A 144,179-nucleotide genomic window follows, 5' to 3' on the forward strand; every position below is an offset into this window, starting at 1 on the left:
GGGGGGGGAGTGGCAATTTGTAATTAATCCTGCAGCTGCAAAAAGCTTTATGGGAAAATAAACTCTAAAATTCAACATTCCACTTTTCTTTTTATTCTTATTTGCTTCAGGTGATTGTTCAGAGTTGAGTTTTACATCTTGCTTGTTGAATTGTGTTGTATCAAATGGGTTCATGTTCAACAGGACAGACAACTTGTTACTCCTGCCAATGTCTGTTGAGTTTTTGTGATCTTGGAGAAATGATTTTACTGAACTTGTTTTGATTGTATACTCCCCTGTTTGATGTGTTAGTCTTTCAAAAAAAAAAAAAGAGAAGATCTGATTTAATATACAACCCAAGTAGTTGGGCAGCTTGCAGAGGGATGCAAACCGTGTTCTGTTCTGTACACACAAATGACTGTTTATGAGAGGAGATCTTTAGATTGTAAGTATATGCACCTAGATGGAAAGGTGGACTCTACATGAGAGTGAATTGGAAATTTGCATTAGATGTGCTTACCAACTCTCACTCAGGGCTTTATTCACCTTTTGAGACTGCTGGCGTTTACTGGCGTTTCTTCTTTATGGGTGCCTTGGGAAGCTCTGTGAAGATGTTTATAAATTTAATTTTCTGTAGTTTGTATATTTCCTACAGAAGTCAGGAGTGTGTTTTATGAATTATCTTTTGTAATAAACCAATATTTTGGTGACAAAATAACTGTCTGTCTTTCATACTAAAATATATTTAACATATGACTAAAATTGACGTGTCGTTATTGGTACTTGGGTGCTTTATTATGTAACACACATTACCCTAGCTATGTGGCCACATGCTGCTTTAAAATGATTGAAAGCTCTAGTTGCAAGCTATTACAGCAGGCTTTCACTAGTATGAAGGAATGAAAGGGGATGGGCAGCGTGTATACCACCATGCAATTCTATTCTCCAGCTAGCCTCGCTTTATGCGACGCAAGAGTGACGCCATTTCATCTCGCACCGGCTCCTGCAAGAATTGTGAAAAGGTATGAATAACATCCATTATGCTTCATCAAAAATCTCTTGTTCTCTTGACTGAACGGCTAATCTCTTATCTTGCATTTCGTATGTTTCGTGATGTTTCATTCGTTCACTACACTGTTTTGCCTGTATTGCTGGTTAGCTAGTTGTTGCAGGGCTAGATCGACTGTAAACTTGATTAATATACAATATGCAGTATAGATGCTTTGGATTCTTTAGTTATTGATACAAAGCTGGTTTCAATGTATTCATGTTTTAGATGTAGAGGGTTTGTTGTCGCGCGACTCGTAAATCAGTGCACATCGTGTGTAGCTTTTTTCCCCCATTGTCCTCCGCTAGTGATGGGAAGCCCGCCTCGCTTCCTCGAGTCGATTCTTTCGAGCAGTTTGTCGCTGACATTCCGGTGGCATAATACATTATCTAAAACGATCAAATAAAGCAATTTGTAGTGTACATTTCTTTTTGTATTTTTGTTTCATTCATTATTTTTGTAACTTAATGTGTTATTGCCATGATTCAGCTCATAAAGTTATTAATAATCTATATAATGCACATTTACATGAAACACTATTAATTAATATAGCTTTTTAAAGTTTTTGCACGATTCCATAATAAAACGCTATTAAAAACAACTCTGCTTTGTTTACGTCATACAATTCGACACTCAAGCTTTTTTTTTAATTTTTTTTTATATTTATAGAATATTGCATTATTTATTATAAATGATTTATCCATGGACAACTATTTTATTATTATTATTTTTGTCCCCTCGTAATTTTTAATCAAAATAACTTCCCCTCTGATAATGTGCTGGCACAAAGGTGGGACAACCTGTCACTCACATCACATCAGATCACAGCAATATGAAATGGGCAGCGTCCGAAATTGCATTCGCTCTTGAGTAGGCTAGGTACTCATTTTGAATAAGTAGGCCTACTTACTTTGCGCCCACTAGTATGAATGTAATCCAGACGCACTGCTACATTCACCATGTTGTCATTATCGTGACCGACTTGTGACAGTTACTTTGCTTAACTGCCATTCACAAATCCTCTCCCGTGGTCGGAAGTAGGCTAGTTCATCTATGTACTTTTAAATTTCTTTTATGAGTAGGCCTATTGTGAATTCGGACATACTTTTTTTTTTTTTTTTTTTTACTGTACTTACTTTGAAAAAGTACTTACGTTGTGAGTATGTATCATTCACATATCATGCATCATATATGAGTAGGCTACTGTCAATTAAGAAGTACTTATTTTGTCACATACTGATTTTTCCCTATATTGTTGGAAAGTATGCGATTTCAGATGCAGCCAGCATTTATTGGGAGAAAGCAGGATCCACGGTTCTACCATTGGAAAAAGCGTGTGAAAATGTGGAATGTGGAAAATGTGTGGAAAATCACATGTGCCTTACTAACTAATTACTTCACATACTTGACGTCTTTGAATTTCTTTTAGAGTTGTGCGACAGTTAATCACTGTTTGCGGATACCCTAAAAATCAATGAGAAGTGCCGTGAACTGAATCCTAGCCGTCACAAAATTGTCCGTGACTTATCTTGCAAAACAGCAATTTTTTTCGGTGTAAACTATAAAACTAAATGCATGTTTAAAAAAAAAGAAGTAGGATGTTCTGTTGGAATGTCAAGGATCCAACGATTACATTCCCGCCCTACAGTTTTTTCATGTTTGAGAAGCTGTCTCACTGGGGTCAGCCCTATGTTCCCACAGCCCTATGTTCCCACATTTCTAAGAATCATTTTTTTTACGATTTGTCTAAACCCCAGTTACGGGTAGGTTTAGGGGTGGGGTCAGGGGTAGGCCATTTGTGGGAACATAGGGCTGTGGGAACATAGGCATGCTCCCGTTTCACTCGTATATTTGTCAAAATAGGAGGGGGGAAAATCGATTGATATGTATATTTTATTATTTAAGAGTGCCTTTGTTCTGGTATCATAATTATATGTAGCTTACCTGCCTTTTTAGACATGCAGTACATACCTGACCTTTATATTTTCTTTTTCTCCCAACAGGGCTTGAGAGTTGGCATAACATTACTAAAATGGTAAAAATCTTCGTCGGGAACCTTTCGCCGAATACTACTGCTGAGGAGATCCGCTCCCTCTTCTCTCAGTATGGCAAGATCTCTGAGTGTGACATTGTCAAAAACTTCGGTTTTGTGCACATGGATGACAAAACAGAGGCGGATGAAGCCATTCGAAATCTTCACCATTACATGCTGAACGGTTTGGCCATGAACGTAGAGATGAGCAAAGGGAAGCCCAAGACCTCTACAAAACTTCATGTCGGCAACATTAGCAGTAGCTGCACCAACCAAGAACTCAGGGCCAAGTTTGAGGAATATGGACCTGTGGTTGAGTGTGATATAGTGAAGGACTATGCGTTTGTTCATATGGAGAGAGTGGAAGACGCAATGGAGGCCATCAGTGGCTTGGACAACACAGCCTTTCAAGGTGAACCAGTATGGTCTTTTGCCCAGTTTAGCTCAAAAAAGTCATTTTTTGTCATGTTTGTACCAAAAGTGAGCCTCAGTACAGGTTGGTAAGTAGAAAAATTGGTAAGTGATGAGTGGAGAATTGTTTAGTTGGAGTTTACTATTTGGAGATCACTAGAGGATGTCCATTTAGTTTAAAATACAAGTTTTGTCTCAACAGCCAAATATTTCCACTGAGTTGATCAATTCCTCATAGAAATTATTTTAACCAAGGGAAATTGTGTTTCCTCAAAGTGAGCATTATTGAGACATTAATTTTCATGAGTAATCGAAAACTGAGCAGACACACTTAAAGTCAACATGAAATGAAAGTTGACGCTATTTGATTGTTTTTAATTAGGCATGCACAAAATATTAGCACCATATTAGTTATTGTTTTTTTAGAGAGCACTTTCTCTTGAAAAGAGCTTTCCCTTTAAGAGTGAATATTGGCTGTGCACACGTAACGATAGCAGAGCTGTGTGTGTTTGTGCAAAGATTTTAAGTTAAATGCAGAAAATGCTAAGTTAAAAAATAATTGGGGGTGTGGGGGGGGGGGGGGGTACAACAACCTATATTTGACTTGGAAATATGCCGTAAACTCCTTTAAGACCACACACACAAACACTTTTATAATACCAAATTAATAATTCAAGTCTATTGGTTTCTTCATTGATAACTCTTTGAACTCCATTATTATGAGGACTTAATTTTTCTAATTCAAACTGTTTATCCGTCTTTGCAACTTTACATTATAATGTTATGTTCTCTAAATGCACCCGTGCATTACAAAAATAATACAAAACAAATTGTCATTTAAGTAGTAGTAATTTATAATTAAATCTTCTTCCAGAGACCAGGACTCTCTGGAAGAAGAGATTTTATCATCTCAATGGGACTTTCCTGGCTATATAAAGAATAGATAAAAAAGAAAAGTCTGGCATTTGTTTATCGGCCATAAAACCCTTTTTTTAATCGCGTTTCGCTCTGAAATGCGGCAGATCACCGAAGCAGAATGGGTTTTGAACTGTGTCTCATGTTAAAATTACAATTGAATTCTAACGGTTGCGATTTTCAGTTGAAAATTCTGGCCGTGTTTTTGTCGATAGCAGTGTTGAAACAGCGTGAAATTTTAATTTATTGCTTCTTTGACCTTATGAACGTTTGCTCCGTGTGCATGCTAAAAAATAGAAATATCATGGCAAATTCTTTCTTTTCCTTAAGGCAAACTGATGAGCGTGAAGCTTTCGACTAGCCGTCTGCGTACCGCGCCGGGAATGGGAGAGAGAACGGGTTGTTATCGGTGCGGGCAGGAAGGCCACTGGTCCAAAGAATGCCCAATGGACCAGAACGGCTCCTACAGGGAGGGCCCGGGCTCGGAAGGATATGGGCCCCTCAGGTTCAGTGCGGGTGGCGATCGTGGTGGCCGGGGTTTTCATCGCGGCTTCAGTGGCGAGCCAGCCTACGGTGGCAGCTTTGCACCCTCACATGGCTTCACCAGGGGAGCAGGGTATGGCGTCCCTGGGTATGGAAGGGGTGCGGGTTTTGAGAGTGCAATGAGTTACGGTATGCCCGCGGGCTACGGCATTGGCGCGGATAATAGCATGGCCCCGGCGTATGGCAGTGAGGCTGCGTATGGGAGCAGTGGCGTGGCCTATGGCAGTGCGTTGCCTGTGTACCCGATACGCCGAGCACCCTATGAGGAAAGAGATCCGTACGGGGTGGTGGACTTCTACGAGAAGTATCGGGCACGTCCGTACGGAGCCAGTTATTTCGAAGATAGACGCGCGGTTCCACCTCCTGTCCCTCCTCCCCCGTCCTCCTCAGCAATCGTGAGAGAACACCTGTCCTCCTCTAAACTTGACCCATATGAGCGCCATCCCCTTCCCCCTCCTCCGGCGCCCACCTCTTCATATTATGTCCGCGAACGGAGCCCACTCCGGCGAGCTCCCCTTGAGGCAGAGGGGTATGCGTATGAACGGTCGCGCCTCTCTCCTGTCTCTTCGATTCCCAGGAGTTCTGCGTACGACATACCGCGGGATCCATATGCCGAACGGGCGCGCTATGCTTACTAGCCTAATACCTGTGCGCACTCAGGTGAGACCTTTTTAGGATTACAAAAGGTTGGAGCAAAGTTTGGTCAAACTGAAACTTAGAGAATTACTGTTAAAGGGAATTACCTCCCCCTCCCCCCTCAGATTTTTTTTTTAAATTCTGTCATCATTTACCTCAACTTCTTTTGTGATCCACGGGAAAAAGTTGTGCTGATTTGGAATGACATGAGGTTGACTAAATGATTACAGAATTTTCATTTTTGGGTGAACTAGCCCTTAAAATGTGTGACACTTCAGTGCCTTTCATGTGGCACTGAAGTGTTGTTAGCAGTGTCATTTATCTTTAAATTTGGTAAGGTCCTGCCTCATTATGACCTCATGGATAGGTTACAGCCAGGTCAATTATGTTTACAAACATAAACAAAGGCAAAAGATTGGCATTGTTATTTTCAGCCAGATTTGTCAAATTAAAGCACTTAATTACTTTATGTTACCTATAAAGTGTCTTAACAATTCAAGTTGGTGGTTTGGCAGTATGGGCACATGGAAGTCAGCAGAATTGATTACTGAATGATTGACAGTTTTATGATAATCTCTTATCTTTGCAGGTGTTTCTTGGTTGCTCATGGATCATTTTAGAAGTTGTGCTGCATCCAAGGACAGTACAGATGGCCCACTTCATGGCACTAAACTACTTTTGTTGTCTTAACAAACTTGATGTAGCCCTGTGTTTTTATTTGATTTGATTCTCAGTACAAATACCTGTAAATATTTTTTTCCTCGTTAATAAAAGTTAAAAAGAAATCTCATCTTTTTTTCTTTTCTCTTTAGACCATTGCCGTTGTCTTTGATTTGCAAATTTTGCAGTTGCTCCGGACACACAATGTCGTCACTGACACACAATGTTGGGGAAAGTTACTTTTAAATGTAACGCGTTACAATATTGCGTTACTCCCACAAAAAAAAAAAAAAAAGAATTGTCTTACTGGTTACATTTTATGGAAAGTAATGTGTCTCGTTACCTTTGTGTTACCTAAAAGTTTTTTCACCTAACACACACACAAAAAAACAAAACACAAATTTGATGGTTATCTAAAGTCATTTTTGCTTGGTTGAATTGGATCATAGAAGGTCAGCAGCAAATACATTGGTTAATAGTGAGTTTAAATAAAGTATATTTGTGCTAACATTTAATTATTGTTTACATTTAACATTTAAATTTGCATTTCAATGTTTTATTCATTTCAATGAATAAACAGCGCAGATTACTCCTTACTTTCTCTTAACATGGGGACAGGAGTGGTTGGAACTTGCATTCCTTATTTGAAAAAGTAACTCAGAAATTTTGTTGTAAATTTAAAAGTAATGTGTTACTTTACTAGTTGCTAAAAAAGGTAATCTGATTAGTTAACTCACGTTAGGCCTACGTGTAATACGTTACCCCCAATGCTGCTGACACATGTGGTGGAAAGCGGAATATAATTTTTTTCCTCAATGAAGAGTCTTGCATAATTAAGTTTTCTTTCTCTTAGTTTATTCTCTACGGCCAGGAGAGCTCTTAGTAGAGAATCTATCAGCTCATGCACAATATTTATATTCTTTGCATTTAAACAAGACACAAAGAGGTTCACTTTCTCATTGGTTCACTTGTTATTTTTCCTTTATTTCTGAACAGTTCTTGTTTTTAACTTTTCTGTTGACCCTTTTCTGTGATCCAACACTATCAGCACCCCTGACCTCATGCTACATAAACATACCCTCATTTCTTCTTATTAAAGATAACTTATTATAAAGTTAAATCTTAAAAAATATATAATTATGATAATGAAACATTTTCCACATACACTATTACAGATCATTTTTGACTTCTGAGGAGACAGGGACCAACTCAACTACTTTTGAATTTCTCCATTCATTGCTCTTTTTTTATTTAAAGAATCTACTGCTACCACAAAGAGAAAGGTAAAATGCACCTAGAAAATCGAATTATGATGCACAGGCTACAAAGTAGGTGCTGATGTGTGCCATTCAAATAAAATCCCAGCTGTTGAATCCATTAAAATATGATTTCAGATCATGATACATTCAATATGGTTTTATTCAACCAGCTATGATTCAATAAAAACAGTTGTTTAGCTTGGAAATTAAATTATGAAATGTTGTTCTATGAGTGCAAATGCATAAACATTTCTAAAGATTTCTTATTCTTCTCCATATTGTAATATAAAGGCATAAATAGAAAGGGAGAGATAGAGAACACATTTACACACTATTTATTTTAGTATCAAAAGTAATGGGAAATTATTTATTTAAATTATATTAAATTTATTTAAACTGCTTATAGAAAGTATTTTAGCACTAGACCAAATTATGTAGGCTATCTTATTGATAACCAGCATAGACTAAAAATAAAAAGATAATCGGTCCTGAAGCCAACCTACCTTGCTAGAGGTTTGGCCTGCATGCGGAGTGAGCACTACATTGACCAATGAGAGGCCAATAAAATGTATCGTCAGAAATACGACAGAGCCTGAATGAACCAATGACTGTAAACGACAAATAGATTGACATTATCATTGACCAATCGGATAGCTCTAAATTGACGTCAAATCTCCTTTGTCGTTCTCAACAGACGCCATCTTAGCCAGCGGGTTACAGAAGGTGGTTGCAGGTTAGGGAGGCATACGCTCGTATTAAATACATTTTCCAGAAAGGAAATAGATTTTTTTTGTGAGTGCAGATATTAAACAACTGAGAAGCCCCTGACGCCCAGAAATGGCAACGGGAGCCAACGCAACCCCGCTGGGGAAGCTGCACCCGAGTATCGGCGCTAAGCGAGGCTTTGAGTCCGGCCCCGGCGCGGGGTTAATGGCACCGCCCGTGCCTGCGGTTTCTTTCCCGCTGCAAACCTTCCAACAACCGCAATTAACAGCCCCAGGTTTTCCCCAGTTCCCCGGAGCTGTGAGTTCTGCGCTCTCAAACCCAGTCGGAGTAGTACTGCCAGCTCAGGCGGGGAGTGCAGGTAAACAGCATGGACAGGCCTGAGACACTTTCAGGACCAACGGCCTTTTCCATAGTTGTGGTTTTATTAATTGTGCTCTTTAGTATTTGATTTCTCGTTTTGTCAATGGAAATGTTTAATAAAAAGCTTTAGACTGTGCATTGCGTGCATTGCATGAACCTGTAGTGTAGTTCATATAATAAGACTTTATGTGAGTTAGCAAAATCAATTGTACGTGTTCATCTTCATACTGTTGTTTAACTCTGTAAAGCCTAACAGATGAATACGTTTATTAAACCTATAGACAAAATATAAAAAATAAGTTTGCATGCGTGTCTTGTTTTGTATTATATTTGATACACCAGGCCCAGTCTGAGCAAAATATGCATCTTGGATCATTGATGGATTATTTAACTTATATGGCCAAAAAGAATGATACAATTCTAATTCTTTTATGTAAGTCAGTGAGATCTTTATAACAATATAGCAGACTGCATAAAATACTTGTCACTATGTATCTCTCACGAACGTCTTAAGATAATATGTAAACCTGACAATTACATTGTGTACTTAACTTTCGTAATTTCACAGCAAGTAGACACATGGTTGACATTTTAGAATTACTGAGGCCTTTTACTTGCTAAGTATGAATGATCACCCAAAGGGCAGAAGGCATACAGTAGATTGTGTACAATAGTTTTTTGCAGAAATGGTTTGATCTGATCATTTAGAGGCCTAAGAAATGTACAACTCAAATATGATACTGTAGGCTTTATATGGACCGCAATGACACCATGTAACATTCTCTGTTAGATTTTTGCCAGAAGAAGCAGAGGAAAAGGAGTCGTTGGAGCAGCGAGACGCCGGATCAGAAGACCGTCATCCCGGGCATGCCCACCGTGATCCCTCCCGGGCTGACTCGGGACCAGGAACGAGCTTATATAGGTGAGCATCTAAATTTACTGTTATTATAATGTGTGTCTTGAGTCAAATAGTTTAAGTTGCAGAACATTGTGTTTGTGAATTGGGGTGGGAATTCTGTCTACACCTAGACAACTCACTTTTTGTCCCAAAAATTGTTTTATTATTTCCTCACAATTTGCACATCACATGCAGGATGTAATTGCTGAATTTCATTAGTCTGACTTCTTTGTTGACATAATTGATGTCTATTAATGGGATAACCATTTGGTTTTTTGCTAACCCTCGATCTGAAAGTCGCAGTGCAAAATGGCCATCTCTATACATCTCATATGGATTGGAGTTGGTCTTCTCAAAGAAGTCGATCCATCGAAATTCAGCACTTTGCCCATGTTCACTAGAATGTACTAACTCCATCGATGTGCAATGTGAGGACGTTTTATTTGTCTAGGAAGCACTGAGGTATTTGTAGCACTGTCAATGTTTGCTTACCATCTGATGTCCATTAGCAAGAACCCACAGTGTTTTTCTGATGTGGCTGCTTGCTGTGAACTGTCTCCAGCTGCAGGACTCCATCACTGCTCATGTTTACTATGCAAAATGTCTTAAAGTCCAATTTGACTGCAAAGCAATGCAGGTCCAACACTGAATTGCGAAAGTCATCTCCATACCCTGTGTCTGAAAGCAGTGTGTAGTAAATTGCTTTCTCATTGCTGTCAGGCACTTGTTTTGCAATGGCATGTGATGTAGTGGTGGTTTCAATGATAATGTGACCTACATCTCCTTAACTAGTCCTCTATTGATAACTGACACCTCATGTCCTTTACCTACCATCAACCTGCACCATTCAACGTGTGACCTGTGGGGTCTGATTCTCTTTAGCATGTCATGGAGAAATGCATGTGAAAACCCATTAAATGCTTCCATGAGTGATACAGGTCAGTTTTTGGGTTTGTACAGGCTGATTTGGTTGCCGTGGCTTGAGGCCTAGTTAAATCTAGTCTTTTGCATGAAAAAAAAAAAAAAAAACATCAACTAAAGGCTGATCTGGTTGGCTGATCATTTCTAAATATTAAATCTCAGTTGTCCTAACTGATTAGTGTTGGAAACTGTTGGTAAGTGGTTGTCATGACCTCTCAAAAACTGTTGAATGTTATTGAAGTTGGTTAAGGGTCACTAACACCCAGTATGTTAATTTATTTTTATTCTTTATAGAGTAATGTTTATTTTAAGTTACACTAGTGTTATTTTCTAAACTTCTTTTCAATCCTTTTGAGGATGCAGTTGCTCAAGCCACTTAGCCAATATGATTTTTGATTTCTTCAAACCCAACTCCCCCTCCCCCCCTGACAGGCCTTCATGTTTTTGCCACCTTTTTAGCTCACTTGATATGAAAATAGAGTATGTGAAATAATATTTTAAGTGTATGGTTGAAATGTGAATTTTAGTAGTTTCACCTCTCAAAGTTGGTGGCATGAAATCGAAAGCCTGTTGCAATTAACCTTTTTCTGAAATGGTTATTTACTGAAACCCCCCCAGGTTTCTGAATCTTAATTTAGCCAAACCTTAATATTTGATTTTCTAAATGTTTGGGGAAATCTGTATGGGCTCATAAGAATACGTTCAAGCTTAAACAAGGTTGTTTTCTAAAATTCCTGTTGGGGTTGCAGTATTTCAGAAAATGTGTTGCGGAGAATCAAAAGTCTTCAGTTGACCTTGATTCTTAGTGAACTGACAATTACCATGGTAAAAATGTTTTTTTTTTTTTTCTTGTTTAACCGTAGTCACATTGTTTTACAGTGTACTGTTTCTGCTTTTGTGGGGTTTTTTTGTTGTTAACCACATTTCTCTCCATCCTTGTTTTTTTCTTTCCTAACCTGATTTCTTCCAGTCCAACTGCAGATTGAAGACCTGACACGTAAACTGCGTACAGGAGACCTGGGAATCCCTGTTAACCCTGAGGACAGGTCGGAATAACGATTTAAACCCAACAACAGTAACATTTTCTTTACCTTTTTAATGCGCCATTTTATTGTGAGGCCAGATCGTAAGTGTACTAATGTGTATGTAAGGGTAAGAAATAAGTCTAAATGCCTTTGTCTAAAATGACCTCACATCTTTGCCTTCTAGTTAAAGAGTTTAGAAAATGTTTTGATTGTAATGAAATTGGTTTTGTTACATGCCTAAACATTCTAGTGTTTGAAATGCTTAGTTGAATTTTAGAGAAATGTTTGGAGCTGTTCTGTACACAGAGGCAAAGAAATGACTGAAGGCTATCATGTTAGGATATTGTTATAAGAAAGATCAGACTTTTTCATTCAGTTAGTGTTCCCAGGTAACTAGCCAGTGTTATAATCTGAAATTTGACGTTACTTTGTATCTTATGATGTGAGGACTAACTGTTGATAATACATAGCACCCAACTTTACCAAAACATAATGTGCATTCATATAAACAATGCTAATCTTGATCGTCTTAAGTAAATCTTATTTTATTCTGAACTGTTTTTTGTAAGTATTCGTTTTTTATTGCATGCATGTTTATTTTCTGTGAAACGTATGTATTTTAAAGGCTTGTGTAGAATTTATTATCCCAGTGTAGCCCTAGTTCCTGTAGTCTAAGTTAGTAGGTTTGTTTAATCCACTATTTAAGCCATTTAAAGGAATTTTGATTTTCACTCGATTATATTGCATTTTAAATGCCCCATCTTTCTCACCTCCAAAATGCAGTTAATGAACACAACCGTGTCCTTAAATCTAAAAATCTGAATGGTTGATTAATTGGATGGTCAATAATGGTTTTCCATAATGGGGCTAGCACCATTTTGTCCAGGAACTTCCACAGTATTCCAGATTTCCGCACTGGAAGACCGCTCGGAGGAGACTCCTCTGACCTTTTCTTTCTGGAATAACCATAACCATAACACTTTGATCACTTTGGCCACTCATAGAATTCATAAGCATCCAACATAGCAGGAAATGTCATGTTTCTGACGTGAGAGTGTCTTTTTAGTAGCCACACCCCTTGCTCTCTGAACAGCCTTAGGTTCTCCGGCAGAATCTTAATCCGACGTTTTTACACCGCCAACTCTAAAAAGGTTCTTCTTAAAGGTCTATCCACTCCAGGATTTAGGATCGATCGCTCATCAACTTCCAGCTCGCAAAACAAAGCTGGGTGGTGCTTCAGGTTGTCAGCGCTGGAGATATCATTCCCAAAGAAAACCAGCAGAAAATTCTTCCCTCTTTTTTCCCCCCACTTTTCTCCTCTTCGGGTTGCCTATCATGAACCTGTCACGTTTGTGTGGCTGTTTTGTTTGAGGGCTGTTGAAGGTTAATATTTAATCCAAATTTATTTCTCTAACCCAAATTCCCCCTCTCGTAACTTTTTTCAAGCACAGAGCCTCATTGTGCAGGTTAACAGGTTTTCAGCACCGTCCAAGGGGAAGGTAACCGTTTGAATGCTCTCTGAGGGCGTGTGAAGGTTTAGATCAGCGTTCAAGAACAGAAGCTCTTCAAGTGTGTTGGTTGCCCCATTTGTCTCAGATATTTGTCCTATTTTTCATCCCCCAAATAATATTGAGACAGACACGTTTTATTAATGTTAAAAAATTCAGTGTTCTCCTTGATGCTAAGTTTTGTCGCCCTTTAAAAAAAAAAAAAAAAAAGTTTTACTTCTGAGCTTTAAGCTCTTTAATCTGAAATTTTTTCCCTTTCTAAATGGTTCAATAAGTTTTCTAGTGGCCATTTTTATTTTGCTCTCGTCTCATTAGAATATGAGCACTCCGGGGCATCCCATGCACTTTTCTTTTTTCTTTTAAATGACCACAGAACAAGTCAAACCAATGTCAGTTAAGAGTAGGCAAGCCATTGAATGTTTAACTGTTGAGGGTGTAAGTACTGTTATGGTTTTGACTGCTGCATCTTTCTGTTGTTCTTTCCTTTTCACAGGTCTCCATCTCCTGAGCCCATCTACAACAGTGAGGGCAAGAGGCTTAACACGCGTGAATATCGTACACGCAAGAAACTGGAGGAAGAGAGACATTCTCTCATCACAGAGATGGTGGGGCTGAACCCTGAATTCAAACCCCCTGCTGACTACAAGTATGGCTTATACAAATTATTTTATTTTCTCTCTGGTTCTGCGGTGTCTGATATTTACTTGTTTTTCTTCTTACTCAGACCACCAGCTACTCGGGTTAGTGATAAGGTTATGATTCCTCAGGATGAATATCCAGAGATCAACTTTGTTGGGCTTTTGATTGGGCCACGGTAAGTTGCATGATTTTTAAACTCAAAGTTTGCTGAATCCTTAGTCTCTACATAAACTAACTGGGTCTATTGCTTGTTTTTCCAGTGGAAACACTCTGAAGAACATTGAGAAGGAGTGCTGTGCTAAAATCATGATTCGTGGGAAAGGTTCAGTGAAGGAAGGGAAGGTGGGTCGTAAGGATGGACAGATGCTTCCAGGAGAAGATGAACCTCTTCATGCACTGGTCACTGCTAACACCATGGAGAATGTAAAGAAAGCTGTAGAGCAGGTGAGTCTTCTTCAGACGTTCTTGCACCTTGAATTATAAAACGCAATAGAAATCAGTTGAATGAAATTGCATAGCTATCAGCTTCAACAATCATTCTATTGCATGTTTCTAAGTGATTTATTTTTGTCTACAGATCCGTAATATCCTCAAGCAGGGCATTGAGACCCCTGAGGACCAGAATGATCTAAGAAAGATGCAACTGAGGGAGCTGGCACGACTCAATGGCACTCTGAGAGAGGATGATAACAGGTGGGAGTCTGCTCACAGATTTTTTTTACCCTTTTCTCAGAGCAACAGGCGAGTAAATGTTGTAGATGCATTTGATACTCATCAATGTGTACTTCTTTTCTTTCAGGATTTTGCGCCCATGGCAGAGCACAGAGCCTCGCAGCATCACAAACACAACTGTCTGTACAAAGTGTGGAGGAGCAGGTCACATCTCATCAGACTGCAAGTTTACCAGGTAAGCCCATCCACCAGTGATCAGCAATTATTTATTATATTTTTAAAAGATTCCCCTCCAAGAAGTTTAGCACCTTCTGGTTATGTCAAGAAAAGTTCAGACTTTAGGGTTAACTTTATTTCTCTTCCCGCAGTTCCTTTGCTCCCCGGCCAGGCGAACCACCCCAGTCTGCTCAGGATAAGGCCCGTATGGATAAAGAGTACTTGTCTCTCATGGCAGAATTAGGAGAGGCTCCAGTCCCTTCCTCCGGTGGGGGCCACAATCCTCCCACCAGTGGACCTCGTTCATCAGGACCCAACAACAACCAACAACCACCAGTAAGACCAAAGACATCCACAATTCTTCATGATATGCATTACATATACATTACTGTTCTAATGTTTTTTTTGTATTGTCACCAAGGCTGCATTGATTTGATCAAAAATACAGTAAAAAAAAAAAAATTCCAATATTACTCGATATATTTTAAAAGGTAATTTATTCCTGTGATGGCACAGCTGAATTTTCGGCAACATTACTCCAGTCTTCATTGTCATGATCCTTCAGAAGTCATTCTAATATACTGATTTGATGCTCAAGAAACATTTCATATCAATGCTCAACCAGTTGTTGAAAACAGTGATAAAAAAAAAAAATTTCAGGGTTCTTTAAATTTAAATTCAAGAGAACAGCATTTGTTTGAAATAGTTTTTTGTCTCTTCTGTTTCTTTTGATCAATTTAATGTATCCTTGCTGAATACAACTATTACTTTGTTAAAGTACTTTGTTTCATAATATCACTCTCTCTCTCTTTCAGAATCGTCCTCCTTGGATGAATTCAGGCCCTGCTGATAACAGGAATTTCCACAGCATGCACCAGGGTCCTGGTGGCCCTCATAACTTCCCTCCACCAATGCCAAACATGGGTGTCCCTCCTATGCCACCAAACCCCAATGGAATGCCACCACCCTGGATGCAGCCGCCCCCTCCCCCAATGGGCCAAGGCCCAGCACCACCCGGACACCACATGAGTGAGTATAGCCCGTGATGTTTAGACTTTCAGTCATGCAATTCCTGCTTAATGAAGTGTATTAAAACATTTCCCTGGAAAGATGGAAGTATATAACTATCTTTATCAGGAGACAAATGCTTCTGCTTATATTTAAGCTTATTTTACCATAAAACTCCCAACTGACATCTGTGTTTGGTGATTATTGAAGTATGCTTGCTTTCATACTTGGATACTTAGTGTTTCAGAATGCTCATTGATTCCCTCCCTTGCCTGATGATCAGGTTTATTGCCGCCACCCATGGGTATGATGCCCCCACCTCCACCTCCCCCCAACAACCAGCCACCACCTCCACCCTCAGGACCTCTGCCACCATGGCAACAGCAGGCCCCTCCCCCACCACCCACCAGCAGCATGGCAACCAGTGCTCCACTGCCATGGCAACAGAGTAAGTGTATTACAGTAGTACACATTTGATATCATTAAAGGTTTTCCTTTAGTCACTGATTGACTTTTTTTGCTTTCCCAGATACAACCACCACATCCACTCCTGCCACTGGAAACCTGCCACCCTGGCAACAGCCTCAGCAGACTGCCACCTCAGCCGCTCAGCCCCCTCCACCCATGGGTACCCCTTCTATGGTGCCGCCTCCACCTGGGGTCCAACCCCCACTTCCTCCTGGTGCCCCCCCGCCGCCTCCACCCCCTCCACCTGGCTCAGCAGGCATGATGTATGCACCCCCTCCCCCACCCCCACCCATGGACCCTAACTTTGTGACCATGATGGGGATTCCCGGTATGCCACCGTACGGGATGCCTCCTGCACCTCCACCCCCTCCGCCCCAGAGTTAAAGGCTCGATTTAGTCTCTGTGGCCCTGTGACCATGCAGTGATGCCTAAAATATATACAAAGATACATCACAGGACTATACCTTGTTCTGTTCATTTAACAGCTTGATGTGATTTAGTTGCTAAAGGTTTATTTTTTTTCTATTGATTGGTCTCGGTTCAAACTTCAAAATCGAGCTAGAGAGAGTGTGAGAGAGACGGTGTGATTTATTTGTAAATTTGCTTCAATTGTTAATGATTTTTAACTATAGTATTTGAACTGTTAGGATAATATTTGTTCAAAATGATGTTGTGCAGGGAATGTGTGTTTTGGTTTTTGTTTCTGCCAGCCTGCTATTTCATGTTTCATTTCAAACCGTCTCCAAGTAAAAATGACATCTGCTTGCGATTCAGTTAGCAACATTCCAACAGGTGTATAAACAACCATTTACACTCTTAACCAACTGTGCATTTGTTGCTGCATAGTATAAAAAGACATTTATGTCTTCAAGATGTTGTAGATGATTGGCTTACTCTATTAGGTGGTCAGTATAGCCTAATTTTTGTGCTCACCTTGTACCCCCACCCCTCCCAATATTTTTATTTAAAAGAACTTTTCATTAATGCCTTCCACCAAATGTATTTCAATATTTTTGTAATGAAGCATTCAACTAAATAAAAGTTGGCATGGTGTCGAATTGTTGGTGTCAATCTTTCACATCTGTTTTAAGTTTCAGTGTTAACCATCTTAACTTGAATTAGTGGTTGAATTTCTCTTCTCCCAAAAGATACTCTTAAGCATTTGAAATATAAAGTTGTGGGTTTAAGGTCTGTTTCTGTTTCATTAGTTCTATTGTTAGAGTGTAATCTCACTGCAAAACTAAAAAAGTAATTTGTCTTTAACTTAAGTATTTTTGGCTTAAATTTACTTTTAAATTGGTACGCCTGCTGTGCACAGGGTACAAGGAGATAAAAGTGCAGTCAGAAAATGTGGATTATTGCTGAAACTGAAACAAATATGGGGCCGCAGTAACAAGATCCATATGGCTCATAGAAGGTTTTCCTGGGGACATTGTTAGCTAATAATTTGGTTTCTGATGGACACTGATGTCAATTTTGTTAAATTTTAGCACTTTGAGTGATGTGAGACTGATGCAGTGTCAAACTTCTCTTTTTTCTCATGTCCTGTCCCCTCGGTTAGCAGTGTGCCAATTCAGTGACTCGGTGGTCAACTAAGTTTTTACCAGTATTTTGTAATTAGTATTTCACAATTGTCTTCTGGGAACTATCATTCCATTTCTTTTTACTTTTTATTTCTTAACCTGTTCTTATTATTTTATGCTTTACAATTTTTTATTTAAAGTACTTTAAATTACCATTGTGTATGTGCTATATAAATAAACGTGCCTTGCCTAAATTTGTTATGGCCCGCCCAGCCTGTAAATATATAGTAGTCATGTATATTGCCTATAGAGAGAGAGAGAGTGTGCGCGCCGCCAATGAGCGCGCTTGACCCTGAAGCATCAGCTTGGAGATCACGGTGACGCGCGTCGCAACCATAGACTGTAAAAAAAAAAGAAAACAGTCGCAACACACGCAGCAGGCAGCAGGCATCACGTAGTCTCGTAGACTAATATTCCTGGTGCACGAAACCCACTATTATATAACAGTCTACAAGATGTCCAAGCCACTGACGGACCAAGAGAAGAGGAAGCAAATTTCCGTGCGAGGTCTCGCCGGGGTTGAAAACGTCTCGGACCTCAAGACCAATTTTAATCGCCATCTGCACTTTACTTTGGTTAAGGACCGTAATGTTGCAACGAAGCGCGACTACTACTTCGCCTTGGCGCACACCGTGCGCGACCATTTGGTGGGAAGATGGATCCGGACGCAGCAGCATTACTACGAGAAAGACCCGAAAGTAAGATACTCGAATGCCGCAGTTTCATCCTACAGATCGGGGCCGCACGTACACCACTGACAGGAGGGAGGAGGGGTCGGATCACACATTAGGGGACATTATGTTGCGCAGTAGAGTAGCAACATTGCAAAATGTAAAAAGAAACATCTATATCCTTTTTGAAGGTTTAATATTGAGGTATTTGTATTGCACCAGGGAATGACGATTAATGCTAATGTTTCAGCAGATGGTAGGGCTTTTTTTCAATAATTACATAATCTCTCCATGACTGATGTCAGGAGCTCCTTCATTCAATGTCCCACAGAATGTATGAAGAGCTTTTCTATGTGCCCTTGACAAGTATCAACAGGTCTAATTATTTTTGAATCGTTGAGTGCGAGTTATTTCAATATGTGCACATTCTTGTATTTAAACAAGTAGCAAAAATCTAAAAACCCAATTTCTGTAATGCATATTATTCGCAAAATCTTTCAGATTACAACGCTGAACCGCTGAATATACTCATTCCAGACGAAAACCTTATTTATTTAACTTTATTTTACATAATTTGACGTTACTCGTTTAAATTACAATTTTAAAATCTCCCATCGTTATCCGATGTTGTTGTCATCACAATGTCATTATAATTGATGCGTACCTCATTGTGATTTTTTTCTTTCTTGTGCTCATTTGCATACATAATTGTGATTGGTCCTTTCCATCTTACAACGTTCAGTACGTCGTCCAGTCCTAAAACCTGAAATAGGAAAGCTGGTTGTCACCATAGACAGTATAAGAAGGTTGTCACAAAGAGGCTAGTCAATCATTTTAGCCCTCATTAGCAACTTAGTAATGTCTACCACAGACATTATTTTACTCATAAGTCCAAAACTGTAATTTTGCTTTGGGAAAGGAACGCATAAGTAATCACAAAACCGGAGCTTGCCTAATTCCTACTGGAAATTTAAAATGATATTTTCTCATTTTTTGTATTCTAAAATAATAATAAAAATACTTCAAGTAAAAAAAAAAAAAAAAAAAAAAATGATTGAAGGGTAGGACACTGTTGTATTTGGTATTTGTGTCATCTTTATCTGGGTGGCTGGCATCCTGACAGAGTATTTAACCTTAAACGCTGACAGCTAATGCTGCTATTTTTACATGTGCCAGAGACACAGCACACAAACATCATTCTTTCCTAACCTTTATTATCATTTATAGACAAGAGACTGAAATATCACAAGCTAGCTTTTGTTTACTAGCAAATCCTCCATGCTAGTTGTGTCATTGGGCAATCTTCAACGATTGAATGTTTTGCGCTGGCGGTCAATGAGGTCTCAAGACATGGAATACAGATTAGGCTTGTGTTGCGCACCTGTCACAATATTATTTGTCACTATTATTTGTCTGCTCAGCAGGGGCTTTTATGGCTCCTACTTCACTGTTGCTCTAAATGGCTCTCAGCTGTTGGTGTTAAGTATTAAAAAACACTTTTATTAAAAAAATGCACAATTCTTTTTCACTTTTAATTATCTTGTCTTTACCTTTTTTTTCCCCTTTCTTCTTCTTTGTCTCCACTTGTAGCGTGTGTACTATCTTTCTTTGGAATTCTACATGGGTCGGACCCTTCAAAACACCATGGTAAACTTAGCTTTGGAGAATGCTTGTGACGAGGCCATCTATCAGGTGAGAGGAGATATGTGCAACTGAACACTGCAAAAAGCAAATAGTTCTGCTGGGATGACATATTTTTGTTGGCCAACACTGAAGTTAGCATCACCCTGCGACTTCCCTTGTCAAAAACCACAGTCTGTGTCAAAAGCATTCTGAACTTTTATGAATTCTGAAGCCTAAATACAAGTCAAAATCTAAACGTAGGCTATAAACGAATTACACCACGGTCGCATGACCTCAACGTCACCATCTCTAAGCTAAACATTTTCACTGATAGATTGAGTTAGAAAGAGCACAATTATAAACACAACGAGGCTGTGAAACGGACTAGTGTGTTGATGAGTTTACCTGTTCGACATGATGACATTTAACCTTTGTAATTCCATTTAGCCACTTATAACTGTCTTTTTAAAAGGGACATATCATGAAAATCTAACTTTTTCCGTGTTTAAGTGCTATAATCGGGTCCCCGGTGCATCTACCAACCCAGTATCTTTGTTTTGGTAAGCCTTTCTCTGTAAGCATGTAAAAAAATAAGCCGATTTTCGCAGGGAGATTTCGCTCCCTTTCTGACGCAGGAAGGGGATCTTATTATAATATTACCACCCCTTAATCTGCACGTTTCCACCCACGGCGCTGTCATTTGGTTTTCACAAGCGACAACAGTGTAATTTCTAACACAATGGCAAAAGTTCCAGCAAAGCATGCAAACTGTTCTGTCATTGCCTGCACAGACGAGCACTGAAGACTATTTGACCAAAGAATGTCACAGCTGTCTTATAAAGAGCTCAGGGAACTGTGTCAACTTGTGTAAAAGTTAAACATGACGTCACATGCAAGTCGATGAATTAATGTAACGCCACAACAACTACATAAATGTATCCACTAACCATTCAGAAATGTCCACACCCAAACATTTTTGCTCACACCCAAAAAGGGGCAAATTTGACAAGCTATAATAAGTTATTTGGGGGGTATTTTGAGCTGTTATTTCACAGACACATTCTGGGGACACCATAGATTTATATTACATCTTGTGAAAAGGGACATAATATGTCACCTTTAAAGACAAGTGAAAGCTTTAAAAAATCACAATGGGCTATTAATATATATTTTATGTTATATAAATGTTTTTTTTTTTTTTTACTTGTGGTTGCCATCCCTGCAGCACTCTTATCTATGGAAGTAAATAATTGTGTCATTTTTGCGCCCCTAGTGGGAACTGCAATCTGTGTGAGTGGCCACTCTACATAACAACATTGGCTCAACCAGTGGTGTGTATGGGGTGGGACTATATTCATTTGTCCAAATAGAGGAGATCTATAATACCTGGGGAACATTATCTGTTATTATTCCACTAACCTCAATACTTAAACTTTAAAAAATAATTTTGTATAAAGAAAAGAGGCCATTATCAGTAATTATCATCATCAGTGATAGCATAATCATAAATAGAGAAAGAGCATATGGAGGAGATCTGGTGCTATAGGTACTGTAATACTGATCATCTTGGATTAGCTGCCCCTGGTCCTTTAATCCTATTCATTAGAATATGAAATGCAAATCATTGTAGATCAGCACTGCTATGCTGAGAATGACTATAAAGATATGTTGATGAAAGATGAAACCATGCAACAGGGCATGTTTTGTACTCTGAGAAGTTATTCACCGGATTTGGTCCTGCCTGACTCTCATATTCTGGTTCTTCTCAGTTGGGTCTGGATATGGAGGAGCTGCAGGACATGGAGGAGGATGCTGGCCTGGGCAACGGAGGCCTTGGTCGACTGGCAGGTGAACTCAGTCTCTTTAAACGTGCTGATCACAAGATTAATGGAGGCTTGCACTGTCGAGTTGGTGCTTTGATTCACTTTAATTTCTCTTCCTCTTCAGCTTGCTTCCTGGACTCCATGGCAACCTTGGGCCTGGCAGCGTATGGATATGGAATCCGTTATGAGTTTGGAATCTTTAATCAGAAAATCGTGAAGGGCTGGCAGGTAAAACAAACTTGCAACAATATCTCAGTGAAATGTATTTCTCTTCCTTTGATGCATTTGGATCTTAGTAAACAACTGACATCATCTGACAGGTGGAGGAGGCGGATGATTGGCTGCGCTATGGAAACCCTTGGGAAAAAGCCCGGCCTGAGTACATGCGTCCTGTGCATTTCTATGGTCGGGTGGAGCACCACCCTGATGGAGTGAAATGGGTGGACACACAGGTGAGAGCATAGAAACCATGTATCTGCATTTAATTGGTATGGAAATGGCATTTTTCATATTGTAAAATAATTTTTGCTTTTAGAGGAAATTAATGCTTTCATTCAGCAAGGAAAGATGGTTTAAAAGTGACAGTAAGGACATAATGTTACAAAATATAAAGCATAATGTTAAATGCTGTTTTATGGACTTTCTATTTATCCAAGAATCCTGAAAATATGTATCATGCTTTTCACAAACTATGAAGCTGCACAACTGTTTTCAACATTGATAATTATAAGAAATGTTTCTTGAGCAGCAAATCAGCATATTAGAATGATTTCTGAAGGATCATGTGACACTGAAGACTGGAGTAATGATGCTGAAAATTCAGCTTTGCATCAGGAATAATATTTTAAATTCTAATAATATTACTGTATTTTTTATCAAATAAATGCAGCCTTGGTTACCATAAAACATTACAGACCTCAAACGTTTGAACTGAGTGTACATCAGGAAGTTCAGTAGAGCTAAAGCAGAACGGCCAATATGCAAGACTCAGATGCTACATGCTGTAGAATTGTGTCATTTTTACAGACGTATCTCTATGTTTTCCTATTAAATCTGTTCCTGTTTGGTTCACCAGGTGATCCTTGCTCTCCCTTATGACACACCTGTCCCGGGATACAGAAACAACATTGTTAACACAATGAGGCTCTGGTCTGCCAAAGCTCCATGTGAATTCCATCTCAAAGACTGTGAGTTCTCTTCAATCAATCAATCAGTCAATGATCATCAGACATTTTAACCAACCATAAGCTTTATCGTTCATTTATTATTATGAAAATAACTTGTAATATTATTTATAAAATCAACTCTGATCTATTCCATTTGTGTCCATAATACACAACTGTTCAAAGGTTTGTGGTCAGTAAGATTTTTTCATGTTTTTGGGAAAAAAAGGTCTCATGCTCACCAAGGCTGCATTTTTTAAAATAAAAAATACAACAATAAACATTTATATTTTGAAATAGTGTTACAAATTAAAAATAATCACTTTATTTTAATATACAGACAGTTGTGTTGCTTAATATTTTTATGGAAACTGTGATACATTTTTTTTTTCTAAAAAGTCTAAAAGCACAGCATTTATTTGAAAATAATTTTTGTCTGATTATAAATGTCTTTACTTTCACTTCTGATCAATTTAATGCATCCCTGCTGAATGAAAGTATGAATTTATTTCAACAAAATTTGACTGACCCCAAACTGTTGAATGGGTATTCCGTATCTTTGAGCCTTATATCTTATGACTGACTTTCTGTCTTCCTGAACAGTTAATGTTGGTGGTTACATCCAGGCCGTTCTGGATAAGAATCTAGCTGAGAACATCTCTCGTGTGCTTTACCCTAACGACAACGTGAGTGCAACTCAAGCGGTTCATGTTAAGAAACAAATCGCATGACCCTTGGAGCCTAAATGTAAACGAATCCTCCTGTTTGTGTATGTCAGTTCTTTGAGGGGAAAGAGTTGCGTCTGAAGCAGGAGTATTTTGTGGTGGCTGCAACTCTCCAAGACATCATCCGCAGGTTCAAAGCTTCCAAGTTCGGCTCAATTGAGGAAGTGCGCATGGATCTGACCACACTGCCAGATAAGGTAGGACATCCCTGGAGCACTTTGATTTATGTTAAGATGCTGGGGTGTAGAGAACATTCAACACAATTCACATTGTATCTGGTGTCGTTTATTCATATTAATGAGACTGAGCAATAAAACTTAATGCATTGGGATAAACAAAATTGGTTTCACATTTAAAAACTACTACAGAGATTCTTTGCTTTTTCTGTGTTGTTCAGGTTGCTATACAGCTGAATGACACTCATCCTGCAATGGCCATCCCTGAACTGATGAGAATACTGATGGATGACGAGAAGCTGAACTGGGACACGGTGAGTGGGAAATTCACATCTTCTTCTTTAACATGCCTAAAAAAGGATTTGCAGTCAAACTGTAGGACTATTCAGTTGATTGATAAAAGGGTAATACAGGGACATAAAGCAACACTTTGCAATAAGTTTTTTTTTGTTAACATTAGTAAATGCATTAGCTATCATGAACGAACGTTGAGCAATATATATATTTGAAAGCATTTATTAATCTTACAAAATGGTAGATAGTTAAAATAGTTCACAGTGCATTATGGTAACAAATACAACTTTTGATTAAAAATGTATTGGCAAATGTTGAAATTACATCGACTAACATTAATAAATGTTGTACACTCTTAGAAATAAAGGTTCTTTATTGCCATTTATGGTTCCATGAAGAATCCATGTAACCCCTTCATTGCACAAAAGTTTTTTCATCATTGAAAAAGTTTCTTTAGAAGAAAAAATGGTTCTCTCTGCTCACTGAACGTTTTTTTTGAGGAAACAAAAATTGTTCCTCTATGGGATTGCTGTGAAAACCCTCTTTTGGAACCTTGATTTTAAAGAGTGTTGAAGTATTTCATTATTAGTTCATGGTAACCAATGTAGTTAACTAATGTTAACAAATTAACCCTTATTGTGAAGTGTTACCATACATAAAGTTTACATTTCTAGAATGAAAATTTGCCCATGTAGACCAACGCCATAATGTTGTACTACTCTACTTCTTCTAATTTTTCTTTCTCTCTCACTCTCCTGTGACTTTCTGTCATTCTCTTTTTCTTTTCAGGCGTGGGACATCACTGTGCGTACTTGTGCATATACTAACCACACCGTTTTACCAGAAGCCCTGGAACGCTGGCCCGTTGACCTGTTCCAAAACCTTCTCCCCCGTCACCTAGAGATCATCTACGAGATTAACCGACGTCACCTGGAGGTCTGGGAACAGACATTATCTTCATGGAACATTGCATTTGAACATTATTGTAGATAAAAAAAAAAAAATGTTTTTTGAAGGGGTTGGGAGATTTGTTACTGCATTTGGAATGTAGGACTGTGTTGACTCCAAATAAGGAGTCAATTGTGCTGTGTGAGGTTATTTAAACAAACTCCTCTGCTCTGCATGACTCAGCATCCAGTAAATCTAAGATGAAGAAAAGTAACTTCCCATGTACATTTAACTCTGTTTTGACCTTACATTTTCTTTCCTGTTTCTTAGCGGATCTCTGCGCTCTACCCTGGTGATTATGACCGTATGAGACGCATGTCTCTCGTTGAGGAGGGATGTCAGAAGAAGATCAACATGGCTCATCTCTGCATCGTTGGCTCTCATGCAGTCAATGGCGTGGCACAAATCCACTCCGACATTATTAAAGACACTGTGTATGTCTCCTAACTTTCTTTTTATATTAGAATACATAGAAGCCTCAAAAAGTATCTGGACACTTAAGCCACATTTAAAAATATATAATACTGTTCAAAATTTGGGTTTTTAATGTTTTTATATAAAAAATACAGTAGAAACAGTAATATTATTGGAAAATATTATTACAGTCCAAATCAACTGCTATTTAATATATTTTATTGTAATTTATTATTGTGATGGCATAGTAAATAGTAATTTAATTTAACTGTCACTTTTGATCAATTTAATGCATCCATGCTGAAAAAGTGCATTAATTTCTTCCAAATAAAGCCTAAACTTTGAATGGTAGTGTATAAACCAAGTAGCATTTACAGTATTTTAAAGAAAGATAGCACAAGCATTGTTGTCCAGTGCAATGACATTCATACATTTGCAAATTAAATGTCAAAATTTATATCAACAATATGTAATTCCAAATTTTTGTCCCTCTTTATGACTTAATCACATTGCCTCAGAATTAGCCCTGGTGAATAACTCACAGATGTTTACGGCTAAAAAACAGTTGTATCTAATTTGGTGGGGTTGATTCTGTGTACAGTTTTAAGGACTTCTATGAAATGGACCCAGAGAAGTTTCAGAACAAGACCAATGGTATCACACCTCGTCGCTGGCTTGTCATGTGTAACCCTGGACTGGCTGAGGTTATCGCTGAGGTGAGGAACATTGCTGATAAGAAAAAAAAGTTATCGTTAAACACTACTGAGGAACATACAAAAAGTACCATAACCTTCGGAAATACATTTTGGAAGCTTTAGGAAAGCCATTCAAGAGTCATTATTGACCGAAAATCCCTGTCTTATATTAATCGCTAGAGAATTGGAGAGGACTACATTCGCGACCTATGCCAGCTGAAGAAACTCTTGAAGTTTGTGGATGATGATGCTTTAATTCGAGACATTGCTAAAGTCAAACAGGTGAGACAGAATCCACTTTCAAAGTGAACTTTAGTGCAAGAATCATCATTTATATGAGAATGATGAACGTTACATGGCATATCTGTTGCTTTGCTGTTTTCAGGAGAATAAAATGAAATTTGCAGCGCTTCTAGAGGAACAATACAAGGTGAAGATTAACCCAAACTCCATGTTTGATGTCCACGTGAAGAGGATCCATGAATACAAAAGGCAGCTGTTGAACTGTCTGCACATCATCACCCTCTACAACCGTAAGTTTTTCTTGAAACAGCGAATTATTTTGGTAATAAGTTTCGAAACAAACTAATGCATATCTCTAGCATGTTACTGGAACGTTTGGAACATTATTTGCATAACTTTTTACATTTTTTTATTTATTTAGTAGGCAGTATGCAGTGTGTACTGTGCCGTATACACTAAGCGGAAAGCTAGTATTCCTTTCCCAAGATAGCCTACACTGAAAAACACTTGGCTGAAGCCTAGTCCTAGACTAAAATGCATGTTTGAGCTGTTTTAACTGAAAGCATCTTACACTGATATCTCTTAAAATATGTCAGTGCCATTGTTTTGTCTCAAGATGCACACCAGTAATGTTTTTTTTCTAAGACATGTTTATTAAAGCTATTTAGATGTACTAATTGAACTAAGGCCTAATCTTGCCTTAATCTAAGCCCTGCCTGTGAAACCAGGCCCTGGTGTAGGATTTTTTTAAACAATTTTCACTCAGAAATTGCTTATAAATTTCACAAATAATTACTAAGAAACGGCAAGTAACATTAAATTAAACATGATATTTTGAAGTGGAAAGACTGAAAGAGTATTTTCCTGTAAAACGTACTCCAATAATCTTTACTTTATTTACAACTTTTTTTTACAGTGTACTTAAAGGGATAGTTCACTTTGAAATAAAATTTTGGTATGTTTTAGCTTACCTCAAGGGCATCCAAGATGTAGGTGTCTTTTTTTCCGCAGTAGTTTCAATTTTGATATTTTTAGGTCAAACCGTTCTTGTCTGTCAGTCATATAATGCAGGTCGATGGTCACTGTCTCAAAACACAAGCACAAAGTCCAAATTAAAACAATTCCCCATCGTCCAAATTAAACAATTCCCCATCGTAAGTACACATTGATGGCCTAAGACACGAAACGAGCGGTTTGTGTGAGAAAACGAACAGTATTTATATCGTTGTTATCTCTTGAACACAGCACACGTCCAAATGATCTGACGGCGCGGGCGGGTATAGATATATAAATAGATGTCGCCTTGGCTACTGCAGTTCATTGGAACGAAACCGTAGCCAAGCGACATCTAGTGTATACATCTATACCCGCCCGCGGGCGGATATAGATGTATACACTAGATGTCGCCTTCGCTACTGCAGTTCATTGGAACGAAACCGTAGCCAAGGCGACATCTATTTATATATCTATACCCGCCCGCGCCATCAGATCATTTGGACGTGTGCTGTGTTCAAGAGATAACAACAATATAAATACTGTTCGTTTTCTCACACAAACCGCTCGTTTCGTGTCTTAGGCCATCAATGTGTACTTACGATGGGGAATTGTTTAATTTGGACGATGGGGAATTGTTTTAATTTGGACTCTGTGCTTGGGTTTTGAGACAATGACCATCGACCTGCATTATATGACTGACAGACAAGAACGGTTTGACCTAAAAATATCAAAATTGAAACTACTGCGGAAACAAAGACACCTACATCTTGGATGCCCTTGAGGTAAGCTAAAACATATCAAAAATTAATTTCAAAGTGAACTATCCCTTTAACTTGACTATTTTGTCTGATCAGGCATCAAGAAGGAGCCTAACAAGGCCTGGACTCCAAGGACAATTATGATTGGAGGAAAGGTGAGAATGACACTTCACTGACCAGTCCGATCTGTTCTACTGAAATCTGAATGCTAATTGCTTAATCATGCATCTTCAAGGCCGCCCCCGGGTATCACACAGCCAAGATGATCATCAAACTGATCACGGCAATTGGAGAAGTGGTAAATAATGATAGTGTGGTGGGAGATCGTCTGAAAGTCATCTTCCTTGAGAACTACAAGGTTACCCTGGCTGAGAAAGGTAGCATGCAAACTGACTAACAGATTTTAATATTGGGTCAGCTTCTTGTCTTATTTACTCACACTTCTCGCCTTGCTTACTTCTTTCTGTCATTTTACAGTCATCCCTGCGGCTGACCTGTCCGAGCAGATCTCCACAGCAGGAACAGAAGCTTCTGGAACAGGCAACATGAAGTTCATGCTGAATGGAGCTCTGACCATCGGCACCATGGATGGGGCTAACGTGGAGATGGCTGAAGAGGCGGGAGAGGAGAACCTCTTCATCTTCGGCATGAGAGTGAAGGATGTGGAAGCTTTGGATAAGAAAGGGTGACGACATAAGCTTCAATGATCAATTTTTCTGAATAGCAGTAGTCTAGTTTTTTTAGTGCATTCATTTATTCATGTTTACAAAAAGTTTATCCATTGAAATTTATTTTATTAAAACGTCATCCACTTAAATAGATGTAGTGATTAGCAAAATAAGGATTAGCAAAGTGTTGTTCATTTTTTGAACTAAAGGAAAGGTTACAAATGAGGGTGTTAGATACAGTCTTGTTTAACTTAACTGAAGTTTGTTTATTTCCAGATACGATGCCATGGAGTATTATAACCGCATTCCAGAACTGAAACAAGCTATGGATCAGATTTCTAAAGGATTCTTCAGCCCTGCAGAGCCTGACCAGTTTCAAGACATTGTCAAGATGCTGATGCACCATGACAGGTAAGAAAAACCGAAACTCATAGTTGTGATTTAATAATAATCATAATAATTTTACACTCTCTTTCGCACAAGAGTTTAATACTGATCATATAAATTACACTTTGGTTGTGACTGCAGGTTCAAGGTGTTCGCTGACTATGAAGACTACATTAAAAGTCAGGAGAAAGTCAGCGCCTTGTATAAGGTTTGTATTAAAACAATATGATATTGTATGACGCCAGTAATGTTTCAGTGTTTTTCAGGAAGTTGAGTCAGTAATTTTTTAGTGACAGTGACAGTAAACATATATAATGTTACAAAATTTCTATTTCAAATAAATGCTGTTCTTTTAAACTTTCTATTTATCAAAAAATCCTGAAAAACATGTATCATGCTTGTATCAACCGGAGTAATGATGCTGAATGCTCACAGGAATCTTTGATCACAGGAATAAATTACACTTCACTGTATAATCACATAGAAAACAGCTATTCTAAATTGTAATAATATTTCACAATATTAGTGTTTTCAGTGTATTATATACATATATATATATATATTATATATATATATACATACACACACACACACACACACACACACACACACATATATATATATATATACATACACACACACAAACATACACACACATATATATATATATATATATATATATATAAAGATAATGCAGCCTTCATGAACATAAGATACTTTTTTTTTTTTTTTTTACAGCCCCCAAACTTTTGAACGGTAGTGTATGTGAACAAGATGAGCGATTAATACTTTTGGTCGATTTTACCTACATTTTAAATGTGTATATTTGCTACCATTTTTATTTTGTTTTATTAGGAGTACACTAGCATGTCATTTTACATTCATGACAGCTGTTCCATCAGTTTATTTGGAAATATGTGATACAATTCACTCGAAATGTATAGATGGAAATAGTACTTAACGTTCATTGTTCTGAAAGGGCTGTACACAACAGAAACACAACAATGCTGGAACTGACTCGAAGCTTGTTTCTCTTCCTGATTCTCAAACAGAATACTAAAGAATGGACCAAGATGGTCATCCACAACATTGCTGGTTGTGGCAAGTTCTCCAGTGACCGCACCATCGGCCAGTACGCCCGTGAGATCTGGGGCATGGAGCCTAGTCTGGAGAAGATCGCAGCCCCAGACGACCCCCGCTAAGTCCTTCCACAATATCAAAATCTTCCAATGTTGTAGCTGTTCTCACATTGAATTTATTTAACATTGTGAAGATGTATAAAGGTGATTTTACCGTTGACATGTCATAGGAGATGTTAATCCGTCTTCTCATCAGACAGCCTCACACAATTTCTCTGAATCCCTGCTCCAGCAACGAGCTATCAGCGCATCTAGTTTTGTGGCATGTTTAAATACAGCATATGTTGGTGTAAGAATGTTAGTTTTCCTGTGAAGTATTATGAAAAGGTGTGATGTATTTGTCTATCCACGTCAGCAGAATAGCACAGCCTCAGAAGAATCGAACATACACTGTGAGGTCAAAGCATAGCAAAAACCTTTATGTATTTTGCCACATTTCACAACATGATGGGTGACTATTATGGAAACAATTTGAGAAACCACCTTAATGTGGTCTTTTTTGTGTTTTGTGGCAAAATGTTTGAATTGAGAATTTTAAAACACTTTTTGGCTGTTTTAGTTTCCGACAGGCAGTTATTACATGAGCACTTTGGGCTTAGGTTGACTTAGGTTATGACTGTAATTGAACCATATTCAGTGTAAAATTCCTGCTGGACATGTCCGTCACGCACTCTGACTGCTTGAAACTACCTGCCTTAACCATAATATGAGTGTTGTTTGTGTATGTTTAAGTGTAAATCTCTGCCTGTCTCTCATTGGCCTGTTGGTGCTCATGTGTTCGTCCACCCGCAGAGCTCCTCACTTTAGCACTTTAGTCATGATCTGTCACTTTTGTCCTCGAGAAGCATTGTACTGTAGCTCTTTCCACATATACTGTTGTAACTCTGGCTTTCACACCACACAAAATAAGACCTGCAGGAATGATGGGGCCCTGTATGAAACTTTGCTTTGAGTCCAGTGAAACTAATATAGCACCAAAGTGTGATTCTCCATACTTGCCAGGCTGCGTTCAAGAGCCTGAAATGTATTTACCCAGATATATTATTATAGACTTGTATTCTTAGAATAGGAAACAAAGACGTAACAAGGATGTACTGTGCATTGCTTTTGGATTTGCTGGAAGTGAGCAGACAATACTTCAAATCGACATGAATTGCTGGTTTAGTGATAATGGAGTAGGATTTTATCTCTAGTTCCTGGTCACCCCTACATAGACTTGACAACCTAACCTGCAACTTTTGTTAACAGCTTTAACAATCTGATAATGTTCTCTCTGAATGTTTGCCCCTATTGTGGGTGACAACGCGCACCAAACAGTCCTGCTGATACCCTTGAAGAGAGACAAAATGAGAAATAAAAGATGAAGAAATGATTTGCTGTTTCTGCTTTTTGCAAGCATTCTTATGTTGGTCTTACATGTGACAATACAGAATGTTTAAAGGGATAGTTCACCCCAAAATGAAAATGTTGTCATCATTTACTCGCCCTCATGTTATGCCAAACCTGTATGAGATTCTTTCTTCTGTTGATTCAACTGTTAAACTGTTTGATTACCAACATTCTTCAAAATATCTTCTTTTGAGTTCAACAGAAGAAACAAACACATACAGGTTTGGAACAACTTGAGGGTGAGTAAATGAGGACAACATGGTCCTTTTTGGGTGAACTATCCTTTTAATATACACTATTGTTAAAGAGTTGGTTTAAAGATTGTTAAAGATATAGATTTATAAACTGTAATGTTGTAAATGTATTACTATTTAAATAACTGATTTCTGCTTTAATATATCTTAACATTTAAATTAATATCTTAAATTATTCCTGTGATATCAAAGCTGAATGTTCAGCATCATTACGCCAGTCATCAGTCACATGATCCTTCAGAAATCATTCTAATATGCTGATTCGCTGCTCAAGAAACATTTCCTATTATTATTAAAGAATACAGAATTAATTTATGGATAGAGATCAAAAGAACAGCATTTATTTGAAAATGATTTTTTTTTGTGTGTCAGAATGTAAAAGTCTAAACGGTCACTTTTGATCAATTTAATGCATCCTTGCTGAATAAAAGAATGTTTCTAAAATAAATCTAAAATGTGTGAAATGGATAGCCTACATTATATGCATTATGATTCCAACCAGACATTTTTAAATACAGTTGCAGTTCTTTCAAATAGTTTTTTAATTATTTAAAAAAATATATAAATGTATTATTAATTATACAATACAATATACAATAATTAAAAAAAACTAAATGAACCAAGACGTTGGGTGGCGCTATTGACCCCTAAACAGTTCACTTTTTTTGAGGAAGGAGACAGTTCTTGAACTAAAACCCCTCAGCGATGTACTATCCGTACAAGGACAGACCCCCTTCCCCTTCAAACTTTATCCCACGCGAAAGGTCCGTGTGACTGGACTGAAGAAGAGTGAGGAAGCTGTGAGATGCTTTTGCCGGGAAAAGTGTGACGCACCAGTTGACGGTACTAGTCTGGCAGACAGCTGGGAAAGATTACGTCGGCATTGCTTAACCGAGGCACTTTAAAATCCAGATCACAAGACTTGGCGCCTTTGAAGTACTACGCTAAGAATCCAAGAGGTATGTAAGTTATCGGAAATGTTTTTGTTCGGATCCAGCCAACTGAATCATTTAGACTGATTGAATCATTCAAAAGAACAAATTAGCGTCGATTTAAAAGTCAAGTGACAGATAACGAAGACAATTGACAGCTGTGTTTAGATGAGGTAAAACTTCGGAGGCAAAACTCTTATCAGCTACTTGAACTGAGGACTTCACTAACTGGATTCCTTTATTGCTCTAGCTCTACAATAATTGACAAATTATCTGATGACTATATAACACGGTCAATAAATCAACGTTGTTTTGCTTAGAGTTTAAAAGGAGCTGACAACTCAAAAGTCCTCCGACGGTCGGTGTGATGCTGTATTTTGGGGAATTGTGTAACGTTACGTTTGTATCAGTTGGTTTTTAAAGCGTTTGCAGGGGAAGAGAAAGGAAGTGGTAGAGAACTTTGAACCCTGACTGAGTTTCACTATCATCATATTTCAGAGGAGTCCCGTCAGTGAAAGGTGGCAGACCGATGCATCACATTGCGGTAGGATTAGAAACGGAGAACCGGTTCTTATTCCGAACCGATTCCTTTAAAAATACTAGAGCCGCATGTGTTTCTTTTCTGTTCCTTGAACAGTTATTTAATCAGTTCTCTAATTTTTAAAATTGCCTGACAGTGTTTTCTGCACTAACGTTACTTATTTTATACTAACTCCGCTATTGGCTCTACTACAGTAACTTTACAGAGCGATTCACTAATGAATGACTGTTATCAGCCGGTTCTTTTTAAAGTTTTAGTTCACTCAAAAATGAAAATTCTGTTATCATTTAACTTACACACCCTCAAGTTGTTCTAAACCTGTATGAATTTCTTTCTTCTGTTGAACACAAAAAATATATATTTTGAACAAAATGGTAATCAAACAGTTGATGTGAAGTCAATGAGGCCCACCATCTAGTTCGCGACATTCTTCAAAATATCTTCTTTTGTGTTCAGCACACTTGGAACAACTTGAGGGTGAGTAAATCATGACACAATTTTCATTTTTGGGTGAACTATCCCTTTAAGAGAATCAGAAACATGCAGCCTTGGCCAAAAGTTTTGGCAGCGACATACATTTGTTGCATACAAAGTTTGCTGCTTCAGTTGTGGTGTTGATTCACATTGTTTCTAGATTATTGTGCAGATTATTGTGCAGATTATTGTGATTATCTAGATTATTGTGTAAATTCACTGTTTTTTGTCAGCATATGAGAAAGTGTGAAAAAAATCACACTATCATTCTGAACTGAATTAGCCTATAAGAGCAGACATGTGTTAGCAGTGATTACCTCCAAAGATGTGCAGCCATCATCGAGTCGCATCAAAATAGCCTCACATGCATCTCAAAGTACAATTTACCGGATCATCAAATCTTCTGGGAGAGAGGTTCAACTGCACTGAAGAATGCTTGAGGACGTCTTAGAGTGTCCAGCATGCGCCAGGACCATCTCCTCTTGAGGAGTTGGCGATGGAATCGTGTCACCACCATTGCAGAGCTCGCTCAATATTGGCAGATGGCGGGTGTGAGTGAATCTGCATGCACAGCGAGGCCAAGAATTTTGGACAACGGCCTGGTGTGTCAAGAAGGGCAGCAAAGAAGCCACTTCTATACAAGATAAACATAAATGAAATTCTGCAGCAAGTACAAGGATTGGGTAGCAGAAGACTGGTGCAAAGTTATTTTCCTTGATGAAGCCCTCTTCAGATTGTTTAGAACATCTGGAAATTCGATTGCCCGGAGAAGAAAAGGTCCCGAGACCGACCTTCCGTGTGTGTGTGTGTGTGTGTGTGTGTGTGTGTGTATATATAAATAAATATACATATATTACCGTTAAAAGACTCTAAACCTATCATTGTTTTACAGTATACCATAGAAAAGTGAAAAAAATTATCTACAAATACTGAAGCTGCAAACTTTTCAAAACACAATATTTTTCTCACAGTCAAATCTTTTGGCCATAGCTGTACAGTGCGACCAGTGTAACCCGCCGTTTCCTGAACAAATAACTCATATAATTCTTTTTAGTGCTTTTTAGTGCACTGAATGATTTCTGAACACCTTGTATTAGTCAATACCTTTTAGTATATCAACGTTAAGCACATTATCAATGACATTCAGTGGTTGAACTGTTTCTGGTTTATTCCTGATTTGTCATATCTGCTCTGCAGACAGTGTCATAATTTCGCAACAGGCTTCTGAGGATGATAAATTCAATAAGAATGACTTTTTTTGTGCACTCACTCTTCTATGACCTTATGTTCTCTCTGCTCTGACAGGGGGATGATGGACAACGAAGGGTTTTGCAATGATGATTATCACAATTTAAGCAGTGATGATGAGCTGGTGGACATTTCAGATGTTACAATGGACTTCAATGAGGATGTCCCGCCTCTGGACCGAGATTACAGCACAGGTAGGGTCGCGTACTCAGGCACGACATATGTTGTGGGCATATGCATAGGGATTGGGAATTGATTCCTTTGGTCTACATATGTGCATATTAAGCAATCTTGAGGGCAAAGATTGGATAACATTAGCTTAAAAACCACGTTCGCCTTTTTCTTTTCTTTTTTGGAATATTTTAATGAATATATTTTTCTAATAACACTTTTCACTGGTAAATAATAACAGGATGATAATAGAATTTTAATTATTAGCTGAAGTATCCTTTTAAAGTTTGAGGACAGACCAGCGGTGGCCATATCAGTATACTAAGGATGCAGACATTTAAGGGGGTCTTGTGAAAAATTTAAAGGAATAAAGAAAAAAAATGAAAGGTGCTCTAAACGATGTCACGCGTTTTTTAGGCTGAAACATTTTTTGTCACATACAGCAAACATCTCCTCACTGTCCGCTAGCTGCCTGATCACACTGTAAAAAAACACGGTCTCTGTAGACAGCCCAGAAAATGGCAAGAAAAACAAACAGGCCCAACCTGCACCATGAAACATAACAAACAGTGTTCCAGCCAATAACCGACAAGAATGATTTTGGACTGGCGGTTGGGGGGTTAGTGTGCATGCACAGGAAGGGCGGTGTGGGGAGTGGAGGAGAGAGAAGCATGAAGAGGGAAGTTAGCTAGAGGAGAGATGTCCTAGACATCGACAGCGACTAACGCTAGAATTATATTCTCTTGGATTTTGATATATTTCCGACACACGACCAAAGAGACGACGTTCCGATGAACAAATAGCAAAGAAGAGGGGAAAAAGGATCGCGCGAAGTCCCGAATTTACATCGGAAAAGTTTCCGTTTCTGTTTCAGGAAGCACGGAAGGGAGGGGGAGGGGACGGGATGAGGAGGGGGGAGGGTCGAGCTAGCCTCTGTTTTGTTTGACAATACTTTGAACGTCAACAAGAAGTGACCCAACAAGAAGTGACCCAACATCGCTTAGAGCACCTTTAAAGAACTAGAATTTATTGTGAAGTGATGCATTTGATTTATTTGTATTAAACATATAGGCCTACTGGCTAAATGTCTGTCCTGACCACATCCTGTAAATACATTTGTCAAAGCCACACGTTTTACCGTATTCTAGTTTAGGTCTGAGGGTGAAAAGTGAATGTACCGAAAGGCTATCAGTAAAGTGTAACCAAGTTGATTAAATTCATTCACGATTTGTACATATTCATTGTTAATCTTATGCTTATAATCTACTGAAAATGCATCATTGGATATTAACATTTCTATCATAACATAGTTATATTACATTTGCTACTTTGAATCCTACATCTCACTTTTTGACTGTTAAAAACTGAAGTGTTGTGCTAGAATTGAGACTCGGCCTCTGTAAAGCGTAACGGTAGGCTAATATAAAAACCTCAATGGTCAGTATGGCCATGATCATGGTTTAATCTTTTAGTCACGTCATTGTGGTGGGACCAGATCACTCTGTTCTCTGTCTGCACAGATACAGATGATGCTGTGCGTGATGTCACAAACAGACTCTTTTTCAGACCAGGAACTTCCTCTTTCAATGTGTGTGCATTTCACAATCTATTCTCTCTTCCCCATTTCACTGTAACTTCCTGTCTTATACTCTTACTGCTATATTGAACTGTTTTATATTGTTTGCTAGAAAACAATTTAATTCAATATTATTTAGTTTTTGATGCAAAGACTAAACTTCAGGGTAGGGTAGCACCAGCTGTTCGTAAGTTCTTTCTTAAATTGGAACGTAGAGTCCACAAGTAACTACTAGCTAGTTTTGTAACTAACTCTGTACTTTATTCCATTGCACCATTTGCCCATAAGGCAGAACGTAGCTAGTAGGTCGTAAACTCTACGTAAAGTAACGCGTAGTCGTATAATATGACGTTTACCCTTGATGATCCAATAGCAGCCTTCGAATACGTGAGCAGAAGTTGTTTAAATGCTGGGAATTTCAGTCTATCCTTCATTCTAACTTCTTTTGCCTCACTTAAAGAACAGTAAAAATACGTTTCCATTAAATAAGACACTTAATCATGAATAACATAAGTGTTTTGATATGTAAATAACATTCAGAAACTGTATTTGAAACAAAATGAATAAGGATAAACAAGTGATGATACAAACAAACATAAGAAATAACATTTATTGATTATGACTATATATATATTTATTATGATTATGATTATATTTACTATATATATGATTATGATTTTATTTGACATGCACAACACAGAGCGATGGGTCAGATGCACTCAGCGGCGCGCTGTAGGACGGGCTCGTGTTGATGAGCCGCTAACAAAGTAATCTACTCACATAATATTCTCTCTTTTAAAATGTAAGCAAGTGTAAATGTCAGCATTATCATATATGTCTAAAGAATTGAAGTCTGTCAGGTAAAAGAAGAGCTTATTGATGCAGTGCAGTTATTTTAGTAACCGTTACTCCTGATCGGAGGCTTCCGCAAATATTTAGTCAATACGTAGAGTTACGCTTCAACTAATTTTAATGGTGCAACGCAAAAATATTTAGTAGTGTGTAAGTTGTATCTTAGTGCCCATTTACGTCAAAACTAGGCTAAGTTGTAACTTAGTCACAAGCTGTTGCAAACGGCTCCTGGGTCGAAAGCAGGGGTTTTCGATCTTATAGACGCCACTGACCCCAAATATGACCCCTAAAATTTAAAAGGGATATACCTTTTATAAACACCCAACTGAAACACTGAAAAATGTATATTGTAAATTAGTTTCTATTTAGTCACATTATTATATTTTTCTACTCTGTAGTTATGAACTGTTAAATGTATTATTTAATTTTAATATTTTTTATTTATTTATTTATATTATTAAATTGAATTATTTTGTTTAAAGTTTAAAATTTGAAAATGAAGAAATTAAAATAGCCATAAATATTATTAGTATTCTAATCTTACAGCTGTAATGTAAAATAAAATTATTGTTTTTTTTATTTTTATTTTAAAAAAATTGAAAATGAAGAAATTAAAACAGACATAAATATTAGGATTCTAATTTAATACAGCTGTAATGTAAAATCAAATTATATAAAAAACAAAAAAAATATATATATATTTTTTTTTTTTACAGTGAAATATTACAGTAATCGTATTTCTTATTTTGCTTTTATTTAGTCATTTTAATTGTATTAGTAGTAGTAATAATATTATTTAATAGACATAAAATTAAAGTTTTGGCAGAACTACAAGCAAGCGCAGCAAACATGATTTTTTTTTTTTTTTGGCTGGAACTTTTGCTGAAAAATAAGTCGTATTTTAAATCATAATCACAACTTTTATCATTACAATTACAATTACATTACAATTATCAAAAATAATTTATTTTTTATTTTTTTCCCCATATGTTTGTGGTACGTAAAGTAATGTAATGTACGTTTGTTAGTGTAATTTTCTTTGGTATGAATGTTTTGTGTGGTTGTTCAGACTAATTTAAGTTTGGCGTGAAGGCTTCAATGATTTTTTTTTAATCATTAAACAATGGCAAAACACTAATGAAGGAGACTTGTGTGAGCCTAAGCCAACATTATGCACTGTGTGTGTTTCAGCTTAGTTTTCAGTGGTGCACTGGGAGATAAAGAGAAGATAAAATGAAGGAGAATTGCAGAGATCAATGATATTGAAGATAAAAGTATTTTAGAGAGTTTAGCTCATGGACACAGAATCAAACCAGGTCAGCTCGATTCTGTCTGAGGTTTAGGCCTACTGCTTGTATGATTTGGCAGTCAAGACTCACTGTGACAGGAAGGAAATGTAGTTACTGCCATCGTATGCATTTTACCAGTTGTTGAAGACTGATGCTGCTGTCATATTCATATTCAGTGGGATTGTTAAAGACATCAGCACCATTCGCATAATTTCATTGCTTGAACGATTTGGATCGAGGGAGTCAACAGAGAATTAAGCGAATGAGGAAACTAAAAGGAAGTAGATTGAGTGTTTATTTAGTTTGAGCTGCTGTTGTTCATGGTAAAGGGTTCATGGTATTCTCTTTAATTTTGTTATTTCAGTCTTTACTCTTTCTATACATTTTTGTTTTGTTCTTTTGGATCATCAGTTAAATGAGAACACACACCGATTCATTTTACAGAGCTGCTGGTTCCTCTTAAACCCCCACCTCTTTTCCACCAAGACTCAAATTACGGAATCAACACTTCTCCTTTAACTTTAGATTAGATTAAAAAACACGTAAGTTTGAGTGCTAAAACTCCCTGTTTAATTGAGAAAAATCGCATTCAAACTTTTGTTCACACCGAGTTCCACTGTTGATCTTTTTCTTTTTTCTTCTTTTTGAGGAGCAACAAAAACATCTGTAGTCAGTAGTCATTTAATAAGAGCTTAATCTGCACTGTCATTATTTGTGCTGATATTTACAATCGTTCAAAAGTTTGGGGTTGCTAAGATTTGGAAAAAAAAACCCCGTCTATTTCAATATAATTTAAAATGTAATTTATTCTTTTAAAGGCAAAGCTGAATTTTCAGCATCATTACTCTTCAGTGCCACATGATCCTTTAGAAAGCATTATAATATGCTGATTTGATGCTCAAGAAACATTTCTTATTATTATCAATTTTAAAAACTCTGCTTAATATTTTTGTGTTAACAAATAGGCTATATTCTTTGATTGAAAAGAAAGGTTTGAAATATATATGCAAAACAAAAATATATGACAAAAAATGATAGCTTTGTATTTTTTGGAGCCAAAGTCTCCATTCCCTTGTATTGTATGGAAAAGAGCAGCTTAGACATTCTTTGAAATATTTTCACTGGTGTTTCTCTGGAGCAACACATCATACAGGTTTGCAGTGACCTATTGCAATGAGCTATTCCTTTTATTTATTTTTTATTTTGCTCAGATAAAGATTCTGACTGCACAAACCGGTCCTGTTATTAAGCATGAAATACGACCTTATAGCCAGCAGCAATACTGTCCTATGTGTCAGATGCTGAAAATATGAAAAATGCTCTTGTGCTGTCAGAGGCCTTGTTTTAAGTTGAACCTGAATCTTTACATGAAGAGTTCAGATGCAAAAGCCTCTAAGTGCCATCTGAAATTTTCTTCTAGAATGATCATTTTTATCAAGCTCGTATATTTAAGCTCAGTAATTTCACTTAAATGACAATTAATAGGTAATCTTCATTGCCATTTAAGTGACTTAAATATACAAGCTTGATAAAAATGATCATTCTAGAAGAAAATTTCAGATGGCACTTAGAGGCTTTTGCATCTGAACTCTTCAAATGTATCACACATTGGTTTAAAACCAGTCTGAAGGCCTGGTGTCTCTCGCTATACATCTGTTAAACCAGCTTAACTAGTTTGATCTGAAACATTTGTTTAGTTCATTGTCATTTGACTTATTTGCATACCTGGGACCTGGGCTGTTTCTCAAAAGCGTAGTGCGCTAAGTTGATCATAGAGACCATTGGTGCTAATGATTCTACAGCCTTGTCCAGTTATCTGCTGTATATCTCCTGTCTAATCTGTATAAAAGTGTTTTCACAATATTGACGCTAAAAGTAGCGTTCCATTGCATGTCTCCTAGTTCTTGGAATAAAGATAATTTACTAAAGAAGCATGAAAGAATTTTGTGCTCTGGAGGTTAGTCATTGTTTCTAAGTAAACACGCTAAAAGTAAAATAAAAGTGCTTTATGTACTGTGTAAACATATGTAACAGTGACTTGTATCCTGTCCAAACTGGCTTGTATTTTGACTTGACTTCATCCACTGTTATTTTGTGGTCAGCATTTGAGGTCAACATCAGCCCTTTTCTTTTTGTTAAGTCTGTCTGGGTCATTCAAAGTGTGTTAGGCTTTGCCCTGCCAGCGATATCACACACGCTAACAGCTCCGATTGACAATGTAATGGTGAACTGGTTATCTCTAATTCCTCTCAGGCCACAATGGGAATTGTCCATCATTAATTGGCATTTTATTTGCATTCTGCTTTCACAATAGAAAAACAGCATATGCGTGCAATCCTGCATGCAAAATACAGAGTGCCTGCTGGCTTCCCATGAGTATTTTTGTTGTGTTTTGTTCCCGTAGGCCACTGTAAAGCAGATTGGAGACTAAACAACAGTCCTAAGCTGTTAGATATACTGGATGACACCATTCCTGGCATTGGCACCTATGAGGACTTCAACACCATCGACTGGGTTAGGGAGAAGTCTAAAGACAGAGATCGGCATAGAGAGGTGAGCGGGGTTTCCATCTGCTTTTGAAACTCCACCCACAGTTCCTGCTCTAACACCTTGTGTTTCTTTCAGATCACCAATAAGAGTAAGCAGTCTACACTAGCCTTGCTCATCAGCATCAGTGATGCCTTTTCTGGCTGGCTTCTAATGCTCCTCATTGGACTCATGTCAGGTCAGCCCACGTCTTGCCCACTTCCTGTTTATTTCCACGTTCTAATTCAGGGGTTTTCAAACTGTGGGGTCGCGACCCATTTGTGGGTCGCAGATTGGGAAGAGGAGGGTCGCGCAGTCACTATTGGCTGCAGCAAAATTTACGTTTCATGATTGACACACACATACAAACAGGTCGCACGATGTACCAACATTAAATAGAAATCGCTATATTGCTTAGTGCGATTTTAATTAGATAAATATGTCCGCATTGTGTTTCATGAAGCGCACGCGTGTTTATCTGCGCCTTATTAACAAGAAGAAACTCGTTTACTCCAATCACTGCTCTGCATTCTGCATGAGATCGCATTACACTGGAGAATTCAAATGTCACAAAAGGCTGATTCAGGTCTGGGTTGCGTTTCCCAAAAGCATCGTGAGCTAAGTTGATTGCAGAGACCATTGGTGGCAATGGTTCTACGATCTACTTAGGCATACGATGCTTTTGGGAAACGCATTAACCTCTGTCGTCTGTTCAACACAGCGCTGTTGTCTTTCAGAGATATGGTCGTCGTAAGAGTGCGTTGTTTGCGTTCCCTCGTATGAATTTTGCTACCTACCAACGCATAAGGGAAATGTATATGTAAAAAGTATTTCACATGTACACACACGAGCACGAAAGCGTTTTCTGCGCTGAACAACGCGATGAGTTTAACAAAACTTGCAGCATAAATATTAGTATTGAAATTCTAGGGCTTACAGTCAAATTAAATTATTAGTCTATTTTTTTTTTTTTTTGTCATTTCAAACCTTTGGTTAAGATTAAGCTTACTTAATCTTTTTCATTTCTTTAAATTTGTTCTGCCATGTCTGGGTAAATCAGTTGAGACAGCAGACAAAAACTACTCGGTATTCTTCACATTATTTCAACAGCCATTAGGCTGCTATTTTAATTCTCAAAAATGTTGATAATGTACCATAAGTTTGTATTGCAATTAAACTTATATGTCATTCATACTATGACAAGGAAAAAAGAGAACTAACGCCTCCCACCCCGCCCCACATTCATGCTTTAAAATTATTTGAGATAGATTATTCTTGTCTAGGTGGGTCCTGGAATGGAAAAGTTTGGGAACCCCTGCTCTAATTGATCACTCCAGATCAAGACAATATCAATCCGCTTCAGCTATGTGTATATTAGTCTGCATCAGGTCAGTAACTAGTTGGCATGTCTGTCTTTATGTAGGGTGACCAGACCCGTTTTTCAGCTCTATTTTTAGTGTCCCGACTTATGAAAAAATCATGGTTGTCCTGCATTTCTTGTTTCCTAAATTGTTTTTGCTAGGTGATCATAAAAGGGAGTATAGCAGTCATCTGTCACGCGAAAATAGCCTACGCAAAGGTAGCCAATCTCATCATAGTATATTTTGGAGAACAAAATTACCATCCAATCACAATTAGTTATCGATTAACTTGCAGTTAGTTAAGGCGGGATGTTAGAGAGCACCGGAGAGAACGTCAAATGTGAAGACATCAATGAAGTGAATGTGTACATTTAACTGGGATCTTCAAAAAGAGTTTATCAAGTTATTTATGTGCAGTAAGTTGTGAAAAAAAGGACTCAGTGTGGTGTCGTGCTGAATGACACACACCAGAAGCGCATTCTCAGACAGCGCGCAATCCCGGATTCAGTTCTCTTTGTGCCTGTATGGTCAAATGCAGACACAGTTGTCAAAATGCCCATCACGTGGAGCACGTCACGTAAATACAGCTCTGTGAAAACAGATTATATTAGATCCAAGCATTCAGAGTCTTAAAGTGACAGCAGCCTAAAATACCTGTCTGTGTAATTTTAATGTTAATCAAGCAACAAAACATGTTAAATAAATGTATACATGTTAAATAAACATACTGTACCTGAAAAACATAGTTTATTTAATTTGTAACTTACGTATTTGTCCTATTGTTTGTAATTTGCTGCTTTGTGCTTTTTTGATGTAACAAAAATAAACTAGGCCTAACTATATATATATATATATATATATATATATATATATTCATCTCATGAAATAAAAATTCTAATATCATGAAATATCTGGTCACCCTATATTTAAATGGAGTAGTGTATCAAATTGATAAAAGAATAAAACATGTGCATGTGAATAGCCTTTTTATAGTTCTGTTGTTAGTTTCATGTCTGAGAATAGACATGACTTACTTTTCTTCACTGGAACTTGTAATATTTGAAAACAATATTAATAAAATCAATAAATACTACATAAAAAGGGATAGTTCACCCAAAAATGAAAATTAGCCCATGATTTAAAGCTTGGAAGAGCCAGGACATTTTTTAATAAAACTCTGATTGTATTTGTCTGTAAGAAGACTCATATACACCTAGGATGACTTGAGAATGAGTAAATCATGGACTAATTTTCATTTTTGGGTGAACTATTCCTTTAAGGCAATTCTTAGATAGCATTCTATTTCGGGTGTACTTAAAGTCTGTCAATCAATATTAGGGCGCCACCCTCAGGCTGAATAACGCAACCACTGCCAAAAGTGTTCTACCTGTGTTCAGCAATTACAATATAAAGCTTACAAATTGTTTATCATAAACTAGCACTAAGATCCACAATCGGTCCTACCTAAATTTACGGTCAGGAGCCGCTACTGATAATGTTTTTTTTTTTTTTTTTGCCTTTGTTGCTGTCTTGATTGTTTAATATCTTTCTGTTTGTTTCCTGAGCTTGAATGCACCAAGTGCAATGAAGATTTTTACCTGCATACTTTCAAAGTAGACCTGCATACTTTCAGTACTGTACTGTGTTGAATTAAAAGGTATAGAAGCCCATTTCTGGCATATTAGAAAATATACATAATAAAAATATAGAATAAAAATGTGTCAAAATAATAAGATAAAGTCATCATTATGACACAATTTTGTTGACTTGGTATCTCATAATTTTGACCTTTTATGACTTTCATAATTATCATTTTTTTCTCTCATGTGTCGGAAGTTGGCTTTTATAGTATAGAAACCCATTTCACCATCATAAGAAAACTATCTTTTGTCGAAAATCATAACTATAACAAAAAAGTTAAATTATGAGATAAAATAAAAATTATGACACATTTCTAGTTTATGACTTGGTATGTCACAATTATGACTTCAGTAATTATTGTTTACCAAAGCTTGATTTTAAAATTCCATAGCCCTAAGGATTATACTTAACAAAAGTTGATAAGAGGTGTGCTATTATTTTTTGTTTCGCTTTCATACCTATGATTTTATTAACAAAAAGGCAACAAATCAATTGACATATCCCATAATTTTGCATTGAAGAAAGGACCAGAATGTCATAGGGACTTGGGGATGGGGTTGTTTGCCTTGGGCCTGTAAGCAAACACCTAGCTAAAAATGCTTAAAACACCATTTGCAACCCTAAAGCAATACTTTGGCAACCTCCCACAATACCCTAGCATCATGATAGCTTTTCATGGGCAGAAACCACTCGTATTCTCTTTAGAAAATGTAAAAAGTAGCGATAATCCTTTATTGTGTGAAAATGCATTCGTATGATGTGTGACTTGAATGTTTTTTGTGTCCCATCTCTTCCTTCACCAGGGGCCTTGGCTGGAGGTATAGACATTGCCGCCCATTGGATGACAGATCTTAAAGAGGGTGTGTGCCTAAACGGGTTCTGGTTTAATCATGAGGACTGTTGCTGGACATCCAATGAGACCACTTTCAAGGAAAGAGACAGGTGTCCTCAGTGGAAAAGCTGGGCAGAGCTCATGGTTGGAGTCAATGAGGTGGGTTCCATATTCAACCCGCGCGGAAGCGTTGCGTGACAGAGATCCATGTTATCAGTGCACCATACTGCATATGTAATCCAAGGCTCGAAATTGCAACCATTTTGGTTGCATATGCTCCCGAAATTTAACCTCAAAATATATTTTTAGTTTTTTGAGTGCAAATAACTGTTGTGGTGCGACCTGTTTTCATTTCTCTACAAAACGTTCGCTAATTACTGCACAGAGTATGTGCCTGCTGTGAGCTGATAGAGTGACCGGTCCACCGTTCTATCCAACGTTACACAACCTATTAAACTTCCTCTTAACTTAAATGCAGATTTTAGATTGGTTAATATTAGCCATCAATCACCCCTTTCACTGCACTCTGTTGTCATGTGACAGGTAGCTAACTAGTGCACAAAATGTAAAGAGGTGAAGAGAGAAGATGAAAAGAACACAGAGCTTTCTTTTGCAAGCCACATAAAGTTAAAGATAAGCATGAGAGCTTGATTAAACACCAGGAGAGTGCCAAGCACAAGAAATGCCGGGACAAGTGTGTGGCTAAGAATTCCGGATCGGGTTCAGTTGTTGAAGCTTTTAATCGTCAGGATTCCACCGGCCGTTCCACTCAGTTGGCAGAGCTGAACGGGAAATTTAACACCGTCTACACCATCGCTAAAGAAGAGCTCGCCTTCACTAAATTTACACCCATGTTGCAGCTCATGGTGCTGCTTTTAAATAAAAGAAATCTGTTAATAATATCAGGGTTTCTGCAGGTCTTAAAAAGTCTAAATACTCCCTTACACAAAATGAGGCCTTACAAGGTCTTAAATCAGAGCAGAAAGTTTTAAACTCATAGGCACTGTATTAAATGTTGCATGCTTTGTGAAAAATGAATATCTTCCTCAGTATTTATGACCTGTTTTTCAAATACAAATATCTATTTTTGCTGGTGCTTCTAACTTTTTGAATTTGGAAGAACCCGTGCTGACAAGTAAAAAAGTTAATTTCAAGCCCTGGTAATCATTTCATCATCATGTTGTGGTTTACTGCTTTAAATCAAATGTATCATTCGTGTTTTCACTGACACGAAAAATCACAAATGTTCTTGTTTTAGTAGAATATCACATTGTTATTTACATCTAGTTGACAGAAGAAAAACAGATGTGAGATTTTGCCTGATTATAATAAGTCTTCTCAGTTTAGCAGAATCCAAGCTTCACAGGCCTGTTTAGCTCAAAGATTTCCAAATGTATGACAGTGTTCTGCAAAGCCTAAATGGAGTGAGTTCCTGGTGCCGCACTTCTGTGGATTAGAGGTCTTGTCTTGCTTGACTATTCGTCTATGGGGCTGGGGTTGGTGAGAGTTTTAATACTTTTAGGGTGTATTCACACCTGCCTTGTTTGGTTCGATTGAATCGAACTCAAGTTTGTTTCCCCCCTTGGTGTGGATCTTTTGGGCAGGTGTGAATACAGCAATCGCACTCGGGTGCGGACCAAACAACCGAGACCCAGCTGAAGAGGTGGTCTCAGTACGGTTCCAAACAAACTCTGGTGCGGTTCGTTTACCGACCCAATTGCAGAAAGCACTGCGCCTTTAAGACTTTATTTGACTGCTCTTATGAGGATACTTAACAAAACGGACATTTTGGCATAATGGTGTGTGTTATTGTTCGTTCAAGCGCGAATGAGAATTCGATTCCGGCGCACTGTCTGTGCACACGATACTGTTGCGCGTCTTTCTGCGCGTCGTGTGTGCATCAGGACATTCGCAGACAGAGCGTTCTCTTTTGTCTTATCGCGCTTAAATGGTTTAAAATCATGTTCTCTCCGCCGGAACCGTCTTGATGCACATCGTCGTCTTCTCAAAATCCTAATTACAACATCGTATAGATGACATTGTATCATATGATGCTCATTAGTTTCTTCATATTGCGTTTGTAGAGAATAAGGGCAATTCCACGCAAAACTGTCACATCCATAACGCCAACACAATGCCATGGTATTTAGTTGGCGTTATGGATGTGACAGTTTTGCGCGGAATTGCCCATAACACCAAATCAGTAAAAGAACAAATATTGCATTACGAAATATCTCCATGCTGAGCCTGTTTTTGCACTTCCTGCTTTTCCCTGCTTGAGAATTCCTGCCCAGTGAATGGACGACACGTGTGGTTTTGTTTACAAATTTTGGTTCACTTGCAAAAAGAGCAGTGTGAAAGCGAACCGTACCAAACAAAAAAAAATCACCGTTGTATTTGGTCCGGACCAAAGCAAGTGAACTATCGGAATTTCCTGGTGTGAATACACCCTTAGTGTTTTTGTGAAGTCTCTTGTTCTAACCAAGGCTAAATTTATTAATAATGTGAAATTTTCTATTTAATATATTTTAAAATGTATTTTTTCCTGTTATGGCAAAGCTGAATTTTCAGCATCAGTACTCCAGTTTTCAGTGTCACATGATCCTTCAGAAATCATTCCAATATGCTGATTTGCTGCTCAAGTTCTTTTTTTTTTTCTCATCAACAACGGTGAAAACAGTTGTGCTGCTTAATAATTTGTAAGGATTTATTTTTATTTATTTTTATGAACTGAAAATTCAAATGAGCAGCATTTGTTTTTAAATAGATTTTTATTTTTTATTTTATAAATATCGTTACTGTCACTTTAATGCATCTTTGCTGAATAAAAGTATTAGTACCTTTACAAATAAAATAAAAATCGTATTAACCCCAGATTTCTAAACGGTAATGTATATCACCCCCTTGTGGTATGAAGACAAAGCAACAATGTAGAAAGTTAAATAAATTACAGTAAAGCATTTTCATCTCGGATGCAGTTATTTATTTATTTAAACTTTTTTTTGTAAATTTATTCAAAAATACTGAATTGCAGTTGGTTTTTTATTTTATTTTTATTTTAAAGGAATTTCCAATTTTTCAGTATCCAGTCTATTGAGAATTGGAGGAATTCTTTTAAAGACCTTTAAACCAACATTTCATGTAAATCTAGAATAAAGATAATACATATTATTAGGGAGGGAGTTTCAAGCCTCAATTAGGAGGTCATATTCTCCTAAATCCATCATTATTCATTTGATGATTATCAACTTCAGGATGTGAGTAAATAGCATGTAAGAATAAGTGTGGCCTCTAACTGTCCTGTAGGGGGTGACAGTGTATAAGTCCCCTTGATTACAACTGTGTCCTGTGTGTGTCCTGCAGGGGGCCAGTGCGTATGTGGTGAGTTATTTCATGTATGTGTGCTGGGCTCTTCTCTTCGCCTTCCTGGCAGTGACTCTGGTGAGAGCCTTCGCCCCTTACGCTTGCGGTTCAGGAATACCAGAGGTGAGAAGCTCCTCAGATGCTCACATATTGATGAGCCATGTATCTTTTCACAAATTCAAGCTTTTTCCACCTATAATACAATTTTCCTTCAGCCGTACAATCACAATTTCGTAAAGATTTTGTTACTTTTGTAATTCTAGTGGTGCAGAAATTACACACTTCAAGCTTTACTTTAAATTAGACAAAAAAAACACCTCCTTTTGTCAGTTTTATATTTCAAACTGTCTGAGTAAAGTGAGAGCGTGAACAGAGACAAGCTATTTTTCTACAGTTTTCTGCACTGTTTTCAGATGTTCAAAATGTTTTCAGATGTTCAACCACAATTGCTTCTGCACTCTAACCTTGGCAGAGAGAACAATGCAGGGCTTTCTGACATAAGTCACACTGTCTGTCTGACAAAACCCCATGTTAGATGATTGCAGTTGTAATACTGATTTAAATTCATGTGGAGGAGTTGTCAGAGGAGATTTAAGGACCGTTTTATTGGCTGTTTTTAAAACGACCCATTAAGACATGTTCATATGCCAAGAAAAACTGCTTAAGTGAATTATACTTGCTCCTCAACTCTTGGTCTGGAAAATGGCCAGTTTTTGGGAATAATTTTGAATCCTTTATAACCTATCCCTAATTCTTGCAGATTAAAACCATCCTGAGTGGCTTCATAATCCGTGGGTACCTGGGAAAGTGGACTTTGATCATAAAGACCATCACGCTGGTGCTGGCCGTCTCTTCCGGCCTCAGTCTGGGGAAGGAGGGTCCGCTGGTTCACGTAGCCTGCTGCTGCGCAAACATCCTATGCCATTTCTTCACCAAATACCGCCGAAATGAGGCCAAGAGACGAGAGGTGAGAGGAACTGGGGAGGGAGATGAGGAGAGGAGGAATGGAGTGATGAAGTGATAAGGGAGAGGGGAGTGTGGGATAGACTGACAGAAAAGTATTTTGTGTCTTGGACCAAAACTTGTAATGTAATACATTGATATAAACCTCTTGGCTTGGTCTCTTTTAACTGATGTGCTGGAAGTTGCCAGTGCCAAATAGGTAATAGAAATCGTGAACAGACGAGGCTTTTTTCTAGGCTGTCCTCCTGAATCACGTGATCAGGATTATATAATTGAATTGTATAATTCATTGTTCATATATTTAGGAGGTTGAATATGCTCTTTATTGTGCATTTTAGTCAGGGAATAGAAATGGAATGGATTGTAAATGAAGTAAATATTCATTACGTGTGTGTGTGTGTGTATCAGGTGTTGTCTGCAGCATCTGCAGTGGGAGTGTCCGTAGCGTTCGGTGCTCCTATTGGAGGGGTGCTTTTCAGTCTTGAGGAGGTGAGCACTTTATATTTCTGCAGTCCTGCTATAAACAAAGAGATTAATTTATTTTTATAGTACTGTTTCCGATGCGTTTTTTCCCTTTTGGAAGGGTTATATTATACAGTCAGCCAAATAAACTCAAAACAAACCCAGACAGGCTGATCAGTGATTATTTTGAGGGGGTCATTTTATGATTATGATAATGATAATGATAATGATAATGAGTGTTTAAAGGGGATTTCTCTGTGATTCAGTTTCCGTATATATCATTGCGGTATCATTTTATTTACCTTTTCAGAAATTAATAATACTATAAAATAAAACTGTTTCACTGTTATTTATATGGTTAAAATCAATTTTTGTGAGAAGAAAAAGGTTGAATTTCAGGTCATTTAAAACATAGACATATCTCAAATGTATTCTTGTCATTTGACTCTCCGGATGTATTACATTTTTAATGCATTCTTGAAAGAAAGAGAAAAAAACAAAGTCACGCTATTGACACAAATATCTGATAAACATCCTAAAAAGAGCAGGTTCACACGTACACAAGATTTTTAAATGTTTTTGAAAGAAGTCTCTTATGATCACCAAGGCTGCATTTATTTGTTCAAAATGCAGCAAACACAGTAATGTTGTGAAATATTATTATAATTTAAAATAAATGTTTTCTGTCAATGCATTTTGAAATATAATTCCTTAAATGGCAGAGCTGAATTTTTAGCAGCCATTGTTCCAGTCTTCAGCATCACATGATCTTTCAGAAATTATTCTAATATGATGATTTGACGCTCAAGAAACATTTTTATAGACCATTTGGGCCCACCTGGTGGCAGGAAATGACAGGTTTATATAAAATAATAATAGGTTAAAAAAAAGGGGTAATTTCGAGTCTCAAAATTCTGAGATTTTTTTTTTGTCACAAATCCGTGTTTATATCTGTTTTATAATCCCAAATCCTGATTTGGGATTTAAACATGCAAGAAAAAAGTCAGAATTGTGAGATAAAAGTGTTATAGGTTTAAATGATATTGGTTTGAATATTATTTTATGCTGTAACTGTACGGCTAATGTCCCCAATGAACTGCATATGTGAATATTATGTAGACCTATTATTTACATCAAATGAATGCTTTAATAGTAGATTGATCATCGCAGGTTTCATCAGTCGAGTCTGTCCGTTTAATGGCTTGCAACCATAAATGTCTGCGTCCGGCTTCGACGACAGTATAAAAGAAAAAAGAAAGCCATCTTTACTTGCATTCTGATTCTGACATCCAGATGCACAAGACAACGTTTTTGCACGTTTTCCTCCACTTGTTACCACTGTTTTCTGCCACCACAATGTGTCCGCAGCTACAAATGACATAGCTGTGGTGTCTGCTCCCAACTGGTCTATTATTATCTGTTTTTTTTGTTAACAACTGTTTATTGAGTTTTCTTTTTTAAAGTCAAGAAACACAAAAATACAAATCAAAAAGCAACTATACAAATCTAGAACCCACCCCTGGTAGACTTCAAGAAAATAAAAATAAAATACAAACATAGAATGTATTATTATCTATGTTGAAAACATCTGCTGAATGTTGTTCTAACACCTGCCAGTGACAAATGTCTCTCACATTGTCTTTTTCAGGTCAGCTACTACTTCCCGCTGAAGACTCTGTGGCGTTCGTTCTTCGCTGCTCTGGTTGCTGCGTTCACCCTTCGCTCCATTAACCCCTTCGGCAACAGCCGTCTGGTCCTTTTCTATGTGGAGTTCCACACTCCCTGGCATTTTCTAGAACTCATACCTTTCATATTTCTGGGCATCTTTGGTGGCCTTTGGGGGGCTTTCTTCATTCGTGCTAACATCGCCTGGTGCCGTCTCCGAAAGAACACCTGCCTTGGGCACTACCCTGTCCTCGAGGTTCTGTTGGTCACCCTGATCACAGCTTTGCTAGCGTTCCCGAATGAGTACAGTCGGATGAGTGGCAGCCAACTGATCTCCGAGCTGTTCAACGACTGTAGTCTGCTGGACTCGTCGAGAATCTGCGACTACAGTGGAAGCAGAACAGGAAGTGCTAATGTTACTGTCACTAACGGTCTGGCGAATCGCCCGGCGGGGCCAAAGCTCTATACGGCTATGTTGCTGCTTGCTCTTGCACTGGTCTTTAAGATGTTGATCACTGTGGCTACATTTGGCATGAAGGTAACAGACTTAGATGTGTTTTGACTGCTAAACAAACTCTAGTCTCAGTTCAGTTCTGAGAGTAAACTGCTTAACGAGTATATGGACGGTTTTTTTTTTTGTGTGTGTATATATATATATATATATATATATATATATATACACTTTTTTCAAACTTGAGGTTGATATCTAAAAAAGCTTTCATTAAGATGTTGTTTGGGTGCAGTACAAAACTTTTTCCATTAGATCCCAAATGCACACACAATTTTTTTAGTGCGTCCATTGCACACTCTGACAATCATACCATCACACCCACACAATTATAGCTGCATAATTTATCCAATTGGCTCTAAAATACGCTGAAGCAGATAACAGGAATACAGACAAAGACTGTATCATTTTAGTTTAATTTTCCTGGGATTAAAAAATTGCAGTTTCAATCTGGACATTTTTGTCCTTAAGGTTCTAAGTCTAACTATTTTGTGTACCTACCTAGTGTAAAATAGATTTATTAAAGTAAATGAGAAATAGTAAAATTCCAATATAAATGCACACTTGTGCCAAAATGCATGCAGTTGGCATTAACACAGGTAAAATGTGTATATATATATATAAAAAGAAAAAAACCCTGAAAAAGACAAAAATGTCCTCCATGAGTTAATTGCAGTTTCATTCCTCAACCGCAAAATCGGCCCAAAAAGGGCCAAATTGTCAATACAATATAATAACAGCCAAACACTTCAAATCAGAAATTTACATAAAATAGAAAACCATAAAGTTTTCTGTTTTTTCTTTTTGTTTTTCTTGTCACATGACTACAAGTTACTTTGGAAGGCATTTTTTTCACAGAATAATAGTAATTATTATGTCAGAAATGTCAACATTTTAGTGAGATTTTTATTTTTATTTTATTTCATTTCAAATGTCATCCAAATAAATTTGGACTCAACAATTGCACATTCTTTAATTTTCCTTGGTTACATTGCCTATATTAATTAATCACCTGAGGCGATTTGTTACCTAGGGTATCGATTCCGAAGTACTGGTGTCATAAAGCCAAAACTTTGGTATCGATTCAACCCTAGTCACAGTAAAACCTTCAAACCTTCTTAAGAAGTTGTCAAATCACTGCTTTCATAACATGTAAGTTCTGCCATCTTTATCTATTTATTTTGTCTTGCTCTTTGTTCCTCTCTAGGTGCCATCCGGTCTGTTCATCCCCAGTATGGCGGTGGGGGCTATAGCAGGCAGGCTTCTTGGTGTGGGCATGGAGCAGCTGGCCATCTACCACAATGACTGGAATGTTTTCAGAGGCTGGTGCTCTCCTGGGGCGGACTGCATCACGCCGGGTCTGTACGCCATGGTGGGCGCAGCAGCCTGTCTGGGTGAGGGGTGATTTAGCTCCATCTCTGTGAAAAAAATGACTGAAGATTCATTTTCCAGATGATTTATTTTTCACTTTGCAGTAACAACCTAATTGCCTTGTGCAGTCTTCCATGCAGAAGCATTTCATGTTGGCTTTCAGGAGCATGGCTTGACCTTGCTTAGTCATTGACTTTTAATGAACTATTTCCTTTATACACCCTAATTATTGGTGTTTGCCAAGGCATTCTTCAATATTACTGTTGTTCATATTTGTGGTTAGTGGTTTATATCTGTATTAAAAAGGATTTTTCCTACTCTAGGTGGTGTGACCCGTATGACAGTCTCTCTGGTGGTCATTATGTTTGAGCTGACTGGAGGTTTAGAGTACATTGTGCCTCTCATGGCTGCTGCCATGACCAGCAAATGGGTCGCAGACGCTCTTGGTCGTGAGGGCATCTATGAGGCCCACATCCGTCTCAATGGTTACCCCTTCCTGGAAGCCAAAGAGGAATTCCGCCACAAGACTCTTGCCACGGATGTGATGCGACCACGGCGGAGCGACCCAGCGCTGTCTGTGCTGACGCAGAGCGGAATGACTGTAGAGGAGGTGGAGAGACTCATCATAGACACCACCTACAGTGGCTTTCCTGTGGTGATCTCACAACCGTCTCAGAGATTGGTGGGCTTTGTGTTGAGGAGGGATCTGGTCATATCTTTAGGTGAGTATTTGTTTTTATTGGTGCTCCACATATTTACACTATTTATTTATATATACATGTACATACTGTGCATAGTCCCGCTCAAAAGTTTGCAATCAGTAATATTTTTATTCAACAAGGATGCATGAAATTAGTCAAAAGTGACAGTAAAGATTTTTTACATTGTTACAAAAACTGTTTTCATCATTGATCATTATAAGAAATTTTCTTGAGCACCAAATCAGCATATTAGAATGATTTCTGAAGGATCATGTGACACTAAAGACTGGAGTAATGATGCTGAAAATGCAGCTTTGACATCACAGGAGCAAATTGTTTTAAAGGGATAGTTCTCCCAAAAATGAAAATTCTGTCATTAAATACTCACGCTCATGTCGTTCCAAACCCGTAAGACTTTCGTTCATCTTCATAACACAAATGAAGATCTTTTTTGATGAAATTTGAGATCTTTCTGTCCCTCCATTGACTGCTACACAACTACCACGCTTCAAACAGTTCATAAAGAGATTGTAAAACTAATCCATGTAAATTGAGCGGTTTAGTCCACATTTTCTGAATAGACACGATCGCTTTATATGATGAACAGATTGAATTGAGGCTTTTATTCACATATAAAAATTCATCAACTCTCATATCAGTTGTGGTAAACGGAAGCTCAAACAAGTTCGTTTGACGTTCGAGAACCAATGAACTTCATTCTCGTGTTACGCAGCACGTTTGAGCTTCTGCAAGAACCAATGAGGTTCATTCTCATGTGTTACGCAGCATGTTTGAGCTTCAGCAAGAACCAATGAGGTTCATTCTTGTTACACAGCACAAACGTGCCAGTGAGGATCATTCTTAGTACGTTTGAGCTTCAGCAAGAACCAATGAGGTTTGTTCTTGCATATCAAGGTTAGGCTTCTGTTTATGTTCACTGATCAATGTTCAAATGTTAATAAAAGCCTAAATTTAATCTGTTCATCATATAAAGCGATCGTGTCTCTACAGAAAATGTGGACTAAACCGCTCAATTTACATGGATTAGTTTTATAATCTCTTTTTAAAGCGTCAAAGTGGTGGTTGCGTAACTGTCAATGGAGGGACAGAAAGCTCTCAGATTTCATCAAAAAGATCTTCATTTATTTTCTGAAGATGAACAAAAGACTTACGGGTTTGGAACGACATGAGGGTGAGTAATTAATTACAGAATTTAGATTTTTGGGTGAACTATCCCTTTTAAATAAATTGAAATTGAAAACAGTCAATTTAAATTGTAATGATATTTAACAGTATTGCTGTTTTTACTGTACCTTTTAATCAAATAAATGCAGCCTTGCTGAGCATAAAGAGAAACTTCTTTTCAAAAATATAACAAAATCGACCCCAAACATTTGAACGGTAGATTAAACAAATATATGACATCAGTTTGACTGTAGGAGTCTTGCAAACCAGCCGACTGACGCAACCAACCACAGTCTGAAAGCAGTTTTTGTATATTTTTCAGAAATTTGGGGAGATCAATTTGTGCCTGAGAATATCTCATTTTCTTGCTACTAAGTGTCCCAAACTTGAATCTCTGTCAAATAGTTGATAGCACAAAGATTTTGTCAGCCTGGCGCCTTGTAAGCTCAACTTTGTTTCCTGTCTGACTGATTAAAAACCTTTATACCCTTATTCCAAGACATTTTAGAGCAGCCAGCCAATTAGATTGGAAGCAGTGATTTCAGCCAGTTCTCGTGTGCAGTATGATGGTCCGTGGGCTGCAACAGACGTTTTGCTAATTTGCAGTTGTTGTAACCGATGGATTAGTGTTGCGTTTATAGCTAATTTTCCTGTTTATTGTTTTTTTCCTGCATAACTTTCACTCAATCATCTCAGAAAATGCACGTCGATATCAGGAAGGTGTGGTCAGCGTGTCTGCCGTCCTGTTCAGTGAATGTGATCTGCCCGCGTCACCCAACACTCCTCCTGCTGTCAAACTGCACAGCATCTTGGATCTTAGCCCCTTCACGGTCACTGTGCACACACCCATGGAAATTGTGGTGGACATCTTCCGCAAGCTCGGCCTGCGGCAGTGCCTCGTCACTCAGAACGGGTGAGTCTGTGGGAATGGGTGACGTGTACAGTTGTGTGATCCGTTAAAAGAAGTCGATGAGATATGCGTGTAGCAGATATTCGTTTTCTCCCATGAGAAGGAGAATGAGGCTAAACAATTTTTTGTGGCATCTCAAGCTAGATTTAACTGAACCAAATTGAAATAAACAGCATTTTAGTGTTAATGTCTCATTTATAACTATATAAATGCAAGTCACATTGAAATATGTTAATCTCACCCTTAAAGTCGCACATTAGCGCTGTTCCAAAATCTAGTGAGCTTGAACTACCTAACATTTAAAGGCAACATCTGTGGCAGCAACTCTATGCATCATTCTAAGATACATTTAACATTTGGCCAAACGCTGAGCATCACAGTCAGATAAGGCAACCCTAGAATGCCTTAAGAAGAGGTAAGCTGTAAAATCCTTTCAAAATGCTGGACAAGAGTTGAGAGAAATGTTGATAATGTTAATACTTAAATTGTATTACATACTGAAAAGTATATAGGTCAGTGGTTCTCAACCAGGGGGCCGTGTCCCACTAGAGGGCCTCAGCACATTTCCAGGGGCCCTCAAGATTAGTTCAAATGATTTGAAATAAGACAAAACAAGCTTTAATAAGCTTTTTTAATTGGTTCTCTCAACAACATTATTATTATTTAAGAGGGCCCCCATGGTTTTGGAGAACCTGGATATATGAAAGAATTGTGATTTATAGACCTGGAAAAGTCATGTAAATTTTTTACAAATTATAATCATGGAAATTTATATAATGAATGAATGTACATTTTTATAGTTACATCAAGTGTTTGGGTCGAAATTGCTGAGAGTAAAAAACTATCATAAATGACTAGAAAAGTCATTTAATTAAGTGGTAATAAAAAATGGAAACTCTGAAAACATTGGTGATTACATCTGGTATTATGGAATTATTAGCCTATTATTATTTTTATTATTACTTCTATTGCTTTTATTTTAATATACTACCACTCCTGGTTTCTGTAAATACGTTTTTGAGCAGCTTGTCATAATAGGAAATTAGCTTAAATGGGTAATCTTAGCAACATGCTAATATCATACAAATATGGGAGAGTTGACTCCCTATTGATCCCAATAGAGTGAGGTGTTGAGCATTTCACATCAGTCATTTATTAGGTTCTGCCTCAGTTTGAATGCTGCCTTGCTGTGTTTTGCAGTGTCAAACGTTAGCTCACTAGGTTTGGGAACAGATCTGTTGTCTCCACGTTGCAGTTTTGACTGTTTATTAAAATATACTTTGTTTAAATATACGCCAACCCAAGCAAGAGGGCTTCCCCTGCTGAGTCTTTGTTCCTCCCGAGATTTCTTTTGCATTCACTACTACATAAACATCTTGGGGAGTTTTTCCTCACCACTTTCGCTCACTAGCTGCTTTGAAACAATATGCATTGTGAATAGTGCTATACAATTAAATTGAACCAAGAAATACACTGTAAATATCCAGTTTAGCACTGATTGAATAAAATGATCTCAGCACCTCTGAGATGAGATGGGACATTTTCATCCGTATGTTTTTGTCTTATAAAAGGCCATATTGAGTGTCTGTTCTTTTGTTTCCACAAAGGTCCTTTCTCATAAGAGCCATGTTTGTTCAAAACAGCTGAAGCTGATTCTAGTTGCAGTTGTTTTGCCTTTTAAAGTGTGTGTGCGCGTATGTTAATCAGCTCCCGATGTTGAGTAGATCAACGTGGCTGTTGGTCTTTCTCAGTTGCTATGATCCACTCTTCAAGTCTATCTAGAACAATAAAAGGAAATTACATCATATAAAAAGAGAGTAGACTTGAAACACATGCACACACTTAGTACACATGGCCTTGAAATTTTTTACAAACAGTATCTCTCATGCATATGCTAACTAGGACCATCTGTTCGATAATTTTCTGACTTGACAGATCAGTGATTTGTATTAATTAAAAACAAGAATCCTTTTTTCTGACTCTCTTTTCTGTCGCCCTTTTAGGCGTATGCTGGGAATCATCACTAAAAAAGATGTTCTCAAACACATGGCGCAGATGGCCAACAGAGACCCGGATTCTATCCTCTTCAACTGAAGACTCTCAGGACACGTTGACCTGCACACTCCCACATGCACACTGAATCATCCTGTGAGGATGGTGATGATGATGTTGATGATAATGGTGGTGGTTGGACTGTGTGTGTGTCACTGAGGTACTGCTATTATAGAGTGGTGTGAGACTGGCCTAAGGCAGCTTTTTGCTGCTCCAGAACTGGACCTGTTCAGACAGGAGCTGTCATTTAGCCTGTCCGGAGGCTACAGAGACATTAATTTGACAAATGCTATTCTCACACCTGTGAACCTCATTTCAGTCCTGATCTGAATGGTTGCCATTAGGACTTTCTGTATGTGGACCAAATGCTTTTCCTGCCAACACGTCTTTTCAAATTTGGGGCGACTTCTTTTCGAGCTTTTAATTAATTTATGGTGCTTTACTCTACTAAAAAAGCAGCTTAAACTAGCTTAAGATGGTTGTTAGTTTTAGGCTGGTCTGAGTTGCTGGTTTTGAGGGGTTTTGACATTTACCGGATCAATAGTTGAGACCTTAACCAGCCAAGACCAGTAGTTTAAGCTATTTTTTAGCAGGGTTTTCATTCCCTGGAGTGACGTCTGACCTCGAAAGGAACTTCAGAAGGGTGAGAACATTCCTGAAATGATCTGGGGTAACGTGCGTTGAGGTTGTCTTGTCTGAACCTGCGTGCGTCGAATGATCCCTGTGGGAAGATGTGCTGTCTTTTGTAGAAATTCAGTGAGATTTGGTGTATCATGTTAAAAAGGCACCCTTATTCTCTCTCACTTATATATATATATATATACTAACAAAATGCCCACAGTAGTGCCGTTCCTCCATTAGTTCCTCTGAAGACTTTGCGACAGGTTTTGAAGATCATGTGCCACTCTTTTAAAGTTTAAATGTACGTTCGACTTCAACTGGAGAGAAGCAAATGTTGATTTTATGACAGAACGTGTCTAAAGGGATGGTTCACCCAAAAAATGTAAAATTCTGTCATAATTTACTCAACCTTGTGACATTCTATACCTGTGTGACTCTCTTCTGGAACATATGACAATGGCAATAGAAACTTTTGTGACCCACAGAAGAGAGTAAGTGGTACAGATTTGGGACAACACAAGGGTGAGTAAATGATGAGAATTCAACTATGCTTTCAATACTTCACATTGGGTTGAAGTGCCCTGATTCTTCCTCCGTCTTTCTGTTTCAGTCTCTCTTGCCCTCTTGCTTACTCCCAACAAGCTATTCAGTCTTACCATTGGCTTAAGTTTTCCAAAATGTTTGTAGTGGCTGCCAAACAACCAATTTCCACTCAGCTTTCCAAATGAACCAAGCTGCAATTCCCGCTCTGCACCACCAGGAGGCACTCACAATCTCATAGATAGATTGTTCCTTCTGGATATTGTGCACCATCTGATTGACCGTTGGCCCGGTTTGCTCACTGGGTGTGTTGCGGCATTCTCTCATGTCATTACCTTCGGGACTCTACATTCCCCCAACATCTTTATGCTCATATTGAGCACCTGGACCCTTACATACAGTCTTTGGAGACGTGAATCCACTCCTCCGTCCGTCATCCTCACTTTCTTTCCCATGTAACCACGCTGTCGTCCTCAGACAACCTCAGCAAAGCATCTCTCGGCACCTCCCTTGTTTGGCTGTGAGGATCTGATCATGACATAACGAGATCCTCCCTGTCACGAAAGGGCTAAACTCATACTATAGTCCTCTTCCTTGGCATACTCGCTCGACTTTCGTCTCGGTGCGTTTGAAAAACTCCACCCTCCAGTTCAATACATGTTTCCCCCCCCCCCCCTGCATTGGCATTTGAGATTTTTATGGCCTATTAAAGCTATTCAATTCTTTTCATGCCTGTTCTAAATGCTCACTTTCCCTGCAAGCAGTAATTCCCGGGAGTTTGATTCGGGGTGTGGAGGTCGTGGAGGGCTATTGTTCCCATTCGCTCCTGCTCGTCTGGGCTCCCGGTCGCCAGGATGTCCCCCGACCGCTTCCCTCAAGCACCGTCACGCAGCCCCGACTGCCTTCCACTCTTAGAAAGACAATTTCCGGTCCAGTCTTGAAACAACGGGCGATTCTGCAATGTTATAATAGAGCGGGAGGGAAAAAGAAATTCTTGTGCTCTGCTTACTGAAAGAAAAGGTGTGTGTGTGTGTGTGTGTTTGTGTGGGGGACCGTAGGGGTGTTGGAAGGAGAGATTATGCCTTTCTTTTTTGCCTCCCTAGGAAAACATGGGAATATGGGAGGAGGGAGAGGAGAAAAGGTTAATTAAACAGTGTTCACTGGTCAGTGCAAGGATCGTTTCACAAAGGTCCCCTCTGTGTCACACGAGGGGTTATTGGAGAGACTTGGCACGAAGGACTTCCACTCATTCCTGCAATCCGGGTGGGTGCTTAGCCTCTTTGCGCTGTAACCCAACACTCGATTGGTGCAAATGGATCCGGGCCAAAACCGGGACCAAATGAAATGTTCTAATGTAAAACAGAACCTCCTATGTTCTTATCTACAGAACGTGGGCTTTAACTAAGTCAGGAAGGCAAACAAGCAGCAAGTAAACAGCTGTTTAGCTCGCGTCTCCTTGAGAATGTGTCTGCCTTTTTCTACGCAAATAGCCAGTTTAGGGCCGAGGACAAATGCTAAACCTGAGTAAACTGCTTTTACAGGCGTCAGTGAGCATGTTTACAATGTGGATCCGAAGAAACCTGTGATTTCTCTCGCCAAAAAGGCAATACGGTTATTACCAAATTGTTTGGAAGGAAAATAATTATGCATGATTTATTCCAAAGCACTCCTCCGAGATGATGTATTTGTCTTTTTATTGATGATATGTAAACTTTAATATGTATTTATTTTCCACAACAAACATTCTATTGCAGTATTTGTATTCTGTGATTTATATCATGTTAAATGAACTTTTGTCCAGTTGAATAAATCTGAATGATGCATTCCATGCAGACTGCATTCATTCTGGAGGTCAAAGAGCATGTGTTTATACTTCAGCTATGTAAAGAATCGCTTGTGGCCTCAATTATTATTATTATTTATTTATTTTTGGTTTATCTTACATAAAGACTTCAGGAATTAAAATTCCAGAAATATGAGCATTTTTATTACCTAAAATCCCAAATTGCTCTGGTGGCTGTAGAAACAGACCCACACTGGTTCATGTGGTATTTCAAGGAAATTGCTGAGGGTCTCTTAAAACACCACAGGATTTTGGGGCGAGTCTTATTTGATTCCACTTCTGAATTTTGACTTTCTCACATCTTTTGAAGGCCAACATTTTAATAACTATTATTTTGTAGCTTTATTACAAGGAGTCTTTTCGTTTGAAAAAGCACAAATGCTTCTTGAAGTAGCAACAATGTGAAATGATCCGTCTAGGGCAACTTTTTGTGTTCAGATGATTTAGAGGATAATTTTACATGGATCTTTGAATGAGAAACACACCCTCATAAATCTTCATTTTAGGTTCATTTTCCTTTATTGATAGTGTTTGCTGAGACGAATATCACTTATGGACTTGACGTTAGAGGAACACTACTTATGCCATGCTTTGAGACGAGTAATGTATGGAAGCATGTTTCCACATCTGAATAAAAGAAATAAAAAGGTAACTGTGACTTTATATCGCACAATTACAGCTTTATATCTCATAATGTAAGACCAAAAGTCTATGCTAATACACTGATTACACTCCAGGGCAAAAAAAAAGAAAAAGGGGAGAGTCCAAAATGGCACAAACATTAAGCTTTTAATTGTCTTAACCACAAATTATTGGTCAGGAAATTTAAGGAAATGCCCTACTTAAAAAGCCATTGCTGTCTCAGGAAAACCTCAAAGACAGAATGAAGTTTTTGGCAGAAAATGGGAAGCTGTGTGTGGAGTGATGAATCACAATGAAACACTATTTGCTTGGTGATGCTCCAGAGCGGTGTCTTTGAAAATCTGCTGAGAAATATGACAATAAATGCATCTCTACTACAGTGAAGCATGGAGGAAGAGCTGTCATGTGTGGGGAGTCTTTTTGCTGCTGGTATTGGTGAGCTACTTCACTGTGAAAAGTCATTTAATGCTTTGGAGTACAGAAGAATATTGCAGAATGGCTTGCTTCCTATAAAAAGTTGTTATCTAAAGAGGAATGATCAAATGTTATTTTCCTGCCCAAATTGCAAAGACAACAAAGAAGTGCCTTGAGAACAAGTCCATCAGGTTCATGTTTTGGCCTGGTCAGAGTCCAGATTTGAACCCTAGAGTGAATATTTGGTCTCACTTTAAACTTAAACTAACTGGGAGACATTTTTCAACTACTCATGAACTGTTTGAAGCCATCAACATTGTGAGGACCGAGGAACAACACTGACTCTTCCTCCTGTAAAAAGCGGTCTGCAAGTTGGGAAAGGTATGTTACTTTATCTACAGTATTTGTGCATTTTTTGCTTATTTCCTGACCAGTGATTTGAATGAATGAGGCATTTATATAGCGCTTTCATATGAACTACTGTACACCCAAAGTGCTTTACAATCATATCAGGGGATCTCTCCTCAGCCACCACCAGTGTGCAGCAGCCACTTGGATGATGCGACGGCAGCCACAGAACAACGGCGCCAGTGCGCTCACCACACACCGGCTATAGGAGGAGAGGAGAGAGAGTGATAGAGCCAATTCATTGGATGGGGATTATTAGGAGGCCATGATTGGCAAGGGCAAATAGGTGGAATTTGTGATTTAAATTGTTAAAGGGGTAGTTCACCCAAAAATTCTGTCATTAATTACTCACCCTCATGTCGTTCCAAACCCGTAAGACCTCCGTTCATCTTCGAACACAGATGAAGATCTTTTTGATGAAATCTGAGAGCTTTCTGTCCCTCCATTGACAGTTACGCAACTGACACTTTGACACTTCAAAACGTTCATAAAAAGACTGTAAAACTAATCCAATATGAATTGAACGGTTTAGTCAAACATTTTCTGAAGAGACTTTATATGCTTTATGTGCCCCAAACACTTTAAATGATTTAAAGTGTTTTAAAAATGTAGGCATTTAGGCATTTTATTCACATATAAAAATTAATCAACTCAAACATCAGTTGTGGTAAACGGAAACTCAAGCATGTTCACTTGATGTGCGAGAACCAATGAGGTTCATTCTCGTGTTACGCAGCACGTTTGAGCTTCAGCAAGAACCAATGAGGTTCATTCTCGTGTTACGCAGCACGTTTGAGCTTCAGTAAGAACCAATGAGGTTCATTCTCGTGTTACGCAGCACGTTTGAGCTTCAGCAAGAACCAATGAGGTTCATTCTCGTGTTACGCAGCACGTTTGAGCTTCAGCAAGAACCAATGAGGTTCATTCTCGTGTTACGCAGCACGTTTGAGCTTCAGCAAGAACCAATGAGGTTCATTCTCGTGTTACGCAGCACGTTTGAGCTTCAGCAAGAACCAATGAGGTTCATTCTCGTGTTACGCAGCACGTTTGAGCTTCAGTAAGAACCAATGAGGTTCATTCTCGTGTTACGCAGCACGTTTGAGCTTCAGCAAGAACCAATGGGGTTAATTCTTGTGTTACGCAGCACATTTGAGCTTCAGCAAGAACCAATGACGTTCATTCTTGTGTTACCCAGCACGTTTGAGCTTCAGCAAGAACCAATGAGGTTCATTCTCGTGTTACGCAGCACGTTTGAGCTTCAGCAAGAACCAATGGGGTTAATTCTTGTGTTACGCAGCACATTTGAGCTTCAGCAAGAACCAATGACGTTCATTCTTGTGTTACCCAGCACGTTTGAGCTTCAGCAAGAACCAATGAGGTTCATTCTTGTGTTACCCAGCACGTTTGAGCTTCAGCAAGAACCAATGAGGTTCATTCTCGTGTTACCCAGCACGTTTGAGCTTCAGCAAGAACCAATGACGTTCATTCTTGTGTTACCCAGCACGTTTGAGCTTCAGCAAGAACCAATGAGGTTCATTCTCGTGTTACGCAGCACATTTGAGCTTCAGCAAGAACCAATGAGGTTCATTCTTGTGTTACCCAGCACGTTTGAGCTTCAGCAAGAACCAATGACGTTCATTCTTGTGTTACCCAGCACGTTTGAGCTTCAGTAAGAACCAATGAGGTTCATTCTCGTGTTACGCAGCACATTTGAGCTTCAGCAAGAACCAATGACGTTCATTCTCGTGTTACGCAGCATGTTTGAGCTTCAGCAAGAACCAATGAGGTTCATTCTCGTGTTACGCAGCACGTTTGAGCTTCAGCAAGAACCTATGGGGTTAATTCTTGTGTTACGCAGCACATTTGAGCTTCAGCAAGAACCAATGACATTCATTCTTGTGTTACGCAGCACGTTTGAGCTTCAGCAAGAACCAATGAGGTTCATTCTCGTGTTACGCAGCACGTTTGAGCTTCAGCAAGAACCAATGAGGTTCATTCTCGTGTTACGCAGCATGTTTGAGCTTCAGCAGACCAATGAGGTTCATTCTCATGTCTAGAGATCTAGCTTGTTAATGTCTAAGTGATCACAAACTGGCCTACTTTCTCTGAGAGGAGACTAATATCGACCTGAGGGATGATTGCGGTGCTTCTTGGTCTCACAGGAGAGAGATGATCCAGCTGATCTCCAGCCCCGCCGCTGCTCCCTTCGTGCCAACTGTCCCATTTGTTTATTTGTGTTTACTCTTCCAGGCCCTGCACAAATGAATGAGACAATTGAGGCCTGTGTGTGTGTGCCGAGATGTTGAATGATTCGGACAGTGCCTGGATGCGATTCCTGTGACATTCCAGAGTGTTCTGGTGGATTCTAGGAATTGGGGAGGACAAACTTAGGTTTGTGAATAGGAATGCCTGGTGGTCTTAATGAATGTCAGAAAAGCTTTAACGATGACACATATGAGTGACGGATTGCTAGGGAGCGCTGGCAAGGGGAATGTGTGATGAAGTGAGCGTATATTTGTGCAGGCAGAAACAAGGGCAGTCTGGGTGCTCAGGGCAGGTTGTCTTAAGTGTGTGTGTTTCTGACAGTGTGTGTGTGGCCACATCTAAAACTGAATAGACTGGTGTGTGGTCAACACTGCGTTAGTCAAATGGTGTGTAAGTGTGTGTGGCCTCTGAGTGTGTTTTGTTTTTGAGATTGTGTGACATTGGGATCCCAAGCAGAAGTGAGAATGATGGTGACTCATAGCTGGTTGTCTTGAAGAACAGAGAGCTGGGGAGTGATCTTAAACTTGGCTTTAAGTGTAGACTATACACTTATGTCGGTTTTTTTGTCTATCAAAGGTAAAAATGCATCATAAGCAGAGGACCAGCAGTCATTATATAGATCTGGCATTATATTTTAAGAGCTTCAAAAAAAAAAAAAGGGAGAGAGAGGGAGAAAAAAAAGTCAGAATGAGAAAAACTGGTCATGTAAAATGACAAACCTCTGCCAATTGCAACGGTCAATCAAACTAATGAATAATTAATTAGTGGAGATCCTAATATAGTTAGCACCCACTTATTATTGAGATATTCTTGTTCTAGTAAGGTTTGTAATGTGCCCAACAACTTTTCAGATCTTTCCTATGCCCTGTTCATAAGTAAAATAAATAAATACATTTATTTGTAATAAATTTTTTATGAGGCATATTAAAGCAAATGTTTCTCAAAAAACATTTTGATGTTGAAAACAGTGCTGCTTGAATAAATAGAATAGCATTAATTTCTTAATAAAATGTAAATCTGATAATAAAAAAAAAAAGTATAACGAAATAAAAAAAGATTTAAAGAGTATAAAACAATAGGAATCAATGGGAAGTCCCCACCATGATAGAAAAACAAACATTTGTGTGTGTGTGAAATCATCTTTTGTGTAAGAGAACCATGTGTGTCCTGGGTGTGTGGGTGGGTAGGTTGTGGTATTGTATGCAAGTTTGGCAAAAGAAAAAGAAAACAAATGGTGTAGAATTCCTGCTGGAAGTCATGAGCATGGGCAAAAATGCACAAACTATAAAGAGATTATCAAACTGTGACTCATGATTCAAAAAGGCACTTTAATTGTTGAAAATGACACCTTGAACTTCTGTTTTTACGACACAGATCAGACATTGTAAAATTATACAATAAAGATGGAGAGCGTGAGAGATATCAGTACATTCTTACCAAGATGGAGACGCAACATTGGTAAACAGTGCATAACGTCTTTCTTTAAATGGAAAACAGTCCCACAGATCGGTGATCAGAGAATTTAACAATCCCAAGAAAAAAAAAGAAAAGAAAAAAACTCTCGCTGGAAAAGGAAACACAATAGTCTTTTTGTTTTTAATTGACAGTTCGTGTTGCTCACTGGATTTCACGGTGCTCTGCCCCGCTTAAGTTTTTCACAGCAGTCCCATAAAGTCTTCGCAGAACTCCGTGAGATTTATAGTATGCAAACCATCATATCCACTGTTTTAGAGACCAGTCAAGCAATTCATTAAAAAACACACTCACGTATATACGCACCTAACATATATTTGTCTTCTGTGTTCACATTGTGGTTCTTTGTGGTTCAGAGGGCAAGTCCTGCAGTAATCCGTCTAGATCCGATGGAATTCAGCCATATTTCTTTTTCCTGGCCGCCCCTCACCCCACTACGACCTCCATGTTGTACAGATAGGTACATATTTCAACTTGTTTACACATGTGCACACTCACAAAAGACCCTGGACGGGCCGGAGCAGGCTGACTGGGATAATAAGCTCAGTTAGTGCGAATTAGTGGGATTATCCATACTCCACTGGGGAAAGTTCACCCAAAAATGAAAATTATTTCAGTTACTCTCCCTTCAATTTGTTCCAAACCTGTATGACTTTCTTTCTTCTGCAGAACACAAAAGACATTTTAAAGAATGCTTTTTTTCGAAACAATGAAAGTCAAGGCAGTCGGATTTGTTCGTTATCCTACTAACTTTCATTGTACAAAAAACAAACAAACATAAAAAACACACACACAAAAAAACAGATCATCTTCGTCATACTGGTTTGGAAGGACATGAGAGTAAATGATGACAGTTTTTCATTAAGTCTCACTGTGCTGCGAAATGATGTGGTTAATGATGGGTTCTAAGCATTGATGAGGTCATATATGACTTCAACACTGATCTAAAACGCTTTGAACCTCCCTTCACATGATAGAAGTTAGTGTTTAAATTGAAAGTGTTCTCAGATCAGTGCATAACGACAACCTAAAGGCACTTTTACGCATACAAAACCTAGTGGTATCTGACGTCACATTCTCTAGACCTAAAAAGGCACCCTGTGTGGGGACATTTTGGCATTGCGGCACATTATACCAGTCAATAGAAATGCACTAGCGCCAAAAGCATTACTTTTACGAAGAATAACTTGTTCTCCACCTCTGGATTAAATCAACGTCCGAGTTTCTTAATCCAGACAAATTGCTGATAAGAGTCAGTAAAGTTTTGTAATGTGTCGTATAACTAGTATTATGCTAAATGCCACAAAGAGTCTTGCCTCGATCGCTCTCGCTGTATAATATGATTTAAGGCACTGTCTTGGCAGGGGCCCTTTTCCTCACTCACTTTATCAGTAAAAACTGGGGCAGAGTCCAGAGAGAAGAAAACACATTTGTGGTTTACAATGAAACCCAAGCGAGTGTTTGTGCTTGCTCTCAGAAACACCATTGTGACAGCACTTGATCATTTACAGTGGAAAGTAATTACCCCCACCCACTCCTCCTTTGAAAAAACAGGCTCGTATCAAGATTCACAGCGCCGATTCATTTTGAGAGCGCCACGGCTTTTACGTTTTCCGCGGGAGGCTCATTTTGTGGGATTTTCATGCGACATCACAGCGCTCGTACATTCAATTCCAAACCTCATGATTCTGAATTAAATACAATATGTACACAGGTTGAACCAACCAACCACATAAAGAAAGAGATGGATGTACAAGTATGAAGCGCCACTTATCAGAAAAGTGTTTTTCAGGGCACTTAGGGTGTGTTTTTTTTATGTGTGTGCAGCACTAGAAAAAAACAAAACATTATATGGGAGCGACATTTCAACAAACCGTGTCTCGTAGTGTTTATTTAACCTTTCGTGTGGCCGGGACCACGTGAGCTGGGGAGCACGTGTCTCTCCCTGACAGTACTTCCTCCTGCACCCCGGACCAGACAGCAGAGGGAGACCTGTAAAAGTGATTTGTGTCGGAGACTGAACGAATGTGTTTTCGTCTTATCGCTGTGTTTTGCGTGTTTGGAAGCCATAAATACTCAGAGGAGTATGAGTGTTTTCAAATGCAGTCTTTACAACAAGCTGAATTCCTCTGTGTTTATGCGTGCGTGTGAACTTTTTTAGGTCCTTTTCTTGTCCGGGCATGCTGCTCCGCTGGTCCGACAGGACGGGGAGAATTCCGCACTACTGCAACCTGCCAGGATGCTCCTTTGAGGCTGGTAGAGCTACATACTTCCCCTTCTCATCTTTCTTTCCTCCACATTCCCGCTGTCATCATTCTCTTCTCATATCTCTGTTCTTAAAAATGTTTTAGATCCGCTGTACACAAAAATATTCCCCTCCAGCGGAAGAGAGCGAGTGGAGTTCACACGTCAAACCCTATACACACCATTGGCACAGATTCACTTTGTGTGAGCTTTTGTCTCTCTCCTGTTCATTGTTTTGCTACCGTTTCAAAGACTCACATCTTTGATGTGATTTGTAGAAATATACATACATTCCTCTGTCTATAAAAGAAATAACCTTGTCCGAAATGTCTCTCATTCATGCATCCTTCACATATTCAAAGTCTTAAAGAAAGGAAATTTGAACGATTAAAATGAGTCTTTTCTCTTTGGGTCGCAGCTCCAAAACGCTCCACCTAGTGGGTAATGTAGTCCCGATCCAGTTCCTCCGACGTGCTCTTACAGATCCAGACGGAAAGCTCCGAAATAGCTAGAAGAGTCCTCGCCGTACACCATCGTAGGAGACGAGACGGACACGAAGACCTCGTCGCCCGCTCGCAGCTCAAACAGGCCGCCCTGGTACACTGAGTGAAGGGCGTATTCGGCGTCTGGAGCCCAACATTTGGTCCCCACTCCCTTCAGAAGCTGAATCGGCCTCAGGTAGGAGGTTTTCTTATAGATGCACTGGACCAGCTGGTGGCTCACGCTGTTTTGATCCCCCTCGCTGGGAGAGGGGTAGCGGAAGTACACCTGGGAGTACAGGTAGTAGCGGCCGTCCTGGGGTACGCGAAGGCGCCCGTTGGCCAGTGACATGTTGTGTAGATGAGCGCCGAAGCTCTGGTTGGCCCAGGAACGTACAGGATGGCGGCAGGACTGGTGCAGGTCTGCTTGAGGGGTGGAGTACTGAGCGCCACCTGAAGGAAAAGGCAGGAGACGGACTTTCGGTTAGCACAGGGGAGTCAAACTGTCGAGCTTTAGCTCCAGCCATAATTAAACATGCAAGAACTAGCTAATCAAGGTCTTCAGGATCATTAGAAACCAACTTTTGGTGCTACACTCTGCAGGAGTTTGACTCATGTTGGTTAGCATGAAACGGCATTCGCAAACTGATCTATTTTTGTGTGAAACTTTTTGATGTTCAGTACATAACAAGCACATACACAAACAAACACAATTACTAAAACTTGAACTAAAATTTAAATGAAAACTTAAAGCTAATTCAAAATATAAATACTATAATTTTTGTTTTAACCTTTATTTAACCAGATGATCTCATTGAGATTTAAAACCTCTTTTTCAAGAGAGACCTGGCCAAAATGGCAGCATATTAACAGTGCATAGTTACAAATACGATCACCAAGCATACGCACAACAACAAGGAACATTTAAACAAGATCCTCAAGATACATAAACAAACAACATCAGACAACTTAAAAGTACAATTTATACCTACCATAGGTTTAAACGATTTAGTTACTTTAAAAACAGTGACAACAATTTATGGCATCTATTTCCAAAACTTTCATGCGTTGTTTAAATTCATCAAAAGAAATCAGAGTTCGCAATTGCAAATCAGTCTGTAATGTGTTCCAGGTGGCTGGGGCTGCATAACTAAAAGCCTTCTTACCTGGCTCTGTACGAACCATAGGTACAGATAACAAGTACAAGTTACCGGAGCGTAAATTATAAGAACTGATATTACGTAATGTATATGCCTCCTCACTGACAATGAGGGCCAGTTTGTCATTTTGTACAAGGTACAATGATGTATCTCCTGGTTTTCCAAGAAAAACAGGCTTTGTTTCTAAAATAAAATCCTATTTTTAATTTGAGCTTTTGTACCAGTTTATCAATGTGCAACTTAAAAGAGAGCTGATCGTCGATTAATATACCCAAAAATTTGTACAATTTGACTTGTTCGATCTGCTCACCATGTATAGTAAAAATACTTGGAAGACCGTCCAAAGACTTCTTAGATTTTGAATAAAGCATATCTTAGTTTTCTCAACATTCAAAACAGTTGTATGTTCAGTTGTATCTGAACAAGGTTAAAAGCAGATTGTAAATAAGAAAAAGCTTGGTGTAAAGTCGCAGCCTTACAATAAATAACGGTATCGTCAGCATAAAAATGGAAATGAGCCTGAGAAATGTCATCCATCCAAGTTATTAATATAGATAGTAAATAAAATCGGACCCAAGACTGATCCTTGCGGTACACCACAAGATACACTCAGAGTTGCTGATTTGGAATTGTCAAAATAAACACACTGAGTTCTATCTGCCAAGTAGTTAGTAAACCAATCAACAGTATGGTCAGAAAAAACAATATTATGTAGCTTTTCCAGCAAAATGCAATGGTCCACTGTATCAAATGTTTTGGCTAAATCTATAAAAAGAGCTACACAGGTGTTCTTGCAGTCCATTGCCTCAATAATGTCATTAATGACCTTCATTGCAGCAGTAGTAGTACTGTCCTGCCTTCCATGATTGGAAACCAAATAGTCCTTTAACTGATCAGCAACCAACGTTTCTAAAACTTTAGCTAAAATCGGTAATTTGGAAATCGGTCTATAATTATCCAAACATAGGCCGATTTCCAAATTATTGGTATCTCATTGTTGACTAGGGTTTGATTAAAAATAATTGCAATTGGTTTAGCAATAAAATCAGCAGCTATTCGCAAAAAAATAAATATCTAATGGTATAGAGATAATACTAAATAATACTAAATAACACTGAACGAAACAAAAATGCTTTGCAGATCTTTCATCTGTCGGGAAGTGATTGGATTGTGAAATGTGAGCATTACAAACTAAAATGACATTACTTGCTACTATTGACATAACCTTTATTATTTAATAGTTAGCCAACATTAAAGGCCAACCTTTTCATTCTGGAATAACATGTACTGTATTGAATGAAATGTATTGAAATGAAAATGTATTCATTACTTCAATGAGCTCATTGCTTCTGCTCCTTAAATTAATGCATTGTTTTAATTAATACATTGTTAGCTAACTGTGTGATTTGTATATGTGCATTTCTGAAATCCATAACTTGGACACAGTCTCCTCTGATAGCAGATCACTCAAAATTGTAATGTAGGCACATGCATTTTCTGTAAAGCTGCTTTGAAATTATATGTATTGTGAAAAGAGCTATACAAATAAATGAAATGAAAAACCATGAATGTGTGTTATGTGGGGAAGCATGGATATTAAATAAAGCTGCTTATTATTTTCTTGTTATGGCTGATAACTGATAAATTCTTGATATTAAAATTTAGTTTAGTTAATTTAATTAATTTAGTTTTGGTTAAATAAATTAAAAATAAATCATTACGTTTCCGGCATTACATTATAAATGTACAGTATGAAAAATGGATATTCGTTATGAGACTCACTAAAGATTACATTTAACACTTTCCTTTAAAAAAAAAAAGAAAAAAGATTTTTGATCATTTTCACAACAAATTTCATGGCCCCCAGAATATTTTGTTGAATGAATATCTGAACATGCAATATATAAAAAAGAACAGAGCCTCTGCTTTAAAAAAACTAAACGAAAACATTTTATTCTAGCTTTATGCTTTCTTATTTTATTAACACTTGAATGTGGTTAAGTTTAATAAAAAAGCAACATTTTGAACAAAAAGCTAAGAAAATCATGTTTTTGACAAAGACTGCAATGTGCAAAAGCAATGCTTTTATCGCTTTTCTTACAAACTACGGCAAATTCTGTCAATTTGCGAGGAAGCTTTGTCTCATAAATGACAGAAAATTCGGTCAATGGTGAGGAAATATTATTTTTTATAAAGATTACGTTTGGCGTCTATATGGTCACCTATGGTCATGAGCTCTGGGTCATGACCGAAAGGACAAGATCCCGGATACAAATAATAATAATAATAATTCGTTACATTTATATAGCGCTTTTTCTGAGACCTCAAAGCGCTTTACATATGGAAGGGGGGAATCTCCTCAACCACCACCGATGTGCAGCATCCACTTGGATGATGCGACGGCAGCCATATTGCGCCAGAACGCCCACCACACACCAGCTTACTGGTGGAGAGGAGACAGTGATGAAGCCAATCAGTGTATACAGGCGGCCAAAATTAGCTTTCTCCGCAGGGTGGCTGGGCGATCCCTTAGAGATAGGGTGAGAAGCTCGGTCACTCGGGAGGAGCTCAGAGTAGAGCCGCTGCTCCTCCACATCGAGAGGGGTCAGCTGAGGTGGCTCGGGCATCTGTACCGGATGCCTCCTGGACGCCTTCCCGGGAAGGTGTTCCGGGCGTGTCCCACTGGGAGGAGACCCCGGGGAAGACCTAGGAGAGACTATGTCTCCCGGCTGGCCTGGGAACGCCTCGGTGTCCCCCCGGAAGAGCTGGAGGAAGTGTCTAGCCGAGAGGGAATCTCTGGGCATCTCTGCTTAGACTGCTGCCCCCGCGACCCGGCCCCGAATAAGCGGAAGAAGATGGTATGGTATGGTACGTTTGGCGTCACTTAAAACTCACATAAAGTTAATCTCAATGTTAAAATAGGGGAAATAAGCATGCACAATTAATATACTATAAATCATGTGGAAAAGCAAATAATTAAAAAAACCACACCCCCCAAAAATTCAGTAGTAAAAATAAGAATAAATGTTCCAAAACAAGGAGCAGGTGCTGATTAAGGCAAGGCACATCATTCAGAAGGTAAAAGGGAGGAATGAAAGATTGGTGGATTGTCTTAAGAGTACAGGAGAGATCAGAACAGGAAGGTATGGCTGCACAGGAGAGGAAGTCACGGACAGAGTGAAAAATCGAAGAACGGAGAGAAAGAGGCTGGGGAGGAAGGGAGGTGTAGAGGAGCAGGCGGCGTGTTCCTCAAACACAATGAGCCACATTCCTCAAAGAAGATCAATAACACGCTAGACCTGCTCTTTGATTTACTGTTTCGAGACGTTTTTAAACGGCCGTTCTTCTGACAAAAGTGATAAAGAAAAACACATAGGAAGTGCAGATGTGTAGGAAAGCCCACTACGGCGGTTAATACAGATGTTCTCAAGGATTTAACAATTTCGGCTTTTTGAAGATAACAGCATGTGCAATTTTCGTAGTGCGTGTACGTGATCCATCATCAAGCACTTTGCAGACAGGTTTTTGAATAATGCATGCACGTGTAAAAAATAATGATCCGACTCATGACTCATGCTCTAAAAACAAAGCTGGTTTGACTCGGTTTCATTTCCTTCTGAGATGCGTGACTGAATAAATCTCTTTTTTTTCCCTGGCATGCGTGCAGTAAATAGGACTTTGATCCGAGTAGCAGAACTGTAAAGTAACAGACATGATTTTGGGATATTTAGTGATATTATTCTAAATAGCTAAACAATTTCAGGCTGTTTTGTAATCAGTTTCTTCTTTGCAGCTGTTTGCCAGGCTTTTATATGACATAGGGACGCTCTGCCACTGCCTAGCAGGATGGATGGATGGGTCATGTACATGAAGGGCACATTTAAAGCATGTATAGAACTGACTGGAATATACTAGATGACTTTTAACATCTGAACAGATCTTTTTTTAAATAAATTTTTCAACTTTGCAAATCATGCACTAAACGACTGAGGATCACACACACACACACACACTAACAGACTTTCAAGCTGTTCTGAACACAACAAACATCAAATGTGATACCATAAGCTTATAGACTTTTTGACCTAAAGCTTTATGGTTAAATGCTTAAGTTAAATTAAATTAAATTAGTTTTATAGACTAAATGTAATATTTAAATGTATTATTTAGTTTATATATAAACTCACCTGGTAGGCTGCTAAGGGTCAGGTGGGCTGATGGTCTCTGTGTCACTGTGGTCATGAACTTTGACCCTGATGTATTATATGAATGGGGCATGGCTCTTGCTTCTGAGAAAGAGACAGACAGTAGACAGTCAGCACATTGAAATACATTATAAAATCTGAATTGGTGTTGTGCAAGAGACTTTAACCTGTTCTTTGAACTGCATTGCGTTTTGTTATTGTCTATGTTTGTGTCATTATTCCTGGTGCCTTTAGCACTGTGCATTGCGCTGTCTTTGTGATTAATGGGAATTTTTAAGAAATGATGACTGATCATATGCTCACCATGTAAAGCCTGTTTGGAGATTATACTGTCTGTAACCTGTGAGAGAAACAAACAAAAAATACCATTAGTACAGACGACATATGATGACTTCTCAAATTCTAGATTCAACAGGAATGTGAAACTGGATGATTCAGGTTTATAATCGTGTCTTTCCTCCTTTTTGTTTTTTGGATAAAGTTTACCTCAAGTTACAAAACAGAAACATTTCTGCTGTACAATTTTCTATTTATCTTTCAGCCTTTGAAGACGGCAGTTTCTGAGGACAGAAATGTTCACTTTGTGTTGAGCTGGAGAGTCAGCCGGTGTATGAGACGACTAAGAATAGTTTTTAAGGTCACCGGTTTAAAGGGCAGTTTTTCAGTAGTCTGTGACGGCCATATGTCAACCAGTCAAACCCCAGTATCCAGATCATTAGTTCCACCGACTAGGTCTTGAACTGAAAACACTCTGATTACTGGCTCATTTCCACTGCCTCGGGCCAGCCTCAGCTCAGGGGTAACATGTTCCAAACATCATCTAACTGAACTAAATTAAGCAAATTGAAAACCCTTGATGATTTGTTAAAAATGTAGTCAGTGTTTGTATCACTGTATTAATACCATTCAGCACAACAACAGAAACAAAAAAACAAACAGAAAATGTCATCAAGGAAGTAGTGAATATTATCCATAAAGCTGTTCAGATTTTAAAAAAGTTACTAAGTAACAAGCAAAACTTTAACCCAACTCAACATTTTCTTTCCACTTTCTTGAATCCTTCTTGGATAAAGGTTAAATGCCAGAGTTAAGATAAATATAAAGTTTGGCATGTAAGTTTTACCATCTATTTTAGTCTATAAAATTTATAGTGTTTTGCCTTTCCATGTTTCGCAGTACGTTGTGTTGTGTTTGGTTGTTGTGTATTACTGTCTATGCTAAAATATGAATGGCTCTTTAAACAAACACTTTAATCTAAGCTTTTTGACATGACTGCGTTTGATAAAACAAGATTTTTTTTTTCTTTCTTAAGGAATAATAATTTATTCCCTCTCCTCCCTTCTCTTTCTCTCTCTCCTCCCCAGTCCCTCTCTGTCTGGCATCATCAACTCAAGCGTGAGTGTGTGATGGAGTCTCTGTTGTTCTTGGCGCACTCTCTCTCTCTCTCTTTTCTCCTCTCCATTCATCAGACAGCCGAGCGCCTGTAGGCTTTATAACGTGACATAATCTCACCCAGACCACAGCAGAGATGGATTTCTGACCAAAGCTTTCCCTTTTTCACTTTAATTTCTGGTGCAGTAAATGGTCCTGAAGTCAATTCCACGTCTCACAGCAGATAAAGGCTGTTTTAGCATGTTTGTGTACATGCTGCATATCAGAGAAAGAGAGAAGGAAAAAGAAAACAAGATGGATTCATAGAAATCATTCCAATTGTCTTCATAATTATTATCCTCTTTCCTGCTTTTGTTTAAATTTATTTTTAGATAGATAGATGGATAGATAGATAAATGGATAGGCTATGCAATTGGTAAGGTGTTCTGGGTGGTTGCTAGAGGGTTGCTATGATGTTGTTCTGGACTGTTGCTAGGATAATGCAAGATAATTACTATGGTGTTTGGGGTGGATGCTGGGACATTGAAGACGGATGGATGCTAGAAATGTCTGGGTGGTTACTAGGTGTTGCTATGCAGTTGCTAGGGTGATCTGGGTGGTTGCTATGCATTTGCTAGGGTGTTCTGGGTGGTTGCTAGGACATGATAGCTAGATGGATGGATGGATGGATGGATATAGATGGATGGAAGGATAGATAGATAGATAGATAGATAGATAGATAGATAGATAGGATGCTGCAAGATGGTTACTAGGTTGTTCTGGGTGGATACTAGGCATATGTTATTGTTTGTTACTGTTGCTAGGACAATGCAAAAAGATCCTACAGAGAATATAGGAAACACAAAACAAAAATGTGACACCAAAAATATATATTTTCTAAATCTTTCAGGATTTTAAAACTCCTTTTCCTCCAAGCGCAATTTAGCTGTCAAGTCAGGTTCTACACAATATGATATAAGACTGTAAGATTCAATTAAGAATGGAAAACTCCTGGTTTATCCAAAAGAGCTTATGGAATTGTCCCATTTTGTTCCTTTTGGAATGGTTCTCACTTATGACAGATATTCCAGTAAGAATCCTTCACACAAGCATTTATCAGTGAGGCCTAGTTAAAGTGTGCACGCAATCTGTTTTCTGGAAAACACAACAGAGTTCAGAAGGTGGAGACCCATACAAAGCCCTCAACAATAACAATAAACACACCCAGCATTAGACCTTTGGCCCCTAAACCCGTGTGCCAGAAAAGGCGTGCAGCCGAGGAAGATTTTTCCTCCATTCATAGCGCAGGAAGCGAGTGCATGCACACAGCGTGCGAAGAAAGCCATTAGCGTTCTCTCCAGCTGAGTTTAGTGGAGACGGCAATCCAATATTTTTATGTGGCCGCCAGTGCCAGAGATTGCTCTGCCGTTGAGATACGCGTTCCCTTCCTCCAGGGGGATTATTAATAAATAACTGTTGCTTTCCTTGAGGCGTAGAGCATGGCAAACAATAAATCCCAGAGCGTGACTCAGGTAAAAGGCTAATAACCGACAGTACTGAGACACAAACACATACTGTACACACACTCTCTGCTGGATAAAATCAGTGCACGCCTGTTATGGGCCTTTGAATGAATGGGGTGTGTGTATATGCTTACAAGTTGTTTCCTGCCATTCTTGGCTGCCGTCTGAGGTCGGCCCCATTCCTCTGTCCCCCGGCCCCCTTCACCAGAGACCTACCGTTCCACTAGAGCACAACAGTCTCCTGGATCTGACCTTAAGCCCTGTGAGAATTAATCTCTCTCTTTTTCTTTTTCTCTCCCCCTCTGTAGAAGTCTGTATCTATTCACCTGGGGCCGGGTTGCTCCAGCTGTGCGTAAGGTACAGCTTAGCATAAATGAGAACTATGTTACAACCACTCAAAATGTGATCATTGGACTATTGCACTTAAATCAAATGCAACCCTTTGTTTAAACTAAATATTTATGAAATCTTCCGACCGGGAGTATGTAATGCGATTGGTCTGCCAGCAATATGACAGACTGGATTACATCAGTGAGAGCTTGATTTGTGTGAACTTTATTTCTGCATTTAGGTCTTAAGTCTTACAAATAGCTGGTGCAACCCTACCCTGCGCTTTAAAAGTCGGGGTTAGTCCTGTTTGTGCCTGTGTCTTCCTGGCTCTCTCTCTCTCTCGTTAGGGATCTCTGCCACAGTGACACTTAATGAGGTGTTAAAGATGTGACAGGCCGTCTTCAGTCTCTCTTTTGGTGTGGAGAATGGGCTTGAAGACTTCCGAGGCTTTAAACCCAACTTAATCTCGCTTTCTTTTTCTCTCTCTCTCTTTTAGATGGAAGGTCGCTGTGCAGCACTCGTTGAAATTCGACTCTAAGTAATACCAGCTTTGAGAGCTCAGCACATATTTGGCAGGAGGCGAGCCATCGTGTACTCCACGCAGAGCAACATGAGAACACCAACTGGACCGGCCTTTATTGCTTTATTAACTTCTTTCTCTTTTCCTTTCTTTCCACCCTAGCAAATCTCGTGTTCACTTGGTACCAAACCCACTCCGTGTCCACAAGCTAGTAGTTTCCCGTAGTTTTACGAAACAAACAATACATTCTTCCAGAAAAAACGCATGTAGTAAAACCGACCACATCATCGAAAACAGTCCTTGAGCTATGATCATGCACAAGATAAAAGTTAGAGGGCAGACAGAGATGGCCTTTGTGTTTGTTCTGAGGCTGGCGGAAAACTTTGCGGCTGGCGGAATGCCCCGAGTATGATCACTGCTTTCATCGTAAATCTGTTTGAGACGCCGGTGGTGATGCAGCGCTGCCTCAGCCCTGAAGACGAGATGCTTCCTCATCTAATGAGTCATTAGGAGAATCTGAGACAAGCGGGGAACGGGGACAAAACGTCCCATTTAGCTTTGCGGGAAACTGAGGAGGGATTTAGGGATATTGAGAGGACTCAAGTGGCTGCTGCGGGGTTCCTGTTCAGGTGTAGTTTGAGGATATAATATTCCTTGGAATGCTGATATCATTTCTGGGCTGGATCGTATCCATTCTGGCCGAGATGTTGTAGTGTCTTTTGATTTGTTGACTCACATTAGGCTTTCTGCATGTGAGCCTGCGTGATTCTCTGCGGACGCAGCCATCTGTTTAGTGAATGAACCGAACTCTTGCAGGGTTCCACTCTTGTTAGCCGTGCAGTTTTTCTGTATTATTGGTAGCATCAAAGCTCAACAAGGGCCATAGAAAGTCAAGGAGCAACAATGGTCAGTGGTTTGCATATCCTTCACGTCTGTACGCCGCTTGTGTGCTGAGCCCGGCTAAAGTCGAGAATCTGGAGGACGTACGACTTTTCTATTTGCTTTTTTTTTTGAGTCCTCCATAATAACTACCAGGTGTTCTGGCATTCTCTGGATTCTGAAGGTCTTCGCTTCAGAAACATGCATTTCCTTCATCTCTCCTCGCTCACTCATTCCCTGCCTTCGCTGCGAACGCTCTCTCGATCCTCCTTATCCTCTCATTCTTTTTCTGTGTGCTTTACCTCTGCGCTGACATGAAGCTGGAAAAGAGCCCGAAGCCTCGGAGTGTGCTTGTTCGGCCTGTTTCTTTGTCTTTGTGTGAATTTCTTCTTTCTTCATCTAAATCTGAATCTCACTCTCTTATTCACATTGACGCGTGAACACGCATGCAGACACATGCACATAGACTTCTCTCTTTATGTATTGTGGGACTCGCATACAATCTAGCCCATATGCTCTGGCAAAACTCTACATTATTTGTTTACTTTTTCCACTGACCGATCCCTTAGCATGATCAGGGAATTCTTTAGCGCACCATAATTGCGTCTCTCAGAAGTGGCGCATGTGTTTTTAATTAAGAGGCAAATGCCTCTGTCTCTGAGTGCCAATAAATTGTTTGCAGCCTCACTCAATTAGTAGTGAAAGATTTGACGGTACGCACGGGCTGTTGCGCATAGCGGCAGGGGTAGGACAGGGTAGACATGCACCATAAAATCTGATAACATATTCCCGGAGCTGAGAGACTTGGGTAAACAAATGGGTGGCACGGAAAATTAATATATAAAAAAACATGGCATTTAGAAGTTCCGACACCATAATGCAAATGCCTAAAGTGGAGTGAAAATGAACCCTGTTTTCTTTCTAAACAAACGTTTCCTGGTTTAACTGTTAATGACTCATTGGTGTGGGTTATTCCAAAGAAAGAATTTCTTTCTCTTCTGCAACAACTTTTCTGCTGATCTCACTTATTCTATGTGGGCTATTGAATAATGTTCACCAATAGCCAAATAATCAAATAGTCTCTGATGGATAAAATCAAGTAGGATGCACAATTTATTTAAAATAAAAGTTTTAAATTATTACATTGTATTGGTGGATAATGCTCACAACATAATTGTGCATGTTTAAATTGTCATTTATTTTGACAAAATAGTATGACATTTTAATATTGCTACCTTAACATATAATACTAGCGTTCAAAGGATTAGGGTCAGTAAGATTGTTTTTATTAAAGAAATTAATATTTGATCATTTAAATGAATACATTTATCAAAAGTGACAGTAAAGAATTTTACATTTATAAAAATATTTCTTTTCAAATAAATGCTGTTCTTTTTTAACTCTGTATTCATCAAAGAACACAAAAACATGGTAACATGGTTTCCACAAAAATATTAAGCAGCACAACTGTTTCCAACATTGATCATAATAAGAAATATTTCTTGAGCACCAAATCAGCATATTAGAAACATTTCTTAAGGGTCATGTGACACTGAAGACTGAAGTAATGATGCTAAAATTCAGCTTAACCATCACAGGAATAAATTACATTATTTAAAATTAATTATTTTATTATTTTAAATTGTCATACTTTTTACTGTATTTCTGATCAAATAAATGCAGACCTCAAACTTTTGAATGGTAGTGTGTTTAATGTAAATAAGTGTTTTACTTTACTTGATGCTTTGCAATTTAAATCACACCTTTAGAGCGAGACGTTTTCTGAAATCAAGCCCCAGGCTATCAAACATGTCAGTTTTATTAATGTAAAAACCACTGGAAGGCTGTGAGGGGAAAAAGCTGGACGCTGAAGGGATAACCAGCCACGCCAGGGGAAAACCAAGACATTTCCTACAAATCTCAGCTCTGACTGCTAGACTGGTTCATGATCAGGACAAGGGGGTGAGTCACCCTCTACAATGCTGCATATACAAGCATAAATGCCTGAAAAACTCTCCCATGACTCAACCATCCACTTTTCTTCCCTTAGGAGATTGTAATCACTTGCCAGGACACATTTATGGTACTGGCAAGTTGCTTCACGCTGTGAGGAACTTGACTTGCAACTGTTGTCTACAATTGTGCCCATGCATTGAAAAGGCAGATGATGTTTTTAATAGCTGTTATTAAGACATGGCTTGCCTTGACAGATATCCTGACAAATGAATGCAGAATGTTGTGCAACAAGTAAAATCAAACAAGAGACTTGAACTCACCTTGGAAATATAGGCCTTGATACCCTCAGCTAATTTGATGCAAGGCTCTCCAAACAGTTGGGCCAGGTCTTCGGGAATGTCCCGGTCTTTATCCAGGGCGTTAAGCAAGCCAAGGCACCGCAGCTCTTCTGTAACCCCCTGACTCTTAACCTGCCAAAAAGATGAAAATTAGAACACAAGTTAAAATCACAACCCCTTAATCTGTAAAATAAAATGTGGTTTGAATGCCACGTCATCCCAAGAAATGATGAGAACAGCACTTTGGTTTAGGAAGCAAAATGGGAAACAGGGGGCTGAAGGCATGCTCAATGAGGAAACAATCTGCTCAAGGCCGAAGCGTAGGCTGAAGATCAAAACAAGGGCAAGTATCCCTCTTGACCCTTTCCTGGAAAGTAGATGAGGACATCTGCAACGGGGCTTGCTATGGAAAGCCAATGGGCAACAAGTTCAGCTTAAAGACCTTGAGCCAGCTGGAGAGGTATGTCCTACATAATGAGGTACTTTAAATGACCTTGCACCGAAACCCTTGCTCTTATTTTCAGTCTCTTTCTCTCTCTTTCTGTCCCTGTTCAGAAACTCGGAGCCGCTCCAAGAAATATATGTTGCCAGTTAAGGATCTCTGTGTGCAATTTCGAAGCCTTGAGTCACGGTCCGCCAAAGCTCCTAATGACTCTCCAGTCGCCGGCGGAGCGTGGCAGCAGAAGGTGTGTTTCGTTAACTCTCGCCGCTTTATGGTTTTCAAAGGGAGTCAGGCAGGTAATGATGGTCCCCCATGTTGAGCAGGGCTGTGCTCACAGGAAGAGCTCAAGACTGATCTGAGATCAGTTTTGCTATTTCTTGTGTAACTGCACAAACGAGGCTAGTCCTGGAAGCACTTACAGGACTGAGGCCAGACTTGTACATATGTGTTGATCGACAAACCGTTTGCGGTTTTGTCTCATGGGTAAGCTTGGGCTGGTCCTGGATCAGCACATTAAAATGACTTCAGCGCAAGCAGAAAAGTACATTAAGAAAAAAGTCTAGTTTGGTTGCACTTGCACTTTACTATACGGTTCAATTTGTAAACATTACTGACTATATATCAGGGGTCAACAATAAAGATGCAAGGGAAATAGATTTGGGCCAGTGCTGCGGTGCAACTGAGTTTTACTTTTGTTTATCTTGTGCATCTGTTTTTGCGAACTTAAACATTTGGTTTTCTGTTATGTATTCAACATGGCTTTTGATAATTCTTCTGATTTGTGACCAAGATAATTTTATCTGGCTAACGTACAGTAGATGAGGTTTTGAAAGAATCAGAATGAGTTAAAAACTACAAAATAATCAGTAATGTTTTGCACTGTGTTGGATTCATGTTGCATATTTGCGTTTTTGTACAGAAAAAAAAATGTTTAGTGAGCCAAATGTTACTAAACCACTTAACTCAAAAATTTGGGGTCGGTAAGATCTTTCAATATTTTTGAAAGAAGTCTTACCAAGGCAACATTTATTCAATCATAAATGTATTAATATTTTAATACTTTAAAATGTTATTTACTCCTTTTCAGCAGCTATTACTCCAGTCTTCATGATCCTTCAGAAATCATTTGCTGATTTGATGCTCAGGCTTTGATGCTTAAGCCCAAAATATACTTCTGTGTCGAACTCACGTGTCTAGGCGTACCCTGACGTGCACCTCTCCAAAACTGTAACAACGCGTCAATTCTACACGGGCCGCAAGCGCTGTGATTGGTCTGCTAGAACCCATCCCCCTAATTTTTTTTTAGGAACCTTTGATGAATAGAAAGTCCAAAAGAACAGCATTTAAACATTCTAAAAAGTCTTTACTGTTAGTTAAAAATAAATAAATCTATTTAATACATCAGTCTTGATATATAAAATCATCCATTTCTTTTCTTTCTTTCTTTTTTAAACATCTCTCTAACCTCAAACTTTTGAATCGTGTGGTGAGACCAGCAGAAAAAAAAAATCTAATTAGTGAGCCCTGAATATATGTTAAAATTAATAAATACTGTAAAAATACTGTTCAACTGTAGTTCATGATAATCAGTACATTAACAAATATTGAGCCTTACTGTAAAAGTGTTCTAATTAGGGGTTGCTCCAATAAGCTATATTTACCACTTGAGCTGTTGCTATCTGATACCTGGAAAACAGAAACACCCTCTAACAGGTCACGGTTTGATCACGAAACCCGGTTTATCTGATGTGTCATAACATGTGCTTGCGTGTACATGTTCAAAACCTTCATAACTGTAAACAACTTCTTGTCTTGTAAGTGCATTCTTCCTGCTATTTCTCTCATAGAAATGGGTCAGTCACACATGACCTGGAATCTGAAGTACTGTCCAGGGTGTGGATAAGTGTGAGCCAGCAACTGATCATTTGTCATTGTGAGTTACACCAAATAGATTAAGCAACTCTGGGTCAATGCTGCTACACCCTGATACATGTAAACTCCAACAGTATTGCTATACGTAATCGTTCACATATGGGCCGTGTAGCTCAATACGCGGTAAAATCAACATAGAAGTTGGTATTGAGTCATTGGTGGTGAGACTAGTGGCGCTCAGGAGGGTTTCTGATCCCAGTGAGGGCAGCAGGAAGTGGGGAACAATGCTTCAGTGTTAGCCCTGGTTTCTGTAGCTGGGGAAAAGAAGCCACCACTGAACTTTCTGCTTCACTCCACATCCATTGCTTTTTTGGGAAAGGATTAAATAAAGAAACCAGGCGTGTAACTTAAATCCATGCCAGGGGCTCTCTGTCTCTGCATCTCACTATAACGTCTAACCCTTCCTCTCGCTTCTCTCTTTTTCGTCTATCCCTGATCCATGTGTATGTTTTTTTTAGTTCCCCCCTGCGGTCTCAAAGAAAGGAAAGCAGCCAGAAAGTTGGTAGTGATCTAAATGATCTGCGAGGGCTGAAGCTCTGCAACTTTGGATGAATTCCCAGAGGACAACAGGTTTGTCTAAGCAGGTCTTCAAAGGAAACTTCAGCCAAATATTCAATTTGTGCATTTGGCAAAAACGAACTCCGAAGAGATTGTTCTCTTTCTCTAGAAGACCACACAGAAGTCAAAACCTGTCTAGGCAATAGAAAGCAATGCTGTGGCCTTGGGTCGACTAGTCTCTAAAAGCAACAAATCATGTAAGATTTGAAGAAGGGAAGAAGGGAACCCCAATTTTGAGCAAAGTTTGAGTTTTATTTAGACTTAAACAATGAAAAGTATGCAAACAAGTTCAGTAGGTGCTTTCCACTCAATGACGAGTTTCTCTAAAATTAGCGCATGTGACACAAACAACGAGTTAAAGTTAGTGATAGAGGGCATTCTCAGCATGCCACTGGCCCTTTAGTACACACCTGTACATACAAACATTCGACTTTACAATGACCCGTGCCATTGTGTGTGGCAAAAGCCCCAGTTGCCAAGGGCAACTATCCTTTTTTTCTCATAATCACCTTTGTCTTGGCTCCTCTCATTGGCTCATAAATCTTTGGCAAACGGCCAATGAAGACAGGCCTTATTAAGAGTCCATTGTGATGCGTTTTTAAAGCCCTCTGGGTGTTCTATGAAATCTCGGGCCATCGCCGTCCCGTTCTGCTCTGTCTGACTGAATGTTACACTTCTAGAATACTAACTACATGCCTGTCAGTGGACCCCGGTTTCTTTTCCCGAACCAAATGGGGCCCTAGCAGTCGTTTAGTCTAGAATATCTAAGCACTTCTGGGAAGCAGGATTTGTTTTTTTTTCTCTGCATATAATTAATACAGAAATTAAACATGACAGGAACAGATTGGAGTAATTATGAACTTAGTTTAACTCAAGTTACTTGACTGAATACGTTTCAGCTTCCTTTTGGGGCTAATCACACCAGAAAAGACTGTTAAATTTGATTATTGTCAAATAAAGACAGATAAAATGCCCCTAAATGTCTTTGGAACATTCAGTCCGCAAAGTTTTCATTACTGCGCTAAATGAGGGAGTAGCATTGTTTATTAGCCGTCCTGTTGGTGTAAACCGGGGCTTTGTTTGTCCTTGCAGGCTCTGATAATGGGGTAAAATGGGGGTGTTTACTCGTCTTTTAGGACAACACTGTGAGCATCCCATCTGGCCAGTGCACCAAGATGAGCACAGGATATTTATGTTAGTGTAAAAGAATGTTCATTAGGCAACAGCTGTGTGTGTGTGTGTGTGTGTGAGACAGAGAGAGAGAAAGCGAGTGCATTTATTTTCAGCACATTCTCACTCAATAGCTCAATTCTTTTTTCTTTCCTTTTCAGCTTGTCATTGTGTTGAATTGATGACCGTCAATCTGGGGTGTAAAAAAATCGTTAATCCTTCACTAACACCACGTTGATGTTTAATCCTTGAAAATATTTTCCTAAGGCTTTTTGTCCATGTACGACTGAAACTTCATCATAACTCGGGGCCCTTGAAATAGACCGGGAGATATTTCAAACCCTTCTCAGATTTATTAGAAAAGCCCGCGACTTGTGCGTTACGCAAGATTTATACCGAGAAGTGAATCATTGCTTGGCCTAGTTTAATTTACTTAGCAACGATGAAAAATAAAAAGCTATTCTGTGCTACCTAATGGATTTAGATGCAGGACGAAATGTATACATTTATCAAATTTATAGCTCAAAGTTGCTTTATATCGGTAACATTTATACAGAGCTTTGTCCTTGTGTCAGTTTTGTATTTAAGGCTGAACTAGAGTGTGTAACGCTGGAAACTATCCATGCCTTCTTTGGGCCTGGCAAACATAACGTAACTTGAATCCACAAAGAATTATCAGAGAAAAGCAGCCACAATTAGACGTAATTATATGTTCTACATAAAAAGCATGATATTACAGTGAGAATGAGAGGGAAAGACAGAGGAAAATTGAATCAGAATAAAGACTAAATGTGAAGGAGAGGGGAAAACAAGAGGGTGAGAGAGTGAAAAGTTGTGGATCTTGGCAATGGAAAATGTCACAGGAGATTTACCATGGGGAGCCTGAGAGGAGACAAACATTTGCTTGCAGGGTATTGCTTTACAATGAATTTCTGTTAATGTTGCTGAGGGGCCAGTCTAGAACTGCATGTATCGTGTCGGTTGAGGGAGAAGGATATTGAGGCTGGAATGAACTGCAGGCACCAGACAGTACCATGCCACAGCACTACCTTCCGGCTCAGTCCCACACCTAATCTAAGCTGATTTTGTCAATCGTGGTTACTTATAAATAGGTCACCCGGAACTCTGTGTAATTTCAACGGTGATGACTTGCGTGGGAGCTTCTGCTTCTAGCCTCTCTGTTGTGTTTACCGTCTCGTAGTGTGACCGTGAATTAACCTCACTTTCTTTTTCCCCGTAGAGGTAGAGCGTTTATTTGAAACAATCAGTCTTATCTCACCGAGCGCTATCGTTTTACCGGTTTTGCTGATCGAAGTGCAGTTTTATATTGAGAGTATTACAGCCTAGGTAACTTCAGACTTTTTATGTCATATTTGACTTTGAAATAACCCTATTATTATGGGTTCAGAGTTTATTAATATTCTACAGGGCTTACAGAATTCTACCTCAACCTGGGTTTTGGGTCAGAGTATGACTAAACGCATCACAAAAAGGCAGAGTGATTATCTGCCAAAAATATACTGACAAAATGATCATCTCAATAATCTCAACAATGTGATTCTGATTCATGAATGGTTGGACTTTAATTGACAGTGCGTGCACTTTCAGTGTACTTACAGTGTACTTACCCACGAAAATACTGGGTAATGTAAGGTAACAACATGGGTTAAAGTTAAGGTTCAGGGTTAATACCTAGTTATTACCCAGTTAGTGTCAGTTCAATAAGTACACAGTACATAAGAAACATGATGGTAAAATAAAGTGCAACCCATAGAATGTTTAAGTTGTATTCTATGCTGTTGTGTGTATTTTATTAACACTATGTCTATTTATTATGCTGACATCTAGGCAGTAAAGCATGCATAGGAACTTTTGAAGTGTTTCCAACACAATACAATGTTGCAAAACAAGTAGGCTACACAACTTCCTTGTCTCAGTATTTTGATTAGGTAATCATGTTTTTGTTGTTCATGTGCAGGTTTGCATTTTTAACACTGGTAATAATCTGACATGTCATACTATTCATGTCATTTTTATTTTAGATTTTTAAAAAAAAGATATTTGTATTTTTTATGATGACAATGCTTAATAATAATTGTATGTTTTTTTTTTTTTTATTACCCAAGAGCACACATTAAACGTGATTTGATTCGTCTGAAATCAGTTTGATCTGAATCATTGTGGTGAATTCAAAGCCTTTAACGTCCTCAAAAAACCGCAAATGATTAAATTAAATTAGCCTACATGAAATTAACCATTTTCCCATCACAATTCAGTGCTTTGCTTCTTTGACTATGTAAATGCCTTTTATAGTAGCATTCTTTGTATCTTGGAATATAAACTGATACATCTCCGATTTGTAACTTAGTAAAAGTTCTCCTCTGTTGCAGATTTGGTCTGACCGGGTCTCAAAACTTAGTGAGCTGCCTACCTTGACAGCATTTTGGGGAGTCATGGGCACAGTAACGAGTAAACATGCTGTCTAGTCAGTGCACTATGTTTCGCCCCTAACGCGCCTGTGATGCCCCAAAAAAACCTCACAAAGTTTTAAGACACGGCCTGTTCGTCTGATATCGACAAGAAAATAATCAGTGCCACTTAAAAAACGCTTACCTGCGATAAAGACATGTTTAAGTAGACAAAGAGTCCGGTGGTCGAGGCTATTTGCAGCACGACCACCACGATCACGACCATTGCGATCCATAACTTTGACGGCGAGTCTCGACTACGGCTGTTCGCCGGAACCATCATGTATGTAGTGGACTCGCTGCTGACCGACCTGAAGTAATCCTGGTTATTCTGAGTAGCCATGGCATTCCTAAGACGTGAGTAGATACGAAGTTAGTGACAAACAAATTTAAATCAGCAGCGGGACGTTGAATAAACTCCTTATTGTTGGCGCAGAGTGGCCGTGGGAGGGTATAGAGTCTGTCCCACACACTCGCATGCAGTCAGTCACTCACTAATGTTGCAGGACTAGTGTTTGTGTGTGTGTGTGTATGAGACGCTGAGGGGTTGAGCCTCAAGAGTTTCTCGAGGTAGGCTACATTACCGCAACTCCTCATGATTTCCTTAACCCTTTTCCTCATACAAGATATCCTACTATATTAATAATATTCGGAAAATATCGTTAATACATAAATATTTTATTTTGTATATTACTTCAAATTGTAATTGTGACATCATAAATTACATTGGTCTCACTCTCCCAACTTTTGATATTACAGAAAAGCCCAGGATGGTCCCTTTCATGCTGGAGAACCAGCAAGGGTTAAATCCCATTTTAACCGGTGGTTGGAGTCTTTTTGACTCCAAATAAGGCTCCATATTATCCACTAGGCCTACAATATTTAAAGCCTTCGTGACTTTTCCAGTTGTTTATGATTTACTGGATAAGCCGATAAAATAAATAAATAAATGTTTTTATCCCGATAAAATATTTAAGAGTGTTGCATAATGAAATGCATATTCGTTATAAAAAATGCCCATGGAGTTATAAGAGTGTATTTACATGACATTTCCTGGACTATAAATCACACAAAATGTGGCCAAGTTCAAGACCATGGGAATCCAGGGCCTCCAAAGAAAAAAGAAAACAGTTGCTGAGGGAGTGAATAATAGACATATCTTGTTGTATAGTTGTTTTGTCTTTAAATATTTGTAAATAATCTTTGGCCCCTTTGGAAGTTTGCTGGGGCCCCCTAGTGGACCCCGGGTCCCTGGTTAAGAACCACTGGTTTAATGTTGCAAAATTTCTTATGAATTTGTAAGAATTTTACTTACTTAAGTCTTAGACTTGACTAAGTGCAATTCTTTGAAAATCCTTAAGAAGTTTTTAGATATTTTCTTAAAAACATATTTATTTTCTTAAGATCTTTGGTGTTGTATGATGGTTCTTGCAAAGACTCGCTTAAAACATAGAGCCATGTAGGTTACTGGATAATATATAACGAAAACACTACAAATTGAATTGCTGGAGGGTTTTTGGGCTATGACTGAGAAGGACAGAGGATCTGGTTTAATGGCCCTTACTTACTTCACAGAGCCTTATTTGTGTAAAGGTAAAATATATATTAAGGCAGAAAGATGACCTAAAATTATCTGTGTACATCTGACTAAAACAACTGAAGATGAAAGACTTTGAGTATGTCTAATAAATTACGTTTATCACTTGTGCTCTTCAGCTGTCTTGAAAAGTCCAGTCTTCTTCAGATAAATGGTCCACAGTAAAACTGAAGGGACACGAAACTTCATTCCTCTCCACACACTGTAAATATATCTGCAGTCTTTCTGTCTGTTTCAGCCATAAACAGCAGGAGACGAGCATCGTGTGTGAGCCGTTGCATATGTTTGTCTATACTAGGGTTCTAGTGGAGATGGAAGACAGATGTCTCGGCCAACCGGTTTCTCAAATCAGCTGGAGAAACCGGCCAGACCAATGCTCGAACCTCGACCACGGATCCTCGCTGGTCTCTACGATGGAAGTGCACTAAAACGGGTGAACATATGAGACACCAACTCATGGTCTCCTAACTGATTGTCAATCAAATAATTTCTAGTATTGGTAATTAGTGCTGTCAACTGGGAGACAAGCTATATGAAATCACACTACAGTAAGACAATGTTTTATATTACAAAATGTTAGAAGTATGCAAATGTGGATGTATCTAATTAATTATGTACTAATTTGCATACCTTCCCAGAACAGAAATCTCAACATTGAATAAGACAGTTTCAAAATTTGTATTTAATTTGGTTGAAATATTAAAGTCAGAAATTCTTTTAACATTTAGAAAATAAATTCAGAAAAATACATGTTTGCCATATTTTTAAGAATAAAATGTTACATAAATTAGGGAATGGATTATATGAACATGTTTAAAATCGTCAGAATATAGATAGGAATAAAACTGTAAAGTTTGGTGTATAAGTGCTACTGAACTGGAGATTTTAATAAAATACTATTTCTAAGAAAACAGCCTTTAAAGATATATTAATTGAAATCTACATGGGCAAATAGATAAAGCGTAATAAAATAAAACACTTAAATGTGTGTTTTGGATGTTTTCTTTCCACTAGTGAGAAAGAAGACATGTTATGGAAGCAATATACCCCAAAATTTCAAAATTGACCATCAAATGAAAAAAACATAGGTTTTGCCTTTAAAGGGATAGCACACACACAATCATTGACATGTTTTTCCAAGTCTGTACTTTATTTTTTCAGTGGAACACAAAAGATGATATTTTGAAAACTGTCGCAAAAGCTTTTTTAGCCCATGCAGTGAAAGTCAAAGTGGTCTAGTGTTGTTTTCGACCCACTTAACTTTCATTGTATGGACACTTTTGAGACAATTTTCAAAAGATCTTTTTTTTGTGTGTGTGTGTGTTTGTGTTTTTTTACAGAATGAAAGGTCTGAAACGACATGAGGGTGTGTAAATGATGTTTTTAAGTGAGCTTTCCCTTTAATATAGTGTGACACACATTGGATCACATTACAGACCTCAGATCACAGAGAAAATGTCTTATGACCTTATCTTCAAGATAGATAGGGGCTACAAAGAGCTGAACCTGAAAACTCCATAACCTTAAACACACATCCCAATTCTCCAGAGCAAACATGTTGAACGTATTGTATTCATTTGAATTGAATTTATTTCATCTTTTATACAGTTTCCTTTCTCCGCTGGCTACTTTATGGCTCGTTTGATCACATGAATACAAAGGATTGCTGGCCATCCCTGTTCCAAGTCGTGGCGCTTCAGTGCTTCGCTAAGCTTGAGTGATACGAATAGAAAATATATGAGTACATTAAGTCTATGAGGCCTGTTTAATGTAAGGAATTCCTTCACATGCGTCTGGCTCTTATTGTAGAGAATAAATCGATGCGTCATAGCTTGGGGAGAAGGGTGGGTGGGGGATGTTGGGAGATTTTCCAGAGCCCCCATGATACATTTGACTCTATATGTGTCAACTCTGTTGCAATCACTTCTTCCCTTCTCTCTCTTCCCCACTCCCCTTTCCTGCTATCTTTTTTCCTCATGCACGTTTTTTTGCCGTCTCTCATTTTTGGCAGCGATGGTTCAGACATTGGAACAAACGCTTCTCCAGATGCATCTAACGGAACGGGGCTGGACTGGAAGCCATTGTGTCTTCACTGACACTGCAGCTGTGAAGTCAGCCCCCCTTGTGTATGAGAATATGTATGTGTGTGTGTGTGTGTGCGGGAGAAAGTGAAAGAAAGAGCGTGTCTGGGAGGGGAGACTGATTGAGCGAGACATAGGGTCAAAGAATGAGTATGTGTGAGTTTGTGTGTGTCCCTGATTTTTCAAGCTGTGGTCGCCAAGAGTGGGAGTGAGTGGGATGCAGGTTTGTTCGCTAAAGCGCATTCCTGCCATGTTAGGTATCACTGCTTTGGGAGTATTAATGGGATGCAGTAAAATAGTCCTGCTTTTTACACACCCCGCAAAGCCCTGCGCACCCCTTTACAGCAATCAGCTCCATCATAAAACAGCTCCAACACTACAGCATTCACTGTTGATCATTATTCAGACACGCTTTATTATTGGTACTGACATTGTTGAAAAATAATATACAGAATCTTTGGTCAAGAATGTGTCAGTGTGTTTTGGATGGTTGTAACTTCTAAAACTGATTTGCAGACAGATTTCCGCTTACCTAATAATGGCTTGGATTGGGAGAGCAGATCTCATATCGGTTTAAACAGACAGCGTGCATACAGCTGTTTTGTCTTTAAGGGCTCATTTTCAATGGATGAGAATGAAATTGATTATAACTGCATATACTATGGCTCTGTCTTCTTGTATTCGTGTTTGGGATGTGAAAGATTGTGTGGATGAAGATTAATGTCTGCTGTTTTCTGTCTTCATATCAGGGCGCGTTGGACGGATCAATGACCTGTTCTGCTAGGGCGAAGCTGGTCCAAGATCAGTTTAAATGTGAATTGTCGATCAGGAGCTGCAGATGCTCCAGGAGAGAATCGGAGCTCTTATAGCGTCCTCTGCTGGTCGCTCGCTGCATGTCACAAAACTCCTCGAGAGAAGCCATTAAATCGCCCACTGTCCAGCCATTCAGACGGGCGCTCTGAGAGAGTCTGCAAAGCTAAGGGAACATGTTAGTCAAATAAAAAGCAATGCAATTATTTTATAATGAAAATGATAGACTTTAGTGTGAGCATTTGTAATTAAACTGATTGGCTCTTTCAAAGCAAGTATTACAGTTCAATGATACCATCAAATAATTATAATGCTTCCTTATACTTTCGTAAAGATTAAATTCATATCCCTATAAACTCAAAGCTATTGTATTAGATGGTGGTTATAGGATTGTTGTAAAATGCAGTGAGTTGTAAATAAAAAAATACCTTTTCAGAAAGAAAAATCTATTAAATTCAGGTTGAATTGTGATAACATTCCCCATTTACTTCTGGAACCACAATGCAATGCTTTATTAAATGTATTCAGTCATTTTGTTATAGGTTAGCTCTTTTTTTATTAACTTTTTGAATTAAAATGATTGATTAGGGGTTGGTATAAAATAATATTTCCAGACTAATTATAAATGCATGTGCAAAACTAAAAATGTCCATAAACTCAAAGTTACTAGACTGGGATTGTTGTAAAATGGTATGAGTAGTAAAACTGTCAGTTTAACCACGTATAAATAATAATAATAAAAAAAGGATTTATAAGACAAAACCTTTTCAGGAAGAAAAATCAATTTTGGGTTTAAATTCAATTTGCGGTTAGGGTTTCCCCATTTACTTCTACTGAAATGACAATCCAATTGTTTTTTTATTGCTAACCCATGTTTCATGTATTTATTCAAGAATGAACAAAAAGGGTGGCTGACCGCACACTGATCCACTCAAGACTGAAAAAGTCTACAAAAACATTTTTTTATTTTATAAACTGCATCGTGCAAAAAGTGCAAAGTGCATGTGAGTTAAAAACAAATAGACACCAGCAAGCAAACGTTTCAGCACATTGCTATCTTCAGTGCTCCTTGGATCAGTGTGCGGTCAGCCACCATTTTTGTTCATTCTTCAATATACCATTGGCTCTATGCACCTGTAGTACAAGGACCTGCAGTACAAGGACTTTTTTCCTGTTTGGAGCGCTACATATTTTTTCTTTTTTCATGTATTTATTCAAAAATTTGTTTTAGGATAAAATACGACCTTCTTAACTTTTTTTATTAAAATTAAAATTGATTGGAAGTTGCAAGTAGCCTAAAAGTTTGATTCCAGTATAAATGCATGTCTTAGGCAACCTTCCCCAGCTTACATCGAAAATACTGAGTTAAAGCCCGCTCACATCAAATATGATAACAATAATGATTGCTTTAAAGTTTTACTAATGGTTCTAATTGCATGAGAATAGGGACGTCTGTTATAGTTGTGGTGTGGACTTTCCTATTCTCATGGAATTGTAACAGAACTTTATAGTTATTGTCCTTGGTGTGAACGGGGCCTTTAGACATTAAAGCAAAACGTATCACAACCATCCAATAGGCAAATTCAGCCTGTGAAAACTGTAATATTCTGTACCTGTTGCTGAAGGCTTGTGTCTGGTAAATCAAACTGAAGTGCTGAAGTCCCGTTCTGAGAGGCCGCAGCCCAGAGTAGAGCACATTGCAGTTCTTGGACATGACGACTTTCTTCAGCATGTATCTTAATCACCCATGGTTTATTGTCTTTCTGTGAGCCAAATTCTGCTCCCTCAGATTGCTTACAGTTAAACAGGAATCTGGAAGCATCGCATACAGAATGTTGAAGCAAGTCTTCTGCAAAGTCGTTGGAAAATGTGTGTACCGATGATGTCACATTGGCGTCAACTGTAATGGGGTTCAGTTCTGATTTATCGTTACAGCATATTTTGGTTTTGAGGGAGTTGATTGAGTCTTTACACAGTGTGTTTGAATATCTTTCTTCTTCCCATGGCTGTGGTTCTGCTGCTTGGCCCGAAAGATGTGGCTGGGTTCCATGCTCAAACACGCCCTGTCTTAGCTTAGCAAAAGCATGAACCAAAGTGTCAATGATTAGCTCATTAGCTAAAATTTTCACCTCGTCAGTTGCAGAGAACGCCATGCTAGATCTTTTGTCTGGAGCCATTGAGTATGATGTTGTTTCTTCCTTCAAAACCTTCTTTTCCCCTCTCGCCATCACCTCTGCTAGAGACGTCGTGACAATTTCACTCGCTAGTCGATCAGAAATAGCCAACATGCGTTTCACACAACCCTCATCCTTTACTTTGATTTCGTTTGTGGTGAGAGAATGAAGGATATCTGCAGATATTTGAGCTGCATAGTCAGTCAGCCTGGGATTGTCGTTTTGAAGTCCCCCATAATCACCTTCTCTGTCTTTGACTTCTTCTAGACCTCCGTTTCGACAACACTCCAGGGAAAGCGAGCGCATCAGCCTCACCATGAAGTCAGCGGACGTGTCAGTCATTTGGTTCTCTAATAAGGGTTGCATGTGGTCTTTGGGGGTCGGAGGAGGGGGTGAAGGAAGAAACTCTTTAGCAAGTCCTCCCTTTAGCTTCCTTGTGAAACTGGCTCGACTCCTCATCATCTCTGGAAGTAAAGGGGTGCTTGGTGGAGCATCAGGGTAGTCGAGAGACCCCAGACTGCCCATGCTCTTGAAGGAACTGGCATATACTGTGGTCAGTGTGTCATATTCCTCCATCTTGTCTGTTTCTATTTCAAATGCGTTTTTATCACAGTTGTAGCCTGAGGAGCACAGGACCGATGCATTTTCATTAATCCCCTCCATAACCCCTTTATCATTTATATTTTTGGATGAATCAGAGTGATGTTGCCTCTCCATCTCATCTAATGCTTTGCAACAGACTTTTAAAGTTAACTCTTCAGCTAGCTTCTCAACTTCATCCTGTCTCACCTTGACAGATTCACTTGGGCCTCTGATCCTCACAGATGAATCTATAATAGCTTTGGCTGTCATATGCGCAAAGATTTGAATGGGCTCTATGTTCTGTTCTAATGTTCCATCCAGTAAACGGCTGTATGTTTCTATCGTGTGTTGGATTGATGACGGGTTGTATGCAGGTTGTGGGAATGAATCACCATTGATTACTATCTGCATAGAGTCCTGAAAAAGGTCATAACAGAAAAATGAAGACTTGACTTTCTTCGGATAATGTTGCACTTTATACAGTGAACATACATTTTAACAGCTACTTTTTCTGTATGATGATTGTTAAAAATTTGCAAACCAAATCTTATTTATTTACAGACTTTTAATATACTTATATTATACTGAATAGGATACTAAAATTTCTGTACTTACATCAGAGTGACCAGATTCTGAGGCGGTGGCTAGATCACACAGTTTAAATGAGCTGCAAAGCCACTCTTCATTAATCATCTGAAAAAGAGATGGAACAAGATACAATGTTACCATATTGGTTATCAGAATTTTTTAATTGATCTGTATGGTTGATATCAATCACGTTTGCTTATAATTACAATACATACCTATTTTAGCATTTAAATGACCTTTGTTGTCATCTAATGCTCACATAAAGTTAATTTAATAACACTGTTAAATGTAATCTTTAGAAAATTATCTCATCATAATGAATATCACGTTTTCATACTGTACATTAGTTAGAATTTAAATCTAAATGATTTATTTTGAATGTATCTAGACAAAATATACTATAATTTGATTTATCTCTTATCGGTCATAACAATTATTGCCTTATCACTATTAGCCAGAATTTTTATATAATTGCATCCTTACAATATAATTTCTGAGCCATGATAAAGTTTACTTTGTACCTCAGCACAAAAGGCTGATAGAAGTACATTGATATTCTAGTGCAGGGTTGCCTAATAATGCATATAACAACCTGCATAATTTTGTTCCAACTCTTTTCTATCACACCTGCAAATGATTTTCAAGTAAACTTGAAGGCCGTGATTCTTTGGAGGTAGATCTCCGAGAGCATAATTAAGCAATCATCTTGGGGTACATAATATTCTTCATTTACTGCTGAGGACAAAAGAAGCCATGAAATGCAATGTGTGGTGGTTTGATTGGCATCCGCCTCACCCCATAAACACCTTATTTTATCCACTGATTCTGGCTATCAGTTCATGTTTTAGCTTGTAAAGTGTTTGCCTAGTACATCCCGAGTGCTGAAAATTTGATAATGGTGAAGTCAGGAATGAAAACAAGCAAAGGAAAACAAAGAGACATGACCAACTAAATTCATCCAAGAACATAAAGAAAAACAGGTCTCAAATGAGCAGAAAAAGAAAACCACAAGTGATCACCAGATGAGTTGCTGTTACAGGAACTAAGTCACGTGGCTGACAGGAAAAGATGATGTGTGTTGATAGGTGCTGCAAAAAAACTTGTTTCCATTTACATTTTCCTGCAGACTTTGGTTTAATAATTAAGACAGTGATACTGGGGCGACCTTTGCCCAACGCAATGTATTAAGAGAAATGAAGAAGAAGCTTGTGAGGAACGTTGTTTAAAGCTTTGATCAACATCGGCTCAGCCTAACATTTTGTGTCAGCGCCCACATATTTATTTAATTTGGCAATAAATGCTGCAACACACACTTAACCTGTTAGCTGCAGTCAGTTCAAGTTAGATTATGAGTACATTTAAATTGAATTGGAAATAAAAGGTCTCTTGGGCAGTGCCGTGGAGGACGTAACCTTGAAAAGTCTTTGGTTTTCTAATCTACTTTATGTAACGTCATGCTTTGGTGTTTTTAATGGAGATGTGAAACACTCAAAGGAGATTATCTGATATACCACAGATGATGGAGATTTTCTAAGGAGAAATAAAATATGTGTGTAATTGTACTGGTCTAAGGAAATGCAATGCTATTTGACATCAGATGCCCAACAAGTGAAAGTTTTAGAGGGTGGGATGCACAGTTCAATTTAATTTCATGGTATTGCTAAAAGGATATTGAGAAGTAAATGCACATGTAAAAACACTTGGTTGTAGAACAAAGCTGGAGAGAGATTGCACTTTAGATACAGAAATGGCTGCTTATACATGGGTCATTGACGAATAAGGTTTTTAAAAGTGTAAAAGAGATATAGCTATATTTGAAACCATTTTTAAGTTTACCTAGGTGTTAACAATAAGATTTTGTGGTTTGTACAATCAATTAACACTGTTGTTTGTCATTTTTTGACCAAAAAAGTAATTTGGTTTAGCCACTGATTTGAAAGTTAAAAACTGATTTGACATTGATGTTGAGATAGTATAGTGTGTACCACAGAAGAAATATTAAATAAAATTATCACTGATCTCATAAATGTAATCATTTATTGGACTACTCTAAACACTCCAACATATTCAAGTACAACATTGCACAGGGAAAGGAGAAAAGGGCAAATGTAAAAAAAAGAGCCTTATCTGCTTTATATTTGTATTATTGTAGTTCCTTTAGTTATTAAAAACAATATTATTCCATTTAAATATTTACTATATCAGTTTTACCGAATGACCTTTTGACACTTCAAAATCTTTAAAATACCTTTATATGTAGTAAAATATAATTAAAACCTTTTGGCTTCAGTAAAAGAGATCAAGTTGTACTACCTTACATACTTTGGATGTTATATATTTGTTTTTTTATTATTATTAAGGCCTTTGGACAAAAAAATTACCTGTCACGTCATTGACCCACATATAATGAAAGACATATTACAAGCAATCAGACGTAACCTACATAAGGTCAAATCTCAAATGTCACGTAACATGGCTTTAAAATTTATATGGGTTATATTGTGATTTTCCTCCCCAAGCTTTATACTTCTAAGATACAACTGAATTCATGTTATAATTTTATGTTGCTGACGGAAAATGTGAGAGCACAGCAGGAGGACCAACTTTTAAAGTAAAGTAGTAAAACAAAAAAGGAAAACAAATGTGGAAGATTAGTTCTGCAAAAAAATACCTTAATAATAATATAAGTGATTATAATTAACTAAATACATCAAATCACCTCTTCAAACATTGGGGAAAATATATGTTTTCTTTACCTTGTTGAAGGAAATCAGTCAAACAAGTTCGGCTTGATAGACTTGAGAATGTGATGGGGCCACAGGCAGTTTGCACTTTGCAGACTGCTGATTTCCTGTGTGAAAGACATTATTGTGTCTGTGTGGGTGGGTGGCTGGGTGTGGCTTCATTGTAAAGTCAATAATATCAGTAACATTCAAAATAAGCGAAGCTAATTACATAACATTGTTGAAATATTTTAGACAATAAATAGAACCTCTGTTGGGATCATTCCCAAGCACATTCTCTCCTACGTCAACAACTTACTCAAAAGTCTTAGAACGCGAGCTCGCTTCCTATTGGTTGCTAAGGTGTTTTTGAAAATTCTATCGTCCCGCCCCTTAACAACGGCATCCTAGCTCGACGCTCATTGGCCTAGAGCGAAATGCATTCGGCCAATCGCATCACTGCGTGGAGTTTTGGACGCATGCAGACAACAGTCCGGTGTGTCTGTTTCAGCCTGGATAGCTTTCCATTGTACTTTTCGTGAATGTTTGCACATATTCTCTTTCAAAATATTTCCCTGCTTTAATTGAGGTTGTTCAGCGTTTCGTGAAAAGGTAAGATTTGCAATTTCTCGCAAAACTATACGAAACATTCGCCTGCATGTTGTAGTTCTTTAACGACCGACTTGATGCTTCCTGCGATCAAAACAATTTCTTTACGGATCTTTGTTTGAATGTTTAGTAACCTTGTGGAGTACAACGAGAAGAGAGAGTGTGTGTGTGTGTGTGTGTGTGTGTGTGTCTGATGGAAGTGTGCACTATGCACGTTCATAGTGACCTTAAGTTGTTCATACATTCTTTGTTTACCTCACTTTTGAAACAGGATATAACTGAAGGATCAGAACAACTGAATAAGATGCCGTTTTCCAGAGGAAAGAAGCCCACCACCAGTAAAATCCCCAAACTTCACCCCAAAGGACTGGAGAACCAGGTATACAGTGAGATCAGACCTGAAACTGAATTAGATCTTTGCTGGTTTGATTGTTGTTGATCTGATCCATCTTGTGTTGATGTTTTTAAACAGGATGGCCCCCAGACCAAGCGCTCATCTTCTTCTCCCCAAGGGGCCCCTAAGAAAAGAACTGCTTTTGTGGACATTACCAATGTAAGGGTGCCAAATCAAATATGTGTTAATATATATTTTTGTATACATGCACCACAGCTTTATTGCTTTCATATGTTACCTGACTAGGCTGTCTCTCAGTGTTTTTTGGCCCCTCGGTTTGATTCTGATGATGTCAAACCAGTAAGTGTTGAGCATCTGGCTTGTAACCCCACTAACACCAGCAGTTTAAATGAATGATGCAAATCAGCATGCCTGATAGACATAACCTCATTGAAATCTCATTCATGCCTGAGCAGTAAGTTACAGTGCACACAAAAGGGTTTCCATGTGAGGTGCTCTCGTATGCAAATTTTAATGATGGCTCTATTCACTATTGTCTAACACCTTGTATTCATTCTCTCTGTGTCTCAGATCCAACCAAGTTGATTGATTTGGTGACTCATGCTTATTTTAACAAATTAAACCCAAAGTACAGTTTTTGGCTGATATTTAGGCTGAATTTTGACTTGTGTTGAGAAATGTGCTAACCCTTAAAATGCACTTTTATTAAAGGCACACAAGATTGAGCTAAGCAATCCCATCAAAAAGAAAGATCCCGTTAAGAAGCTGCAGAAGAAGATCTCAGTACTTTCGAAGAATGATGTCAATTTAAAGTAAGTCATATTTTACTACCTCTTTGTCTTTTAACCTACCATGCATTGAGATGTTTTGAGAGTACTTTGAGATGATTGCCCCAGAATTTGCAGATTTCTTATCTTTCCTTCTGTCAGATCTGTGGTTAGTTCAGAGGAAAAGTTGGAGGAACTGAAGAATGTGGAGTCATTTAAGAAACTGGAAGAGCCCTCTTCTAAACCATCAATTCCTCCACACCTCCTGCCTCCAGAGGTAAGGCCCTGGGGCCGTTTGCACCAGTTGTGCGTAATTTACAACTTAGCAAAGTTTTGACGTAAATGGGCACTAAGTTACAACTTATGCACTGCTAAATATTTTTGTGTTGCACCATTCAAATTAGTTGAAGCGTAACTCTACGTATAAACAAAATATTTACGTAAGCCTCAGATCAGGAGTAATGGTAGGAATAAAATATCAGACAGACTGCACTGCATCAATAAACTCTACCTGACAGACTTTAATTCTTTAGACATATATGATAATGCTGACATTTACACTCACTTACATTTTAAAAGAGAGAATATTATGTGAGTAAATTACTTTGTTAGCGGCTCATCAACACGAACCCGTCCTACAGCGCGCCGCTGAGTGCATCTGACCCATCGCTCTGTGTTTTGCATGTCAAATAAAATCATAATCAGTAAATGTGATTTCTTTTTTCTTTTTTTTTATCATTATTTTATTTATTGATATATTAGTTTAGTTTCAAATACATACAGGTTCTGAATGTTATTTACATAAAATACATATTATGTTATTCATGATCAAGTAGTATCAATGGAAACATATTTTTACCGTTAGTAACGTGAGGCAAAAGAAGTTTGAATGAAGGATAAACTGAAATTTAACCGTTTCTGCTCACGTACTTGAAGGCTGCTATTGTAGTCCAGTCATTTTAAGCCAAAATGGGGGTCAACCTTGAACAAATTGCAACAGAAACAAACTCACCTGATTTTGTATCCTCAATATGTCCTGAGTAAGGGGGAAAAAAAGCCCAGAAGAATCCCATTAGGGGAAAGTTTCGAAAAAACAAACAAATATAGCCTATTCGTACGCCTATTCTTTTTCTTACGTGAATAGGGTAAAAAAAAATTACCTTTAGATATCACCATGAAAATTACTGAGTTGATTACTTGCATCAAGACAAACAAAAAATGTATTACAAGTTTTTTGAAATTGTTTGTTAACATGGACAAACGGTGCATAATCTAATTACGTATGTGCTAATTAGCATAAATACCACAACAGATCTAAACATTGGGTATAGCCAGGTGAAAATGTCTTGTTGAATCTTGTTGACACATAACAGTAAAATACTTAATGTTAAGGCTACCCATGAGCATTAATACATAGAGGCAGGAAGAAGTACTTTAGAAACCAGCCTTTATTCTTTTTTAAGAGATTGGGTTTGGGGCTGGGTCCGTGGGACTGTTTCTGGGGGACGAGTCTGAGGGAAGAACTGGAGACAATGGTAAGGAGAATGCAGAAGACAAAACTAAGGTTGGCAAAATAAAAAGTGAATCCCCAGAAACAGTCCCACGGACCCAGCCCCAAACCCCATCTCTGCAATAATAATTAATAAAGGCTGGTTTCTAAAGTACTTCTTCCTGCCTCTATGTATTAATGCTCATGGGTAGCCTAAATGGGTTCCATTCAGACCTTAACATTAAGTATTTTACTGTTTTACGTAAGAAAAAGAATGAATAGGCGTATGAATAGGCTATATTTGGGTCTTTTTCGAAACTTTCCCCTAATGGGATTCTTCGGGGCTTTTTTTTTTCCTTACTCAGGACATATTGAGGATACAAAATCAGTTGAGTTTGCTTCTGTTGCAATTTGTTCAACCTTTTTTCATAAAATGACTGGACTATTGGATCGTTCAGAGTAAACATCATATTATGCAACTACGCATTACTTTACGTAGAGCTTACAACCTACTAGCTGCGTTCTGCCTTAAGAACAAATGGTGCAACAGAATTGAGTACAGAGTTACAAACTAGCCAGTAGTTACTAAGACTCTAGTGTGGGCTTTACGTTCCATTTTAAGAAAGAACTTATGAACGGCTAGTGCAACCCTACCCTGGTTTGGTGCATTGGTGCGATGACAGAATTAGCATGAATGTAAATATCCAGTTGTTCCAAAGTGTTTGGGAGGGTTTTACATAAGAGAGCTGTTAACTGCCAAAAAGACACATTGCTCCCTGCGTAAAATATGGATGCAGAAGAAACATTTGAATTCTAATCTAATTAAGGATCACACTTTAAGTCCTTCCTGCTGGGACATATTGTTACATTCCTTAATATTTAGGGGTTAACAAACATTTGTCCTTGTTTACAGATTTAAAAACACTCAAACACTTTGTATCTGTTGTCTTTCAGATTCCTCCAGAGTTTGACATTGATTCTGAGCAACTCAGTGACTGCACGCATACAGCAGAGTATGCCAAAGATATTTTTGACTACCTTAAGAGCAGAGAGGTTGGTTTAGTAGTGTTTATTAATGATCTTGCAAGTAGAGGAACAGAAAATGGCAAGCTAAAACGTTTTATTTCTTTTATTTGCAGGAAAAGTTTGTCTTGCATGACTACATGGCTGATCAACCAACTCTGAACACCAATATGAGAGCAATTCTGGTGGACTGGCTGGTTGAGGTCCAGGTTAGTGTTGATGTTTATTGGCTTCCGGGCATCGTTTCAAATGTGATTAGTCTGGTAGAATGTTGATGGCTTTTGGTGGTTTAAGTAACTAATGTTACTTTATTCTTGCTCTTTATTCTGTAGGAGAATTTTGAGCTGAATCATGAGACTCTGTACCTGGCTGTGAAAGTGACGGATCATTATCTGGCCGTGAGCCCGGTCAAACGGGAGTCTTTACAGCTCATTGGTTCCACTGCCATGCTCATTGCTTCTAAATTTGAGGTAAGACATATGCTCTCTCTCATGATAGCTGAAAGTCATTCCTTTAGACTCACTTTTCTGGGCTTAGTCGTAATTGCTCAAGGACTTAGTCATTCTCCCATTATCTCACACAGACGCTTACACGACCTCAGAAATGTAGTTACAGGGTATATATATATCATTAGAAAGGTCAATGATTCAATCTTATCTTATAATAATTAAAGGAATAGTTCACCCAAAAATGAAAATTCTGTCATTAATTACTCACCCTCATGTCGTTCCAAACTCGTAAGACTTTCGTTCATCTTTTTGATGAAATCTGAGAGCTTTCTGTCTGGTGGCAGCAAGTGACCGTCTTAATGAGTGAGTCATTGAGCCATTCGTTAAAATTATTCGTTCAAATGGCTGATTCATTCAAAAATGAGGCAGTAGTAGTTTATGAATGTGACATTGAATCTTTGAGTCATCCGATTTGTTCAAAACGCTGAATCATTCAGTAATGAAACGTGACTAAGTGTTGTGTCTGACATTAATATGAACTACTTGTTATTGAACTGTTGCATGAAATCAGTGACACATTTTCAATCGTGATGATATCTCTTGGTTGTGTGATGTCCCTTAACTATGTTGTATGTTATCAATCGCCACTTACACTATGTAATAAAATCAGAATCATTCTCATGTTTTGGTGATTCCCTAGTTTTTTTTTTTGTTAAATCAGGCTACTTATCTGGTCAGGCAAGTAAAAATTTCTTTCACTTGCCCCTTCAGAGAATCCACTTGTCCTGGACAGGCATGAATATCAAGCCCTGCAGTATGGTAAGGTGATGATACACGGGCCAACTTTTTTGAGAAATGTTGCCGAGCGATGTTGCTTGGGCACTTTCCCATGGAGAATGGGCAACACATTTCAATCTGGATTAGATCGGTCGTGGGCCCTGTGTCTCACACCTGGTTGCCCATTGACGGCAACATTGCTCAAAAAGTTGCCCCATGTTTCATCACCTTAACACGTTGAACTGTCCAGATACAGTTTTAGAAATCATTTTAATTACTTATTTTTCTATACAATTTTGTGTAATATGCATTTTGCCAGTTTGAGTGAATAATAATAAAGCGGTATTTAAAATCATGATAGACAATTTTCTCTATTTCCTTTGTCTCACTGAACAATGAAAGTCAAGATGAGTGTGTTGCAGTACCTGCACTGTGTGCTGTATTTTTGCCTATTGTGCACTATATAGGCTACAAACTGCATGCTGCAAAAAATTTTGATTTGTCAGTTGGTGCCCATCATGTCTGTGGCGTGTCCTTACAGGAGCGGGCTCCACCTTGCGTGGATGATTTCCTATATATTTGTGACGATGCTTACAAGCGCTCCCAGCTCATCACCATGGAGATCAGCATCCTGCAGGCGCTGAACTTTGACATCAATATTCCGGTTCCATACCGCTTCCTTCGTCGTTATGCCAAGGTGAGAGACAACACATACATATTTCCTCTGTGAAAAGACAAGTGGAACTCAAGTAAGAGTGTGTGTGTGTGTGTGTGTGTGTGTGTGTGTGTGTGTGTGTGTGTGTGTGTGTGTGTGTGTGTGTGTGTGTGTGTGTGTGTGTGTGTGTCAAAGTCAGAGAGACAGATCATGCAGGGAAGCATTCATTGGATGTGTTTTGTGTCTGTCAGGTGTGGCCTGTCCCCCCCCCCCCCCCCCCCCCGTATTCTCGGAAGAATTTGTGTGTGTGTGACCGGCTGTCACTGGTTGTGTTACTGCTTGTTGCTGTCAGATCCATTCCCATTTTCAACAGCTGCATTAATTGAGCTTTAGTCAAAGCTCCATGATTTAACAATGTCTTTATTTGTTTTTATTTGTCAGCAGAATGGCTGGTTTTACTAATTGCTCTTTTTACAAAGTAATAAGCTTATTTACGGCGCATTAACAAATAATGCCATTATATTAAATTCGTTTTTTAAAGAAAAGCATGCATGCACACAACAGATCACTTATAGTATGCCAATAGACTTGCTAGACAAACTACCCCTTTGCTTGAATGTGGTTTCTGATACATTAGTAAAATGCTTTCAAAAATAGGGATGGTTTACTTTCTCACCCTCATGTTGTTCCCCAAACTGAAACTTTGGGGTCAGAAATATAGATAATAATAAGAAATGTTTCTTCAGCACCAAATCAGCATATTCTAGTATGCTGATTTGGTGCTCAAAAAACATTTCTGAATGATTTCTGAATGATCATGTGACACTGAATTAATGATACTGAAAATTCAACTGTGCATCACATGAATTGTATTATAAAATATATTCAGAAATACATTGGAAAACAGTTATTTTAAATTCTAATATTTCACAATATTAATGGTTTCCGGTATTTTTCATCAAATGATTGCAGCCTTGGTTTCAAAAAATCTTACCGTAATGTATATTAAAAGAAAGTTTTCAGAATCTTTGAAGAATCTTAAGACGGTTTATAGTGACAATGACTGTTACCATATGACAACATTTAGTTATTTTTCTATTAATTCATTTTTCTTTTTCACCCGTTTTTGGAGCTTTACAGCAATAGTCTCTATGAGCTGCTTTAGGGATAAGAGCCATGTGAAGATTCTTCAAAAATTGTTCTGTGCACCACAGAAAAAAATAAACGCACACAGGTTTAGAGAAACATGAGGATAAGGAAATAACAAAAAGTTTCGATTAACTATTGCTTTAAAGAATAGAGCATTCAAGAATCAAGGAAATAAATGTTTACATTGAAATACTTTCCTTTCATGGTTCACCAGAGCACGTCCTTTTGTAATTGTGTGCTGAATTTGCCAAGAATGTAACCTTCAGAATCTTTGTTGGATGAGCTGTGTGTAATCTTTCTGCAGGGCCCGCAGGTACTAGCACTGCTACGGATTCAGCGTGTGCGTGTGTGTGTGTGCGCGCGCGTTTTCTAAGCGGATAAAAACTTTACTTCTCTCTGCAGTTTGCCATTGTATGGATACTTATTCTGGCTTGTGTGTGATGATTTTCCCGTCTCTCGTCTCCCGGCAGTGTGTGAATGCAGGTATGGACACATTGACTCTGGCGCGCTTTATTTGTGAGCTGAGTTTGTTGGAGATGGAGTTTGTGCCAGTAAGAGCGTCTTTGCTCGCCTCTGCCTGTCTTCTCATCGCTCTTGTTACTAAGGATCTGGGAGGATGGGTACGTGTTTACCTTTATGCTTTTATAATGTATGCACATTTGCGCAAGCACAGAGCTCATTAATTATACCATTTATTTTCACAAAATGCCACCGTTCCTTGGTGATACACACATACATGCACTTTCACAGTGAATCAGTGTCCTTGTGTGCTCTGATTTGGAAATTATGCTTAAGCTGAGACAGCTCTGTGATAGGCTAGTGACTGCTCATTATGGATGCTAATTTCTGTTCTATCACACACACATTCACACTGAAACTAAGTCGTTGGTTGATGACACAGGTATTTTGGTTAATGAGAGTGAAGCTGGACTGTGTTTACCAACATTTGACTAATTGCTTTATGTCCTGAGTGGCTCTACAGAGAAGTCAGAGATGAAGAAGTTTAATTACCTTGAAACAACCACACACACACACACACACACACACACACACACACACACAAACGTTCATACATTAATTTACATTCTCACCGGATGTCGTTTCCGTCTTATCTTCAGATTATTGACAGCTTAAGGGCATTTATTTCTCACATCATGAAATATTTGGCGAGCGTCTTAGTCACACATCCCTTATGTAACGCTCATTAGACACCTCTGAGATTCACAGATATCTGGCTATACTTCACAATAACACTTACACACAGATTTTGACTGATGCTCCACTTCTGTTTCCAGACACAGTGTTTGCAGTTCCACTCTGGATGCAGTGTGGAGGATCTGGCACCCGTGGTCAGAAAACTCCACAACATGCTCAGCAGCCCACCGGACAGCAAACTCGCCGTTGTCAGGAGCAAGTATGCACACAAGTAAGTCAGCAAGTAAATTGCGTATTTTTAATCAGAAGAGCATGCTCTTTGGGTTTTTTTAATATTTATTTACCACAAAATACAACACTAATAACATTGTTTATCTCAGCCATTGAAATAGTTCAGTTTCAGTTCAAGTTTGTGCAGTTCTTCTGGATTTAGTCTGCCTCAGTTTTTTCTGTTTCTTCATGTAATCCCAGACGGACTTAATGATGGTGAGATCAGGTCATACCGGCCGTTGTCAGGAATCTTTGTGCATACAAAAATCTCACTGAATTATTACAATTAATGGCTAAATTAATGTTTGGAATTACATAAAATTGTTATACAGATTTTTTTTTTTTTTTTTTTTTTGTGCTTTACAGCAACATTCAGAGAATATATTATCTATAATATTCTCTTAGAAATATATAATATTCTCAGCAGTCCAAATAAACTTTGAACTGTATGATTCTTGCTGTGTGGGTTTATGGTCTAAACATTTCTGGTTTGTTTCTAAAGTTTTAGCCTACAGCACATTTCACTGTTTTTCTATATAAATCATGTGCTTTTAAAGTTGGTCGGCCTCGCAAAAAACTATAGTTGAGAAGTTTAGTCAAAATTCATGTTTAGAAAATTGACTCTTTTCTTATCGTAGTCTGAGCATGGCTGTGTTGTTTTGATGCTCTTGCCAACCCTGATTGGCATTTTGACTTGTATTTCTTTTTTTAATGTTACTCCTGCCTAGAGCAGATGTTGATTTCTTGAAAGCATTTGACTAATGAAGCAGTTTGTTTATATTAAAATACTCCAGATTGTGGCATTTGATTATGTCTTGATTTATTTATTTTTTATTACAGGGTTTTCTTTGAAGTTGCGTTGATCCCCACAGCGAGTCTGGAGAAGTTGGAGGGGTTTTTGAAGTAAGCTGAAGGGGAATTTATGTAATGTTTTAAACATTGTAAATAATTATATTTAATGTTATATTTTAATCTTTTGAAATAAAGTCTTTGTGTGTAAATTTACACATATATACATGTTTTCCATTGTATGTTCAGCTGTTCTTTTTTACAAACCATGTTATTCTTTTTGTAAATGTAAAAATCAGTTAACCAAAATACAAACCAGTGACCCCCATCAATGTTTCAAAAGCTGATAAAGTACAAACCATCCTATCAATATTCAATATATTAGGTCATTAGGTTTTTGTTGTTGAATGTTACTAAAATAGCATTTTAATGCCTTGTACATAGATATGTTTTTGTTTTTTTTGTACTGTTGTATAGTTTGCCGTGTGTATATTTTCTTGATCACTTTAATGACAGTGTTTTTTTTTAAACACTATGGATGATTAAAAAAGTACTTTTGCATATTTGCCTGATTCTTGCATTTACTTAGTTGACATTTAATGCTTTTTTAAAATGCATCTAACATACAATGCTGCGCCGTAGTTTTACCAGTAGGAGGCAGCGTGCTTCCAGATCCTTTATCACATCGATAACATGTGTCTGCATCTGACTGTCTGCATCTTTTCAACCACAGTCAATCATTGCACCTATATAAAATAAATAAATGACCTCCATCACACTGCAGCCCCACTGATTATTGAATGTAGTAAACCACTCCTGTTTATCTAAAGAGATTGTCTGGCGGTCCGGATGTCCAAACAGTCTCTGACGTCTATTGGTTGTTTTTGGATGCAGCTTGAGTCACAGCTGTGAGCCGGTCCAATCCATCACGGCCAACAGCGAACAACAAACCTCACAGAGCTGTTTCTGGTGTTTGCTGTTTTTGCGGCGATTCTCTTGTGTAGTTTAGATGTGGATTGAAAGGGGAAAAGACAGCCTTTGATTAGCATAGGCTCCTCGACCTGCTCGTTGGGATGGCACTCATGGCAGAATACTGATTGCTTGTCCTCCGGGCTTTAAAAGGCAGATATTTCTAATCCTGGTTATTACATTTCTCACATTGATGTTTGCACGTATCGTCCCAGACGGCACATGCACGTTGCTGTCGGTGGGCACAGCACCCTTTGATCACTGACCGACTAGATCCCGGGCTTTGTATTGTCTTCTGAGTCCTTCACATGTAGGCCTATGCTGTGAATCCGTAAGTCGGACTGCAGAATTGACATGCAAATCTTGATTTCTCATTAGTAGTGGCACTGAATTTGTTTACTGCTAAAGGATGCCATTTATAAACAGCATGCTAAACATTTGTGGATAAATTTCTGTGGTGACTCCATTAATTGGGATATGGAGGGCCAACACATCAATATCTGGTGGAGTAAAATGGTGGAGACATCTGTTGAATAATACATCATCTTTATGCGATATTCTGTGGGTGAATGCCAGTTTATAAATGCCCTAAAACCCATTTCAGTTAGATTAAGCAACAAAGATCAAATCTGTATTCTCCTTTAGGAAAAAAAACAAATAACTGCAGTTAATTGCAGACATTTCTCTGATATCTTAATGTGTTTCGTGAGAATAAAAGAGCAAAAGGCTGCTTGTTAAAACAGTGCAATATCAAATAATTGTATTTTGGTAGCGTCAAATTATACATAACCTCCCGCTTTTTAGCTCGTTTTAACCAATTAGTCTTGTTTGGCACATTACTTTTCACCTCATATTCCTTTTGTATACGACATCCTGTTTATCTGTGCTAAAACAAGAGTTGCGATGTTTGAATATCATTTTCAAACAATTTTCCTGTCATTTTCTCTGGGACTCCCAACCGAGGCAATTGGGTTGTATCCATGATTATTCCCGCCCAAAATAAATCCATGAGTGTGCAGCCAGATATGCTATTTGAGTCGCAAACACTTCATGGAGCAAATTGCCTCAGCCATCTAACTACAATTCAAAATTTATTACGATCAAGTTATGAAAGGCTACGCTCGGCTGCGAACTGCAGCTCTGATGGGACACATAAACATGGCAGTTACATAATAGCAGGAAGCAGCTGTGTTAAGGTGAAAAGATCAAACTAGGAGCATGATGACACTGACTTGCTGTCCTGCTTACTAATGGCTGTATTATACATGCATCAATCTGTCTAATGGACATGTACAATATGTGGAAAAGGTCAACGATGTGTAGCCTACCCCAACATCATCTGCTCTGCACATCTGCCTCCATGACAATAATTTCCAGAGTTAGCGCTCCAGAGTGCTCAGACTGTAGAAGATGCCACATCTGTCCCAGCCAGGACTTAGTTTCGCCAATGCCTCGTCTCAACTCTTTTTTTCATCACTGAGATTTTTTTTTTATTTGATTAAACTTTTTTTTTAATATTTTTGATCTTTTTTAAATTATAATTATGTGGTTTTAATAGCCTAGGCCTATTATCTGGTTGAGAACAAACTGTAAACTCAAAAACTATTGTTTCAGCTGAGGCCCTCTGTGCATCTCCGAATAAATTGTAAAAAGAATTAAATGTTGTTGGTAATTTATGTGTTTACAGTACTGTATAGTGCTGTTTTGAATTAAATATGGTGTTTTATTTGCAGCCATCATGGTGATTAGTTCCTTCTAAATAACCCAAACCTGCTTCATATTCTTATATGCCTACTGAACAAATGTGTAAAATATAAAGCACATAGAATATAGGCATAATAACAAGATTGTTAAACAAATAATGTTATCTGAAATGAACTAGGTAAATCAATTTGGGAAGTAAATTGAGTAGTGAATTAAATTAGTAATAAATTCAAAAAGAGTTACAAAATAACAGCAACTATATAAAATAAAGCTGCGAGCAGCAATTATCGGGGTTCAAGCGCTTTAAAGCTATAGTAGGTAATCCTGTTCAGAAACACTTTTTTTTATACTGGGTGAAATGGTCCTTCCATCCTGAGAGTAGTCAATACATTATGTGTTCAGAAAAAGGAATGAAAACAATCAGACCTCTGTAGCAGCTGCAGGACAGTAAAAACTCTGACCAATCACTGCCATTCGGTGCGAATGTAAAGAACCAATCAGATGCCTTCAGAGCCAGGAGGAGTGTCTTAGCAGTGTCAATCAAGTTCGCGTACGCGCTGATCGCCTCTCTCTTGCACAGCGCGTACCGTCATTCAAAATCAAGATTACCGGTGTGCCGAGCAGCTGTGCTAATGGCGGACAAACAACCAAAACTGCCAATTTCTCGAGTGGAACCTGCTCATACAACAAAGACAGGTAACTTAAACGGAAAAAGACCGATGACGATAAACAAGCCCGTCGGAGCCCATTGACTCAGTGTTAAGACTCTAGCCGCATAACATACAGATAAAATGTCACGCACTGTGCAAAGCAACAATTGAAACCTGCTAACCTTATGGTGCGTTCAAGTCATCTCGTATAGATCGTATTTACGAGTTGAACGCACTTGAACGCCACCACAATGTCGTAAATACCAGTGGGGAGCTCGGGATTTTCTCTAAGCTCCGATCTTTACGAGTTGGGGGCGTGTCAGTGATTAACATGGCGGAATACACAATACGTAAAGGTATTTAGCTGTGATATTGTCAGGCTTTTCTATTAACAGCTAATCGCCAACACAGAATATGATAGTATTATAATATAACAATGCAACATGTAACGATGTGTTGGCAGTGGCTTCATAAATTAATTAAAAACATAAAAATACAAAGTACACCTGATGCACATTTCTTTGTTCTTCATTTTCTAGAACAAGAGTTTAAGAACCTTACTGTATTTTTGTGTAATTAATTAAGAGAAAGTACTCCGCCATTTTGCTCCGAAGAAAGTGACTTGAACGCACATGCCGTTATAAGCACGACTTCCCACCTCGTACGTACGAACTTCCCAGGAGGACTTGAACGCAACATTATATCTAGCGACCTTATCCGTCGTCATCGGTGACCCTGCATGTTTACTAGCCTGCGCGTTCACGGCAGGCTCCGCTGTGGGGGGAACTTTACATAACAAAATACATGTTTAACAGCTAGTAGGCCTAACGTTATATGTTATGAATCTTACACGAAATTCATCTTCATCACAGTGCAACTAATGGAAATGGAAAAACGTGTATCAATGCAACCTGTATTTAGCTTTGCCTTATAGTTATAACTAGCTCGTTAGCGAATCAAAAAAATATATATTTTAAACTTTACCAATATCGATATGATAGCTTGATAGTGAGTAGGCTACTAAAATACATCTTATTTGTTTATATTCATATTCATAATGATAAAGTTAGATTTTTTTATTACATGTGATTCTGACATGATGCTACATGCACTGCGCTCCTTCCTCTCCGCTCGTCTCAGGTAAATAATGCGTCTTCCAGCTCAGCTGTCGGAGTCGCGCGTTCATGTGTTTTGGGGGCGTGGCTTTGGAAGGACCCCAGAGGGTGGACTGAATGGAAATAATGAGCTGTCTTTAAAACAGTCGTTAGAGGTCTACATACACTCGATTTTTATACTTTCTTTTTCAGAATACTTACATTTTAATTATGTATTGATATATATATAAAGTTTAAACAAATTTGAAAAATAAGTTTTTTAGACCATTCTTACCTACCCCAGCTTTAAGGCCTTTAAGCCAATGCGTAAAAAGGTATTATGTTTTATTTAGCAAGCATGTAATCACTTAGTTCATAAATGGAAAATACCATTTATAGCCAATACAGGGTGTTTACCAAGGAAATATATGGTTTTAAAAGCTTTTTTCACCTTCACAACAGTTAAAGCCTACGTTATTTACCTACGTACCAACAATATGTCACCTGTTCTACGCGCAATAAAGCTTGCCTCGACCATTGCTATGGAAACATCCAGGACGCTTTTTATTCTAGGCCCTGCCCGGACCATAATATGATTAAACTGATGCCTACCTATGTGTCCTGACTACGGCGTGAGAAAGCAAAAAAGGTGGAGATTAAATGCTGGACTGCTGCTGCGACTGAGGCACTTGCCTGGAGGGCACAGACTGGAATGTAGCGACCGACGGGACTGACAACGTCAATGACGCAGCGTTCGCTATCTCGGGGTATGTACAATTCTGTGAGGAAATAATCATCCCCCAAAAGACCATTAAGATGTTCCCTAATAACAAGCCCTGCGTCACTCCAGAGTTAAAGCAAATCCTTAATGAGAAAAAAGCATCTGTTTAAATCAGGAGGAAGTAGAGAAGAGAAAAAGACAGTACAGAAAAGATTAAAAGCAAGATCAATGTCTGTAAAGCAGCATTCAAACATAAGTTAGCAAACTTTAAAAAAAAAAAGATGTTAGGAGAGCTTGGCAGGGAGTCTATCACAGGATACAAGCCCAAGAAGCACCCTATGGTAGCAGAGAATGATCTTAATATGGCAAATATTTGACACATATGATTTTAAAGTAGAACAAACAGAATGAGGCCATAGCAGTAAGAAACATGGGTATGGATATTGACATCTCTATAGATGAGGTCAAATCTTATTTTAGACGTGTAAATCCCTGTAAAGCTTGTGAAACTTATGGTATCAGCTGCAGGACACTAAAGGTGTGTGCTGATCAGTTGGCACAGCCCTTCCATAGGTTGTTCCAGCTGTCACTAGATACAGGTGTCGATCCCAGTCTTTGGAAACAATCCCTAATAGTGCCTGTGCCTAAAAACAATAGGCCTAAGGAACTCAATAATCTGCGCCCTGTTGCCCTTACCTCGGCAGTTATGAAATGTTTCGAAAAAATCATTTTAAAACAACTTCTCCATGAGGTTTCACCTCTTTTAGACCCGAATCAATTTGCCTATCGTGCAGAGAGAGGTGTTGATGCAGAGAGAGGTGTTGAGGATGCGCTGCTATCCTTGATTAACAGCACTCATGAGCACCTTGAGCATGCTGAGAGCCTGGTCAAGATTGTGTTTAATGACTTCAGCAGCGCTTTCAATACAAACCCCACCTGCTGGTGAGAAAATCGGTGCATTTGGGAGTAAATTCCCAATTGATTCCATGGATCTATGATTTCTTGACGGACCGTAGTCAGCAAGTCAGATTTAACTCATGTATATCATCCTCAAAAATGATAAATACAAGGGCACCACAAGGCTGCGTTCTGTCGCCCATCCTATACACATTATACATCAATAACTGTCAAGCTTCCTCTTCAGCCCACACTTATTTTAAATATGCTGACGACACAGGACTGGTCGGTTTTTTTAAAGTCTGACATTTCTTCTGTGAGTGGATTTCAGAGGGAATTACAGGGTTTTACTCAGTGGTGTTCTGATAATTTTCTTAAAATCAATGTGAAGAAAACAAAGAAGATGGTCATAGATTTGAGCAAAAACAGAATAATAGTTCCCCCCTCTAAGATCAATGGTGAATTAGTGGAGAGGGTCTCAACCTATAAATACTTGGGAGTTGAAATTGATTCTAAACTAACTTTTAATGAATGTACACTGAACAAAACTAAGAAAATGCACCAACGGATGTTGGAAACTATATAAGTTTAGATTAGACAGACACATTCTTGTAATGTTTTATAAACATTCTGTCCTTTGGCCTTATCTGCGTGTTTGGCAATAAATCATTTGTACCTACAGCGATCAGATTGTATAATGATCAAGCACATCGCAAGCTATCACATTTTTAGCTATCTGATAATATTAGTCATTTCTAACGTTAGATGTTGGATTGTGACTGTCATTTTTGTTATTGTTGCAGTATTGTTATTTTTTTATATTGTCACTGTTAATTTCTGTCATTGTTATTTCTTTTTTATATATAGGTTTACTGGTTTGACTGTGGTGTCTATGTTTTTAGAGAATATGTTGTGACAATGGCGCATGATGAATGACCACATGAATTTCCCCTTGTGGGATAATAAAGTTTACCTTGACCTTGACCTTAAAGTGGCCCCTATGGCCCGATGTCCATTAAAGTTTCCATGCTTCTTTAGAATCATGTGATGCATGTGCACAGACAATTTCTTGCAGTTCTTTGCAAATTAGGTAGGAAGAGGGCCATTTTCAGCCATTTCATGGGATTAGCATAGAAATGCAGCATTTTTAACCTTTTTAACAGTTATTGCGCCACCTATGGTCTGATCTCCATAAAAGTTTGCATGCTTGTTTAGAACCACGTCGCATGTTCTCACCTATTTTCGTGAAGTTTCTATTTTTTGTTTAGCAATAATAGGCTTTTGGGTGGACTTGCCATGCCTATTTTCTAAATGACCCAGCTATAGCTATCCAAAGGCCAAAGTTCAATTTCTTTTAGCTAATTATAAACCTAAAGAGTCCCGAGAATTGTGCCGCAGTGGTTTTATCGAGGATGAGCCAAAAACCTTGTTCGTGAAAGTTGGTTAATATATAATCGCTTTCATTTTAAGTTGTTTATTATATTGTACTCTAAGTGTGCGCAGACAGATTTTTCATTTAGCCAATTAAGAGGGTAATCGAAGACTTTCTCCCTGTGAATCATTTTGCGTTGTCAAACAGCGTGCAGTCCACATACGAGAAGTCAGAAGCTGAGAGTGCGATGAATGGACACGTCGCAATGTCTCTCATTTGTCAACAACGGCCTTAAACAGCCAAAAAGTTCTAAAAGCAAAAAGAAGACAGAGGAAAATAATGGCCCAATTGCACTTAGTGTATAAGTAGACATATAGTTAGGCCTGTCCTCCATGGTGTGAACGGTCCCGAAAGGGATCCACCAAAAAATTAAAATTCTCTCACATTAAAATTCTCTTACTCACCCTCATGCTGCCCCAGATGTCTTTTTATTTTTCAGATTAATTTAAATAAATATTTTTTGGAGAACAATTTATCTCTGTGAGTCCATATAATGGATAGTAGGGCTGTAGTCAAGACCACCTTTGTCGAGTCCAAGACAAATCCAAGACCAGGACTAGTCGAGTCCAAGTCAAGACCAAGTCCAAAGAAGAGGTTCAAGTCCAAGACAAGACCAAGTCCAAAGAAGAGGTTCAAGTCCAAGACAAGACCGAGTCCAAAAAGGTTCGAGTCTGAGTCAAGACCGAGTCCAGGACAGGAAAAAAAAAGTCTTATGCATGACATTATCAAGACAGTCATTTGGGTTATTATTTGTTGATCTAAAAGCAAAAACAGTGTCAAAGAGCCGACTCTATTTTTAAAAATATAGCCTATAGAAATTAAATCATTATGTAATAATTAAATAATGAATTTTCATTTTATTTAAAATAATTGACTAATTCAAAGAACAAAAAAAAATAATGATATGGGCCTAAAGGCGCACACACATTAATTTCGACTGTCTGATCAGCCTCACATTCTGTTCCTGTCAATCATACACGCGATGTCAACCAATTAAATTGCATGAGGGAGGGCCAAGCCAACACACACACACACACACACACACTCTAGAGATGCGGATAAACCACGGATCGGGCGGATGACTTGACGAAAAATAATATTTTAATTAAATTCGGGCGGGTGGCGGTTGAACCAATGAAATGAAAAAAGTTTGCCACTAAGCAAACCTGCAAGCTATGAGCCCAGCTGTCAGTAGCTACTATTGGAGGAGGCCGCCCATTAATTAGATGTGCAAGGCAAGCAGGCAAGTTTTCGGGTTGTTATGGACAATTAAAAATGTGAATATTCACTTTGCACTAGCGGTGGACTTTCAGCGAGTTAAAACATTTATTTTTTTAAAGAGCCGCATGTGTGCTTACTGGGTGGGTACATAATAAAGACACCTGGACTCGGTCGAGACCAAAAGCCATATTTGGCAAGACCAGTGGCCGAGACCGAGACAAGTCCGAGTCCGAATACCCGCGAGTCCGAGACAAGTCCGAGACCATAGGGTGTTTCTCAATATGCGTTCTTCAGCGATCTTGCGTCCTTGTGTTCTCGTTTTACGACATCATTAACCGTCAATGTTCAGACCCAATTCTCAAGAACGCAAGTACAGAGGACGCATGAAAGAACCCGGATGTGTTCTTGATACCGAGGATGCATCGAATGCAGACTTGAGCTAGTAGGCCTACTCGCCTGGTGTCCCAGAAGTCATTGCGGCCGGTTCCGAGCTCGTTCTTCCAAGGAAGCTTGGCAAGACCGGTCTCCACGAGAACACAAGTCGATCCGTTCTCTGCGTTCTTGGAATTGAGAAACAGCCATAGAAAAACGGTCTCGAGTCCAAGACCGGACTCGAGTAGACTACTACAGCCCTAATGGATCAGTAACCATAGATAGTAACTCAAAAGCTGACGCTTCAAAAACTACACAAAACAATCACGACGCTAAACACATATGACCCCAGTCAGTGAAAGAATCAATGTCTTCTGGTGTGAGAAAAATAATAATAATGACAGTTGGACAGAAGTGTTGGTTTATATTTTTTTTTACTCACACATTTCGCTTCAGAAGACATCAGAGTGGAGTATCCCTTTAAATCTGGTGGAAGTAGAAAGGCTAATGTAAAACCCTTTTTCTTTCTTTTTCTTTCTTTCTTTCTTTCTTTCTTTCTTTCTTTCTTTCTTTCTTTCTTTCTTTCTTTCTTTCTTTCTTTCTTTCTTTCTTTCTTTCTTTCTTTCTTTCTTTCTTTCTTTCTCAGCAGAACTGTATTGTACAATCAGTCATACACATCCACCTGCTGAATATGGTGATCAGTGGGGATGCTGAGGATGTGGAATTCAGATATGAATTTTGTTGTAACATGCATAACTGTCAGATCCTCCCCCAGTCTCGCTGGCTCTCTGATTTTCTGATTTTCCTTTTGTGAAGGGGTTTGTCACGAACGCTGACCTTGATGATTAAGGAGAGATTGAGTAGAATAGTTGAGTGTTTTTGCTCTGCTCCAGGCTTTGGAGATTAGGGTTGAGATGAGAGCTGAGATTAACCTCTTCATTCATTTGTGACATAAGCTCTAGCTCAATGAACACAGGACATACACAGTTCATCTGAAACAAAACAAAGGTTTAGAAACAAAATTAGAAAGCTCCTCTATCTTTTTTTTTAATAGATTATATCTATTTCTTTGCATTAAATTGGACGAATAGACTTTCAGGAGCAAAACACATCACGTTCGTTACGCATTCAGAAGCTTCATAACGGCTGAGTTGGGTCTAATCTCAGGGTGATGTTTGCTTGCTGCAGGTGTCATGCTGGCATTCGTATGAAACTGATTACTTGGCAGACTCTGAGTGGTGCATTCAGGTTGACTGTTAATCAGTACACACTCTTGCTCACTGTCTTTCGGGAGATGGGTAGCAAGCTGAAAAACAAACAAAACAACGACATTATTTTTTGAAAAAGTGTTGTGCTGGAACGTACGACTATTAGAGTTTCAGTTTCACAATCACTTCTTGCTGCTCTGCATGGAAAAGAGATGAAGGGCAATTGTCTATTAGATGAGTATACTTGAGTTTGTTTTGATGAAAATTGGCGGCACCAATTGAAGTGCATAATATATTGTTATTTAAACACATACTTATTTCACTAGACAAATTCTGTGCATAATTTCGGGATGCTATTTATTTTCCTAAAACACCATGTAACCTTCTGAGACTCCGTCCCTTTAGAGATAAGGGATAATTATTTTCTGTTCTGTCATCGCTGTTTCATCACTTTCGCTCTGTCTCTCTCCCACCCCCTCTCTTGGGAATGGGAGGACAAAATGACAAATAAACAAAGTTATAATTACTGTGGTGGTGCATGGAGTTCGATGCAACTAATAAGGCAGACTCGCACACAAACAAGTCAGTAGTACACACATGATTCTTACAGTCTCTTCTTGCTGATTTCATGACAGACTTAACATTGTGACCCGCCTCTATGTCTTTCTGACAAAGAAGCAATTTTCTTCTTTTTTTCCCCCACAATCCTTCCATTTCCTCCTCTAGATCCCTCTCTCCTCACACACAGTGGGCTTGTCTCATGATTGCATCACTGCTCATTTGCTTCCCCTAACCGTAAAGGCTCAGAGCTCCTTTGAGCTTGTCATCCACGTATGGATGCAATCTGTTATCATGACTGCCGGGGAAGCTGCCGAGCTACTAGCGTGACCGTCTCTGCCGCCAAACCACCGGCTGAGGATATTGTGTTTTTTTGGATAGTCCATTCAAAAATTAACATTTTGACATGGCATTTTGAACATTTACTCCCATTCATGTTGTTCGAAACTAGTGTGGAACACAAAACAGGGACTGGGGCATGTCAAGTAAAACAATACCATAAAAGTAGTCCAAATCTTTTGAAGCCTTTGTGAGAGGAACAGACCAAAAAGTTATTGGTCTTTGAAAATGTTGATTGATAGACGGCGGTCACTTTTCACTTTCATTGTATACAGTGCTTGAACTCCTGTGTTCTCCAGTAGAAAAAAAGTCACGAGGGTGAGTAAAAATGATGACAGAATTTCTAAGTTTTGATGCACTTAGTGCTGGAAGCAGAATCAGTTTTACCTGATGGCATCAAAAGAACCTTGCAACTTTATACCACTCAGACTGACTGACTCCTGTTTGAACTGATTTGGGACGGGCTGTCCATTATAAGATTTCTCTGTGGATAGTGTAAGCGATGATACATCTTAGATCTGTGTAAAAGGATTACTTCTACTGACACTGTCTTGGTCTGTTTTAGCATGCTGTCACTCATGGTGATGAAATCTCTGGTTTTGATGTTGCCTTAAAGCAACTTTTCTGGGAAATATTATTTCACTGAATCCCAAAATCCCCAACTATTCTTGCCCAAGTACACTATCCATCCATCCATCCATCCATCCATGTACGTCTAAATTACTATAATTAAAATTTTACTGATCTTCTGAATTAATTTCTCGCTCTTCTCGTGGTGGTAGTTCATTTCTGCTGTGTGATCATGAAGTGTCTCTTTTTATTACAGACATTCACTCCTCATCAGTCCAACTGGATCTGAGGATGACAGAAACGGGGTCACCGTGGTTTTGCCAAGTAAGACATGTTCCTGGGTCAACATATTTTGTTGATCTTGGAACAACATTCCTGCCCGAACATTTAAACCTAACCATATCCCTAAACCTAACCCTACCCATAACGTAAGCTTGTAAGCTTAAATTTGACATAAGCTATAAACTCATCCCTTTAATCTGATTGTTTAATTGGAATGTTGTTCTAGGAACATGTTGCACTTGGTGAAATCATGTTCACTCAGAAAGGGAGGGATTTGTCACTTAGAGCAAGTTACCTCCCTCACATTTACAAAAGGAAGGAGCGAATGGAGGATTACTGTGGTAAAATGGAATGTAAGCAAGAGTAAGTGATAAGGGAAGAGGATGAAAGCAGAGTAGATTTGCAGTGCGAAAAAAGAAGAAGAACTAAGAATGCAAAAAGAAACTGATGACTAAAATTGATAAAAATAAGAATTGGGCATGCCAAAGAAAGAGAAAGAAATAAGAAATACACTGCTTTTATATTCAGAATTATTTAAGCTCTAGAGCATGACATCATATCCTGTTGTCCATATTCATTACTGGGTCTGAAATAATTTTGCATCTTTAGACTGATTTATTTTATTTTATTTTTTAAATTTTGAGAAATAAACTATTACTTTAGTGACTTCCAAGTCATATAGTTATGGATTTCACTTTAAAACCGAGATGAACTTATGATAAACTTAAAAAGACCTGAGATAAACAGAGGCCTTTAAGAGATTAAGACATTCTCACTGTTCTCAAACAGACACACTCACACACACACATCACATTCAAGGCTTTACTTTTGGGACACCAAAGGATGCGCATCAGCTCTCCTGTATAAATTGTATCTCTCTAATAGGCTTTGAGAATGTTTGAACTCCCTGCCATTTCAACAGCAACAATCAATAGATCCTCATGGGCCAAAGCTGATGTGTTAAACTGAAGCTTATAATCATTTCTAAAAGCCGGTTTAGAGATTATATACAAATAAAAAAATAAAACAGCTAAATGTGACAATTATTTCGCCCCAAAATAAAAATGACCCATGATGGAACACATCTACTTTTGTGTTCCACGGAAAAAAATAAATAACAGCATATATTTTTGGAATGAGGGTGAGTAAATAAGGACAGAATTTTGATTTTATGGTGAACTTTTCCTTTAAGACACTTTATTATCTTTCATAGCTCCGACACAATGATTTATGATGATCTTACTGTGTTCTGTATATGTGTCTCTTACTGAGACATCGTGGTGGTTTCTAGTTTTGCAACTTTAAAAGAAAAGAACACTTTCACTATAATGAACTGTAGGCCTACTCACTAGCACTGTTTATTTGCATATGCTGTCGCTTTGTTTTAATGCCTGATTCACTAAAGTAATTATGCAAATCAGGAAATGGTGCATGTGACCACAAAATCTGTGCTGAATCCTTTGCAATCTGTGCAGTTTCCTATCTTGTAAAGGATGCAGCAGACTACTGTGATCTGCCATACATTATAGAGCCATATTGCTTCTCCGCTGTAACCCAGATGAATTTTCTCTTTTTCACTGTACTTTTGGATCTATGCTTGAATGTAATGCTCTGCTTTATCACAACAGGATGCTAATGGATGAAAAACAGAAAAAAATATATTTTTAAATAGGCCTATAGGCCTATTCTTTGATTTATTTCAATATTTTCGGTATTCAGTTTCATTTTAGTTTACGTTTTAGTATTTCTTAATGTGCTTTTGTCATATTTATTAGTTTCATAAAAATAGGATATTTATGTTTAGCTCTATTTTTTTATTTCAATTTTAGTCATTTTAGTATTTAAAATAATTTTATTTCAGTTAGCCTAGCTTACTTCCAAAGGCAAGTCTAATGTATAATTTTCGTGTTTTTATTTTTATTTTTAAGTTTTTCCATCATATTTTATTTTATTTCAAATAATGAAATCGTAGTTTTAGTCACCAATAACAACACTGGAATGACCAACCCAAAAGCATCGTTAGCCAACTATGTTCGCAAGTTCAGTCGTTATCAGCATAGTTCAACGAGTCAGTGTTTCCCAAGCGGCAACCTCTCCGTCTCTCTCTTGAAACCAACACGGAAGTGAGTTAAACTGCAATTCGTTGACTGGCCGCTTGAGGCTGGTGTCAAAAGTGAGTCAAATCTGTATCTCCCCCATGTTAAAATGGCAAATTTTACAGCAGAAAAAAACGTGTTTACAGCCTGGTGTCTGTATGTGGCTTTGGTCGATACAGCTAATTGTGCCCTTCATGACAACTGTGAAGGGGGTGAATTTTTTTATAACTCATCCGTTTAAATTATATTAAGCCTTAAAATTTCTGCATAATTAAGGGTGTCCACTTTTGAGTGACAGGTGGATTCCCGCTGCTGTGGTCATTAGTCATCATTAGCCGTTTGTCTGCTGTCTGTTAACCGTCACGTTACCTCAGCTCATTGCCTGACTGTAAAAATAAATCAATCCGGGAGTGACGCGCTGCCAAGATGGCGACGGTCGGCCACGCCCACTTTAGGCTTCAAAAACGGTCTTCAGAAACCTACGGGTGACGTCACGGACACTACGTCCATATTTTTTTACAGTCTATGGTGTTTCCCGAAACCATCGTTCTAACGAACATTCGCAAACAGCATCGCAAAGTTGTGTAGTTGGAACGACTCTTGACCTGTGGTTAGAAGCATAGTTTCTAGTTTGCATGACATGTGGACTTAATAAATCCTCATCTTGAGCAAAATAAGCAAGCTGACATTCAGTACAACCTGTGTCTTTTATTTAGAATACATACAGATGTCATTTACGTCTTTTAGTTAAGAGATTTAAAGCACCAGTTTTTGAAGAGTGCGCATGTGCGAACGTGCTCTACTATGTAAGACTGTCTATGACTGAATCTGGAAATAAAGCAAAATAACTGAGAAAAATGAGAAATAGTCTTCAGATGTCATGTCTGTAATTTATAGCAAAACATCTAGTGTTAATTCGATCTCAAACAGATTCATTAAAATAAGTTATTACTCCACCACGTGCGTGACGTCATAAACCAACGTGGTTGAACGACCACTTTGCGACAACACAGTTTCGGGAAACAGTCGTGACTAGCTAGTTGATTTCTTCAACGATGCATCGTACTATGGTAGTGAAGCAGCGAGTTACGTCGTTGTTCGGGAAACGCACCACCGATCTCACGGAATTCGTACCTATTTTGCCCAATTCGTATGAATTCATACGTACGAGTCGACCTATACCTGACTCCGCCCCTAAACCTACCGGTCACTGGGGTTTACTAGTAAGAATTCGTACGAATCCTTTAGCCACCTCGTAAAATACGTACGAATTGGTAGTGAGATAGCTATTGAATGACATGTTGATGGCAGTGATTTTGACAACTGATTTGAGGTGATCTTTTTTTTGCGCATAATACCATGCACAAAAGTTAAAGGCGTCAGTTTATTGAATTCAGCCTTTAATGTTGCAGCTTTTACCACTGATATAAATGATTTCATATCATGTAGGCTACACAGAAAACAATAGTGAGCTGTCAAATCTATGATGATTTGATTGCTCTCAACCATGAGCTGCTATTAGCATTCTGTCCATTTTTGATAGCCTGTGGAGGCAAAGAGTGAGAAGAGCCAACTAGATCTTTTGTTTTATTTCTGTGCAGAACTTGAGGACGAATAAGGTGAAGGACAGAATGTGTAACTGCATCTTTGAATGCCCACATGATTTGCTTGACATTTCGCAGCTCTCATCAGAAGATAGTTCACAAACCAAAGATAATAGCTTCAGGTTTTTGAGTCGTCTTTAGACGTGGTACACTTAAATGTGCACAGCCTTCAAAATGATTGTGTATTGAAAAAATAACTGCTCGCCTCCAGGTGGTGTGATGTAGTATGAGCATTTGCCTTGAGGTCTTGCCACAGGCAGGGACAGATGGACCAACCAGTCAGCCAGACCACTTTCACAGGGCGAGAGGGGGAAAACAACTGTATTTCTTTATTTACTTACTGGTTAGATGAGTAAATGTCATGTGGAAATGTAATGTTATAACTGACCTTGCTAGCTTTCCAAAATACTTTTGCAAGTGCAAACCGCTGAACCTTGAAACAGTTTTTCTAAAAAGTGACTTTGGGTAACGGTATTCGTCTGATTTTTTTTTACCCTCAGTATTTTGAGACACGTCCTGTTCCTTTTCCTTTTCTCTTCAGTGATTCGGCTCTGAATTCTGCAGCGTTCTGACAGTTCTTGGGGCTGAGATTTCACTTCATGTCTTGCTCTTCCTCCCCCTTTTCTTCCTTCCAGTAACCTTCCACACTTCAGGCTGTCCGGCATCCTGCGATTTTCCGTTCACCATCCCTCCATCTGTTCACTCCATCCACATCTCGCATCTCCATACTGATGAAAACCACAGCAAACATCCTCCACGTTGAAAACATCAAACAAGAAAATTGATCCAACTGCGGTATGACTCAGTGATTAACACTGAAAAGTTTGTTTGTGTTTGTTTTATAATTTCTAAGGAAAACTGGGAATTGAGACACCTGGGTGCATTTGACTAAAAGTTCATTTGAGCGTAATGGCTTCTTTTGCTAAACATGGAAGAATGTTGCATCTGAGACAGGGTGTCAGTGTGTGTTAGACTCTTCTCATCTCTGTCCATGTATTATTCAGTTTGTTTGTGTGTGTGTGTGTGTGTGTGCGCACGCCCCAAGGCTGCAGTGAATTTGGAGGCTCATTACAGTGAGGTCAGAAAATTGTTTGGCCCCTGCAGGTTGACAAAAACAGTGCTCACATCAATTTAACAAAACAGAACTGATATAAAATTAAAAATCAGTACTTTTGAGATGGGCTTCCTTGGTTACTAAGATTAAATTTATGTCTCATTGCAGTCAGTTTAAAAAAAACAAAAACATTTGTTCCAAACAACGCAGAATTATTTTTATTTCCGTATAAAGAAAACCATTTTACCTTGCAGCAAGCTGACTTGTGTGTTGCAGCACTGACTTGTGATAAGGGAATGTACTGATTTTGCTAAGACACATCTGTCTATTCAGAGTTGTATGCTGCCATTTTTCTGAAAAATATGTGGCATTGCATTACTCTTACAAATTAGTATGAGAGCAAAGTAGATGGTTATAAGCAATACCAGCTGTTCCATTGGCATGCATACCCTCCCTCAAAACTTCTTTTGAGAGCAGATTTTGGATGAAAGGAAATGAAAATTCAACTCATTGGACTGATACAGTTGTATACAAAATCTTAAAATGTTTTAAATTAAATATGTTTACATAGCCTACAGTATGTTTACATATACATAAATTAGTGTTCAAATATTTGAAGTCAGTAATATTTTTAAAAATGTTTAAAATAGAGTAAAAATATTTCAGATATTACAATTTAGAATAACTGTTTTCTATTTTAATATTTATTTAAAATATAATTTATTCCTGTGATGGTAAAGCTTTATAAACATTTTCAGCAGCCATTACTCCGGTCACCAGTGTCACATGATCCTATCCTATCCCATCTAGAATTTCATTACAGAACTTAAAAAAAAAAAAAAAAAAAAAAAAACGTTTTGTCCTTCTAGTCCTCAGTGGAAAAGACAGTAGTTTACCATTCGAGTGACGTTCAAAATGAACTTTTACATTTATATATTTACTATTGTTTACCATCACTTATTTCCTGATAATTTTTGCTCAAAGCTGTTTAAAATAAGTTGGTTTGTCAAGTGCATGAAACTATATAAATACAGAGAACAAAGCCTTTTGATGGAACAGCAATAAATACGTTTACAGTGAAATGCTTATTGATGCAGCACAGAAATTAATTATTGAGGAGCCCAGTGCAATCTGGTTCAATACTTCAAAGTCAAATACTAAATGCATCCCATTAGGGGGGGGGGGGGGGGGGGGGGGCACAATACAGTACAAAAGCTGTGGTAAACAAAACCAATTAAGCATTGATATTTATAATCAGTAAGAGTATGTACTTTTAACCAGTTAAGCCCTAGCAGTGCTTTCAAGTCTTAGACTGTTCGATAGTCAATTGTTCTTCATGTAACCACGAAAACTATTTTGTCCTCCTGTGAAATAACCTGCACGATAAGGGGATTTGTTCTCTTTTCAGGAGGGATTATCAAATCAGCAGAGAGAGAGACTGCAGATGTTCATCCCAGCTGGCCAGATGTCTATAGAGGTAAAAACCTACAGTGGCCGAGAGAGCTCAACGCTCAACTGAAGAAAACACATGCAAATAGAAAAAACACTAGCAAATTAAGAAAACATCTACAACAGAACACATGTGCTGAAAATACACCGCAACCAAATACAGAATTGTGCTGCACATACGATCGTTAAAACAACACAAACACAAACAGTCTGTGCTATTTGCAACACGTTGTATGGTTGCGCTGTGAGTATTTGCACAACGTGTTGTAGAACTGATGAAGTACAAAAATCATAATGCAAAAGTATGTCACATTAACAGCTAAGCTAATAAGGTTTGATGAAATGTTCTCCACGCCGTGTCGCTGATCTCAGTAGTCTGTTTTTGTAAAGTAAATGACGGATACATCATGACTTTGGTATGAACTTAAAGTTTCACATGTGTAGGACAAATGTGCACTGCAGTTTGAAAGACGACTAGATAGAATTATGGATAAAATTACTAACGTTTTCATATTTTCAATCAAAGCTAAATGGACTGGTTTATCAATTTCCCAAGTCTGACTTTTGACTTAAGCAGTTCAGTAGTCCTCATAAAACCCAGGAGAGAATTAGCACTTTTCCAATGGGTTTCCTCAGGAAATTCAAATGGTGTTTTAGAATAATGGTTTTTCCATTTATGAGTAAATTTAGGTCTGGGGTTAACGTTAATGGAAGAGACTTTAACATTTTCTTGTACATAAATAACAGATTCATGCCATGATGTGACATTTTACTTCTGTGTACTTTAAAAACGTTTAAGGACTATGTTTATGTGTGGTAACTATCACACAAGGATGTTCTGCACATAATGCAAAGCAAGTAAAAACCTATTAGAAATTCCAGAGGGAATGCATGGTGAATTAGCCTTCTGGACTGGCCTGCAAATTGATGACATGACTGAACAGTTCTATTCTGTCAAAAGAAATCAATCAGCCACACCTTTAGTACATGAACGTCCACTTTGGACGTGAAATTTTACAAAGACACAATGACGAAATTGTTTCATGATTCTCGTTTAGTTGATACAAACGCCCTCTAACAAAACTTCTAAACTTATTTTAAAGATTCAATGTCATGGACCATGGAAACTTTGACAAGTGGAGTGACTGGTTCTTTTCCTGTGTGGGCAGTCTGGCAGTGATGGTAGCAACGGCACATTTTATTGTCAGAAAGTACTGCAGTATGCTGTGTTGTTGAGAATTTGATAAATAAAACGTTGAACTTAAACTTTGATGGTATTATTTTAGTAGTATTCTGCAGTTTCTGATAAAGTTTAGTGTGTCAGGCAGATTGATCGAGTTGTTTTGCTGCAGTACATTGTAAGGGATGAAAATGCAAACTATACTGAAACTATTGTAAAAGTAAAAGTTTGCACCATTTAAACTGAACAGAATTTTTTACTTAAAAAAGATCTGTATTTAAGGGTTAGGTCTGGGTTTGGAGTTTCTTATCAGTATTTCAATATAATATATTTTACATACATATCATCTCTTATTTGACAGCTATAATTGATGGTTAGGGATTGGGTTAGGACTGTGTTTATTTGACAGTAATGTGTTTCAGGAACACGTCTTTCTTGGCAAAATCATGATGATAGAAAAAATGAGAGGATGATGGTATGATATCACCTTGAGGTGAATATGATGGCTGAGATGAATGGGTGGGCGTAGCGTTCTGCCCACTCGTGTGCATCATTAAACAGACTGATTTGTTGATGTGATCGTACTCCGTGATAGAAAGACAGCAATGGGAGAGAGAGTCTGCCCTCAGAACTCCACTCAGTAATTTTTCTTTCACTAAAAGGTTTTACACATAACAAAATAAAAAAAATCAGCTTACAATCGTGTACACCCACAGGAGATGAAGACTTCAGTCATATCATTCCTAATAAAAGCTGTTTCATTTTACAAAGAGTGTACTTGGAGATACTACACATTTTATCCTGTTATTGCACACTTTAGCTCATGGAATAAATGTATCATGACTGACTGTGGATAGTGCATTTTGACAGTGACGGTTACTGAAATTCTTTGTGATGCTATATTAGTGCAACATAAAGAAAATATTACTGAGTGCTCCTTTAAAATCTATGCAAATCAGGTGAACCCAAGGGGCCAACGTTTGGTTGGTTAGCACCTGCTGGTAGGTATTGTAACACACTACTGTTCAAAAGTTTGGGGTGAGTAAGATTTTTTAAAAGACATTCCAGCAAGGATTCATTAAATTACGCAAAATTCCACGTTTACAATGCGTGTCAGCAGTGTGTACACAACCACCCTACAATGGTAAAAATCCACCCACTTTTTTTAATCCCCATAAATCATAAGCAGTGCAATGTCACCTGAGCGTGACAGCGATAGAGAAGATAATCAAAACCAAACAGATGTTTTGTTCGTTTTTGGCAGAGTATCTGTACAGGCTCTGCCCTCTTCTGGAAAGAGGGGTGGGGAGCAGCAGCTCATTTGCATTTAAAGATACATGCACGAAAACAGCATGTTTTTCCTTTCACTCAAAAATGGGCATTTACAACATGGTGTAATAAATGATCTGTGGGGTATTTTGAGCTGAAACTTCACAGACACATTCTGTGGACACCTGAGACATACATATTACATCTTGTAAAAAGGGGTATAATTGGTCCCCTGTAAATGGATCAGTCATTATATATTATAGTAAAGTCACTTATATAATGTGTATATAATTTTAATAATATATAAAACATTAAGCAACTGTTTTCAACCTTGATACTAATACTAATAAGTAATGTTTCTTGAGCAGCATGATTTCTGAAAGGATCATGTGTGACCCTGAATACTGGAGTAATGATGCTGAAAACTCAGCTATGCCATCATATGAACTTAAATTTTATTACTGTTTTACTGTATTTTTGACCAAATAAATGCAGCCTTGGTGAGTATAAGAGACTTCTTTCAAAAACATGTGAAAAATCTTACTCACCCCAAACCTTTGATCATATTATTGGAGATTTTTTTTTACCAATGACCAATTTTTAAAAAGCATGAAATGCACATATTTTCTTTTGCCTGCTCCCTTTTACAGTTTAGGATTGTCACTGTTGAAAGGCTGGCAGCTTTGCGCGTTCTTGTGGTGCCATCAGCCAAACAGAGTTGACATGGTGTAATTTTCCTACTGTTCCAGAATCAGAGATCATACATCACATTTATAGCTCAGGTGACTGTCTCAGAAAAACTAGTCAATTTGTGTCAAAGCAACTGCAATTGAGATGGAAAGGAATTCTAAGGATTGTCTCTCTCCAAGTATTATAGGTGAACTCAAAAGTATTGATTTGCTGGTTTAACTGTGTTTGATTAGAATTAGAAACCGAGCTCTGCAGATCTCCTTTCATTTGAATGTTGGTCCTATAGCAATCCATGCCAAGCCAACTTTGCAGCCATCCAGGGGTGCGTTTCTCAAAAGCATCGTTAGCCAACTTTGTTCGCAAGTTCCGTCGTTATCAGCATAGTTCAACGAGACAGTGTTTCCCGAAACCATCCTTCTAACGAACATTTGCAAACAGCATCGCAAAGTTGTGTAGTTGGAACGACAGCTCTCGAGCTGTGGTTAGAAGAAGTTTCTAGTTTGCCTGACATGTGGACTTAATAAATCCTTATCTTAAGCAAAATAAGCAAGCTGACATTCAGTACAACCTGTGTCTTTTATTTAGAATACAAATGTCATTTACGTCTTTCAGTTTGTCAAGAGATGTAAAGCACCGTTTTTGAAGAGTGCGCATGTACGAACGTCCTCTACTATGTAAGAACGAGCCTATGATTGAATCTGGAAATAAAGCAAAATAACTGGGAAAAATGAGAAATAGTCTGTAATTTATAGCAAAACATCTAGCGTTAATTCGATCTCAAACAGATTAATTAAAATAAGTTATTACTCCACCACGTGCGTGACGTCATAAACCAACGTGGTTGAACGACCACTTTGCGACACTATGGTTTCGGGAAACAGTCATGACTAGCTAGTTGATTTCTTCTGCATCGTATTACGGTAGTTAAGCAGCGAGTTACGTCGTTGCACCCCAGTATTGCAAATACAAATGCATGCTCTGCTCTTAAGTGCCCACTCACATCCTGTTGGGCTTCCTATCTGTCCAACATGTGTAGAAGGTCCTGCAGTCCTGAGTATAAACATTAGCATTAGTGCCATGGCTCAGTTATTCTTTATATTCCCAAGAGATGTCAGAGAGGTTTTGTTGCCACTATGCATTCCACATCTGATGCCCCCTTCCATTCCCCTGTTTGATATCAGATGACTGGCAGAGCGTGTTAAGCCCCTCTAATGGTATTTCAGAGCAGATTGTCCAGTGAGTACCGTGATGGATTCTGCTCCCGCCTATCTGTGCTCAATTTGGAGGCAATCCAAAAACGTTGGGTTTGTTTTTATAGGTGATGATGTTCAATCGGACCTCTGCCTCCGCATGCCACTCACTGAATTTGATAGCCCTAACATGGAAAATGAGATTTCCATTCTCGTCATCTGCTTATCAGCTGAGGCCGTTCTGCAGTGCTAATGTTCCTGATGTCCCTAACTATCTCTTTTGGGTATCTCTTTTGTGACTCACTTAGTTTACCTGAAAGAACAGGGCGAAATCTCAGGACTCTCTTGTGAGAAATATCAGTCATAGATTTCGCCTAGGTTGGGGTTGAGGAGGAATTTGAGTCCCAGTGGTTTCTCACCACCACTGACTTGATTGCATTTGATTGTCTCTGAGGGCTTCTTCTGCCACTCTGACTGAGGTGAAAGCCACCACTGTTGTGAAGTATCATCTCCCTTCTTACTCTTCTGAGTTTGACTCTCTTTCTAATGAATAATGCGTTAATGTTACCTTTCGTGACATCTTCACTTTTTGGGGTTTGTCTTCTCGTGCCCACAAAAACTATTTCATCCCTGATGATGGATTTTTTTTCCCAACAGTACATGAACTACCGTCTCAAGCTATGTCATGGCGAAAGCATCTCTAATGGTGATGCAGCGAAGCTGCTTTGAATGGCAATTTGTTTCTGCTCCTCCCTCCAGCTTTCAAAATAAGATGTGTGATAAAATATGACAGGTGCAGAGCATGTTGAATTGCGCAGATCGACTGTATCGCATATTTTTTTTCCACAATATGGATGGGTTATCAAAATTAAAGCACGTATAGCTCCGGCCGGCCCATGAATCCCTAAATGGCATCTTAATGAGATTTCATTTCAATAACAGCCAGATGAGGAGATGCACGCGCTCCAACAAAGGCTGGTAATTAAGCACACTATTAAGTGGCGGATGTGAATTTAAACGAAGTCTTGGTAGAACACCTAACCTGCTTATTTCATCCCTGATGGATTGGAAAAGTTTAGCCAATGTGTGAGGATTTTCTTTGGCAGCTTTTCTGTCTCATGTTCCCCACAAATAGTATTTTTTTAAATGGTGACTGTGTCATTTGTGGTTTAACGGCATTCTATATTCAGACCCCTGTTCTGCAGGAAGTTTAATTTCTCAGTCAGCTGGTGACATAGACAGGACTTGCCAGAAAATGGAATGTGTTGCAATTTAGTTATTTAGAAGGACATTTTTCAGCTCAATTTCCATAAAAGTCTCCTTTGTGCGATATGTGTCGTGTTCGTTAGTGAAATTTTGGTCCCAAGTGTTTTATTAGCATTCTTTGTCTGTAGTGCTGTCTCTGTGTGTGTTTTATTCATCTCATGACTCTTTACAGACCTTCAGCTTGAAAACGTAAATGTGTGTGTATTGTTCATACCCTCTTTAACTGATTTCTCAATGTGACAGCTCTGCTAAAGAACACTGACTAATTAGTGAACACATCATTTATAGGACGTTTGGAGCAAGCTGTAACCCGGCACCACAGAGACATGTCTTGACACTGGGGTGGACATGAGGGGATGATGGCTAAAAGAAGCATTTTGAATAAGCTAATACAAGACCATCCTTGAATGTTTTGTCTCAAATCATTTTCAGTATGTGTTCAATCTGTAAAAAAAGAGAGAATAAAATAAAATATTTTAGAATACAAGAAAGTTTACTTAATGCTTTTGTTTTGTTTTTACTTAATATTTTTTTGTTGTGATTAATTCAAATTGGCCAGTGGGTTTCTAGTTCAGCATGCATGCATGGGACTGAATAGACTCAGAGTAGACAATATTAATAAGGTGTCATTTTATCTGTTTTTTAGCAAGATGAGAAAAGAGGAATACTTGTTAACGTTTAATGTTCTGATAAGTTGGGATGTTTTTTAAAGAGGCTTTTTCTAGGTGACTGTGTTCAAAGTGCAGCAATGGTTTTAACCATGTTCTGGATTCATAACCCAGGGTTAAAAGCAGTTAATTTTCTTTCCACACTGCAAGACTGAAGCATTTCTTTTCCTTAGCCTGAAGTTTTGAACAGTAACCTCAGATTAAGAGCAGTATAAAAACCCCCTCAATCAAATTTTCAACCCCTTTTAATAAAAGCATCAAATACATAAATGTATATCTGGTCTGTTGGTGTATTGCTTACAAAAAGCAAGGTAAGAGAAGGTTTGAGTGGTAGTGTGTGTATGTACATATATCCAAAACCATTGATTAATATATTGTGATTTATTAGATAATGTAATATCAGCTTGCGCCCAATGCAGAATATATATAAAAGTAATTTTCTATTGCAATAGTTATTTATTACTTTGTCCATTCTAGCCTGTACTCCTAAGTATTTGTACTTCCAAAGTATTTATATTATTAAAGCACTTTTCATGTGACTTCCCACTTAGGATGAATCTCTTTGACTCATAAGAACCATATTGATTTTTTCCTTAATTTATCCATATGTTTGCCCATTTATGTTGTCTTGCATCCATTTGATTAAACTTGTTGCAAATTGACCAAAATCGCACAAGCGTTTCCAATTTTGTTGGCATATTTGCGCCATTAATTTGCATAATTGCATAAAAAAGTGTGCAAATAAACAATGCTATCAGGGGGTCGCAGATAATGCTCATTGAGTTCTTGTCATCCCTGTTTCTTGTCAGGATTCGTCCGTCAGACTGTCTATCTGTTATCGTCTCATCTGGACTGGTCTTTTTTTGAGCACTCGGGAGTGCTGTTGTTGAGCAGCTGCTGACAACTGAGGCTTCAATGACAGTAAGGACAAATGGTGCTCCCTCAGGCTGATACTGCACACACACTCTTGAACTGGCACATTCAATTAGATGTATTTCAAAGTAGTTCGCTGATCGGTCTTTCTCTTTTCATCCACCTCTCCCCTGCAGCTTTAACAGTTTGTCTTTCCCAGAGGTTCAAGTCTGTTCAGTAACTACAGACCAGGCCTTAATTAAAGTATATCAGAACTCGCTGGCAGGGCCAGTGCAGCAAGATTGCACATATGAAAATATTGCTTCAGAGAACATGTAGAGAAAGAATAACCCCGGCAGCTGTCACTAACAATGCAATTTATTATATTCTTTATTTGAGGACTATAAACTAACTGACGTAAAATTGATGCAGATATACTGAAGTTCTTCCTTTGCTTATGAGCGTCTTGCCTCTTGGCTTGGATCCCTCAGATCTGACTATAAAGACATGCGACGGCTTTTGTATTGTATGTATTGTTTCTATAAAAAAATGCTTGACCAAATGAGAGTTGACAAGTAGTGATTCATGCATGCGCATATACAGGTTTCGTGCTTTTTGCTTCAAATTGACCTATATATCCAGCTTTCAGAATCCAAAAACCCAACTTTAAAATCATAAAAAATAGTCTAATAGACTCTAGTGAAAGTGAAATGTGTTAGGGGGGATATTGAAGTGATATTGTTTTAAATATGTCTTTTCACAGCACTGCAGACCTTAAGATGTTTTTGCACACCCCTTTGTAGCATTTTAGCCTTGTTATTTCCACGTCCAAACATCTTTCAAAAGTGCTAACCAATAACATAAAATGGTATTTTTATATTTCTTAATAATAATTATTATCATGTCTGTTGGGACCATTCAAAAGTGTCTTCCATTCACAAATTTGAAATAATATGAATAATCTAAATTTGCTTGAAACGTTTGACAAATAAGTTTGATAATAGACTGCTGAAGGGATGACATACTTACATTTATACATTTGGCAGACGCTTTTATCCAAAGCAACTTACATTGCATTTCAAGGTACACATTTACATTTTTATCAGTTCTTGCTTTCCCATAATCCCATGGGAATCGAACCCATGACCTTGGGGTTGCAAGCTCCAACATTCTACTTTTTTCTATATTGGCTTTTGGGTTATTGCAGAAAAAAAGGTCTGTGAATAACAAAAGCTTATGAAAATATACACATTTTGTTCATTGTGATAATTTGCACAAATTAATACAACTTTTATGAATTTTGAAGATACAATCGGCAGAATTCAAAAGCTAAACTTAGGCTATAAACGAACTACAGCACAGTCACATGATCTCAACGCCACCATCACTCAGCTTCCGACAACTCATTCCACTCTATAATGTAGACAAATAATGTACCACGAATGTTTTAATATGACCTGCTTGTATTTTAGTATTTTCATAATGTTTTAAAAATGTCTTATCCAGATTTAAGTTTATAACTAACATAGCGGGTTAGCTTTATTGACATTGAGTATATTTAAAGAATAGAATACAAGGTAGATATTTTCACGTTTCCAGATTCTTTTCTTTTTTTTTATTAAGAAATTTAGATGGTTTCTAGAATGTATTAAAATGTTACTGTAAAATAACCTAACTAAAACCCAAATGCAGAATTGTGAAATTTTGTAAAAGCATTTTATTCTTGTTGGGAAACTCTTAATGTTGAGTTTTCCTGGCTTAAGCCATGATCAAACATTAAATATGTCACACAAAATGACCAGCTATTTAAGAGAGACAGAACATAAAATGTCAAATCCAATCTGATGATTTGTGGTTTTATTAAAGGTCACTGTTATAGCTGATTTGTAACTACTGTTGAGCTAGATATTATTTTAGGTTAAAAACTTTGGAAGGAGTACATTAGAATGTCAGAAATGAGTTGAAATGAGTTGAAAGGCTAAAAGCTATGGGAAGAGTTATTGCAAATTAAAATTAAATGTGAGTAAGTGTAATGTCTCAGGGTTGATGAAGATGAAGGTAGGCAAAGATACTAAATACTCAATATTTATTTAAACTGAAGAATATACAGAACAGTGTGCGTGCACAAACAGAGTGCTAACACAAACATTGACAGAGCAGTGAAGGGTGAACAGAAGGAACTTAAATACACACACAGATGAACACAAGACAGATGATGCAGATAATGATGATGATGAACAGGTGGGTAATGAAGGGAGTGAGTTCAGGTGTGGAAACAAGGAGGATTCTGGGAACTGTAGTGAAGACAAGACGATGACAGACGGTGAATGTGACATTACTCCCCCCTCCCGCTAGGCGCGACCCGCGCCGTAGATGGCAGAACCTGGGAGGGGGGGGGTGGGCATCCTGGAGTCAGTGACTGGAGGGAGAACAGGAACAGGACAGACAGGAGACTCCAGGATGGTACCGCCAACCTTGGCGGTGCAGGCTGAGCAGGGGACCACGGCGGTGCAGGCTGAGCAGGTGGCCACGGCGGTGCAGGCTGAGCAGGTGGCCACGGCGGTGCAGGCTGAGCAGGTGGCCACGGCGGTGAAGACCCTTCGGGCGGCCATGGCGGTGAGGACCCTTCGGGCGGCCATGGCGGTGAGGACCCTTCGGGTGGCCATGGCGGTGCGGACCCTTCAGGTGGCCATGGCGGTGATGTCCCCTCAGGCGACCACGGCGGTGAGGACCCTTCGGGTGGCCGTGGTCCCTCGAGTGGCCAGGACGGAGGCATATGGCCCCCCCCCCAAAAAATACTTGGGGAAAGTCCCGGGTACCGGAGAAGGATGGCTAAAAACAGTCTCTGATTGGGCTGATAGGGACCGTGAAGAGGGCTCGGTGCTGGGCAGCGAAGAGGGCTCGGTGCTGGGCAGCGATGAGGGCTTGGTGCTGGGCGGCAGGACCAGCGGTGAAGGCTTTGTGCTGGGCAGGACCAGCGGTGAAGGCTTTGTGCTGGGCAGGACCAGCGGTGAAGAGGGCTCAGTGCTTGGCAGGACCAGCGGCGAAGAGGGCTCTGAGCTGGACGGGACCAGCGGCGAAGAGGGCTCGGTGCTGGACGGGACCAGCGGTGAAGAGGGCTCGGTGCTGGACGGGACCAGCGGTGAAGAAGGCTCGGTGCTGGACGGGACCAGCGGTGAAGAAGGCTCGGTGCTGGACGGGACCAGCGGTGGAGAAGGCTCTGTGCTGGACGGGACCAGCGGTGAAGAGGGCTCTGTGCTGGACGGGACCAGCGGTGAAGAGGGCTCTGTGCTGGACGGGACCAGCGGTGAAGAGGGCTCAGTGCTGGACGGGACCAGCGGTGAAGGCTTTGTGCTGGACGGGACCAGCGGTGAAGAGGGCTCAGTGCTGGACGGGACCAGCGGTGAAGGCTCTGTGCTGGGCAGAACCAGCGGCGAAGAGGGCTCTGAGCTGGGCGGAACCAGCGGCGAAGAGGGCTCTGAGCTGGGCGGAACCAGCGGCGAAGAGGGCTCTGAGCTGGGCGGAACCTGCTGTGAAGAGGGCTTTGAGCTGGGTAGGAACAGCTGTGAAGAGGGCTTAGAGCTGGACGGAACCAGCGGCGAAGGGAGCTTCAAGCTCGGCGGGATCAAAGAAAACAAAAGCTCTGCGGGCATGACGCTTGCTGTCTCAGGCGCGGCGGGCATGACGCTCACAGTCTCAGGGGCGGCGGGCACGACGCATACTGCTTTGGCTTCGGCAGATCTGGCGTGAAGTGCGGGCTCGGCTGGACTGGCGTGAAGTGCAGGCTCGGCTGGACTGGCGTGAAGTGCAGGCTTGGCTGGGCATTTGCGGTGAGCTATTTCGGCTGGAGTAGCATATTTGAAGGCTTCCCTGACCGACATGAAGGCTGGGTCAAACATCTTCAATGCTAGATCTGCGCTATTAGACACCAGCTTACGAGCTCGGGGCCAGATGATCACCGCGATCAATTTCTCCAGAGTCTCTTCCTCCTTTTTCTTTTGGTCGGTTAATCTGTAACGTCTCAGGGTTGATGAAGAAGATGAAGGTAGGCAAAGATACTAAATACTCAATATTTATTTAAACTGAAGAATATACAGAATAGTGATGAGTCGTTCATGAACGTTCATTGCATCTGTCACGTGACAAATGAACGAAAGACTTGGAAGTTAAAGTAATTTTTTATGTTCCCTGTAAATTATTTTTGACTGCATTATAATGATTTCTTAATTCAGAATATGATCAAGATTGCGTAGGTGGATGTGTTGGGGGAATTTGCCTGTTAAAAGTATAACATTTAAAGCCCCTTAAATGAACGAAAAAGATTAGTTCATTTTGATGAACGAGATCGAACAAGAGAGTCAGTAAAATGATCCGAACTTCCCATCACTAATACAGAACAGTGTGCGTGCACAAACAGAGTGCTAACACAAACATTGACCGACCAGTGAAGGGTGAACAGAAGGAACTTAAATACACACACAGATGAACACAAGACAGGTGATGCAGATAATGATGACGATGAACAGGTGGGTAATGAAGGGAGTGAGTTCAGGTGTGGAAACAAGGAGGATTCTGGGAACTGTAGTGAAGACAAGACGATGACAGACGGTGAATGTGACAGTAAGGCTATTTTAAGGTGATTTTTTTTTTTTCTGGTTCAATGGAATATGTAAATGGCCTAGAGCTGCAGAATCAGATTTTCTTAGCACAATTCTAGTAATTTGTATGTCCACATTTAAGAATTATTTGATAATTTGATTTTATAGTGCTGGAGCAATGAAAATGTACACATTTATGGTTTTTGACCAAATATATTTCACTTTGGGTGGGGCTACAGTGCAATGTGACAGAAATAGAAACCAAGCCACCAATGAAATGTCAAAATGTCTCAGTTGGTTTAACAAAAAGTCATGTAAGAGTTTTCTGTATCCGGTACATCAGCCTGAGGGTGTAAATTAGGGCAGTCCTGTCCAACCCACCTCAGGATGATGTCTCAATTCACTGCGGTACCATCAACTCATAGGCCAGTCAGAAAAGGTGGCAAAAGATAATTAGATATATAAAAAAGAGAATATATGACTAATAAATATAACTAATACAATGGAGAGAGGAGAAAACTGCTAAGGAAAAATGGTAAATCAGACATGATACATCAGCACAAATGACCTCTAATCTTGTCATATGGGTGCTTAAAAACGAAAATCAGTAAAGAAAGTATATGGTAGACACATAAGGTTAAAGGACTTGATCATTGATCACCTTAACTAATTTGAACTAATAAAAAAGTAGCTGGATTCTTCTTCTTTTATCTAAACTGAAATTTTGGCTGTCATGCTATTGCATAGTGAGAGACTTCTCATATCTGTCATATTTCCAGAAAGTTCTTTTATCAGTTTCCACTGACCTAAGTGAGACTGACAAATGGCTGAATGTTTCTGTGATGTACTAATACATTCATCCATGCGTTTTGATCCTTTTTTCTCAATAGGAACACAAGCACTCATTCCGCACTCCGCTCATTTGCTTTTCAGAGAGGAGTGGTGATGTGTGAAGAGGATCTGTTATTGATGTTAACCAGGTTGGGCGCTTAGCCAGCGCATTCCACCCAGATGTCCACAGGTGATTGGCCAGTGCGACTTGGCAGCTTAGATCCAACCAAAGGGGTTGCTGTGAGTGACCTTGGCAGATGGTCAGAGCCAAAGCCGTATTGGCCGCCTCGGGTCATTTCTAACGCATTTCTCCATTTATTCACTGTCTCTCCCTCCTTCTCTCTGTCATCCTATATCTTTCTATCTCTCTGTTTGGTGATTTTTTTAAAGAGATGATATTGCTTCTGACTGTAGACTGTGTTTCATTTTATTCGACGTGCATAAGAACTTCTCATAGCGAAATATTAACCCCAGTTCAACCTCTTCTTAATTTCAGGATGAAACAGGACACGCTTGCATATAAATGCATTTTTTTTTTCATGTATGTGTGTTCTTGATACAAAATGGCTATTTCTTTTTTCATTTAGGATTTGTTTTACATTAAAAAAATTATTTTGCTGTTTTGTTCTTTTAATTAGAATGGCTAATGCAACAGTATTTATTTGTAAAAAAAATTGGGTCAACTTACATTCATTGCTTTCACTGTAGTCCCAAGTGTTTTTGTTTGGGACTTCATTCTTTTTTTGTTGCCTTTTGTTGGGACAACATTATTACTTTTGTTACCTGCAACTGGCAAGGGATATTTAGTTCCCAGCATGCTTTGCATGACAAGTAAATGATGGAATTAAGTAATATTTGATGTGTTAATGAGCAATATGAGAAATGGAGGAGACTTGTTAGTGTTTAATGTTCTGTTTTGTTGAGATTTAGACTAATTTTGTTATGTTGGTGGTTTGGGGATTTCCGGTGTGGTAAAGAATGGAGCTTGTGCTCTGGTTAAGGACAGATTCATTATGTTGTTTTACTAAGAAGCAATTAATATGCAAATGCTTTTGGAGAAGCCAGATTTCTCTTCCTTGTGCTTGCCAACACCATACATTACATAAGGTAAACAATACGTTGAGTATGCTGATATGTGCTAATGCTTGATACAGATTTAGTTGGGCTACTTCAATAATATGTTTAATTTTATTGCGTTTTTATAGTTTAATTTAACGTTTACAAAGTGTTGAACCTTTCCACAACTGAATTATGATTATTGTGCAAGTTCAAGGTATCTGCAATCTCTCTGTCTTTCTTTTAGGAAACATTCTTTGAATATTTTAATGACATGTTCTTCCATAACTCTAGTTGGTCCACTGGTGGTCCATTAAGTGTGGCATGACAACACATAATCATAACCATTTAGCTCAAAGAAACAAAAAGCATTAACTGAATTCATATCATATCATGAAAGCAAAGAGGAAAAGAGAAAATCATAGATAAACACCAAAAAGATGTACCATATAAAATGCTGATGAAAAGCAGATGACAGACTAAATGCTAATTGACATCCATCAGCGTTGTCTAGCGGTCCAAATGGCCGTCCATTACCCACACAAATGCGAGTCTGTGATGATAAGAGAGAGACAAATGAATCCAGGACCCAGTGGAGCTTTGCTATTGAATTAAGCACAAGCTCCATCATAGCAACCTCACACACAAAATGGACGCACACTCTATAATTACTGTCCAGATAGAGGTGTGTTTGTTGTGATGCTGGAGGTGGAGTTTGTATGAGGTGAGTTGGAAAGCATCAAAGCGCTATGTGTAATTATTTTTGGCTTCCGGACTCCTGTCTCATCTGAGGAGAGAGAAGAGAGGTGCAGTTAAACCTGTGAGGCAACAATTACATCTCTGCTTCTTTGACTGACAGCAAGAGAAACTCAGAGGTGCGTTAAAGTGAATCCTAATCTGAAAACTGCTCTCACTCATTGCCTTTCACTCTGTTCTTTAGCTGTTCTCTAATCACTTTAGTTTCAGATGATTCAGTATAATACCTATCCACCTGCCCTCTCAACTTCTGTCCTTGTAGTTTATCTGTCCTTTTGTCTGCTATACACTTTCTTAACCTTTTCTCTCTCTGTGCCTCTTACACAATGTTCTTGTTCAGTGAAGATTTTACTTTAGTGTTATCCATATATGGTTCTTGATAGCCTAGGTCAAACATAAAACAAAATACCAGTACTTATCATATCATTAAGAAAAAAGGTGGAGGAATTTACAGCAGCAGATGAGTTGGTGTTTAAAGGGATTTTTCGTTTGTGTGGCAGCACTGTTATCACATTTTATAGATGATTTGAAATATATTATTGAAGCAGTGTTGGAGATTTCAGTCTTTTTCACATTAAGGTAGATAGTAGCAATAATTTTATGAAATCTCTCTGTATTGCCTCCCTCGGGCTCAGTTTTAATGTAGTCTATATGACATGACATGCAGTAGCCTACATTCATACTGGGACAGCTTTAACAGCCTAGCTAGCCGTGGCAAGAAAAGTTCAAAATGCTATAAGGTAGATAAAATATCCAGAGGGAACGAAACACACACACACACACACAAAAAAAATCCTGAGAGCACACTTGATTTCGCTTATGAATTACGTGCTGTTTCTGCATTCGTGCACTTATTTTAGGCATGTGTTTCTGGCCTTGCGATGTATGTGTTTGCATAAAAAGACAGTGGAACGCAAAAACGTCTTCTGTGTGAACCGGCCCTTAGGGATATAAGTTAAAAGCATCTCTTCAATGGGGAAAATAACAGATATTAAACAAATTAATAGCCATTATATTTACATTTAATCATTTAGCAGACACTTTTATCCAAAATGACTTACAAATGAGGAGAGCAGAAGCAATTAAACTAACAATAGGGCAACAGAATGCTAGTGCGGTGACCATTCCCAGTTTAGTCTAATGCAGTAGGCTACACGTAATTATTTTTTTACGCTTATATGTTATGCTATTACTTTTTATCGCACAAAAATCAACGTGCTGTAATGAAATCTCTTAAACAGAAACCACGTAGCCAATGTGTATCAGTCACAGAGTTGAGCGCGTGGATTCATTGGTTGACCCGTGCATTCAAAATTGCTTGATTAGAAAGGCTGCGCAACATCCACTTCACGGCATCCAACAGTTTATATAGCCTAGTGCAATTTTTCCTACTGTACCCCTTTTTAATCAATCATCTGCAATATTTTGACAGACAACCCGGAGCGAGTTCACAACAGACTGCAGAAAAAGTTATTTCTTACCCAACGCCTAAAAAATAAACCTGCTGATTCTGCATAACATTGCACAGCAGGTGATTATTTCGAGAGTAATTATCTTAAAATGTATTGTTGAAGGTGAATTTGTTGGACATGGATACTAAAGTATATTAAGTCTTTAGTATATTAAGATACAAAACTTCACAGTGAGCATTTGACATGCACTCGCTAATTGAATAGTAATTTGTTGGAGGACTACGTACTCGACAGTTTTGGCCTAACATTATCCCTATAACAGAAGGACTCAGCTTTAGATTAGATTAGATTAGATTCAACTTTATTGTCATTACACAAGTACAGGTACAAGGCAACGAAATGCAGTTTAGGTCTAACCAGAAGTGCAATAGCAGCAAGTGCAGGATATACAGTGGTTCATAAGTGCAGAACATGGATATGTACTGAATAAATATAGAGTTGAATACTATTATAAACAAAAATTTACAGATAGATTGTCCTATGAATATAATATACAGATAACTCTTACTGTGAACAGAATTTACAGCTAGATATGTACTGAATATAATAATATACAGATGGCTATTACTATAAACAGAATGTTTACAGATAGATATGTACTGAATATAATATACAGATGGCTGTTACTATAAACATAATTTTACAGATAGATATGTACTATGAATATATATACAGATGGCTGTTACTATAAACAGAATGTGAGCATAATATACAGATGGATATTACTATAAACAGAATTTTACAAATAGATATATGTATAAGTTAGGCTAATGAGCAGTATAACAATGGATTTAAAGTAGTGCAAATAAAGTTTGGACAGAAGCTATCCGAGTGAGTGCAGTGGAAAGTAATTGCATATTACAGTTAAGGTACGATATTGCAATGTATATATAACAGTCGGTACTGTAAATAAACAGTCGGCAGTGCAAATGAGCATATTCCAGTCAAGGTAGAAGTGCAAGATGCATATGTAAACAGTTGTTACTGTAATAACAGTCAGCAGTGCAAATTAACATTATAGTATTGCAAATAACAAAATGGAGGCAGGTGTGAGGAGGGAGAGGAGAGTCAATCAGTATATAAGGGGAGTGGGATCAATGAGGGTTAGAGTTTAATAAAGAGACAGCTCTGGGGAAAAAACTGTTCTTTAGTCTGCTGGTCCTGGTCCGGAGGCACCTGAAACGCCTGCCGGAAGGCAGGAGAGAAAACAGTCTGTGGGCTGGGTGAGAGGAGTCCTTAAGGATGCTGCGAGCTCGATGCAGACAGCGTTTCCTCTGGATGTGCTCGATGGCAGGTAGTGGAGTCCCAGTGATGCGCTGGGCGGTTTTCACCACCCGCTGCAGTGCCTTGCGCTCTGCAACAGAACAGCTCCCATACCACACTGTAGCACAGTTGGTCAGGATGCTTTCTATTGCACAGCGATAGAAGTTCACCAGGATAGTGGAGGAAAGCTGATTCTTCCTCAGTGTCCTCAGGAAGAAGAGGCGCTGGTGAGCCTTCTTGACCAGGCTGGAGGTGTTGGTTGTCCAGGTCATGTCCGCCGAGATGTGGGTCCCCAGGAACTTGAAACTGGAGACACGCTCAACAGCCATTCCATTGATGTAGATGGTGTCGTGTGTGCCTCTTGACACTTTCCTGAAGTCCACGATGAGCTCCTTCGTTTTGGTGGTGTTGAGGAGCTGGTTATTTTCGGTGCACCATGTGGCCAGGTGCTTGATCTCCTCCCTATAGGCAGTCTCATCGTTGTTGCTGATGAGACCAATCACCGTAGTGTCGTCCGCAAACTTGACGATGGAATTAGATCCGTACACA

General features: G+C 38.6%; 6 protein-coding genes across 14 annotated transcripts; 4 read left to right on the forward strand and 2 right to left on the reverse strand.

Moving 5' to 3' along the window:
• Positions 1–722: 722 nt before the first annotated feature.
• Positions 723–16,980, forward strand: sf1 (splicing factor 1). Of its 4 annotated transcripts, XM_084403370.1 has the most exons (13): positions 891–1,001; positions 3,031–3,479; positions 9,371–9,491; positions 11,359–11,434; positions 13,415–13,567; positions 13,646–13,735; positions 13,821–14,004; positions 14,138–14,253; positions 14,360–14,467; positions 14,601–14,784; positions 15,264–15,477; positions 15,740–15,904; positions 15,986–16,980. In XM_084403370.1, exons 2-13 carry the CDS (start codon positions 3,060–3,062, stop codon positions 16,306–16,308), a joined length of 2,154 nt encoding a protein of 717 aa, XP_084259496.1. In that variant the 5' UTR covers positions 891–1,001; positions 3,031–3,059; the 3' UTR covers positions 16,309–16,980. The 4 variants fall into 4 exon arrangements, with proteins under 4 accessions (XP_084259495.1, XP_084259494.1, XP_084259496.1 ...); XM_084403367.1 differs by lacking the exons at positions 891–1,001; positions 3,031–3,479 and adding an exon at positions 8,180–8,567 and having other exon boundaries at positions 9,360–9,491; positions 15,986–16,977; XM_084403368.1 differs by lacking the exons at positions 9,371–9,491; positions 11,359–11,434; positions 13,415–13,567; ... (6 more) ...; positions 15,740–15,904; positions 15,986–16,980 and adding exons at positions 4,716–5,588; positions 6,154–6,340 and having other exon boundaries at positions 848–1,001; positions 3,031–3,471.
• A 786-nt stretch (positions 16,981–17,766) lies between these two features.
• Positions 17,767–31,602, forward strand: pygmb (phosphorylase, glycogen, muscle b). Its single transcript, XM_084403648.1, has 20 exons — positions 17,767–18,205; positions 19,769–19,870; positions 21,571–21,649; positions 21,749–21,852; positions 21,945–22,076; positions 22,700–22,811; positions 23,391–23,473; positions 23,566–23,709; positions 23,910–24,002; positions 24,772–24,918; positions 25,201–25,364; positions 25,946–26,060; positions 26,220–26,321; positions 26,425–26,572; positions 28,133–28,191; positions 28,272–28,413; positions 28,514–28,721; positions 28,981–29,115; positions 29,233–29,299; positions 30,144–31,602. The coding sequence occupies exons 1-20, from the start codon at positions 17,963–17,965 to the stop codon at positions 30,291–30,293; spliced, it is 2,529 nt and encodes an 842-aa protein (XP_084259774.1). The 5' UTR covers positions 17,767–17,962; the 3' UTR covers positions 30,294–31,602.
• Positions 31,603–32,542: 940 nt separating this feature from the next.
• clcn5b (chloride channel, voltage-sensitive 5b) lies at positions 32,543–61,514 on the forward strand. 4 transcript variants are annotated; one of them, XM_084405308.1, is made up of 14 exons: positions 32,543–32,832; positions 33,304–33,349; positions 35,126–35,262; positions 41,361–41,509; positions 41,582–41,681; positions 45,288–45,475; positions 48,680–48,802; positions 49,440–49,646; positions 50,051–50,131; positions 51,753–52,307; positions 53,485–53,671; positions 53,972–54,370; positions 56,231–56,447; positions 58,448–61,514. In XM_084405308.1, exons 3-14 carry the CDS (start codon positions 35,130–35,132, stop codon positions 58,536–58,538), a joined length of 2,430 nt encoding a protein of 809 aa, XP_084261434.1. In that variant the 5' UTR covers positions 32,543–32,832; positions 33,304–33,349; positions 35,126–35,129; the 3' UTR covers positions 58,539–61,514. The 4 variants fall into 4 exon arrangements, with proteins under 4 accessions (XP_084261434.1, XP_084261436.1, XP_084261433.1 ...); XM_084405310.1 differs by lacking the exon at positions 33,304–33,349 and having other exon boundaries at positions 32,543–32,809; XM_084405307.1 differs by lacking the exon at positions 33,304–33,349 and having other exon boundaries at positions 32,544–32,832.
• Positions 61,515–66,538: 5,024 nt separating this feature from the next.
• On the reverse strand, positions 66,539–88,798 carry tnfsf10l (TNF superfamily member 10, like). Its single transcript, XM_084405337.1, has 5 exons — positions 88,423–88,798; positions 81,690–81,839; positions 75,094–75,130; positions 74,773–74,874; positions 66,539–69,878 (listed from the first exon to the last, which is right to left on the reverse strand). The coding sequence occupies exons 1-5, from the start codon at positions 88,618–88,620 to the stop codon at positions 69,424–69,426; spliced, it is 942 nt and encodes a 313-aa protein (XP_084261463.1). The 5' UTR covers positions 88,621–88,798; the 3' UTR covers positions 66,539–69,423.
• A 3,541-nt stretch (positions 88,799–92,339) lies between these two features.
• LOC311287214 (uncharacterized protein) lies at positions 92,340–99,175 on the reverse strand. 2 transcript variants are annotated; one of them, XM_084403904.1, is made up of 5 exons: positions 98,866–99,175; positions 96,137–96,214; positions 95,729–95,938; positions 94,379–95,559; positions 92,340–92,931 (listed from the first exon to the last, which is right to left on the reverse strand). In XM_084403904.1, exons 4-5 carry the CDS (start codon positions 95,513–95,515, stop codon positions 92,758–92,760), a joined length of 1,311 nt encoding a protein of 436 aa, XP_084260030.1. In that variant the 5' UTR covers positions 95,516–95,559; positions 95,729–95,938; positions 96,137–96,214; positions 98,866–99,175; the 3' UTR covers positions 92,340–92,757. The 2 variants fall into 2 exon arrangements, with proteins under 2 accessions (XP_084260030.1, XP_084260029.1); XM_084403903.1 differs by having other exon boundaries at positions 94,379–95,938; positions 98,866–99,152.
• An 81-nt stretch (positions 99,176–99,256) lies between these two features.
• Positions 99,257–108,880, forward strand: ccnb3 (cyclin B3). 2 transcript variants are annotated; one of them, XM_084404688.1, is made up of 12 exons: positions 99,257–99,444; positions 99,713–99,820; positions 99,914–99,994; positions 100,508–100,608; positions 100,726–100,840; positions 103,007–103,105; positions 103,192–103,284; positions 103,408–103,545; positions 104,843–104,998; positions 106,576–106,725; positions 107,401–107,531; positions 108,371–108,880. In XM_084404688.1, exons 2-12 carry the CDS (start codon positions 99,746–99,748, stop codon positions 108,435–108,437), a joined length of 1,206 nt encoding a protein of 401 aa, XP_084260814.1. In that variant the 5' UTR covers positions 99,257–99,444; positions 99,713–99,745; the 3' UTR covers positions 108,438–108,880. The 2 variants fall into 2 exon arrangements, with proteins under 2 accessions (XP_084260814.1, XP_084260813.1); XM_084404687.1 differs by having other exon boundaries at positions 99,298–99,444; positions 99,911–99,994.
• Positions 108,881–144,179: the final 35,299 nt, after the last annotated feature.

The sequence above is a fragment of the Rutilus rutilus genome, assembly GCF_951802725.1.
Source record: "Rutilus rutilus genome assembly, chromosome: 3".
In the NCBI taxonomy this organism is placed as follows: Eukaryota; Metazoa; Chordata; class Actinopteri; order Cypriniformes; family Leuciscidae; genus Rutilus; species Rutilus rutilus.

Excerpts from the sequence above, each read along its gene's own strand:
- tnfsf10l (XM_084405337.1), bottom strand. The coding sequence starts at position 88,620 with ATGGCTACTCAGAATAACCAGGATTACTTCAGGTCGGTCAGCAGCGAG. Across the intron at positions 74,875-75,093 it reads CTCCAAACAGGCTTTACATG|AAGCAAGAGCCATGCCCCAT; the intron begins GTGAGCATATGA and ends TCTCTTTCTCAG. Across the intron at positions 69,879-74,772 it reads GACCCTTAGCAGCCTACCAG|GTGGCGCTCAGTACTCCACC; the intron begins GTGAGTTTATAT and ends CTTTTCCTTCAG.
- sf1 (XM_084403370.1), top strand. The coding sequence starts at position 3,060 with ATGGTAAAAATCTTCGTCGGGAACCTTTCGCCGAATACTACTGCTGAG. Across the intron at positions 14,005-14,137 it reads TAAAGAAAGCTGTAGAGCAG|ATCCGTAATATCCTCAAGCA; the intron begins GTGAGTCTTCTT and ends TTTTGTCTACAG. Across the intron at positions 14,785-15,263 it reads ACAACAACCAACAACCACCA|AATCGTCCTCCTTGGATGAA; the intron begins GTAAGACCAAAG and ends TCTCTCTTTCAG.
- clcn5b (XM_084405308.1), top strand. The coding sequence starts at position 35,130 with ATGATGGACAACGAAGGGTTTTGCAATGATGATTATCACAATTTAAGC. Across the intron at positions 35,263-41,360 it reads GGACCGAGATTACAGCACAG|GCCACTGTAAAGCAGATTGG; the intron begins GTAGGGTCGCGT and ends TTGTTCCCGTAG. Across the intron at positions 41,682-45,287 it reads CCTCATTGGACTCATGTCAG|GGGCCTTGGCTGGAGGTATA; the intron begins GTCAGCCCACGT and ends TTCCTTCACCAG.
- ccnb3 (XM_084404687.1), top strand. The coding sequence starts at position 99,746 with ATGCCGTTTTCCAGAGGAAAGAAGCCCACCACCAGTAAAATCCCCAAA. Across the intron at positions 100,841-103,006 it reads CACACCTCCTGCCTCCAGAG|ATTCCTCCAGAGTTTGACAT; the intron begins GTAAGGCCCTGG and ends GTTGTCTTTCAG. Across the intron at positions 103,285-103,407 it reads ACTGGCTGGTTGAGGTCCAG|GAGAATTTTGAGCTGAATCA; the intron begins GTTAGTGTTGAT and ends TTTATTCTGTAG.
- pygmb (XM_084403648.1), top strand. The coding sequence starts at position 17,963 with ATGTCCAAGCCACTGACGGACCAAGAGAAGAGGAAGCAAATTTCCGTG. Across the intron at positions 22,812-23,390 it reads TGAATTCCATCTCAAAGACT|TTAATGTTGGTGGTTACATC; the intron begins GTGAGTTCTCTT and ends CTTCCTGAACAG. Across the intron at positions 26,573-28,132 it reads CATCATCACCCTCTACAACC|GCATCAAGAAGGAGCCTAAC; the intron begins GTAAGTTTTTCT and ends TTGTCTGATCAG.
- LOC311287214 (XM_084403903.1), bottom strand. The coding sequence starts at position 96,214 with ATGATTAATGAAGAGTGGCTTTGCAGCTCATTTAAACTGTGTGATCTA. Across the intron at positions 95,939-96,136 it reads CAGAATCTGGTCACTCTGAT|GACTCTATGCAGATAGTAAT; the intron begins GTAAGTACAGAA and ends GACCTTTTTCAG. Across the intron at positions 92,932-94,378 it reads ACACAAGCCTTCAGCAACAG|CTTTGCAGACTCTCTCAGAG; the intron begins GTACAGAATATT and ends ATGTTCCCTTAG.